The sequence below is a fragment of the Stegostoma tigrinum genome, chromosome 45, assembly GCF_030684315.1.
Source record: "Stegostoma tigrinum isolate sSteTig4 chromosome 45, sSteTig4.hap1, whole genome shotgun sequence".
NCBI classification, from domain to species: Eukaryota; Metazoa; Chordata; class Chondrichthyes; order Orectolobiformes; family Stegostomatidae; genus Stegostoma; species Stegostoma tigrinum.
In genome coordinates this window covers 851,140-963,639 of record NC_081398.1, presented here as the reverse complement: position 1 = coordinate 963,639, position 112,500 = coordinate 851,140, and the positions used below count along the sequence as shown (strand labels likewise).

The 112,500-nt window shown below is 55.1% G+C and overlaps 3 protein-coding genes across 3 annotated transcripts; 1 reads left to right on the top strand and 2 right to left on the bottom strand.

The window, feature by feature from the left end:
• The first annotated feature begins 3,694 nt into the window (after positions 1-3,694).
• Positions 3,695-6,816, top strand: nppcl2 (natriuretic peptide C-like 2). Its single transcript, XM_048524369.2, has 3 exons — positions 3,695-3,831; positions 5,101-5,391; positions 6,560-6,816. Exons 1-2 carry the CDS (start codon positions 3,745-3,747, stop codon positions 5,371-5,373), a joined length of 360 nt encoding a protein of 119 aa, XP_048380326.2. The 5' UTR covers positions 3,695-3,744; the 3' UTR covers positions 5,374-5,391; positions 6,560-6,816.
• A 14,104-nt stretch (positions 6,817-20,920) lies between these two features.
• Positions 20,921-68,888, bottom strand: LOC125448642 (cysteinyl leukotriene receptor 1-like). The gene is made up of 2 exons (XM_048524069.1): positions 68,802-68,888; positions 20,921-21,993 (listed from the first exon to the last, which is right to left on the bottom strand). The coding sequence occupies exons 1-2, from the start codon at positions 68,872-68,874 to the stop codon at positions 20,921-20,923; spliced, it is 1,146 nt and encodes a 381-aa protein (XP_048380026.1). The 5' UTR covers positions 68,875-68,888.
• A 5,505-nt stretch (positions 68,889-74,393) lies between these two features.
• On the bottom strand, positions 74,394-110,211 carry srrt (serrate RNA effector molecule homolog (Arabidopsis)). Its single transcript, XM_059642567.1, has 18 exons — positions 110,195-110,211; positions 109,177-109,383; positions 102,773-102,942; positions 102,117-102,277; positions 101,841-101,999; positions 100,707-100,839; positions 99,821-99,859; positions 98,403-98,566; positions 97,483-97,544; positions 96,726-96,804; positions 94,935-95,126; positions 90,991-91,158; positions 89,175-89,328; positions 85,172-85,365; positions 84,771-84,936; positions 82,532-82,621; positions 79,567-79,660; positions 74,394-74,694 (listed from the first exon to the last, which is right to left on the bottom strand). The coding sequence occupies exons 1-18, from the start codon at positions 110,209-110,211 to the stop codon at positions 74,619-74,621; spliced, it is 2,325 nt and encodes a 774-aa protein (XP_059498550.1). The 3' UTR covers positions 74,394-74,618.
• Between the last annotated feature and the right edge of the window lie 2,289 nt (positions 110,212-112,500).

The window sequence follows — 112,500 nt, the reverse complement described above, 5'->3', positions numbered from 1 at the left end:
TCCCACACACCTCACAAGCCCCACACCCCCAACACCCCTCACACTCCCCACACCCCCAACACACCCCACAAACCCCACACCCCCAACACACCCCACACACTCCACACCCCATACACCCCATACCCCCAACACACCCCACACACCCCACAAACACCACACCCTCAACACCCCTCACACTCCCCATAACCCCAACAGACCCAACACACCCCATACCCCCAACAAACCCCGCACTCCCCATACACCCCACACTCCCCATACACCCCACACACCCCACAAACCCCACACCCCCAACACCCCTCATACACCCCATACCGCCAACACACCCCACACACCACACACACCCCATACCCCCAACACACCCCACACTCCCCATACACCCCACACACCCAACAAACCCCACACCACCAATACCCCTCACACTCCCCATACCCCCAACACACCTCACACTCCCCACACTCCCAACACACCCCACACACCTCACACCCCCGACAAACCCCACACACCCCACACCCTCCACACACCCCACACCCCCCGGCAAACCCCACACTCCCCACACCCCTCACATTCCCCATACACCCAACACACGCCACACAACCCATACACAACACACACCCCACACACCCCACACCCCTCACACTCCCCACACCCCCAACACACCCCACACACTCCCCACATCCCCAACACACCCAACACACCCCACACACCCCACACCATCCACACTCCCCACACACCTCAACCAATCCATACGCCCAACAGCCTCCACACACCCGAACCACCAACCCACCCCACACCCCTGGAAATCCAAACAATTACATGAAACCCCGCACCTCCCACACCTTCCATACGCCCACAACACCCACAACCACCCCAAACCCCACACTCTGCATAATCCCAACAAACCCACAGCCCAACATGGTTGGAGCGCCGCACTGTCGGAGGGTCAGCGCTGAGGGAGTGGGCACTGTCGGAGGGTCAGTGCTGAGGGAGCGGGCACTGTCGGAGGGTCAGTGCTGAGGGAGCGGGCACTGTCGAAGGGACAGTGCTGAGGGAGCGGGCACTGTCGGAGGGTCAGTGCTGAGGGAGCGGGCACTGTCGAAGGGACAGTGCTGAGGGAGCGGGCACTGTCGGAGGGTCAGTGCTGAGGGAGCGGGCACTGTCGGAGGGTCAGTGCTGAGGGAGTGGGCTCTGTCGGAGGGTCACTGCTGAGGGAGTGGGCACTGTCGGAAGGTCAGTGCTGAGGGAGTGGGCACTGTCGGAAGGTCAGTGCTGAGGGAGTGGGCACTGTCGGATGGTCAGTGCTGACGGAGTGGGCACTGTCGGAGGGTCAGTGCTGAGGGAGTGGGCACTGTCGGATGGTCAGTGCTGACGGAGTGGGCACTGTCGGAGGGTCAGTGCTGAGGGAGTGGGCACTGTCGGATGGTCAGTGCTGACGGAGTGGGCACTGTCGGAGGGTCAGTGCTGAGGGAGTGGGCACTGTCGGATGGTCAGTGCTGACGGAGTGGGCACTGTCGGAGGGTCAGTGCTGAGGGAGTGGGCACTGTCGGATGGTCAGTGCTGATGGAGTGGGCACTGTCGGAGGGTCAGTGCTGAGGGAGTGGGCACTGTCGGATGGTCAGTGCTGACGGAGTGGGCACTGTCGGAGGGTCAGTGCTGACGGAGTGGGCACTGTCGGAGGGTCAGTGCTGAGGGAGCGGACACTGTCAGAGGGTCAGTACTGAGGGAGCGGGCACTGTCGGAGGGTCAGTGCCGAGGGAGTGGGCACTGTCGGAGGGTCCATACTGAGGGAGCGTGCACTGTCGGATGGTCAGGACTGAGGGAGCGGGCACTGTCGAAGGGTCATTGCTGAGGGAGTGGGCACTGTCAGAAGGTCAGTGCTGAGGGAGCGGGCACTGTCAGAGGGTCAGTGCAGCGGGAGTGGGCACTCTCGGAGCGTCAGTGCGGAGGGAGCGGGCACTGTCGGATGGTCAGGACTGAGGGAGCGGGCACTGTCGGAGGGTCAGTGCCGAGGGAGTGGGCACTGTCGGAGGGTCCGTACTGAGGGAGCGTGCACTGTCGGATGGTCAGGACTGAGGGAGCGGGCACTGTCGAAGGGTCATTGCTGAGGGAGTGGGCACTGTCGGAAGGTCAGTGCTGAGGGAGCGGGCACTGTCAGAGGGTCAGTGCAGCGGGAGTGGGCACTCTCGGAGCGTCAGTGCGGAGGGAGCGGGCACTGTCGGATGGTCAGGACTGAGGGAGCGGGCACTGTCGAAGGGTCATTGCTGAGGGAGTGGGCACTGTCGGAGGGTCAGTGCTGAGGGAGCGGGCACTGTCAGAGGGTCATTGCTGATGGACTGGGCACTGTCGGAAGGTCAGTGCTGAGGGAGTGGGCACTGTCGGAGGGTCAGTGCAGCGGGAGTGGGCACTCTCGGAGCGTCAGTGCGGAGGGAGCGGGCACTGTCGGAGGGTCAGTGCTGAGGGAGTGGGCAGTGTCGGAGGGTCAGTGCTGAGGGAGGGGGCACTGTCGGAGGGTCAGTGCTAAGGGAGCGGGCACTGTCGGAGGGTCAGTGCTGAGGGAGTGGGCACTGTCGGAGGGTCAGTGCTGAGGGAGCGCCGCACTGTTGGAGGGTCAGTGCTGAGGGAGTGGGCACTGTCGGAGGGTCACTGCTGAGGGCACGGGCACTGTCGGAGGGTCAGTGCTGAGGGAGCGGGCGCTGTCGGAGGGTCAGTGCTGAGGGAGCGGGCACTCTCGGATGGTCAGTGCTGAGGGAGTGGGCACTATCGGACGGTGAGTGCTGAGGGAGCGGGTACTGTTGGAGGGGCAGTGCTGAGGGAGCGCCGCACTGTCGGAGGGGCAGTGCTGAGGCAGTGCTGCACTGTCGGAGGGTCAGTGCTGAGGGAGCGGGCACTGTCGGAGGGCCAGTGCTGAGGGAGCGGGCACTGTCGGAGGGTCAGTGCTGAGGGAGCGGGCACTGTCGGAAGGTCAGTGCTGAGGGAGCGGGCACTGTCGGAGGGTCAGTGCTGAGGGAGCGGGCACTGTCGGAGGGTCAGTGTTGAGGGAGCGGGCACTGTCGGAAGGTCAGTGCTGAGGGAGTGGGCACTGTCGGAAGGTCAGTGCTGAGGGAGCGGGCACTGTCGGAGGGTCAGTGCTGAGGGAGCGGGCACTGTCGGAGGGTCAGTGTTGAGGGAGCGGGCACTGTCGGAGGGTCAGTGCTGAGGGACCGCCGCCGTGCTGCCAGTGACCTTCCCGTTTCGATGTTCGCTGTGGCTCCCTCTGTGTGTTTGCCCGTTTCCCTCGGAGAGAATGCGCGCTGCAGTTGAGGCTGGTTTCTGTGCAGTGCTGCGCTGTGAAGCGAGGGTGGACTGAACCTGGGGCCCTCCTGGCTTTGAGGAAAGGTCAGTACCTGCCCCCTTGCCTTGCGGCTGTAACCAGGCAATGATGTTGCTGAATGAGAACACTGCGGTTGTGGGCGGGGGGTCGGGGGACAGTGCCTGAGGCTGGGAGTTTTGTTTGAGGGAGGTGTCTAACCTTTAGGGAATAAAACTCTGGAGGTGGAGGTGGTGGTCGGGGTTGGGGGTTGTGGGGGGGTGGTGGTGTCTCCATGGAAACTGTACAGCTCCTGAGATTGACGTCAGTTTCAGCCTTTAAAAGTGACTGAGCAATGTGAGTGTGTGTGTTTGGGGAGGGGGACACAGACAGTCAGAGACAGACCCCGATCTCACGCTTGCTGCTCGTCTTTGGATTCAGCTGCACAGTTTTGGGAAGAGATGCTGTCCCAAATGAAGCTGCTCGCTGTCTGCCTTCTCTGGCTGACCATGGTGCAGGGGAGGCCGGGCTCCCACGCCAGGCACACGGTGAGTTAAACCCCCTCGTGTCGCACGAACAAGCTACCATCCGCTGAAGCTCCACAGTATCACCGGCCCGTTTCCCAGTGACATTCCCACAACCTGGGCACGGGAACCACTGCTCCGGGCCATCGGGCACACTGTCCCAACTCCCCAGGCTGTGATTTATATGGGTACTGAGTTTTGCATTGAATATTGATTTACATTTGCCTAGCGCCTTCATCATCGGAGAGGTCTTGCGGTTGAAGTGCGGAGGCGCAGGCGCTGGGGTGAGGGCTGGGAATGACACAGCACAGCAGGATCCCGCGGATCTGCGAGAACCCTAAATGTGGATGTGAAGCAGCTCAGACAGAGAGGAGATACCAGTTTTCTACAGCTCAGGAATAGTTTGCAGGGCATCATTACAATATACCTCCACCTGCAGCTCAGTTCAAAGTGGGACACATTGTCAGGAACCGCACTGTCAGACAGTCAGTGCTGAGGGAGCGGGCACTGTCGGAGGGTCAGTGCTGAGGGAGCGGGCACTGTCGGAGGGTCAGTGCTGAGGGAGCGCCCCACTCTCGGAGGGTCAGTGCTGAGGGAGCGGGCACTGTCGGAGGGTCAGTGCTGAGGGAGCGGGCACTGTCGGAGGGTCAGAGCTGAGGGAGCGGGCACTGTCAGAGGGTCAGTGCTGAGGGAGCGGGCACTGTCGGAGGGTCAGAGCTGAGGGAGTGGGCACTGTCGGAGGGTCAGTGCTGAGGGAGCAGGCACTGTCAGACAGTCAGTGCTGAAGCAGCGGGCACTGTCGGAGGGTCAGTGCTGAGGGAGTGGGCACTGTCGGAGGGTCAGTGCTGAGGGAGTGGGCACTGTCGGCGGGTCAGTGCTGAGGGAGTGGGCACTGTCGGAGGGTCAGTGCTGAGGGAGTGGGCACTGTCAGAGGGTCAGTGCTGAGGGAGTGGGCACTGTCGGCGGGTCAGTGCTGAGGGAGCGGGCACTGTCGGAGGGTCAGTGCTGAGGGAGTGAGGTGACCCTCCGTCAGCGTGGTGCTCTCTCAGCTGAGCATTTTCCAGGCAGTATCTGGGATCATGCTGTGCAGTTTGAGCGAGTGTGTCCGCAACATTAATAAAATGACAAATACCTGGAACTGATTTGTTGGGCAGCTTTACCCTGGTGCCCTCTCCTTTCTGCAGCTTGGTGAGGAGCCAGCATTGCAGACGATGGGCTGAGTGGCCCCACAAAGTAAGGCTGAGATTGGGGCACAGTGTATAACAGGCTTTTTGATGTGCTTGCCCCAAACAGGCAGTGCTGAGTCTACAGCGAGCCGCTGAGGGGAGGGAGGAACGCCAGGGTGAGGGTGACCGGAGGGCCGTAGAGATTCAGGGGAAGAACAAGCCAGCACGGGGCACAGGGCCTGACACTCAGGGTCACAGTGACCGCACGTGGACCCGCTTCTTCAGCGACTTCATGAATAAACAGAAAACCTTCCGGGGCAGGACCAGGAAAGGGTCTTCGTCCAGCTGCTTCGGGGCAAAGATGGACAGGATTGGAGCAATGAGCTCGTTGGGATGTTGAGATGGATAATCTTCACAGGTTAGTGCGAACTCTTCTTCATCGTTCCCAGGGAGAGCATGGGGTTAGAGACAGAGGAAAGCTCCCTCTACACTGTACCCCCCATCAAACATACCCAGGGACAGCACGGGGTTAGATGCGAGTAAAGCTTCCTCTACACTGTCCAGCCATCAAACACTCCCAGAACAGGGACAGCACAGGGTTAGATACAAAGTAAAGCTCCCTCTACTCTGTTCCCCATCAAATACACCCAGAGACAGGGACAGCATGGGGTTAGATACAGAGTAAAGCTCCCTCTACGCTGTTTCCCATCAAACACTCCCAGGACAGGGACAGCTCGGGGTTAGATACAGAATAAAGCTCCCTCTACTCTGTTCCCCATCAAATACCCCCAGAGACAGGGACAGCATGGGGTTAGATACAGAGTAAAACTCCCTCTACGCTGTTTCCCATCAAACACTCCCAGGACAGGGACAGCTCGGGGTTAGATACGGAATAAAGCTCCCTCTACTCTGTTCCCCATCAAATACCCCCAGAGACAGGGACAGCTCGGGGCTAGATACAGAGTAAAGCTTCCTCTACACTGTCCCCCATCAAACACTCACAGGGACAGGGACAGCACGGGGTTAGATACAGAGTGAAGCTGCACATACCCGGCAACATCCTGTTAAATCTCTTCTGAGCCCTCTCCAGTTTAATAATACCCTTCCTATAACTGGGCGACCAGAACTGGGCACTGTGCTCCAGAAGAGGCCTCACCAATGTCCTGTACATCCTCAACGTGACGTCCCAGCTCCTAAACTCAAAGGACTGAGCGATGAAAGCAAACGTGGCAAATGCCTTTTTAACCCCCTGTGTGTATGTGCCGCAAGATTCAAAGAATTATGTCCCTCAACCCCCTGGTCTCTCTGTTCTAGTGCATTACCCAAACCCCTGCCATTCATGTTGTAAGTCCTGCCCCTGTTTGTTGTATAAAAATGCGATACCTCGCATTAATCCACTTTCATGTCTGATCTTTGGATTACAGTGATGAGGGAGGAGGTGCAGGGAGGGAGAGCAGGGCGGTGTCCAGTGGGTGTTATGTAGGGGGTGGTGGGTTTGGGAAGGGGGTGTGAGACTGCCTCTGTGTACTGTGCGCAGCTCACAGCTCCCGCACACCGTCTCAGACCGGTTTCCTTCTCGTTCCCAGGTACTGACTGCGCTCCAGCTTCTGAAACAGTGAACTCAAACTGAGAGTGAAGTGCGGAACTCTGAGAGAACTGATGACTCCTGGTTCATCTGAAAACCAGATCGACAGTATAGATAATGACTTCTGAGTGGAAATGAACGTTTAATTTCCAATGAACTTGCAGTGGTTATGAAGTGACTGTGTCCTGCTTTGTGAAGCTGTATTATTTATGTCCATGTTGGTCAATATTTATGCTATTTATAAAAGTCTGTAATAATTAGGGGAATGCCATGTGACTCTGCTCGAAATTAATGACTAGTTTCTGATCAAATTATCGCTGTATTATTTTATCAACCCACACTTTTATTCACAATCTCTGATCTTCAAAGGTAGGGCAACATGCGGTTGGATACAGAATAAAGCTTCCTCTACACTGTCCCCCAATCAAACACTCCCAGGGACAGGGACAGCACGGGGTTAGATACAGACTAAAGCTCCGTCCACACTGTTCCCCATCAAACACTCCCCAGGACAGGGACAGCACAGGGGTCAGATACAGACTAAAGCTCCCTCTACACTGTCCCACATCACGCACCCCCAGGACAGGGACAGCACAGGGGTCAGATACAGAGTAAAGCTCCGAGGAGTGTGAATTGTTATCCTGAGAGCTACTGAATTTCATCACACACACAGATGAGCCATTGTTTGAAGTGATTTATTGGGATTACTGATCTATCACAGTGAGAGAGCAGTGTACACATGGATGAGGGCTATTTTCTCAATCAATATAACACACCGAAACAAATCCTCAGTAAAATACAGCAAACGACACAGTGAGGTCAACAGATCAAAGCAATATAATACATCGGCTCGCCATCAGCGGCTCCTGGAGAACGTTACACACAGCTTTAACGATTTTTACAATGGAGCTAGAGGCCACCATCTCACAGCTGCTGATCCTAACATCTAGACCACCTCCTGCAGGAAAAGCCATTCATTCACATCACAGTCTACAAATCACTCAGCACTGACCCTCCGACAGTGCCCGCTCCCTCAGCACTGACCCTCCGACGGTGCCTGCTCCCTCAGCACTGACCCTCCGACAGTGCCCGCTCCCTCAGCACTGACCCTCCGACGGTGCCTGCTCCCTCAGCACTGACCCTCCGACAGTGCCCGCTCCCTCAGCACTGACCCTCTGACAGTGCCCGCTCCCTCAGCACTGACCCTCCGACAGTGCCCGCTCCCTCAGCACTGACCCTCCGACGGTGCCCGCTCCCTCAGCACTGACCCTCCAACAGTGCCCGCTCTCACAGCACTGACCCTCCGACAGTGCCCGCTCCCTCAGCACTGACCCTCCGACAGTGCCCACTCCCTCAGCACTGACCCTCCAATGGTGCCCACTCCCTCAGCAGTGACCCTCCGACAGTGCCCGCTCCCTCAGCACTGACCCTCCGACAGTGCCCACTCCCTCACTACTGACCCTCCGACAGTGCCCGTTCCCTCAGCACTGACCCTCCGACGGTGCCTGCTCCCTCAGCACTGACCCTCCGACAGTGCCCGCTCCCTCAGCACTGACCCTCCGACAGAGCCCGCTCCCTCAGCACTGACCCTCCGACAGTGCCCGCTCCCTCAGCACTGACCCTCCGACAGAGCCCGCTCCCTCAGCACTGACCCTCCGACAGTGCCCGCTCCCTCAGCACTGACCCTCCGACAGTGCCCACTCCCTCAGCACTGACCCTCCGACAGTGCCCGTTCTCTCAGCACTGACCCTCCAACGGTGCCCGCTCCCTCAGCACTGACCCTCCAACAGTGCCCGCTCCCTCAGCACTGACCCTCCGACAGTGCGGCGCTCCCTCAGCACTGACCCTCCGACAGTGCCCACTCCCTCAGCACTGACCCTCTGACCCTGCCCACTCCCTCAGCACTGACCCTCTGACAGTGTCCCCCCCCTCAGCACGGACCCTCTGACAGTGCCCGCTCCCTCAGCACTGACCCTCCGACAGTGCCCACTCCCTCAGCACTGACCCTCCAACGGTGCCCACTCCCTCACCAGTGACCCTCCGACAGTGCCCGCTCCCTCAGCACTGACCCTCCGACAGTGCCCACTCCCTCACTACTGACCCTCCGACGGTGCCCGTTCCCTCAGCACTGACCCTCCGACGGTGCCCGCTCCCTCAGCACTGACCCTCCGATGGTGCCCGTTCTCTCAGCACTGACCCTCCGACAGAGCCTGCTCCCTCAGCACTGACCCTCCGACAGTGCCCACTCCCTCACTACTGACCCTCCGATGGTGCCCGTTCCCTCAGCACTGTCCCTCCGACGGTGCCTGCTCCCTCAGCACTGACCCTCCGACAGTGCCCGCTCCCTCAGCACTGACCCTCCGACAGAGCCCGCTCCCTCAGCACTGACCCTCTGACAGAGCCCGCTCCCTCAGCACTGACCCTCCGACAGTGCCCGCTCCCTCAGCACTGACCCTCCGACGGTGCCCGCTCCCTCAGCACTGACCCTCCGACAGTGCCCACTCCCTCAGCACTGACCCTCCGACGGTGCCCACTCCCTCAGCAGTGACCCTCCGACAGTGCCTGCTCCCTCAGCACTGACCCTCTGACAGTGCCCACTCCCTCACTACTGACCCTCCGATGGTGCCCGCTCCCTCAGCACTGACCCTCCGACAGTGCCCGCTCCCTCAGCACTGATCCTCCGACAGTGCCCGCTCTCTCAGCACTGACCCTCCGACAGTGCCCGCTCCCTCAGCACTGACCCTCCAACAGTGCCCACTCCCTCAGCACTGACCCTCCGACAGTGCGGCGCTCCCTCAGCACTGACCCTCCGACAGTGCCCACTCCCTCAGCACTGACCCTCCGACCCTGCCCACTCCCTCAGCACTGACCCTCTGACAGTGTTCCCCCCCTCAGCACTGACCCTCCGACAGTGCCCGCTCCCTCAGCACTGACCCTCCGACAGTGCCCACTCCCTCAGCACTGACCCTTCGACATTGCCCCCTCCCTCAGCACTGACCCTCCGACAGTCTGCACTCCCTCAGCGCTGACCCTCCGACAGTGCCCACTCCCTCAGCACTGACCCTCCAACAGTGCCTGTTCCCTCAGCACTGACCCTCTGACAGTGCCCGCTCCCTCAGCACTGACCCTCCAACGCTGCCCGCTCCCTCAGCACTGACCCTCCGACAGTGCCCACTCCCTCAGCACTGACCCTCCAACAGTGCCTGTTCCCTCAGCACTGACCCTCTGACAGTGCCCGCTCCCTCAGCACTGACCCTCCAACGCTGCCCGCTCCCTCAGCACTGACCCTCCGACAGCACCCACTCCCTCAGCACTGACCCTCCGACAGTGCGTCTCACTCTTTGTGGGGAATGGTGGTTCACATGCGGGTGACCAGGTGCAGTTTCTGCGTATGTGATGTGTTTGAATGAACAGAAGTGTTCAAAGACATCAGCTGAATGTTTGGGGTTAGTATTAGCATCGGGAATAGTTGATTGGTGGTTGGGGTTTGGGTTGGGCTGAGGATTTGGGATTGGTGCTTGGATAGTGAGTTGGGATTCTGGTTTGAGGTTGGGAGTTGGGTTTAGGAATTGGGGATGGGGTTGGGAAAGGGGTTTGGGATTTGGAGTTTGGGATTGGACATTGCAGTTTGGGTTTTTTGGTTTGGTTTCGGGTTGGGCATTGGTGATTGAGTATGGAGTTGGGAGTTGGGGTTTGGGTTTGGGTTTTGGGGATGGAGTTGGGATTCGGGGTTTGGGGTTGGGTTTTGGGGATTCGGAATGGGGTTGTGAGTTGCGATTTGGGGTTGGGTTTTCGGGTTTGAGGATAGGGTTGGGAGTTGGGGTTTGGGGATGGGGTTGGGGATTGACAATGGGATTGGGAGTTGGGGTTTGAGGTTGGGATTTGAGGATTGAGGATGGGGTTTGGATTTGGGGCTTGGGGTTGGGTTTCAGGGATTGAGGTGGTGTTGGGAGTTGGGGTTTGGGTTTTGGGAATTGGGGATGGGCTTAGGTGTAGGAATTTGAGGTTGGGTTTTAGGGATTGAGGATAGGGCTGGGATTTGGGGTTTGGGGTGGCTTTTGGGGATTGAGGATGTGGCTGGGATTTTGAGGTTAGGGTTGGGGATTGAGGATGGGGTTGGGAATTGGGGTTTGGGGTTGGGTTTTGGGGATTGAGGATCAGGTTGGGATTTGGGATTTGGGATTGGGTTTGGGGGATTGAGGATAGGGTTTAGATTTGGGGTTTGGGCTTGGGCTTGGGGATTGAGGATGAGGTTGAGATTAGGGGTTTGGGATTGGGTTTTGGGGATTGAGGATAGGGTTGGGATTTGGGGTCTGTGTTTTGGGAATTGAGGATGGGGTTGGGAGTTGGGGTTTGGGATTGGGTTTTAGGGATTGAGGATGGGGTTGGGAGTCTGGGTTTGGGGTTGGGTTTTGGGGATTGAGGATGGGGTTGGGAGTTTGGGTTTGGGTTGGATTTTGGGGATTGAAGATGGGGTTGGAGGTTGGTGGTTGGGGTTGGGGTTGGGGATTGTGGATAGGGTTGAGATTTGGGGTTGGAGTTGGGGTTTGAGATTGAGGATGGGGTTGAGAGTTGGGATTTGGGATTGTGTTTTCAGGATTGAGGATAGGGTTGGGGGTTGGGGTTTGGGGATTCGGGATGGGATTGTGAGTTGCGGTTTGGGGTTGGGTTTTTGGGTTTGAGGATAGGGTTGGGAGTTGGGGTTTGGGGATGGGGTTGGGGATTGACAATGGGATTGGGAGTTGGGGTTTGAGGTTGGGATTTGAGGATTGAGGATGGGGTTTGGATTTGGGGCTTGGGGTTGGGTTTCAGGGATTGAGGTGGTGTTGGGAGTTGGGGTTTGGGTTTTGGGAATTGGGGATGGGCTTAGGTGTAGGAATTTGAGGTTGGGTTTTAGGGATTGAGGATAGGGCTGGGATTTGGGGTTTGGGGTGGCTTTTGGGGATTGAGGATGTGGCTGGGATTTTGAGGTTAGGGTTGGGGATTGAGGATGGGGTTGGGAATTGGGGTTTGGGGTTGGGTTTTGGGGATTGAGGATCAGGTTGGGATTTGGGATTTGGGATTGGGTTTGGGGGATTGAGGATAGGGTTTAGATTTGGGGTTTGGGCTTGGGCTTGGGGATTGAGGATGAGGTTGAGATTAGGGGTTTGGGATTGGGTTTTGGGGATTGAGGATAGGGTTGGGATTTGGGGTCTGTGTTTTGGGAATTGAGGATGGGGTTGGGAGTTGCAGTTTGGGATTGGGTTTTAGGGATTGAGGATGGGGTTGGGAGTCTGGGTTTGGGGTTGGGTTTTGGGGATTGAGGATGGGGTTGGGAGTTTGGGTTTGGGTTGGATTTTGGGGATTGAAGATGGGGTTGGAGGTTGGTGGTTGGGGTTGGGGTTGGGGATTGTGGATAGGGTTGAGATTTGGGGTTGTAGTTGGGGTTTGAGATTGAGGATGGGGTTGAGAGTTGGGATTTGGGATTGGGTTTTCAGGATTGAGGATAGGGTTGGGGGTTGGGGTTTGGGGATTCGGGATGGGATTGTGAGTTGCGGTTTGGGGTTGGGTTTTTGGGTTTGAGGATAGGGTTGGGAGTTGGGGTTTGGGGATGGGGTTGGGGATTGACAATGGGATTGGGAGTTGGGGTTTGAGGTTGGGATTTGAGGATTGAGGATGGGGTTTGGATTTGGGGCTTGGGGTTGGGTTTCAGGGATTGAGGTGGTGTTGGGAGTTGGGGTTTGGGTTTTGGGAATTGGGGATGGGCTTAGGTGTAGGAATTTGAGGTTGGGTTTTAGGGATTGAGGATAGGGCTGGGATTTGGGGTTTGGGGTGGCTTTTGGGGATTGAGGATGTGGCTGGGATTTTGAGGTTAGGGTTGGGGATTGAGGATGGGGTTGGGAATTGGGGTTTGGGGTTGGGTTTTGGGGATTGAGGATCAGGTTGGGATTTGGGATTTGGGATTGGGTTTGGGGGATTGAGGATAGGGTTTAGATTTGGGGTTTGGGCTTGGGCTTGGGGATTGAGGATGAGGTTGAGATTAGGGGTTTGGGATTGGGTTTTGGGGATTGAGGATAGGGTTGGGATTTGGGGTCTGTGTTTTGGGAATTGAGGATGGGGTTGGGAGTTGGGGTTTGGGATTGGGTTTTAGGGATTGAGGATGGGGTTGGGAGTCTGGGTTTGGGGTTGGGTTTTGGGGATTGAGGATGGGGTTGGGAGTTTGGGTTTGGGTTGGATTTTGGGGATTGAAGATGGGGTTGGAGGTTGGTGGTTGGGGTTGGGGTTGGGGATTGTGGATAGGGTTGAGATTTGGGGTTGGAGTTGGGGTTTGAGATTGAGGATGGGGTTGAGAGTTGGGATTTGGGATTGGGTTTTCAGGATTGAGGATAGGGTTGGGGGTTGGGGTTTGGGGATTCGGGATGGGATTGTGAGTTGCGGTTTGGGGTTGGGTTTTCGGGTTTGAGGATAGGGTTGGGAGTTGGGGTTTGGGGATGGGGTTGGGGATTGACAATGGGATTGGGAGTTGGGGTTTGAGGTTGAGATTTGAGGATTGAGGATGGGGTTTGGATTTGGGGCTTGGGGTTGGGTTTCAGGGATTGAGGTGGTGTTGGGAGTTGGGGTTTGGGTTTTGGGAATTGGGGATGGGCTTAGGTGTAGGAATTTGAGGTTGGGTTTTAGGGATTGAGGATAGGGCTGGGATTTGGGGTTTGGGGTTGGCTTTTGGGGATTGAGGATGTGGCTGGGATTTTGAGGTTAGGGTTGGGGATTGAGGATGGGGTTGGGAGTTGGGGTTTGGGGTTGGGTTTTGGGGATTGAGGATCAGGTTGGGATTTGGGATTTGGGATTGGGTTTGGGGGATTGAGGATAGGGTTTAGATTTGGGGTTTGGGCTTGGGCTTGGGGATTGAGGATGAGGTTGAGATTAGGGGTTTGGGATTGGGTTTTGGGGATTGAGGATGGGGTTGGGATTTGAGGTCTGTGTTTTGGGAATTGAGGATGGGGTTGGGAGTTGCGGTTTGGGATTGGGTTTTAGGGATTGAGGATGGGGTTGGGAGTCTGGGTTTGGGGTTGGGTTTTGGGGATTGAGGATGGGGTTGGGAGTTTGGGTTTGGGTTGGATTTTGGGGATTGAAGATGGGGTTGGAGGTTGGTGGTTGGGGTTGGGGTTGGGGATTGTGGATAGGGTTGAGATTTGGGGTTGGAGTTGGGGTTTGAGATTGAGGATGGGGTTGAGAGTTGGGATTTGGGATTGGGTTTTCAGGATTGAGGATAGGGTTGGGGGTTGGGGTTTGGGGATTCGGGATGGGATTGTGAGTTGCGGTTTGGGGTTGGGTTTTCGGGTTTGAGGATAGGGTTGGGAGTTGGGGTTTGGGGATGGGTTGGGGATTGACAATGGGATTGGGAGTTGGGGTTTGAGGTTGGGATTTGAGGATTGAGGATGGGGTTTGGATTTGGGGCTTGGGGTTGGGTTTCAGGGATTGAGGTGGTGTTGGGAGTTGGGGTTTGGGTTTTGGGAATTGGGGATGGGCTTAGGTGTAGGAATTTGAGGTTGGGTTTTAGGGATTGAGGATAGGGCTGGGATTTGGGGTTTGGGGTTGGCTTTTGGGGATTGAGGATGTGGCTGGGATTTTGAGGTTAGGGTTGGGGATTGAGGATGGGGTTGGGAGTTGGGGTTTGGGGTTGGGTTTTGGGGATTGAGGATCAGGTTGGGATTTGGGATTTGGGATTGGGTTTGGGGGATTGAGGATAGGGTTTAGATTTGGGGTTTGGGCTTGGGCTTGGGGATTGAGGGTGAGGTTGAGATTAGGGGTTTGGGATTGGGTTTTGGGGATTGAGGATGGGGTTGGGATTTGAGGTCTGTGTTTTGGGAATTGAGGATGGGGTTGGGAGTTGCGGTTTGGGATTGGGTTTTAGGGATTGAGGATGGGGTTGGGAGTCTGGGTTTGGGGTTGGATTTTGGGGATTGAAGATGGGGTTGGAGGTTGGTGGTTGGGGTTGGGGTTGGGGATTGTGGATAGGGTTGAGATTTGGGGTTTGGAGTTGGGGTTGGGGATTGAGGATGGGGTTGAGAGTTGGGATTTGGGATTGGGTTTTCAGGATTGAGGATAGGGTTGGGGGTTGGGGTTTGGGGTTGGGTTTTGGGGATTGAGGATGGGGTTGGGAGTTGCGGTTTGGGATTTGGTTTTCAGGATTGAGGATAGGGTTGGGAGTTGGGGCTTGGGGTTGGGTTTTGGGGATTGAGGATGGGGTTGGAGGTTGGTGGTTGGGGTTGGGGTTGGGGATTGTGGATAGGGTTGAGATTTGGGGTTTGGAGTTGGGGTTGGGGATTGAGGATGGGGTTGAGAGTTGGGATTTGGGATTGTGTTTTCAGGATTGAGGATAGGGTTGGGGGTTGGGGTTTGGGGTTGGGTTTTGGGGATTGAGGATGGGGTTGAGAGTTGGGATTTGGGATTGGGTTTTCAGGATTGAGGATAGGGTTGGGGGTTGGGTTTTGGGGATTGAGGATGGGGTTGGGAGTTGGGTCTTGGGGTTGGGTTTTGGGGATTGAGGATGGGGTTGGGAGTTGGGGCTTGGGGTTGGGTTTTGGGGATTGAGGATGGGATTAGAAAATGGGGATTGGGGTTGGGTTTTGGGGATTGAGGATGGGGTTGGGAGTTGGGATTTGAAGTTCCAGATTGGGGATTGGGGTTAGGGTTATGGGGTAGAGGTTGAGTTTGTGGTTTGAGAGTTGGTGACCTGGGATTGGGATTTGGGATTTGAGGTTAATGCCAGACAATATGTGTTTGGGGATGTTTACTTTTTGGCCCAATGGTGGCAGCAGTTTGCTGTGGGATTTGGCTCAGGCTCTGCTGACTGTAAACTGCAGCAAGATGGTGAGCTGCTCTCAGTCAAACACAGGAAGATTATCATTGTTCCTGAGCTCTGAGAAAGATCACAGAAGAAGCATTTTCCTCTATAACCGCCACACTTCAGGCATACAGTTATAGAGCTGTACAGCATGGAAACAGACCCTTCGGTCCAACTCGTCCATGCTGACCCAGATGTCCGAAATAATGTGGGCGGCACAGTGGCTCAGTGGTTAGCACTGCAGCCTCATAGCACCAGGGACCCAGGTTTAATCCCACCCTCGGGCGACTGGTTGTGGGGAGTTTGCACATTCTCCCCATGTCTGCGTGGGTTTCCTCTGGCTGTGCCAGTCTCCTCCCACAGTCCAAAGATGTGCAGGCTAGGTGGATCGGCCATGCTAAATTGCCCATAGTGTTCAGGGGTGTGTGGGTTATAGGGGGATGGGTCTGGCTGGGATGCTCCAAGAGGCGGTGTGGACTTGTTGGGCCGAAGGGCCTGTTTCCACACTGTAGGGAATCTAATCTAAATCTAAAATCTAGTCCCATTCACCAGCATTTGGCCCATATCCCTCTAAAACCTTCCTATCCATGTCCCCATCCAGACGCCCTTTAAATGCTGTAACTGTACCAGCCCCCACCACTTCCTCTGGCAGCTCATTCCACACACGCACCACCCTCTGTGGGAAAAAGTTACCCCTCAGGCCCCTTTTAAATCCTTCCCCTCTCACCTTAAACCTATGTCCCTCTAGATTTGGACTCTCCCCACCCTGAGGGAAAGACTTTAGCTGTTCACCCTATCCATTCCCCTCATGGTTTTATAAACCTCTATAAGGACCCCCCTCAGCCTCCAGCGCTCCAGGGAAAATAGCCCCAGGCTATCCAGCCTCTCCCTGTAGCTCAAACCCTTCGACCCCGGCACCATCCTTGTAAATCTTTTCTGAACCCTTTCGAGTTTAACGACATCCTGCACTGGACAATGGCGCTCCTTTAAGAATCAGCGTGTAGGAGACAAGCTAACACAGAATCACTTAAAACTGTAGGCTGAGTAAAACGTGAGAAATATCAGAATATCTGAGTAAAAGTGTTCACTTGTGTAAGTGGAATGGGTTTCAGTTCTTTGGGGTCCGACACCAACACTGGGTGCAGTTATTCTGCTGGGACAGGCTTCACCCGACTGGGCTGAGACTAGTGTCCAAGAGAATTGAGTAATTACAGCTGGAGAGAGGCCTTTAAACTGTACAGGTTGCGGGGGAGGTTTGGGAAAGGGGAAACATAAAGCGATATTTGGATAACAACAGCTGGAGTCAGAACCACACAACACCAGATCACAGTCCAACAGGTTTATTGGGGATCACAAACTTTTGGAGCGCTGCTTCTTCATCAGGTGAGCAGGAGCCTGTGATTTCAAATAAATCATAACCTGGTGTTGTTTCTGACTTTGTCCCCCCTAGTCCCACATCTCCACATCATTGGTACCCAGAGTAGAGAGAAGGCAACAGCGCATGCAAACAAGGTTAAAAGGTAAAAATTAACAGCTCTTTATTTAAATCTGCAAAATAGTTGAATTAATGACACAGACAAAGATTTAATGGGCATGACTGTAACCATCACAGATGCATGGTTATAGACGTACAGGTATGTGACTCTTTGAAAGGCCAGGCAGAGAGGAAGAGAAGGTGGTGAGGCAGCTTTGTTAGTTTGGGATGGACTAAGTACAATCACAACAAAGAGAAGCTGCAAAATCCGTACGGAGGAGGGAAAGGATTAAACAGGGAAAGAAGACACAAGTGGGAATAGATTATAGGTTCCTGAGCAAATCCATATAGAGAATAAATCAGGATGTCTGCTTTGATTTGATTTATTATCATCACACGTACCTGAGTACAGTGAAAAGTTTGGTTTAGCATGGCCTACAGGCAGATTACACCATACAAAGTGCGATAGGGTAATAGAACAGAGCGAGGAATATGGCTGCAGAGAAGGTGCATTAAATTTGAAATTTGATAGGTCCATTCAGAAATCTAATAACAGCAGGGAAGAAGCTGTTCTTGAATCTGTTGGGGCATGTGTTTGAGGTTTTGTGTTTTCTGCCTGGTGGAAGAGATGGAAGAGATCATAACGGGGGTGGGAGGGGTCTTTGTGATGTTGGCTGCCTCCCTGAGGCAGTGATAGGTGGAGATAAAGTCAACAGCTTATGTAATGGGCTGGGCTGTCTCAACAACAGCACTTCATTAATCATTGGTGAGTGAATCTTCATGCAGATGGAGATAGTCAGATTGGCAGAGGAAGAATTCATGGAGTGCCTTCAGGACAATTTTGAATCTATAGATCAGTTGCGGATATGGGTGGAGAAATGGCAGACGGAATTTAATCTGGGTCAGTGTGAGGTGCTGCATTTTGGGAGATCAAATATAAAGGAAATGCATAAAGTTAATGGCAGGACTCTGAACAGCATTGATGTACAGAAGGATCTTGGAGTTCAAGTCCATAGCTCCCTGAAAGGGGCCGTGCAATTAGATAGCCTGGTAAAAAAGGTGTATGGCATGCTTGTCTTTACTGGTCGGGGAATTGAGTACAAGAGTCAGGGTGTTGTGTTCCAGCTTTATAAGACTTTGGTTCGGCCACTCTTAGAGCGATGTGTTCAGTTCTGGTCCCCCCATGACAGGAAGAATGTGGAGGCTTTAGAGAGGGTGCAGGAGAGGTTTACCCAGGATACTGCCCAGATTAGAGGGTATGAGCTATAAGGAGAGGCTAGAGAAGCTCAGGCTGTTTTCTCTTGAGCAGCAGTGGCTGAGCGGAGCCTTGATAGAAGTTTATAAAATTATGAGATGCACAGACAGTTAGAATCTTTATCCCAGAGTTGAAATGTCTAGCACTAGGGAATCATGTATTTAAGGTTAGACGGGGGTAAGTTCAAAGGAGACATGAGGGGTAAGCTTTTTCTATGCAGAGAGTGGCAGGTCTCTGGAATGCACTGCCGGGGGTGGGGGTGGAGGCAAGTATGATCGGGGTGTTCAAGGGGCTTTTAGATAAAGCCATGGATATGTAAGGAATGGAGGGATATGGACCAAGGGCAAGTAGAGGATTAGTTTATTTTGGTGTCTCGTTCGGCACAACATTATGGGCCGAAAGGCCCATTCCTGTACTGTGTTGTTCTTTGTTCTATGCTCTATGTTCTAACAATGTGTTGTGAATCTAACCAGGGATCAAGTTTGTTTGGATCTGTTACTGTGCAATCAGCTAGGTTAGGTAAGTGGTCTCGCAGTAAGAGATCTCCTAGGAAACAGCGATCATAACACGGTGGAGTTTAGCACTCAGTTTGACAGGGAGGAACTTGGATCTAAATCAACTGTGATAACTTAAATAAATTTAAGGAATTGAGAACAGGACTGGCTGGAGAGAACCGGGAAGGGAGTTTAATAGCAACAGGACTAAGGAACAATGGGTGACAACAAAGATATATCTGACTGAGGAAGAAGGATTCCAGGAATGGGTTAAGTCAACCAGTAAGTCAGGAGCATTAAATTGAAAGATATATGTAAAATGTGGCAGAGGTTAATGGCAAGCAAATGGTAAATGGGAAAGTTTCAGATACCCACAAAAGATAACCAGAAAATGAAGAGGGAGAAACTTTGTGGATAAACCTCCAAGCAATATCAAGAAACAAAACAAGAGCTTCTCAAAGTATATAAAAAGGAAGAGAGAGCCAAAGTGAATAGAGGTCCCTGAGGGAATGAGGAAAGGAGAATTAATAATGGGGCAGCAGAAAATGGCAGAGGAGCTGAGTAAACGCTTTGTATTAGTCTTCGTAGCAGAAGACAAAACTAGCATTCCAAAATTACTGAATATTCCAGGGTTATAAGGAGGGGAGGAAATAAACCATCACGAGTGAAACAGAGCCCAGGAAACTGCTTGAGCCACAAGCTGATAGGTCCCCTGGACCTGATGGGATGCTACCTGGAACCATAAAGGACGTAGCTATAGAGGTAGAGGGTACACTGATGGGAATCTCCCAGGAATCCTTAGATTCTGGAATAAACCCTGAGGATTATGAAATTGCCAAAGTAACACCCTTATTCAGAAAGGGAGGGAGAGAAAAACCAGGTGACTACAGGCCAGCAAGCTTAGTGGCCAAGTCTAAGCTAAAGGATGCAACAGCAGAACATTCAAAATACATCATACTATCAAACAGAGAAAGCACGGCCTCAGGAATGGGAAGCCGTGTCCAACAAATTTACTGGAATTCTACGAGGAGGTAATGAGCAGGATAGATAAAGGGGAGGGAGAGGATGCAACATATTTCGATTTTCAGAGATCAAGACGCAAGAATCACATATTTGGCCACTTAATGGGAGCCCACAGTGTTGGGAGTTGGAACATCAGCATGGATAGAGGGTGGGCTAACTCGTAGGAGACAGAGAGCTGGGATAACAGGGGCACTTTCAGGCTGGCTACCTGTAACTAGTCGCCTGCTGCAGGGATCAGTGCTGGGCCACTATTATTTACCAGATACATTAACGACTTGGACGAGGCTCATGAATGTACAGTCTCCAAGTTTCTGAAAGGCACGTGGTGATGACGATGCCAAGACACTGTGGAGGGGTACAGGCACGTTAAGGGAATGGGCAAAAACTTGGCAGATGGCACAGAGGAATTGGGGAAATATGAGGATATGGCAGCATGGAGAGAGGAGCTGAAAATTATTTAAATGGAGAAAGACTGCAGAAAGCTGCAGCACAGAGGGATTTGGGAGTCCTTGTGTATAAATCAAAATATGGAACAGAATTTTGTAAAATACTTCTTATAAAAATAGAGACTGCAATTCACAACGCAGGGGTCTGGTGGGTGCACGTCAGAGAATTGGACCCACACTGAACATGCACCAGACTATCATTCAGCTTGGCTCAGCTGTTGGGTATGGAACAGTGTTTTGATGAATTCATTCATGGGACACGGGCATCGTTGGCTGGGCCCCAGCATTTATTGCCCCGTCCGTAGTTGCCCCCCTTGAGAAGGTGGGGGTGAGTTGCCTTTTGAACCGCTGCAGTCCGTGTGCTGTGGGTTGACCCACAATGTCCCTTAGGGAGGGAATTCCTGGGATTCTGACCCAGAGACACTGAAGGAACAGGGGATATATTTCCAGGTCAGGATGGGGAGGGGCTCAGAGGGGAATGTGCAGGGGGTGCTGGTGTTCCCATGTACCTGCTGCCCCTTGTCCTTCTGGATGGAAGTGGGTCGTGGGTTTGGAAGGTGCTGCCTGAGGGTCTTTGGTGAGTTTCTGCAGAGCATCCTGTAGATGGTACACACTGCTGCGACTGAGCGTCGGTGGGGGGGAGGGAGTGGGATGTTTGTGGACGTGGGGCCAGTCGAGCGGGGGCTGCTTTGTCCTGGATGGTGTTGAGCTTCCTGAGTGTTGTTGGAGCTGCCCCCATCCAGGGGCAAGTGGGGAGTATTCCCTCACCCTCCTGCCTTGTGCCTTGTAGATGGTGGGACAGGCTTTGGGGGCTACTTTCAACCCAAAGACATGAACAAATGAACGTCAACAATTTTGCTCGTGGCATGTGCCCGATAGCGGGTCGCGGTCATTAGGGCTTGCTGGCGCTGTGAACGGGGATTGGTCCAGGAACACCACGCTGCCAGAGGATGCAGATCGCGACTTGAGGATCATCGTGGTCTTAAGGGCATTTTGAAAATTCTCGCCAGCAAAGTAGTACAGGAGGGGGTTGAGGCAGCTGTTGGCTGCAGCGAGGCAGACAGTCACCACGATGGCTCTCTGCAAAAACCAGGCAGTGGCCCCGCAGCCCCCCTGTGCCATGAAATGGAGGTGAACAGTCCGTATGACATGGTACGGCAGGAAGCAGAAGAGGAAGGAGGACAGCACAATGATGATCATGTACATGGACTTCCTGCGGCTACGTCCATTTGCCCGCATTGTGCTGACCAAGCCCATCAGGCGGTGGATAATGCGAACGTAGCAGATGAGGATGGTGACGAACGGGATGAGGAAGCCTACCACAAATGCAAAATAGTTCATCTTCTGGATCTGGGCCCACGACATGTTTGACGGCTCAAAGCAGCGGCAGGTCCCGTTCTCGCACTTGGAGGCTGCCAGGAGGAAGGGGACAGATACCAAGCCGATAAAGATCCAGATCCCCAGGGAGACCCACAGGGATTTCCACACAGTGACTGCTCTCCGGGACCAAATCGGGTGCAGGATGGCGATGTAACGGAAGATGCTGAGGGCCGTCAGGAAGAAGATGCTGGAGTAGAGGTTCACGTAGAAGGCGTAGGTGGTGATCCTGCAGAGGAAGGAGCCGAGGTTCCAGTCACGTTGGACATAGTAGGTAATTCGATACGGTAACGTCAGGGTGAAAAACAGGTCTGAAATGGCCAGGTTGATCATGAAGACGGTGCTTGCTGTTTTGCGCTGAGTTAACTTCAGAAAGACATACAGAGCCACGGTGTTCCCGATGATGCCGAGGACCAGGATGACGCTGTATGCCCGCACAAACACAGGGAACTTAAACTCATTGTCGCTGCAGTTCGGATTCTTGCTTGTCCATTCCATTCTGGGCTGCTGGCTGTTTGCTGCAGGCAGCGTTGCACCGTCGACTGCAACAAAGAAATGCAGGTTACAACCGCGGTTAAGCCTTGTGCCGTTTGGGAAACATCAGCAAAAATAGGTGGAAGGGTTGCTCGGAAAACCCCGCGGGTCTGCAAGGAGAGCCGGAAGCCTCGAAGGGGCAGCGCTGGATGGCTCTTGCGAGCCGCGTTTGAGCAGCCGCGGCTCCCAGCTTCGTGCAGACGAACTGGCACCGGGGGATCGTTTCCAAGTGAAGACGATTAGTGGCTGCTGGTGACCAATTATCAAGAACAAACACACTGCGGCTGGTGCCACGGCATTCAGGAAAATGGCCAGGCCTCTGAATTGGCAAAAGATGCAGAGTCAGCCCAAGGGTAAAACATGGTGTTTTTGTGCTTCACATAGAAGATTTCTCGGGGTGACATCTGTGTAACCTCGGAATCCATGGATAAAACGACCCAATTCCCAAAAGCTATTCCTCTAAGGACGAGGGAGTACAGGCCAGTGAGGTGGGAGGGAAACTATTGTGCCACAATTCTAAGAGATTGAATTAATTGTCAGTTGGAATTGTGTGGGGGGGAAAGGTGAGGATTAATCAGGAATAGCCAGTGTGGCTTTCATGGGGGCAGATCCTGACTAACAGAAGTGATTGAGTTTCTCGAGGAGGGAACTGGGTATGAAAATGAGGGAAGGGCAGCGGATGTAGTGTTCGTGGACTTCAGGAACGGTCTCACACGACAGAAGCTGCGACTCCCCCTCCCCTATGCCAGAATCGAGCAACTCGCTGGCCCCAGGACTGGCTCAGTGGCAGCAAACAGAATCTGTATGACTGGAAACTGTGACCTGGGAGTGTACCACAGGGTCAGTGCCGGGTCTGGGAGTGGACCGCAGGGTCAGGGCTGGGACTAGGAGTGTACCGCAGTGTCGGTGCTGGGTCTGGGAGTGTACCACAGGGTCAGTGCTGGGTCTGGGAGTGGACCACAGGGTCAGTGCCGGGCCTGGGAGTGTACCACAGGGTCAGTGCCGGGTCTGGGAGTGTACCGCAGGGTTGGTGCTGGGTCTGGGAGTGTACCGCAGGGTCAGTGCTGGGTCTAGGAGTGTGGGTCAGGGCTCGGTCTGGGAGTGTACCACAGGGTCAGTGCTGCATCTGGGAGTGTACCACAGGGTCAGTGCTGGGTCCGGGAGTGTACCACAGGGTCAGTGCCGAGTCTGGGAGTGTACTACAGGGTCAGTGCTGGGTCTGGGAGTGGACCACAGGGTCAGGGCTCGGTCTGGGAGTGTACCACAGGGTCAGTGCCGGGCCTGGGAGTGTACAACAGGGTCTCTGCCGGGTCTGGGGGTGTACCACAGGGTCAGTGCCGGGTCTGGGAGTGTACCACAGGGTCAGTGCTGGGTCTGGGAGTGTACCACGGGGTCAGTGCTGGGTCTGGGAGTGTACAACAGGGTCAGTGTGGGGTCTGGGAGTGTAACGCAGGGTCAGTGCCCGGTCTGGGAGTTTACCACAGGGTCAGTGCTGGGTGCGGGAGTGTACAACAGGGTCAGTGCCGGGTCTGGGTGTGTACCACACGGTCAGAGCGGGGTCTGGGAGTGCACAGCAGGGTGAGTGCTGGGTCTGGGAGTGTACCACGGGGTCAGTGCAGGGTCTGGGAGTGTACCACAGGGTCAGTGCCGGGTCTGGAGGTGTACCACAGGGTCAGTGCAGGGTCTGGGAGTGTACCGCAGGGTCAGTGCCGGGTTTGGGAGTGTACCACAGGGTCAGGGCTCGGTCCGGGAGTGTACCGCAGGGTCAGTGCTGGGTCTGGGAGTGTACCACAGGGTCAGGGCCCGGCCTGGGAGAGTACCACAGGGTCAGTGCCGGGTCTGGGAGTGTACCGTAGGGTCAGTGCTGGGTCTGGGGGGGTACCACAGGGTCAGTGCTGGATCTGGAACTGTACAACAGGGTCAGTGCTGGGTCTGGGAGTGTACCGCAGGGTCAGTGCCGGGTTTGGGAGTGTACCACAGGGTCAGGGCTCGGTCCGGGAGTGTACCGCAGGGTCAGTGCCGGGTCTGGGAGTGTACCGCAGGGTCAGTGCTGGGCCTGGGGGGGTACCACAGGGTCAGTGCTGGGTCTGGGACTGTACAACAGGGTCAGTGCTGGGTCTGGGAGTGTACCACAGGGTCAGTGCGGGGTCTGGCAGTGTACCACAGGGTCAGTGATGGGTCTGGGAGGGTACCACAGGGTCAGTGCTGGGTTTGGGAGTGTACAACAGGGTCAGTGCTGGGTCTGGGAGTGTACCCCAGGGTCAGTGCGGGTCTGGGAGTGTACCGCAGGGTCAGTGCCGGGTCTGGGAGTGTACCACAGGGTGTGTGCCGAGTCTGGGAGTGTACCACAGGGTCAGTGCTGGGTCTGGGACTGTACCACAGGGTCAGTGCTGGGTCTGGGAGTGTACCACAGGGGCAGTGCGGGGTCTGGGAGTGTATCACAGGGTCAGTGCCGGGTCTGGGAGTGTACCACAGGGTCAGTGCTGGGTCTGGGGGTGTACCACAGGGTCAGAGCTGTGTCTGGGAGTGTACCACAGCGTGAGTGCTGGGTCTGGGTGTGTACAACACGGTCAGTGCGGGGTCTGGGAGTGTACCGCAGGGTCAGTACTGGGTCTGGCAGTGTACCGCAGGGTCAGTGCCGGTTCTGGGAGTGTACCACAGGGTCAGGGCGCGGTTTGGGAGTGTACCGCAGGGTCAGTGCTGGGTCTGGGAGTGTACAACGGGGTCAGTGCGGGGTCTGGGAGTGTACCACAGGGTCAGTGCCGGTTCCAGGAGTGTACCACAGGGTCAGTGCCGGGTATGGGAGTGTACCCCAGGGTAGGTGCCGGGTCTGGTAGTGTACCGCACGGTCAGTGCCGGGTCTGGGAGTGTACCGCAGGGTCAGTGCCGGGTCTGGTGGTGTACCACAGGGTCAGTGCCGGGTCTGGGAGTGTACCACAGGGTCTGTATCGGGTCTGGGATTGTACCGCAGGGTCAGAGCTCGGTCTGGGACTGTACCACGGTCTCAGTGCTGGGTCTGGGAGTGTACCACAGGGTCAGGGCTCGGTCTGGTAGTGTACCACAGGGTCAGGGCTCGGTCTGGGGTTGTACCATAGGGTCAGGGCACGGTCTGGGAGTGTACCACAGGGTTAGTGCAGGGTCTGGGAGTGTACCACGAGGTCAGTGCTGGGTCTGTGAGTGTACCACAGGGTCAGTGCGGGGTCTGTGAGTGTACCGCAGGGTCAGTGCCGGGTCTGGGAGTGTACCACAGGGTGTGTGCCGAGTCTGGGAGTGTACCGCAGGGTCAGTGATGGGTCTGGGAGTGTACCACAGGGTCAGTGCTGGGTCTGGGAGTGTACAACAGGGTCAGTGCCGGGTCTGAGAGTTTACCACAGGGTCAGGGCTCGGTCTGGGAGTGTACCGCAGGGTCAGTTCTGGGTCTGCGGGTGTACAACAGGGTCAGTGCTGGTTCTGGGAGTGTACCACAGGATCAGTGCTGGGTCTGGGTGTGTACCACAGGGTCAGTGCAGGGTCTGGGGGTGTACCGCAGGGTCAGTGCTGGGTCTGGGAGTGTACGGCAGGGTCAGTGCCGGGTCTGAGAGTGTACCACAGGGTCAGGGCTCGTTCTGGGAGTGTACCGCAGGGTCAGTTCTGGGTCTGGGAGTGTACCACAGGGTCAGTGCTGGGTCTGGGGGTGTACCACAGGGTCAGTGCTGGGTCTGGGACTGTACAACATGGTCAGTGCTGGGTTTGGGAGTGTACCACAGGGTCAGTGCCCGGTCCAGGAGTGTACCACGGGGTCAGTGCAGGGTCTGGGAGTGTACCACAGCGTCAGTGCCGGGTCTGGGAGTGTACCGCAGGGTCAGTGCCGGGTCTAGGAGTGTACCACTGGGTCAGGGCTCGGTCTGGGAGTGTACTGCAGGGTCAGTGCCGGGTCTGGGAGTGTACCACAGGGTCAGGGCTCGGTCTGGCAGTGCACAGCAGGGTGAGTGCTGGGTCTGGGAGTGTACCGCAGGGTCAGTGCCGGGTCTGGGAGTGTACCACAGGGTCAGGGCTCGGTCTGGGAGTGTACCGCAGGGTCAGTGCTGGGTCTGGGAGTGTACCACAGGGTCAGGGCTCGGTCTGGGAGTGTACCACAGGGTCAGAGCCGGGTCTGGGAGTGTACTACAGGGTCAGAGCGGGGTCTGGGAGTGTACCATGGGGTCAGTGCTGGGTCTGGGAGTGTACCACGGGGTCAGTGCAGGGTCTGGGAGTGTACCACAGGGTCAGTGCCGGGTCTGGAGGTGTACCACAGGGTCAGTGCTGGGTCTGGGAGTGTACAACAGGGTCAGTGCTGGGTCTGGGAGTGTACCGCAGGGTCAGTGCCGGGTTTGGGAGTGTACCACAGGGTCAGGGCTCGGTCCGGGAGTGTACAGCAGGGTCGGTGCTGGGTCTGGGAGTGTACCACAGGGTCAGGGCCCGGCCTGGGAGAGTACCACAGGGTCAGTGCCGGGTCTGGGAGTGTACCGTAGGGTCAGTGCTGGGTCTGGGGGGGTACCACAGGGTCAGTGGTGGATCTGGGACTGTACAACAGGGTCAGTGCTGGGTCTGGGAGTGTACCGCAGGGTCAGTGCCGGGTTTGGGAGTGTACCACAGGGTCAGGGCTTGGTCCGGGAGTGTACCGCAGGGTCAGTGCTGGGTCTGGGAGTGTACCGCAGGGTCAGTGCCGGGTTTGGGAGTGTACCACAGGGTCAGGGCCCGGCCTGGGAGAGTACCACAGGGTCAGTGCCGTGTCTGGGAGTGTACCGCAGGGTCAGTGCTGGGCCTGGGGGGGTACCACAGGGTCAGTGCTGGGTCTGGGACTGTACAACAGGGTCAGTGCTGGGTCTGGGAGTGTACCACAGGGTCAGTGCGGGGTCTGGCAGTGTACCACAGGGTCAGTGATGGGTCTGGGAGTGTACCACAGGGTAGGTGCTGGGTTTGGGAGTGTACAACAGGGTCAGTGCTGGGTCTGGGAGTGTACCCCAGGGTCAGTGCGGGTCTGGGAGTGTACCGCAGGGTCAGTGCCGGGTCTGGGAGTGTACCACAGGGTGTGTGCCGAGTCTGGGAGTGTACCACAGGGTCAGTGCTGGGTCTGGGACTGTACCACAGGGTCAGTGCTGGGTCTGGGAGTGTACCACAGGGGCAGTGCGGGGTCTGGGAGTGTATCACAGGGTCAGTGCCGGGTCTGGGAGTGTACCACAGGGTCAGTGCCGGGTCTGGGGGTGTACCACAGGGTCAGAGCTGTGTCTGGGAGTGTACCACAGCGTCAGTGCTGGGTCTGGGTGTGTACAACACGGTCAGTGCGGGGTCTGGGAGTGTACCGCAGGGTCAGTACTGGGTCTGGCAGTGTACCGCAGGGTCAGTGCCGGTTCTGGGAGTGTACCACAGGGTCAGGGCGCGGTTTGGGAGTGTACCGCAGGGTCAGTGCTGGGTCTGGGAGAGTACAACGGGGTCAGTGCGGGGTCTGGGAGTGTACCACAGGGTCAGTGCTGTGTCTGGGGGTGTACCACAGGGTCAGTGCTGGGTCTGGGACTATACAACAGGGTCAGTGTTTGGTCTGGGAGTGTACCACAGGGTCAGTACGTGGTCTGGGAGTGTACCGCAGGGTCAGTGCTGGTTCTGGGAGGGTACCACGGGGTGTGTGCCGAGTCTGGGAGTGTACCGCAGGGTCAGTGCCGGGTCTGGGAGTGAACCACAGGGACAGGGCTCGGTCCGGGAGTGTACCACGGGGTCAGTGCCGGGTCTGGGAGTGTAAAACAGGGTCAGTGCCGGGTCTGGGAGTGCACCACAGGGTCAGTGCCGGGTCTGGGAGTGTACCACTGGGTCAGTGCGGAGTCTCGGAGTGTACCGCAGGGTCAGTTGCGGGTCTGGGAGTGTACTGCAGGGTCAGTGCCGGGTCTGGGAGTGTACCACAGCCTGGGTGCCGAGTCTGGGAGTGTACCACAGGGTGTGTGCCGAATCTGGGAGTGTACCACAGGGTCAGTGCTGGGTCTGGGAGTGTACCACAGGGTCAGTGCTGGGTCTGGGAGTGTACAGCAAGGTTAGTGCGGGGTCTGGGAGTGTACCACAGGGGCAGTGCGGGGCCTGGGAGTGTACCGCAGGGTCAGTGCCGGGTCTGGGAGTGTACCACAGTGTCACGGCTCGGTGTGGGAGTGTACCGCAGGGTCAGTGCTGGGTCTGGGAGTGTGCCACGGGGTCAGGGCTCGGTCTGGAAGTGTACCACAGGGTCAGGGCTCGGTCTGGGAGGGTACCACAGGGTCAGTGCCCGGTCTGGGAGTGTACCACAGGGTCAGTGCTGGGTCTGGGAGTGTACCGCAGGGTCAGTGCCGGGTCTGAGAGTGTACCACAGGGTCAGGGCTCGGTCTGGGAGTGTACCGCAGGGTCAGTTCTGGGTCTGCGGGTGTACAACAGGGTCAGTGCTGGTTCTGGGAGTGTACCACAGGATCAGTGCTGGGTCTGGGTGTGTACCACAGGGTCAGTGCAGGGTCTGGGAGTGTACCGCAGGGTCAGGGCTCGTTCTGGGAGTGTACCGCAGGGTCAGTTCTGGGTCTGGGAGTGTACCACAGGGTCAGTGCTGGGTCTGGGACTGTACAACATGGTCAGTGCTGGGTTTGGGAGTATACCACAGGGTCAGTGCCGGGTCCAGGAGTGTACCACGGGGTCAGTGCAGGGTCTGGGAGTGTACCACAGCGTCAGTGCCGGGTCTGGGAGTGTACCGCAGGGTCAGTGCCGGGTCTAGGAGTGTACCGCAGGGTCAGTGCCGGGTCGGGGGGTGTACCACAGGGTCAGGTCTGGGTCTGGGAGTGTACCACAGGGTCAGTGCGGGGTCTGGGTGTGTCCCACATGGTCAGTGCCGGGTCTGGGAGTGTACCACAGGGTCAGTGCGGGGTCTGGGAGTGTACCATGGGGTCAGTGCTGGGTCTGGGAGTGTACCACGGGGTCAGTGCAGGGTCTGGGAGTGTACCACAGGGTCAGGGCGTGGTCCGGGAGTGTACGGCAGGGTCAGTGCTGGGTCTGGGAGGGTACCACGGGGTGTGTGCTGAGCCTGGGAGTGTACCACAGGGTCAGTGCTGGGTCTGGGGCTGTACAACATGGTCAGTGCTGGGTCTGGGAGTGTACCACAGGGTCAGTACGTGGTCTGGGAGTGTACCACAGGGTGTGTGCCGAGTCTGGGAGTGTACCACAGGGTCAGTGCTGGGTCTGGGACTGTACAACATGGTCAGTGCTGGGTCTGGGAGTGTACCACAGGGTCAGTACGTGGTCTGGGAGTGTACCGCAGGGTCAGTGCTGGGACTGGGAGTGTACCACAGAGTGTGCGCCGAGTCTGGTAGTGTACCACAGGGTCAGTGCTGGGTCTGGGAGTGTACCACAGGGTCAGTGCTGGGTCTTGGAGTGTACCACAGGGTCAGGGCTCGGTCTGGGAGTGTACCGCAGGGTCAGTGCCGGGTCTGGGAGTGTAACACAGGGTGTGTGCTGTGTCTGGGAGTGTACCACATGGTCAGTGTCGGGTCTGGTAGTGTACCACGGGGTCAGAGCTGGGTCTGGGTGTGTACCACGGGGTCAGTGCTGGGTCTGGGAGTGTACCACAGGGTCAGTGCTGGGTCTGGGAGTGTACCACAGGGTCAGTGCCGGGTCTGGGAGTGTACCACAGGGTCAGTGCGGGGTCTGGGAGTGTCCCACAGGGTCACTGTTGGGTTTGGTGTGCACCGCATGGTCAGTGCGGGGTCAGGGAGCGTACCGCAGGGTCAGTGCCGGGTCTGGGAGTGTACAACAGGGTCAGTGCTGGGTCTGGGAGTGCACCGCAGGGTCAGTGCCGGGTCTGGAAGTGTACCACAGGGTGTGTGCCGAGTCTGGGAGTGTACCGCAGGGTCAGTGCTGGGTCTGGGAGTGTACCACAGGGTCAGTGCTGGGTCTGGGAGTGTACAACAGGGTCAGTGCCGGGTCTGAGAGTTTACCACAGGGTCAGGGCTCGGTCTGGGAGTGTACCGCAGGGTCAGTTCTGGGTCTGCGGGTGTACAACAGGGTCAGTGCTGGTTCTGGGAGTGTACCACAGGATCAGTGCTCAGTCTGGGAGTGTACCGCAGGGTCAGTGCTGGGTCTGGGAGTGTACCACAGGGTCAGGGCTCGGTCTGGGAGTGTACCACAGGGTCAGAGCCGGGTCTGGGAGTGTACTACAGGGTCAGAGCGGGGTCTGGGAGTGTACCACGGTCTCAGTGCTGGGTCTGGGAGTGTACCACAGGGTCAGGGCTCGGTCTGGTAGTGTACCACAGGGTCAGGGCTCGGTCTGGGGTTGTACCATAGGGTCAGGGCACGGTCTGGGAGTGTACCACAGGGTTAGTGCCGGGTCTGGGAGTGTACCACAGGGTCAGTGCGGGGTCTGGGAGTGTACCACGAGGTCAGTGCTGGGTCTGTGAGTGTACCACAGGGTCAGTGCGGGGTCTGTGAGTGTACCGCAGGGTCAGTGCCGGGTCTGGGAGTGTACCACAGGGTGTGTGCCGAGTCTGGGAGTGTACCGCAGGGTCAGTGATGGGTCTGGGAGTGTACCACAGGGTCAGTGCCGGGTTTGGGAGTGTACCACAGGGTCAGGGCTCGGTCTGGGAGTGTACCACAGGGTCAGTGCCCGGTCTGGGAGTGTACCACAGGGTCAGTGCTGGGTCTGGGAGTGTACCGCAGGGTCAGTGCCGGGTCTGAGAGTGTACCACAGGGTCAGGGCTCGGTCTGGGAGTGTACCGCAGGGTCAGTTCTGGGTCTGCGGGTGTACAACAGGGTCAGTGCTGGTTCTGGGAGTGTACCACAGGATCAGTGCTGGGTCTGGGTGTGTACCACAGGGTCAGTGCAGGGTCTGGGAGTGTACCGCAGGGTCAGGGCTCGTTCTGGGAGTGTACCGCAGGGTCAGTTCTGGGTCTGGGAGTGTACCACAGGGTCAGTGCTGGGTCTGGGACTGTACAACATGGTCAGTGCTGGGTTTGGGAGTGTACCGCAGGGTCAGGGCTCGGTCCGGGAGTGTACCGCAGGGTCAGTGCCGGGTCTGGGAGTGTACCGCAGGGTCACTGCTGGGCCTGGGGGGGTACCACAGGGTCAGTGCTGGGTCTGGGACTGTACAACAGGGTCAGTGCTGGGTCTGGGAGTGTACCACAGGGTCAGTGCGGGGTCTGGCAGTGTACCACAGGGTCAATGATGGGTCTGGGAGTGTACCACAGGGTCAGTGCTGGGTTTGGGAGTGTACAACAGGGTCAGTGCTGGGTCTGGGAGTGTACCCCAGGGTCAGTGCAGGGTCTGGGAGTGTACCGCAGGGTCAGTGCCGGGTCTGGGAGTGTACCACAGGGTGTGTGCCGAGTCTGGGAGTGTACCACAGGGTCAGTGCTGGGTCTGGGACTGTACCACAGGGTCAGTGCTGGGTCTGGGAGTGTACCACAGGGGCAGTGCGGGGTCTGGGAGTGTATCACAGGGTCAGTGCCGGGTCTGGGAGTGTACCACAGGGTCAGTGCTGGGTCTGGGGGTGTACCACAGGGTCAGAGCTGTGTCTGGGAGTGTACCACAGCGTCAGTGCTGGGTCTGGGTGTGTACAACACGGTCAGTGCGGGGTCTGGGAGTGTACCGCAGGGTCAGTACTGGGTCTGGCAGTGTACCGCAGGGTCAGTGCCGGTTCTGGGAGTGTACCACAGGGTCAGGGCGCGGTTTGGGAGTGTACCGCAGGGTCAGTGCTGGGTCTGGGAGTGTACAACGGGGTCAGTGCGGGGTCTGGGAGTGTACCACAGGGTCAGTGCCGGTTCCAGGAGTGTACCCCAGGGTAGGTGCCGGGTCTGGTAGTGTACCGCACGGTCAGTGCCGGGTCTGGGAATGTACCGCAGGGTCAGTGCCGGGTCTGGTGGTGTACCACAGGGTCAGTGCCGGGTCTGGGAGTGTACCACAGGGTCTGTATCGGGTCTGGGATTGTACCGCAGGGTCAGAGCTCGGTCTGGGACTGTACCACGGTCTCAGTGCTGGGTCTGGGAGTGTACCACAGGGTCAGGGCTCGGTCTGGTAGTGTACCACAGGGTCAGGGCTCGGTCTGGGGTTGTACCATAGGGTCAGGGCACGGTCTGGGAGTGTACCACAGGGTTAGTGCCGGGTCTGGGAGTGTACCACAGGGTCAGTGCGGGGTCTGGGAGTGTACCACGAGGTCAGTGCTGGGTCTGTGAGTGTACCACAGGGTCAGTGCGGGGTCTGTGAGTGTACCGCAGGGTCAGTGCCGGGTCTGGGAGTGTACCACAGGGTGTGTGCCGAGTCTGGGAGTGTACCGCAGGGTCAGTGATGGGTCTGGGAGTGTACCACAGGGTCAGTGCTGGGTCTGGGAGTGTGCAACAGGGTCAGTGCCGGGTCTGAGAGTTGACCACAGGGTCAGGGCTCGGTCTGGGAGTGTACCGCAGGGTCAGTTCTGGGTCTGCGGGTGTACAACAGGGTCAGTGCTGGTTCTGGGAGTGTACCACAGGATCAGTGCTCGGTCTGGGAGTGTACCGCAGGGTCAGTGCTGGGTCTGGGAGTGTACTACAGGGTCAGAGCGGGGTCTGGGAGTGTACCATGGGGTCAGTGCTGGGTCTGGGAGTGTACCACGGGGTCAGTGCAGGGTCTGGGAGTGTACCACAGGGTCAGTGCCGGGTCTGGAGGTGTACCACAGGGTCAGTGCTGGGTCTGGGAGTGTACAACAGGGTCAGTGCTGGGTCTGGGAGTGTACCGCAGGGTCAGTGCCGGGTTTGGGAGTGTACCACAGGGTCAGGGCTCGGTCCGGGAGTGTACAGCAGGGTCGGTGCTGGGTCTGGGAGTGTACCACAGGGTCAGGGCCCGGCCTGGGAGAGTACCACAGGGTCAGTGCCGGGTCTGGGAGTGTACCGTAGGGTCAGTGCTGGGTCTGGGGGGGTACCACAGGGTCAGTGGTGGATCTGGGACTGTACAACAGGGTCAGTGCTGGGTCTGGGAGTGTACCGCAGGGTCAGTGCCGGGTTTGGGAGTGTACCACAGGGTCAGGGCTTGGTCCGGGAGTGTACCGCAGGGTCAGTGCTGGGTCTGGGAGTGTACCGCAGGGTCAGTGCCGGGTTTGGGAGTGTACCACAGGGTCAGGGCCCGGCCTGGGAGAGTACCACAGGGTCAGTGCCGTGTCTGGGAGTGTACCGCAGGGTCAGTGCTGGGCCTGGGGGGGTACCACAGGGTCAGTGCTGGGTCTGGGGCTGTACAACAGGGTCAGTGCTGGGTCTGGGAGTGTACCACAGGGTCAGTGCGGGGTCTGGCAGTGTACCACAGGGTCAGTGCTGGGTCTGGGACTGTACAACAGGGTCAGTGCTGGGTCTGGGAGTGTACCACAGGGTAGGTGCTGGGTTTGGGAGTGTACAACAGGGTCAGTGCTGGGTCTGGGAGTGTACCCCAGGGTCAGTGCGGGTCTGGGAGTGTACCGCAGGGTCAGTGCCGGGTCTGGGAGTGTACCACAGGGTGTGTGCCGAGTCTGGGAGTGTACCACAGGGTCAGTGCTGGGTCTGGGACTGTACCACAGGGTCAGTGCTGGGTCTGGGAGTGTACCACAGGGGCAGTGCGGGGTCTGGGAGTGTATCACAGGGTCAGTGCCGGGTCTGGGAGTGTACCACAGGGTCAGTGCCGGGTCTGGGGGTGTACCACAGGGTCAGAGCTGTGTCTGGGAGTGTACCACAGCGTCAGTGCTGGGTCTGGGTGTGTACAACACGGTCAGTGCGGGGTCTGGGAGTGTACCGCAGGGTCAGTACTGGGTCTGGCAGTGTACCGCAGGGTCAGTGCCGGTTCTGGGAGTGTACCACAGGGTCAGGGCGCGGTTTGGGAGTGTACCGCAGGGTCAGTGCTGGGTCTGGGAGTGTACCACGGGGTCAGTGCAGGGTCTGGGAGTGTACCACAGGGTCAGTGCCGGGTCTGGAGGTGTACCACAGGGTCAGTGCTGGGTCTGGGAGTGTACAACAGGGTCAGTGCTGGGTCTGGGAGTGTACCGCAGGGTCAGTGCCGGGTTTGGGAGTGTACCACAGGGTCAGGGCTCGGTCCGGGAGTGTACAGCAGGGTCGGTGCTGGGTCTGGGAGTGTACCACAGGGTCAGGGCCCGGCCTGGGAGAGTACCACAGGGTCAGTGCCGGGTCTGGGAGTGTACCGCAGGGTCAGTGCTGGGCCTGGGGGGGTACCACAGGGTCAGTGCTGGGTCTGGGACTGTACAACAGGGTCAGTGCTGGGTCTGGGAGTGTACCACAGGGTCAGTGCGGGGTCTGGCAGTGTACCACAGGGTCAGTGATGGGTCTGGGAGTGTACCACAGGGTATGTGCTGGGTTTGGGAGTGTACAACAGGGTCAGTGCTGGGTCTGGGAGTGTACCACTGGGTCAGGGCTCGGTCTGGGAGTGTACCGCAGGGTCAGTGCCGGGTCTGGGAGTGTACCACAGGGTCAGGGCTCGGTCTGGGAGTGCACAGCAGGGTGAGTGCTGGGTCTGGGAGTGTACCGCAGGGTCAGTGCCGGGTCTGGGAGTGTACCACAGGGTCAGGGCTCGGTCTGGGAGTGTACCGCAGGGTCAGTGCTGGGTCTGGGAGTGTACCACAGGGTCAGGGCTCGGTCTGGGAGTGTACCACAGGGTCAGAGCCGGGTCTGGGAGTGTACTACAGGGTCAGAGCGGGGTCTGGGAGTGTACCATGGGGTCAGTGCTGGGTCTGGGAGTGTACCACGGGGTCAGTGCAGGGTCTGGGAGTGTACCACAGGGTCAGTGCCGGGTCTGGAGGTGTACCACAGGGTCAGTGCTGGGTCTGGGAGTGTACAACAGGGTCAGTGCTGGGTCTGGGAGTGTACCGCAGGGTCAGTGCCGGGTTTGGGAGTGTACCACAGGGTCAGGGCTCGGTCCGGGAGTGTACAGCAGGGTCGGTGCTGGGTCTGGGAGTGTACCACAGGGTCAGGGCCCGGCCTGGGAGAGTACCACAGGGTCAGTGCCGGGTCTGGGAGTGTACCTTAGGGTCAGTGCTGGGTCTGGGGGGGTACCACAGGGTCAGTGGTGGATCTGGGACTGTACAACAGGGTCAGTGCTGGGTCTGGGAGTGTACCGCAGGGTCAGTGCCGGGTTTGGGAGTGTACCACAGGGTCAGGGCTTGGTCCGGGAGTGTACCGCAGGGTCAGTGCTGGGTCTGGGAGTGTACCGCAGGGTCAGTGCCGGGTTTGGGAGTGTACCACAGGGTCAGGGCCCGGCCTGGGAGAGTACCACAGGGTCAGTGCCGTGTCTGGGAGTGTACCGCAGGGTCAGTGCTGGGCCTGGGGGGGTACCACAGGGTCAGTGCTGGGTCTGGGACTGTACAACAGGGTCAGTGCTGGGTCTGGGAGTGTACCACAGGGTCAGTGCGGGGTCTGGCAGTGTACCACAGGGTCAGTGATGGGTCTGGGAGTGTACCACAGGGTAGGTGCTGGGTTTGGGAGTGTACAACAGGGTCAGTGCTGGGTCTGGGAGTGTACCCCAGGGTCAGTGCGGGTCTGGGAGTGTACCGCAGGGTCAGTGCCGGGTCTGGGAGTGTACCACAGGGTGTGTGCCGAGTCTGGGAGTGTACCACAGGGTCAGTGCTGGGTCTGGGACTGTACCACAGGGTCAGTGCTGGGTCTGGGAGTGTACCACAGGGGCAGTGCGGGGTCTGGGAGTGTATCACAGGGTCAGTGCCGGGTCTGGGAGTGTACCACAGGGTCAGTGCCGGGTCTGGGGGTGTACCACAGGGTCAGAGCTGTGTCTGGGAGTGTACCACAGCGTCAGTGCTGGGTCTGGGTGTGTACAACACGGTCAGTGCGGGGTCTGGGAGTGTACCGCAGGGTCAGTACTGGGTCTGGCAGTGTACCGCAGGGTCAGTGCCGGTTCTGGGAGTGTACCACAGGGTCAGGGCGCGGTTTGGGAGTGTACCGCAGGGTCAGTGCTGGGTCTGGGAGAGTACAACGGGGTCAGTGCGGGGTCTGGGAGTGTACCACAGGGTCAGTGCTGTGTCTGGGGGTGTACCACAGGGTCAGTGCTGGGTCTGGGACTATACAACAGGGTCAGTGTTTGGTCTGGGAGTGTACCACAGGGTCAGTACGTGGTCTGGGAGTGTACCGCAGGGTCAGTGCTGGTTCTGGGAGGGTACCACGGGGTGTGTGCCGAGTCTGGGAGTGTACCGCAGGGTCAGTGCCGGGTCTGGGAGTGAACCACAGGGACAGGGCTCGGTCCGGGAGTGTACCACGGGGTCAGTGCCGGGTCTGGGAGTGTAAAACAGGGTCAGTGCCGGGTCTGGGAGTGCACCACAGGGTCAGTGCCGGGTCTGGGAGTGTACCACTGGGTCAGTGCGGAGTCTCGGAGTGTACCGCAGGGTCAGTTGCGGGTCTGGGAGTGTACTGCAGGGTCAGTGCCGGGTCTGGGAGTGTACCACAGCCTGGGTGCCGAGTCTGGGAGTGTACCACAGGGTGTGTGCCGAATCTGGGAGTGTACCACAGGGTCAGTGCTGGGTCTGGGAGTGTACCACAGGGTCAGTGCTGGGTCTGGGAGTGTACAGCAAGGTTAGTGCGGGGTCTGGGAGTGTACCACAGGGGCAGTGCGGGGCCTGGGAGTGTACCGCAGGGTCAGTGCCGGGTCTGGGAGTGTACCACAGTGTCACGGCTCGGTGTGGGAGTGTACCGCAGGGTCAGTGCTGGGTCTGGGAGTGTGCCACGGGGTCAGGGCTCGGTCTGGAAGTGTACCACAGGGTCATGGCTCGGTCTGGGAGTGTACCACAGGGTCAGTGCCCGGTCTGGGAGTGTACCACAGGGTCAGTGCTGGGTCTGGGAGTGTACCGCAGGGTCAGTGCCGGGTCTGAGAGTGTACCACAGGGTCAGGGCTCGGTCTGGGAGTGTACCGCAGGGTCAGTTCTGGGTCTGCGGGTGTACAACAGGGTCAGTGCTGGTTCTGGGAGTGTACCACAGGATCAGTGCTGGGTCTGGGTGTGTACCACAGGGTCAGTGCAGGGTCTGGGAGTGTACCGCAGGGTCAGGGCTCGTTCTGGGAGTGTACCGCAGGGTCAGTTCTGGGTCTGGGAGTGTACCACAGGGTCAGTGCTGGGTCTGGGACTGTACAACATGGTCAGTGCTGGGTTTGGGAGTATACCACAGGGTCAGTGCCGGGTCCAGGAGTGTACCACGGGGTCTGTGCAGGGTCTGGGAGTGTACCACAGCGTCAGTGCCGGGTCTGGGAGTGTACCGCAGGGTCAGTGCCGGGTCTAGGAGTGTACCGCAGGGTCAGTGCCGGGTCGGGGGGTGTACCACAGGGTCAGGTCTGGGTCTGGGAGTGTACCACAGGGTCAGTGCGGGGTCTGGGTGTGTCCCACATGGTCAGTGCCGGGTCTGGGAGTGTACCACAGGGTCAGTGCGGGGTCTGGGAGTGTACCATGGGGTCAGTGCTGGGTCTGGGAGTGTACCACGGGGTCAGTGCAGGGTCTGGGAGTGTACCACAGGGTCAGGGCGTGGTCCGGGAGTGTACGGCAGGGTCAGTGCTGGGTCTGGGAGGGTACCACGGGGTGTGTGCTGAGCCTGGGAGTGTACCACAGGGTCAGTGCTGGGTCTGGGGCTGTACAACATGGTCAGTGCTGGGTCTGGGAGTGTACCACAGGGTCAGTACGTGGTCTGGGAGTGTACCACAGGGTGTGTGCCGAGTCTGGGAGTGTACCACAGGGTCAGTGCTGGGTCTGGGACTGTACAACATGGTCAGTGCTGGGTCTGGGAGTGTACCACAGGGTCAGTACGTGGTCTGGGAGTGTACCGCAGGGTCAGTGCTGGGACTGGGAGTGTACCACAGAGTGTGTGCCGAGTCTGGTAGTGTACCACAGGGTCAGTGCTGGGTCTGGGAGTGTACCACAGGGTCAGTGCTGGGTCTTGGAGTGTACCACAGGGTCAGGGCTCGGTCTGGGAGTGTACCGCAGGGTCAGTGCCGGGTCTGGGAGTGTAACACAGGGTGTGTGCTGTGTCTGGGAGTGTACCACATGGTCAGTGTCGGGTCTGGTAGTGTACCACGGGGTCAGAGCTGGGTCTGGGTGTGTACCACGGGGTCAGTGCTGGGTCTGGGAGTGTACAACAGGGTCAGTGCTGGGTCTGGGAGTGCACCGCAGGGTCAGTGCCGGGTCTGGAAGTGTACCACAGGGTGTGTGCCGAGTCTGGGAGTGTACCGCAGGGTCAGTGCTGGGTCTGGGAGTGTACCACAGGGTCAGTGCTGGGTCTGGGAGTGTACAACAGGGTCAGTGCCGGGTCTGAGAGTTTACCACAGGGTCAGGGCTCGGTCTGGGAGTGTACCGCAGGGTCAGTTCTGGGTCTGCGGGTGTACAACAGGGTCAGTGCTGGTTCTGGGAGTGTATCACAGGATCAGTGCTCGGTCTGGGAGTGTACCGCAGGGTCAGTGCTGGGTCTGGGAGTGTACCACAGGGTCAGGGCTCGGTCTGGGAGTGTACCACAGGGTCAGAGCCGGGTCTGGGAGTGTACTACAGGGTCAGAGCGGGGTCTGGGAGTGTACCACGGTCTCAGTGCTGGGTCTGGGAGTGTACCACAGGGTCAGGGCTCGGTCTGGTAGTGTACCACAGGGTCAGGGCTCGGTCTGGGGTTGTACCATAGGGTCAGGGCACGGTCTGGGAGTGTACCACAGGGTTAGTGCCGGGTCTGGGAGTGTACCACAGGGTCAGTGCGGGGTCTGGGAGTGTACCACGAGGTCAGTGCTGGGTCTGTGAGTGTACCACAGGGTCAGTGCGGGGTCTGTGAGTGTACCGCAGGGTCAGTGCCGGGTCTGGGAGTGTACCACAGGGTGTGTGCCGAGTCTGGGAGTGTACCGCAGGGTCAGTGATGGGTCTGGGAGTGTACCACAGGGTCAGTGCCGGGTTTGGGAGTGTACCACAGGGTCAGGGCTCGGTCTGGGAGTGTACCACAGGGTCAGTGCCCGGTCTGGGAGTGTACCACAGGGTCAGTGCTGGGTCTGGGAGTGTACCGCAGGGTCAGTGCCGGGTCTGAGAGTGTACCACAGGGTCAGGGCTCGGTCTGGGAGTGTACCGCAGGGTCAGTTCTGGGTCTGCGGGTGTACAACAGGGTCAGTGCTGGTTCTGGGAGTGTACCACAGGATCAGTGCTGGGTCTGGGTGTGTACCACAGGGTCAGTGCAGGGTCTGGGAGTGTACCGCAGGGTCAGGGCTCGTTCTGGGAGTGTACCGCAGGGTCAGTTCTGGGTCTGGGAGTGTACCACAGGGTCAGTGCTGGGTCTGGGACTGTACAACATGGTCAGTGCTGGGTTTGGGAGTGTACCGCAGGGTCAGGGCTCGGTCCGGGAGTGTACCGCAGGGTCAGTGCCGGGTCTGGGAGTGTACCGCAGGGTCAGTGCTGGGCCTGGGGGGGTACCACAGGGTCAGTGCTGGGTCTGGGACTGTACAACAGGGTCAGTGCTGGGTCTGGGAGTGTACCACAGGGTCAGTGCGGGGTCTGGCAGTGTACCACAGGGTCAATGATGGGTCTGGGAGTGTACCACAGGGTCAGTGCTGGGTTTGGGAGTGTACAACAGGGTCAGTGCTGGGTCTGGGAGTGTACCCCAGGGTCAGTACAGGGTCTGGGAGTGTACCGCAGGGTCAGTGCCGGGTCTGGGAGTGTACCACAGGGTGTGTGCCGAGTCTGGGAGTGTACCACAGGGTCAGTGCTGGGTCTGGGACTGTACCACAGGGTCAGTGCTGGGTCTGGGAGTGTACCACAGGGGCAGTGCGGGGTCTGGGAGTGTATCACAGGGTCAGTGCCGGGTCTGGGAGTGTACCACAGGGTCAGTGCTGGGTCTGGGGGTGTACCACAGGGTCAGAGCTGTGTCTGGGAGTGTACCACAGCGTCAGTGCTGGGTCTGGGTGTGTACAACACGGTCAGTGCGGGGTCTGGGAGTGTACCGCAGGGTCAGTACTGGGTCTGGCAGTGTACCGCAGGGTCAGTGCAGGTTCTGGGAGTGTACCACAGGGTCAGGGCGCGGTTTGGGAGTGTACCGCAGGGTCAGTGCTGGGTCTGGGAGTGTACAACGGGGTCAGTGCGGGGTCTGGGTGTGTACCACAGGGTCAGTGCCGGTTCCAGGAGTGTACCCCAGGGTAGGTGCCGGGTCTGGTAGTGTACCGCACGGTCAGTGCCGGGTCTGGGAATGTACCGCAGGGTCAGTGCCGGGTCTGGTGGTGTACCACAGGGTCAGTGCCGGGTCTGGGAGTGTACCACAGGGTCTGTATCGGGTCTGGGATTGTACCGCAGGGTCAGAGCTCGGTCTGGGACTGTACCACGGTCTCAGTGCTGGGTCTGGGAGTGTACCACATGGTCAGGGCTCGGTCTGGTAGTGTACCACAGGGTCAGGGCTCGGTCTGGGGTTGTACCATAGGGTCAGGGCACGGTCTGGGAGTGTACCACAGGGTTAGTGCCGGGTCTGGGAGTGTACCACAGGGTCAGTGCGGGGTCTGGGAGTGTACCACGAGGTCAGTGCTGGGTCTGTGAGTGTACCACAGGGTCAGTGCGGGGTCTGTGAGTGTACCGCAGGGTCAGTGCCGGGTCTGGGAGTGTACCACAGGGTGTGTGCCGAGTCTGGGAGTGTACCGCAGGGTCAGTGATGGGTCTGGGAGTGTACCACAGGGTCAGTGCTGGGTCTGGGAGTGTACAACAGGGTCAGTGCCGGGTCTGAGAGTTGACCACAGGGTCAGGGCTCGGTCTGGGAGTGTACCGCAGGGTCAGTTCTGGGTCTGCGGGTGTACAACAGGGTCAGTGCTGGTTCTGGGAGTGTACCACAGGATCAGTGCTCGGTCTGGGAGTGTACCGCAGGGTCAGTGCTGGGTCTGGGAGTGTACCACAGGGTCAGGGCTCGGTCTGGGAGTGTACCACAGGGTCAGAGCCGGGTCTGGGAGTGTACTACAGGGTCAGAGCGGGGTCTGGGAGTGTACCATGGGGTCAGTGCTGGGTCTGGGAGTGTACCACGGGGTCAGTGCAGGGTCTGGGAGTGTACCACAGGGTCAGTGCCGGGCCTGGAGGTGTACCACAGGGTCAGTGCTGGGTCTGGGAGTGTACAACAGGGTCAGTGCTGGGTCTGGGAGTGTACCGCAGGGTCAGTGCCGGGTTTGGGAGTGTACCACAGGGTCAGGGCTCGGTCCGGGAGTGTACAGCAGGGTCGGTGCTGGGTCTGGGAGTGTACCACAGGGTCAGGGCCCGGCCTGGGAGAGTACCACAGGGTCAGTGCCGGGTCTGGGAGTGTACCGTAGGGTCAGTGCTGGGTCTGGGGGGGTACCACAGGGTCAGTGGTGGATCTGGGACTGTACAACAGGGTCAGTGCTGGGTCTGGGAGTGTACCGCAGGGTCAGTGCCGGGTTTGGGAGTGTACCACAGGGTCAGGGCTTGGTCCGGGAGTGTACCGCAGGGTCAGTGCTGGGTCTGGGAGTGTACCGCAGGGTCAGTGCCGGGTTTGGGAGTGTACCACAGGGTCAGGGCCCGGCCTGGGAGAGTACCACAGGGTCAGTGCCGTGTCTGGGAGTGTACCGCAGGGTCAGTGCTGGGCCTGGGGGGGTACCACAGGGTCAGTGCTGGGTCTGGGGCTGTACAACAGGGTCAGTGCTGGGTCTGGGAGTGTACCACAGGGTCAGTGCGGGGTCTGGCAGTGTACCACAGGGTCAGTGCTGGGTCTGGGACTGTACAACAGGGTCAGTGCTGGGTCTGGGAGTGTACCACAGGGTAGGTGCTGGGTTTGGGAGTGTACAACAGGGTCAGTGCTGGGTCTGGGAGTGTACCCCAGGGTCAGTGCGGGTCTGGGAGTGTACCGCAGGGTCAGTGCCGGGTCTGGGAGTGTACCACAGGGTGTGTGCCGAGTCTGGGAGTGTACCACAGGGTCAGTGCTGGGTCTGGGACTGTACCACAGGGTCAGTGCTGGGTCTGGGAGTGTACCACAGGGGCAGTGCGGGGTCTGGGAGTGTATCACAGGGTCAGTGCCGGGTCTGGGAGTGTACCACAGGGTCAGTGCCGGGTCTGGGGGTGTACCACAGGGTCAGAGCTGTGTCTGGGAGAGTACCACAGCGTCAGTGCTGGGTCTGGGTGTGTACAACACGGTCAGTGCGGGGTCTGGGAGTGTACCGCAGGGTCAGTACTGGGTCTGGCAGTGTACCGCAGGGTCAGTGCCGGTTCTGGGAGTGTACCACAGGGTCAGGGCGCGGTTTGGGAGTGTACCACAGGGTCAGTGCTGGGTCTGGGAGTGTACCACGGGGTCAGTGCAGGGTCTGGGAGTGTACCACAGGGTCAGTGCCGGGTCTGGAGGTGTACCACAGGGTCAGTGCTGGGTCTGGGAGTGTACAACAGGGTCAGTGCTGGGTCTGGGAGTGTACCGCAGGGTCAGTGCCGGGTTTGGGAGTGTACCACAGGGTCAGGGCTCGGTCCGGGAGTGTACAGCAGGGTCGGTGCTGGGTCTGGGAGTGTACCACAGGGTCAGGGCCCGGCCTGGGAGAGTACCACAGGGTCAGTGCCGGGTCTGGGAGTGTACCGCAGGGTCAGTGCTGGGCCTGGGGGGGTACCACAGGGTCAGTGCTGGGTCTGGGACTGTACAACAGGGTCAGTGCTGGGTCTGGGAGTGTACCACAGGGTCAGTGCTGGGTCTGGGAGTGTACCACAGGGTCAGTGCTGGGTCTGGGACTGTACAACAGGGTCAGTGCTGGGTCTGGGAGTGTACCACAGGGTAGGTGCTGGGTTTGGGAGTGTACAACAGGGTCAGTGCTGGGTCTGGGAGTGTACCCCAGGGTCAGTGCGGGTCTGGGAGTGTACCGCAGGGTCAGTGCCGGGTCTGGGAGTGTACCACAGGGTGTGTGCCGAGTCTGGGAGTGTACCACAGGGTCAGTGCTGGGTCTGGGACTGTACCACAGGGTCAGTGCTGGGTCTGGGAGTGTACCACAGGGGCAGTGCGGGGTCTGGGAGTGTATCACAGGGTCAGTGCCGGGTCTGGGAGTGTACCACAGGGTCAGTGCCGGGTCTGGGGGTGTACCACAGGGTCAGAGCTGTGTCTGGGAGTGTACCACAGCGTCAGTGCTGGGTCTGGGTGTGTACAACACGGTCAGTGCGGGGTCTGGGAGTGTACCGCAGGGTCAGTACTGGGTCTGGCAGTGTACCGCAGGGTCAGTGCCGGTTCTGGGAGTGTACCACAGGGTCAGGGCGCGGTTTGGGAGTGTACCGCAGGGTCAGTGCTGGGTCTGGGAGAGTACAACGGGGTCAGTGCGGGGTCTGGGAGTGTACCACAGGGTCAGTGCTGTGTCTGGGGGTGTACCACAGGGTCAGTGCTGGGTCTGGGACTATACAACAGGGTCAGTGTTTGGTCTGGGAGTGTACCACAGGGTCAGTACGTGGTCTGGGAGTGTACCGCAGGGTCAGTGCTGGTTCTGGGAGGGTACCACGGGGTGTGTGCCGAGTCTGGGAGTGTACCGCAGGGTCAGTGCCGGGTCTGGGAGTGAACCACAGGGACAGGGCTCGGTCCGGGAGTGTACCACGGGGTCAGTGCCGGGTCTGGGAGTGTAAAACAGGGTCAGTGCCGGGTCTGGGAGTGCACCACAGGGTCAGTGCCGGGTCTGGGAGTGTACCACTGGGTCAGTGCGGAGTCTCGGAGTGTACCGCAGGGTCAGTTGCGGGTCTGGGAGTGTACTGCAGGGTCAGTGCCGGGTCTGGGAGTGTACCACAGCCTGGGTGCCGAGTCTGGGAGTGTACCACAGGGTGTGTGCCGAATCTGGGAGTGTACCACAGGGTCAGTGCTGGGTCTGGGAGTGTACCACAGGGTCAGTGCTGGGTCTGGGAGTGTACAGCAAGGTTAGTGCGGGGTCTGGGAGTGTACCACAGGGGCAGTGCGGGGCCTGGGAGTGTACCGCAGGGTCAGTGCCGGGTCTGGGAGTGTACCACAGTGTCACGGCTCGGTGTGGGAGTGTACCGCAGGGTCAGTGCTGGGTCTGGGAGTGTGCCACGGGGTCAGGGCTCGGTCTGGAAGTGTACCACAGGGTCATGGCTCGGTCTGGGAGTGTACCACAGGGTCAGTGCCCGGTCTGGGAGTGTACCACAGGGTCAGTGCTGGGTCTGGGAGTGTACCGCAGGGTCAGTGCCGGGTCTGAGAGTGTACCACAGGGTCAGGGCACGGTCTGGGAGTGTACCGCAGGGTCAGTTCTGGGTCTGCGGGTGTACAACAGGGTCAGTGCTGGTTCTGGGAGTGTACCACAGGATCAGTGCTGGGTCTGGGTGTGTACCACAGGGTCAGTGCAGGGTCTGGGAGTGTACCGCAGGGTCAGGGCTCGTTCTGGGAGTGTACCGCAGGGTCAGTTCTGGGTCTGGGAGTGTACCACAGGGTCAGTGCTGGGTCTGGGACTGTACAACATGGTCAGTGCTGGGTTTGGGAGTGTACCACAGGGTCAGTGCCGGGTCCAGGAGTGTACCACGGGGTCAGTGCAGGGTCTGGGAGTGTACCACAGCGTCAGTGCCGGGTCTGGGAGTGTACCGCAGGGTCAGTGCCGGGTCTAGGAGTGTACCGCAGGGTCAGTGCCGGGTCGGGGGGTGTACCACAGGGTCAGGTCTGGGTCTGGGAGTGTACCACAAGGTCAGTGCGGGGTCTGGGTGTGTCCCACATGGTCAGTGCCGGGTCTGGGAGTGTACCACAGGGTCAGTGCGGGGTCTGGGAGTGTACCATGGGGTCAGTGCTGGGTCTGGGAGTGTACCACGGGGTCAGTGCAGGGTCTGGGAGTGTACCACAGGGTCAGGGCGTGGTCCGGGAGTGTACGGCAGGGTCAGTGCTGGGTCTGGGAGGGTACCACGGGGTGTGTGCTGAGCCTGGGAGTGTACCACAGGGTCAGTGCTGGGTCTGGGGCTGTACAACATGGTCAGTGCTGGGTCTGGGAGTGTACCACAGGGTCAGTACGTGGTCTGGGAGTGTACCACAGGGTGTGTGCCGAGTCTGGGAGTGTACCACAGGGTCAGTGCTGGGTCTGGGACTGTACAACATGGTCAGTGCTGGGTCTGGGAGTGTACCACAGGGTCAGTACGTGGTCTGGGAGTGTACCGCAGGGTCAGTGCTGGGACTGGGAGTGTACCACAGAGTGTGTGCCGAGTCTGGTAGTGTACCACAGGGTCAGTGCTGGGTCTGGGAGTGTACCACAGGGTCAGTGCTGGGTCTTGGAGTGTACCACAGGGTCAGGGCTCGGTCTGGGAGTGTACCGCAGGGTCAGTGCCGGGTCGGGGAGTGTAACACAGGGTGTGTGCTGTGTCTGGGAGTGTACCACATGGTCAGTGTCGGGTCTGGTAGTGTACCACGGGGTCAGAGCTGGGTCTGGGTGTGTACCACGGGGTCAGTGCTGGGTCTGGGAGTGTAGCACAGGGTCAGTGCTGGGTCTGGGAGTGTACCACAGGGTCAGTGCCGGGTCTGGGAGTGTACCACAGGGTCAGTGCGGGGTCTGGGAGTGTCCCACAGGGTCACTGTTGGGTCTTGGTGTGCACCGCACGGTCAGTGCGGGGTCAGGGAGCGTACCGCAGGGTCAGTGCCGGGTCTGGGAGTGTACAACAGGGTCAGTGCTGGGTCTGGGAGTGCACCGCAGGGTCAGTGCCGGGTCTGGGAGTGTACCACAGGGGCAGTGCGGGGTCTGGGAGTGTATCACAGGGTCAGTGCCGGGTCTGGGAGTGTGCCGCAGGGTCAGTGCTGAGTCGGGGGGTGTACCACCGGGTCAGTGCTGGGTCTGGGAGTGTACCACAGTGTCAATGCTGGGTCTGGGTGTGTACCACAAGGTCAGTGCGGGGTCTGGGAGTGTACCGCAGGGTCAGTGCTGGGTCTGGGAGTGTACCGCAGGGTCAGTGCCGGGTCTGGGAGTGTACCACAGGGTCAGTGCTGGGTCTGGGAGTGTACAGCAAGGTTAGTACGGGGTCTGGGAGTGTACCACAGGGGCAGTGCGGGGTCTGGGAGTGTACCGCAGGGTCAGTGCCGGGTCTGGGAGTGTACCACAGTGTCACGGCTCGGTGTGGGAGTGTACCTCAGGGTCAGTGCTGGGTCTGGGAGTGTACCACGGGGTCAGGGCTCGGTCTGGGAGTGTACCACAGGGTCAGGGCTCGGTCTGGGAGTGTACCACAGGGTCAGTGCCCGGTCTGGGAGTGTACCACAGGGTCAGTGCTGGGTCTGGGAGTGTACCGCAGGGTCAGTGCCGGGTCTGAGAGTGTACCACAGGGTCAGGGCTCGGTCTGGGGGTGTACCGCAGGGTCAGTTCTGGGTCTGCGGGTGTACAACAGGGTCAGTGCTAGTTCTGGGAGTGTACCACAGGATCAGTGCTGGGTCTGGGTGTGTACCACAGGGTCAGTGCAGGGTCTGGGAGTGTACCGCAGGGTCAGTGCTGGGTCTGGGAGGGTACGGCAGGGTCAGTGCCGGGTCTGAGAGTGTACCACAGGGTCAGGGCTCGTTCTGGGAGTGTACCGCAGGGTCAGTTCTGGGTCTGGGAGTGTACCACATGGTCAGGGCTGGGTCTGGGAGTGTACAACAGGGTCAGTGCTGAGTCTGGGAGTGTACCACAGGGTCAGTGCTGTGTCTGGGGGTGTCCGACAGGGTCAGTGCTGGGTCTGGGAGAGTACCGCAGGGTCAGTGCTGGGTCTGGGAGTGTACAACAGGGTCAGTTCTGGGTCTGGGTGTGTACCACAGGGTCAGTGCGGGGTCTGGGAGTGTACCGCAGGGTCAGTGCTGGGTCTGGGAGTGTACCGCAGGGTCAGTGCCGGGTCTGGGAGTGTACCACATGGTCAGGGCTCGGTCTGGGAGTGTACCGCAGCGTCACTTCTGGGTCTGGGAGTGTACCACAGGGTCCGGGCTCGGTCTGGGAGTGCACCACAGGGTCAGGGCTCGGTCTGGTAGTGTACCACAGGGTCAGTGCGTGGTCTGGGAGTGTACCACAGGGTCAGTGACGGGTCTGGGAGTGTACCACAGGGTGCGTGCTGGGTCTGGGAGTGTACCACAGGGTCAGTGCTGGGTCTGGGAGTGTACCACAGGGTCAGTGCTGGGTCTGGGAGAGTACCGCAGGGTCAGTGTTGGGTCTTGGTGTGTACCGCACGGTCAGTGCTGGGTGTGGGAGTGTGCCGCAGGGTCAGTGCCGGGTCTGGGAGTGTACCACAGGGTCAGTGCTGAGTCGGGGGGTGTACCACAGGGTCAGTGCTGGGTCTGGGAGTGTACAACAGGGTCAGTGCTGAGTCTGGGAGTGTACCACAGTGTCAGTGCTGGGTCTGGGAGTGTACAACAGGGTCAGTGCTGGGTCTGGGAGTGTCCCACAGGGTCAGTGCGGGGTCTGCGAGTGTACCGCAGGGTCAGTGCCGGATCTGGGAGTGTACCACAGTGTGTGTGCCGAGTCTGGGAGTGTACCACAGGGTCAGGGCTGGGTCTGGGAGTGTACCACAGGGTCAGTGCTGGGTCTGGGAGAGTACCGCAGGGTCAGTGCGGGGTCTGGGAGTTTACCACAGGGTCAGTGCCGGGTCTGGGAGTGTACCACAGGGTCAGTGCTGGGTCTGCGGGTGTACAACAGGATCAGTGCTGGTTCTGGGAGTGTACCACAGGATCAGTGCTGGGTCTGGATGTGTACCACAGGGTCAGTGCAGGGTCTGGGAGTGTACCGCAGGGTCATTGCTGGGTCTGGGAGTGTACCGCAGGGTCAGTGTCGGGTCTGAGAGTGTACCACAGGGTCAGGGCTCGGTCTGGGAGTGCACCGCAGGGTCAGTTCTGGGTCTGGGAGTGTACCACATGGTCAGGGCTCGGGCTGGGAGTGTACCATAGGGTCAGGGCTCGGTCTGGGAGTGTACCACAGGGTCAGTGCGCGGTCTGGGAGTGTACCACAGGGTCAGTGCTGGGTCTGGGAGTGTACAACAGGGTCAGTGCTGGGTCTGGGAGTGTACCACAGGGTCAGTGCTGTGTCTTGGGGTGTACGACAGGGTCAGTGCTGGGTCTGGGAGTGTACCACAGGGTCAGTACGTGGTCTGGGAGTGTACCGCAGGGTCAGTGCTGGTTCTGGGAGTGTACCACAGGGTGTGTGCCGAGTCGGGTAGTGTACCAAAGGGTCAGTGCTGGGTCTGGGAGTGTACCGCAGGGTCAGTGCCGGGTTTGGGAGTGTACCGCAGGGTCAGTGCCGGATCTGGGAGTATACCGCTGGGTCAGTGACGGGTCTGGGAGTGTACCACAGGTTGTGTGCTGGGTCTGGGAGTGTACCACTGGGTCAGTGCGGGGTCTGGGAGTGTACCGCAGGGTCAGTGGCGGGTCTGGGAGTGTACCACGGGGTCAGTGCTGGGTCGGGGGGTGTACCACAGGGTCAGTGTTGGGTCTTGGTGTGTACCGCACGGTCAGTGCGGGGTCAGGGAGCGTACCGCAGGGTCAGTGCCGGGTCTGGGAGGGTACCGCAGGGTCAGTGCCGGGTCTGGGACTGTACAACAGGGTCAGTGCTGGGTCTGGGAGTGTACCGCAGGGTCAGTGCCGGGTCTGGGAGTGTACCACAAGGTGCGTGCTGTGTCTGGGAGTGTACCACACGGTCAGTGTCGGGTCTGGTAGTGTACCACAGGGTCAGAGCTGGGTCTGGGAGGGTACCACGGGGACAGTGCTGGGTCTGGGAGTGTACCACATGGTCAGTGCTGGGTCTGGGAGTGTACCACGGGGTCAGTGCCAGGTCTGGGAGTGTACCACAGGGTCAGTGCTGGGTCTGGGACTGTACAACAGGGTCAGTGCTGGGTCTGGGAGTGTACCACAGGGTCAGTGCGGGGTCTGCGAGTGTACCGCAGGGTCAGTGCCGGATCTGGGAGTGTACCACAGGGTGTGTGCCGAGTCTGTGAGTGTACCACAGGGTCAGTGCTGGGTCTGGGACTGTACCACAGGGTCAGTGCTGGGTCTGGGAGAGTACCGCAGGGTCAGTGCGGGGTCTGGGAGTGTACCACAGGGTCAGTGCCGCGTCTGGGAGTGTACCACAGGGTCAGTGCTGGGTCTGTGGGTGTCCCACAGGGTCAGTGCTGGGTCTGGGAGTGTACCACAGGATCAGTGCTGGGTCTGGGTGTGTACCACAGGGTCAGTGCAGGGTCTGGGAGTGTACCGCAGGGTCAGTGCCGGGTCTGAGAGTGTACCACAGGGTCAGGGCTCGTTCTGGGAGTGTACCGCAGGGTCAGTTCTGGGTCTGGGAGTGTACCACATGGTCAGGGCTCGGTCTGGGAGTGTACCACAGGGCCAGGGCTCGGTCTGGGAGTGTACCACAGGGTCAGTGCGTGGTCTGGGAGTGTACCACAGGGTCAGTCCTGGGTCTGGGAGTATACAACAGGGTCAGTGCTGGGTCTGGGAGTGTACCACAGGGTCAGTACTGTGTCTGGGGGTGTACGACAGGGTCAGTGCTGGGTCTGGGAGTGTACCACAGGGTCAGTACGTGGTCTGGGAGTGTACCGCAGGGTCAGTGCTGGGTCTGGGAGTGTACCGCAGAGTCAGTGCCGGGTTTGGGAGTGTACCGCAGGGTCAGTGCCGGATCTGGGAGTGTACCGCTGGGTCAGTGACGGGTCTGGGAGTGTAGCACAGGTTGTGTGCTGGGTCTGGGAGTGTACCACAGGGTCAGTGCCGGGTCTGGGAGTGTACCACAGGGTCAGTGCGGGGGCTGGGAGTGTACCGCAGGGTCAGTGCCGGGTCTGGGAGTGTACCACGGGGTCAGTGCTGGGTCGGGGTGTGTACCACAGGGTAAGTTCTGGGTCTGGGAGTGTACCACACGGTCAGTGTTGGGTCTTGGTGTGTACCGCACGGTCAGTGCCGGGTCTGGGAGTGTACCGCAGGGTCAGTGCCGGGTCTGGGACTGTACAACAGGGTCAGTGCTGGGACTGGGAGTGTACCACAGAGTGTGTGCCGAGTCTGGTAGTGTACCACAGGGTCAGTGCTGGGTCTGGGAGTGTACCACAGGGTCCGTGCTGGTTCTGGGAGTGTACAACAAGGTCAGTGCTGGGTCTGGGAGTGTACCGCAGGGTCAGTGCCGGGTCTGGGAGTGTACCACAAGGTGTGTGCTGTGTCTGGGAGTGTACCACATGGTCAGTGTCGGGTCTGGTAGTGTACCACAGGGTCAGAGCTGGGTCTGGGAGTGTACCACAGGGTCAGTGCTGGGTCTGGGACTGTACAACAGGGTCAGTGCTGGGTCTGGGAGTGTACCACAGGGTCAGTTCTGGGTCTGGGAGTGTACCACATGGTCAGGGCTCGGGCTGGGAGTGTACCATAGGGTCAGGTCTCGGTCTGGGAGTGTACCACAGGGTCAGTGCGCGGTCTGGGAGTGTACCGCAGGGTCAGTGCTGGGTCCGGGAGAGTTCCGCAGGGTCAGTGCCGGGTCTGAGAGTGTACCACAGGGTCAGGGCTCGGTCTGGGAGTGTACCACAGGGTCAGTGCAGGGTCTGGGAGTGTACCGCAGGGTCAGTGCTGGGTCCGGGAGAGTTCCGCAGGGTCAGTGCCGGGTCTGAGAGTGAACCACAGGGTCAGGGCTCGGTCTGGGAGTGTACCGCAGGGTCAGTTCCTAGTCTGGGAGTGTACCACATGGTCAGGGCTCGGTCTGGGAGTGTACCACAGGGCCAATGCTCGGTCTGGGAGTGTACCACAGGGTCAGTGCGTGGTCTGGGAGTGTACCACAGGGTCAGTCCTGGGTCTGGGAGTATACAACAGGGTCAGTGCTGGGTCTGGGAGTGTACCACAGGGTCAGTACTGTGTCTGGGGGTGTACGACAGGGTCAGTCCTGGGTCTGGGAGTGTACCACAGGGTCAGTACGTGGTCTGGGAGTGTACCGCAGGGTCAGTGCTGGGTCTGGGAGTGTACCGCAGAGTCAGTGCCGGGTTTGGGAGTGTACCGCAGGGTCAGTGCCGGATCTGGGAGTGTACCGCTGGGTCAGTGACGGGTCTGGGAGTGTACCACAGGTTGTGTGCTGGGTCTGGGAGTGTACCACAGGGTCAGTGCCGGGTCTGAGAGTGTACCACAGGGTCAGTGCGGGGGCTGGGAGTGTACCGCAGGGTCAGTGCCGGGTCTGGGAGTGTACCACGGGGTCAGTGCTGGGTCGGGGTGTGTACCACAGGGTAAGTTCTGGGTCTGGGAGTGTACCACAGGGTCAGTGTTGGGTCTTGGTGTGTACCGCACGGTCAGTGCCGGGTCTGGGAGTGTACCGCAGGGTCAGTGCCGGGTCTGGGACTGTACAACAGGGTCAGTGCTGGGACTGGGAGTGTACCACAGAGTGTGTGCCGAGTCTGGTAGTGTACCACAGGGTCAGTGCTGGGTCTGGGAGTGTACCACAGGGTCCGTGCTGGTTCTGGGAGTGTACAACAAGGTCAGTGCTGGGTCTGGGAGTGTACCACAGGGTCAGTGCCGGGTCTGGGAGTGTACCACAAGGTGTGTGCTGTGTCTGGGAGTGTACCACATGGTCAGTGTCGGGTCTGGTAGTGTACCACAGGGTCAGAGCTGGGTCTGGGAGTGTACCACGGGGACAGTGCTGGGTCTGGGAGTGTACCACAGGGTCAGTGCTGGGTCTGGGAGTGTACCACGGGGTCAGTGCCAGGTCTGGGAGTGTACCACAGGGTCAGTGCTGGGTCTGGGACTGTACAACAGGGTCAGTGCTGGGTCTGGGAGTATACCACAGGGTCAGTTCTGGGTCTGGGAGTGTACCACATGGTCAGGGCTCGGGCTGGGAGTGTACCATAGGGTCAGGTCTCGGTCTGGGAGTGTACCACAGGGTCAGTGCGCGGTCTGGGAGTGTACCACAGGGTCAGTGCTGGGTCTGGGAGTGTACAACAGGGTCAGTGCTGGGTCTGGGAGTGTACCACAGGGTCAGTGCTGTGTCTGGGGGTGTACGACAGGGTCAGTGCTGGGTCTGGGAGTGTACCACAGGGTCAGTACGTGGTCTGGGAGTGTACCGCAGGGTCAGTGCTGGTTCTGGGAGTGTACGACAGGGTGTGTGCCGAGTCGGGTAGTGTACCAAAGGGTCAGTGCTGGGTCTGGGAGTGTACCGCTGGGTCAGTGACGGGTCTGGGAGTGTACCACAGGTTGTGTGCTGGGTCTGGGAGTGTACCACAGGGTCAGTGCTGGGTCTGGGAGTGTACCACAGGGTCAGTGCGGGGTCTGGGAGTGTACCGCAGGGTCAGTGCCGGGTCTGGGAGTGTACCACAGGGTCAGTGCTGGGTCGGGGGGTGTACCACAGGGTCAGTGTTGGGTCTTGGTGTGTACCGCACGGTCAGTGCGGGGTCAGGGAGCGTACCGCAGGGTCAGTGCCGGGTCTGGGAGTGTACAACAGGGTCAGTGCTGGGTCTGGGAGTGTACCGCAGGGTCAGTGCCGGGACTGGGAGTGTACCACAGGGTCAGTGCTGGGTCTGGGAGTGTACAACAGGGTCAGTGCTGGGTCTGGGAGTGTACCACAGGGTCCGTGCTGGTTCTGGGAGTGTACAACAAGGTCAGTGCTGGGTCTGGGAGTGTACCGCAGGGTCAGTGCCGGGTCTGGGAGTGTACCACAAGGTGTGTGCTGTGTCTGGGAGTGTACCACATGGTCAGTGCTGGGTCTGGGAGTGTACCACAGGGTCAGTTCTGGGTCTGGGAGTGTACCACATGGTCAGGGCTCGGGCTGGGAGTGTACCACGGGGTCAGTGCCAGGTCTGGGAGTGTACCACAGGGTCAGTGCTGGGTCTGGGACTGTACAACAGGGTCAGTGCTGGGTCTGGGAGTGTACCACAGGGTCAGTTCTGGGTCTGGGAGTGTACCACATGGTCAGGGCTCGGGCTGGGAGTGTACCATAGGGTCAGGTCTCGGTCTGGGAGTGTACCACAGGGTCAGTGCGTGGTCTGGGAGTGTACCACAGGGTCAGTCCTGGGTCTGGGAGTGTACCGCAGGGTCAGTGCTGGGTCCGGGAGAGTTCCGCAGGGTCAGTGCCGGGTCTGAGAGTGTACCACAGGGTCAGGGCTCGGTCTGGGAGTGTACCACAGGGTCAGTGCAGGGTCTGGGAGTGTACCGCAGGGTCAGTGCTGGGTCCGGGAGAGTTCCGCAGGGTCAGTGCCGGGTCTGAGAGTGTACCGCAGGGTCAGTTCTGGGTCTGGGAGTGTACCACATGGTCAGGGCTCGGTCTGGGAGTGTACCACAGGGCCAGGGCTCGGTCTGGAAGTGTACCACAGGGTCAGTGCGTGGTCTGGGAGTGTACCACAGGGTCAGTCCTGGGTCTGGGAGTATACAACAGGGTCAGTGCTGGGTCTGGGAGTGTACCACAGGGTCAGTACTGTGTCTGGGCGTGTACGACAGGGTCAGTGCTGGGTCTGGGAGTGTACCACAGGGTCAGTACGTGGTCTGGGAGTGTACCGCAGGGTCAGTGCTGGGTCTGGGAGTGTACCGCAGAGTCAGTGCCGGGTTTGGGAGTGTACCGCAGGGTCAGTGCCGGATCTGGGAGTGTACCGCTGGATCAGTGACGGGTCTGGGAGTGTACCACAGGTTGTGTGCTGGGTCTGGGAGTGTACCACAGGGTCAGTGCCGGGTCTGGGAGTGTACCACAGGGTCAGTGCTGGGTCTGGGAGTGTACCACAGGGTCAGTGCTGTGTCTTGGGGTGTACGACAGGGTCAGTGCTGGGTCTGGGAGTGTACCACAGGGTCAGTACGTGGTCTGGGAGTGTACCGCAGGGTCAGTGCTGGTTCTGGGAGTGTACCACAGGGTGTGTGCCGAGTCGGGTAGTGTACCAAAGGGTCAGTGCTGGGTCTGGGAGTGTACCGCTGGGTCAATGACGGGTCTGGGAGTGTACCACAGGTTGTGTGCTGGGTCTGGGAGTGTACCACAGGGTCAGTGCTGGGTCTGGGAGTGTACCACAGGGTCAGTGCGGGGTCTGGGAGTGTACCGCAGGGTCAGTGCCGGGTCTGGGAGTGTACCACGGGGTCAGTGCTGGGTCGGGGGGTGTACCACAGGGTCAGTGTTGGGTCTTGGTGTGTACCGCACGGTCAGTGCGGGGTCAGGGAGCGTACCGCAGGGTCAGTGCCGGGTCTGGGAGTGTACAACAGGGTCAGTGCTGGGTCTGGGAGTGTACCGCAGGGTCAGTGCCGGGTCTGGGAGTGTACCACAGGGTCAGTGCTGGGTCTGGGAGTGTACCACAGGGTCAGTGCTGGGTCTGGGAGTGTACCACAGGGTCAGTGCTGTGTCTGGGGGTGTACGACAGGGTCAGTGCTGGGTCTGGGAGTGTACCACAGGGTCAGTACGTGGTCTGGGAGTGTACCGCAGGGTCAGTGCTGGTTCTGGGAGTGAACCACAGGGTGTGTGCCGAGTCGGGTAGTGTACCAAAGGGTCAGTGCTGGGTCTGGGAGTGTACCGCTGGGTCAGTGGCGGGTCTGGGAGTGTACCACAGGTTGTGTGCTGGGTCTGGGAGTGTACCACATGGTCAGTGCTGGGTCTGGGAGTGTACCACAGGGTCAGTGCGGGGTCTGGGAGTGTACCGCAGGGTCAGTGCTGGGTCTAGGAGTGTCCCACAGGGTCAGTGCAGGGACTGGGAGTGTACCACAGGGTCGCTGCGGGGTCAGGGAGCGTACCGCAGGGTCAGTGCTGCGTCTGGGAGTGTACCGCAGGGTCAGTGCCGGGTCTGGGAGTGTACCGCAGGGACAGTGCCGGGTCTGGGAGTGTACCACAGGGTCAGTGCGGGGTCTGGGAGTCTACCACGGGGTCAGTGCTGGGTCTGTGAGTGTACCACGGGGTCAGTGCTGGGTCTGGGTGTGTACCACAGGGTCAGTGCGGGGTCTGGGGGTGTACCACAGGGTGAGTGCTGGGTCTGGGAGTGTACAACAGGGTGTGTGCTGGATCTGGGATTGTACCACAGGGTCAGTGCTGGGTCTGGGAGTGTACCACAGGGTCAGTGCTGAGTCTGGGCGTGTACCACAGGGTCAGTGCCGGGTTTGGCAGTGTACCGCAGGGTCAGTGCCAGGTGTGGGAGTGTACCGCCGGGTCAGTGCCGGGTCTGGGCGTGTACCACATGGTCAGTGCAGTGTCTGGGAGTGTACCGCAGGGTCAGTGCCGGGTCTGGGAGTGTACCACAGGGTCAGTGCTGGGTCTGGGAGTGTACCACAGGGTCAGTGCCTGGGTCAGGATTGTACCACGGGGTCAGTGCTGGGTCTGGGAGTGTACCACAGGGTCAGTGCCGGGTCCGGGAGTGTACCACAGGGTCAGTGCGGGGTCTGGGAGTGTACCGCATGGTCAGTGCCGGCTCTGGGTGTGTACCACGGGGTCAGGGCCTTGTCTGGGGGAGCACCACAGGGTCAGAGCTGGGTCTGGGAGTGTACCACGGGGTCAGTGCTGGGTCTGGGATTGTACCACAGGGTCAGTGCTGCGTCTGGGAGAGTACAACACGGTCAGTGCTGGGTCTGGGCGTATACCACAGGATCAGTGCAGGGTCTGGTAGTGTACCACAGGGTCAGTGCTGGGTCTGGGAGTGTACCGCAGGGTCAGTGCCGGGTGTGGGAGTGTACCACAGGGTCAGTGCCGGGTCTGGGAGTGTACCGCAGTGTCAGTGCCGGGTGTGGGAGTGTACCGCAGGGTCAGTGCCGGGTCTGGGCGTGTACCACAGAGTCAGTGCGGGGTCTGGGAGTGTCCCACGGGGTCAGTGCTGGGTCTGGGAGTGTCGCACAGGGTCAGTGCCGGGTCCGGGAGTGTACCGCAGGGTCAGTGCAGGGTCTGGGAGTGTACCGCAGGGTCAGTGCCGGGTCTGGGAGTTTACCACAGGGTCAGTGCCGGGTCTGGGTGTGTACCACAGAGTCAGTGCCTTGTCTGGGGGTGTACCACAGGGTCAGAGCTCGGTCTGGGATTGTACCACAGGGTCAGTGCTGGGTCTGGGAGTGTACAACAGGGTCAGTGCTGGGTCTGGGAGTATACCACAGGGTCAGTGCGGTGTCTGGTCGTGTACTGCAGGGTCAGTGCCGGGTCTGGGAGTGTACCACAGGGTGTGTGCCGACTCTGGGAGTGTACCACAGGGTCAGTGCGGGGTCTGGGAGTGTCGCACAGGGTCAGTGCCGGGTCTGGCAGTGTACCACGAGGTCAGTGCTGGGTCTGGGAGTGTACCACAGGGTCAGTACGTAGTCTGGGAGTGTACCCCAGGGTAAGTGCTGGGTCCGGGAGTGTACGACAGGGTCAGTGCGGGGTCTAGGAGTGTACCACAGAGTCAGTGCCTTGTCTGGGGGTGTACCACAGGGTCAGAGCTGGGTCTGGGAGTGTACCACGGGGTCAGTGCTGGGTCTGGAATTGTACCACAGGGTCAGTGCTGGGTCTGGGAGTGTACCACAGGGTCAGTACGTAGTCTGGGAGTGTACCCCAGGGTCAGTGCTGGGTCTGGGAGAGCACCTCAGGGTGTGTGCCGAGTCTGCGAGTGTTCCACATGGTCAATGCTGGGTCTGGGAGTGTACCACAGGGTCAGTGCTGGGTCTGGGAGTTTACCGCAGGGTCAGTGCCGGGTCTGGGAGTGTACCACAGGGTGTGTGCCGAATCTGGGGGTGTACCACAGGGTCAGTGCTCGGTCTGGGAGTGTACCACAGGGTCAGTGTTGGGTCTGGGAGGGTACCGCAGCGTCAGTGCGGGGTCTGGGAGTGTACCGCAGGGTCAGTGCGTGGCCTGGGAGTGTACCGCAGGGTCAGTGCTGGGTCTGGGGGTGTACCGCTGGGTCAGTGCCGGGTCTGGGAGTGTACAACAGGGTGTGTGCTGGATCTGGGAGTGTACCACAGGGTCAGTGCTGGGTCTTGGGGTGTACCACAGGGTCAGTGCTTGGTCTGGGAGTGTACCACGGGGTCAGGGCTAGGTCTGGGAGTGTACCGCTGGGTCAGTGCCGGGTCTGGGAGTGTACAACAGGGTGTGTGCTGGATCTGGGATTGTACCACAGGGTGTGTGCTGGGTCTGGGAGTGTACCACAGGGTCAGTGCTGGGTCTGGGAGTGTACCACAGGGTCAGTGCCGGGTGTGGCAGTGTACCGCAGGGTCAGTGCCAGGTCTGGGAGTGTACCGCCGGGTCAGTGCCGGGTCTGGGCGTGTACCGCAGGGTCAGTGCCGGGTCTGGGAGTGTACCGCAGGGTCAGTGCCGGGTCTGGGAGTGTACCACAGGGTCAGTGCTGGGTCTGGGAGTGTACCACAGGGTCAGTGCCTGGGTCAGGAGTGTACCACGGGGTCAGCTGGGTCTGGGAGTGTACCACAGGGTCAGTGCCGGGTCCGGGAGTGTACCACAGGGTCAGTGCGGGGTCTGGGAGTGTACCGCATGGTCAGTGCCGGCTCTGGGTGTGTACCACAGGGTCAGTGCCTTGTCTGGGGGTGTACCACAGGGTCAGAGCTGGGTCTGGGAGTGTACCACGGGGTCAGTACTGGGTCTGGGATTGTACCACAGGGTCAGTGCTGCGTCTGGGAGAGTACAACAGGGTCAGTGCTGGGTCTGGGCGTATACCACAGGGTCAGTGCAGGGTCTGGTAGTGTACCGCAGGGTCAGTGCCGGGTCTGGGAGTGTACTGCAGGGTCAGTGCCGGGTCTGGGAGTGTACTGCAGGGTCAGTGCTGGGTGTGGGAGTGTACCGCAGGGTCAGTGCCGGGTCTGGGCGTGTACCACAGAGTCAGTGCGGGGTCTGGGAGTGTACCACAGGGTCAGTGCTGGGTCTGGGAGTGTACCACAGGGTCAGTGCCGGGTCCAGAAGCGAACCACAGGGTCAGTGCCGGGTCTGGGAGTGTACCACATGGTCAGTGCTGTGTCTGGGAGTGTACCACAAGTTCAGTGCCGGGTCTGGGAGTGTACCACAGGGTCAGTGCCGGGTCCAGGAGTGTACTGCAGGGTCAGTGCAGGGTCTGGGAGTTTACCACAGGGTCAGTGCCGGGTCTGGGAGTGTACCACAGGGTCAGTGCCGGGTCCAGGAGTGTACCGCAGGGTCAGTGCAGGGTCTGGGATTGTACCACAGGATCAGTGCTGGGTCTGGGAGTGTACAACAGGGTCAGTGCTGGGTCTGGGATTATACCACAGGGTCAGTGCGGTGTCTGGTAGTGTACTGCAGGGTCAGTGCCGGGTCTGGGAGTGTACCACAGGGTGTGTGCCGACTCTGGGAGTGTACCACAGGGTCAGTGCGGGGTCTGGGAGTGTCGCACAGGGTCAGTGCCGGGTCTAGGAGTGTACCACGGGGTCAGTGCTGGGTCTGGGAGTGTACCACAGGGTCAGTACGTAGTCTGGGAGTGTACCCCAGGGTAAGTGCTGGGTCTGGAAGTGTACCACAGGGTCAGTGCCGGGTCCGGGAGTGTACGACAGGGTCAGTGCGGGGTCTGGGAGTGTACCACAGAGTCAGTGCCTTGTCTGGGGGTGTACCACAGGGTCAGAGCTGGGTCTGGGAGTGTACCACGGGGTCAGTGCTGGGTCTGGAATTGTACCACAGGGTCAGTGCTGGGTCTGGGAGAGCACCTCAGGGTGTGTGCCGAGTCTGCGATTGTTCCACATGGTCAATGCTGGGTCTGGGAGTGTAACACAGGGTCAGTGCTGGGTCTGGGAGTTTACCGCAGGGTCAGTGCCGGGTCTGGGAGTATATCACAGGGTCAGTGCCGGGTCTGGGAGTATATCACAGGGTCAGTGCCGACTCTGGGAGTGTACCACAGGGTCAGTGCGGGGTCTGGGAGTGTCGCACAGGGTCAGTGCCGGGTCCGGGAGTGTACCGCAGGGTCAGTGCAGGGTCTGGGAGTGTACCGCAGGGTCAGTGCCGGGTCTGGGAGTTTACCACAGGGTCAGTGCCGGGTCTGGGTGTGTACCACAGAGTCAGTGCCTTGTCTGGGGGTGTACCACAGGGTCAGAGCTCGGTCTGGGATTGTACCACAGGGTCAGTGCTGGGTCTGGGAGTGTACAACAGGGTCAGTGCTGGGTCTGGGAGTATACCACAGGGTCAGTGCGGTGTCTGGTCGTGTACTGCAGGGTCAGTGCCGGGTCTGGGAGTGTACCACAGGGTGTGTGCCGACTCTGGGAGTGTACCACAGGGTCAGTGCGGGGTCTGGGAGTGTCGCACAGGGTCAGTGCCGGGTCTGGCAGTGTACCACGAGGTCAGTGCTGGGTCTGGGAGTGTACCACAGGGTCAGTACGTAGTCTGGGAGTGTACCCCAGGGTAAGTGCTGGGTCCGGGAGTGTACGACAGGGTCAGTGCGGGGTCTAGGAGTGTACCACAGAGTCAGTGCCTTGTCTGGGGGTGTACCACAGGGTCAGAGCTGGGTCTGGGAGTGTACCACGGGGTCAGTGCTGGGTCTGGAATTGTACCACAGGGTCAGTGCTGGGTCTGGGAGTGTACCACAGGGTCAGTACGTAGTCTGGGAGTGTACCCCAGGGTCAGTGCTGGGTCTGGGAGAGCACCTCAGGGTGTGTGCCGAGTCTGCGAGTGTTCCACATGGTCAATGCTGGGTCTGGGAGTGTACCACAGGGTCAGTGCTGGGTCTGGGAGTTTACCGCAGGGTCAGTGCCGGGTCTGGGAGTGTACCACAGGGTGTGTGCCGAATCTGGGGGTGTACCACAGGGTCAGTGCTCGGTCTGGGAGTGTACCACAGGGTCAGTGTTGGGTCTGGGAGGGTACCGCAGCGTCAGTGCGGGGTCTGGGAGTGTACCGCAGGGTCAGTGCGTGGCCTGGGAGTGTACCGCAGGGTCAGTGCTGGGTCTGGGGGTGTACCGCTGGGTCAGTGCCGGGTCTGGGAGTGTACAACAGGGTGTGTGCTGGATCTGGGAGTGTACCACAGGGTCAGTGCTGGGTCTTGGGGTGTACCACAGGGTCAGTGCTTGGTCTGGGAGTGTACCACGGGGTCAGGGCTAGGTCTGGGAGTGTACCGCTGGGTCAGTGCCGGGTCTGGGAGTGTACAACAGGGTGTGTGCTGGATCTGGGATTGTACCACAGGGTGTGTGCTGGGTCTGGGAGTGTACCACAGGGTCAGTGCTGGGTCTGGGAGTGTACCACAGGGTCAGTGCCGGGTGTGGCAGTGTACCGCAGGGTCAGTGCCAGGTCTGGGAGTGTACCGCCGGGTCAGTGCCGGGTCTGGGCGTGTACCGCAGGGTCAGTGCCGGGTCTGGGAGTGTACCGCAGGGTCAGTGCCGGGTCTGGGAGTGTACCACAGGGTCAGTGCTGGGTCTGGGAGTGTACCACAGGGTCAGTGCCTGGGTCAGGAGTGTACCACGGGGTCAGCTGGGTCTGGGAGTGTACCACAGGGTCAGTGCCGGGTCCGGGAGTGTACCACAGGGTCAGTGCGGGGTCTGGGAGTGTACCGCATGGTCAGTGCCGGCTCTGGGTGTGTACCACAGGGTCAGTGCCTTGTCTGGGGGTGTACCACAGGGTCAGAGCTGGGTCTGGGAGTGTACCACGGGGTCAGTACTGGGTCTGGGATTGTACCACAGGGTCAGTGCTGCGTCTGGGAGAGTACAACAGGGTCAGTGCTGGGTCTGGGCGTATACCACAGGGTCAGTGCAGGGTCTGGTAGTGTACCGCAGGGTCAGTGCCGGGTCTGGGAGTGTACTGCAGGGTCAGTGCCGGGTCTGGGAGTGTACTGCAGGGTCAGTGCTGGGTGTGGGAGTGTACCGCAGGGTCAGTGCCGGGTCTGGGCGTGTACCACAGAGTCAGTGCGGGGTCTGGGAGTGTACCACAGGGTCAGTGCTGGGTCTGGGAGTGTACCACAGGGTCAGTGCCGGGTCCAGAAGCGAACCACAGGGTCAGTGCCGGGTCTGGGAGTGTACCACATGGTCAGTGCTGTGTCTGGGAGTGTACCACAAGTTCAGTGCCGGGTCTGGGAGTGTACCACAGGGTCAGTGCCGGGTCCAGGAGTGTACTGCAGGGTCAGTGCAGGGTCTGGGAGTGTACCGCAGGGTCAATGCCGGGTCTGGGAGTTTACCACAGGGTCAGTGCCGGGTCTGGGAGTGTACCACAGGGTCAGTGCCGGGTCCAGGAGTGTACCGCAGGGTCAGTGCAGGGTCTGGGATTGTACCACAGGATCAGTGCTGGGTCTGGGAGTGTACAACAGGGTCAGTGCTGGGTCTGGGATTATACCACAGGGTCAGTGCGGTGTCTGGTAGTGTACTGCAGGGTCAGTGCCGGGTCTGGGAGTGTACCACAGGGTGTGTGCCGACTCTGGGAGTGTACCACAGGGTCAGTGCGGGGTCTGGGAGTGTCGCACAGGGTCAGTGCCGTGTCTAGGAGTGTACCACGGGGTCAGTGCTGGGTCTGGGAGTGTACCACAGGGTCAGTACGTAGTCTGGGAGTGTACCCCAGGGTAAGTGCTGGGTCTGGAAGTGTACCACAGGGTCAGTGCCGGGTCCGGGAGTGTACGACAGGGTCAGTGCGGGGTCTGGGAGTGTACCACAGAGTCAGTGCCTTGTCTGGGGGTGTACCACAGGGTCAGAGCTGGGTCTGGGAGTGTACCACGGGGTCAGTGCTGGGTCTGGAATTGTACCACAGGGTCAGTGCTGGGTCTGGGAGAGCACCTCAGGGTGTGTGCCGAGTCTGCGATTGTTCCACATGGTCAATGCTGGGTCTGGGAGTGTAACACAGGGTCAGTGCTGGGTCTGGGAGTTTACCGCAGGGTCAGTGCCGGGTCTGGGAGTATATCACAGGGTCAGTGCCGGGTCTGGGAGTATATCACAGGGTCAGTGCCGACTCTGGGAGTGTACCACAGGGTCAGTGCGGGGTCTGGGAGTGTCGCACAGGGTCAGTGCCGGGTCTAGGAGTGTACCACAGGGTGTGTGCCGAGTCTGGGAGTGTACCACAGGGTCAGTGCTCGGTCTGGGAATGTACCAAAGTGTCAGTGTTGGGTCTGGGAGGGTACCGCAGGGTCAGTGCGGGGTCTGGGAGTGTACTGCAGGGTCAGTGCCGGGTCTGGGAGTGTACCACAGCGTCAGTGCTGGGTCTGGGAGTGTACCACGGGGTCAGTGCTGTGTCTGGGAGTGTACCACAGGGTCAGTGCGGGGTCTGGGGGTGTACAACAGGGTCGGTGCTGGGTCTGGGAGTGTACAACAGGGTCAGTGCTGGGTCTGGGAGTGTACCACACGGTCAGTGCGTGGTCTGGGAGTGTACCACGGGGTGTATGCCGGGTCTGGGAGTGTACCACAGGGTCAGTGCTGGGTCTGCGAGTGTACCACAGGGTGTGTGCGGGGTCTGGGAGTGTACTGCAGGGTCAGTGCCGGGTCTGGGAGTATATCACAGGGTCAGTGCTGGGTCTGGGAGTGTACCACAGGGTCAGGGCTCGGTCTGGGATTGTACCGCAGGGTCAGTGCTGGGTCTGGGAGTTTACCGCAGGGTCAGTGCCGGGTCTGGGAGTGTACCACAGGGTGTGTGCCGAGTCTGGGAGTGTACCACAGGGTCAGTGCTCGGTCTGGGAATGTACCAAAGTGTCAGTGTTGGGTCTGGGAGGGTACCGCAGGGTCAGTGCGGGGTCTGGGAGTGTACCGCAGGGTCAGTGCGTGGCCTGGGAGTGTACCGCAGGGTCAGTGCTGGGTCTGGGGGTGTACCGCTGGGTCAGTGCCGGGTCTGGGAGTGTACAACAGGGTGTGTGCTGGATCTGGGAGTGTACCACAGGGTCAGTGCTGGGTCTTGGGGTGTACCACAGGGTCAGTGCTGGGTCTGGGAGTGTACCACGGGGTCAGGGCTAGGTCTGGGAGTGTACCGCAGGGTCAGTGCTGGGTCTGGGAGTGTACCACAGGGTGAGGGCTCGGTCTGGAAGCGTAAGACATGGTCAGGGCTCGGTCTGGGAGTGTACCACAGGGTCAGTGCGGTGTCTGGGAGTGTACCACGGGGTCAGTGCTGGGTCTCGGAGAGTACCACAGGGTCAGTGCTGGGTCTGGGACTGTACAACAGGGTCAGTGAGCGGCCTGGGAGTGTACCACAGGGTCAGTGCGTGGTCTGGGAGTGTACCGCAGGGTCAGTGCTGGGTCTGGGAGTGTACGACAGGGTGTGTGCCTAGTCTGGGAGTGTACCACAGGGTCAGTGCGGGGTCTGGGAGTCTGCCGCAGGGTCAGTGCTGGGTGTGGGAGTGTACTGCAGGGTCAGTGCCGGGTCTGGGAGTGTACCACAGCGTCATTGCTGAGTCTGGGAGTGTACCACGGGGTCAGTGCTGTGTCTGGGAGTGTAACACAGGGTCAGTGCGGGGTCTGGGGGTGTACAACAGGGTCAGTGCTGGGTCTGGGAGTGTACCACACGGTCAGTGCAGGGTCTGCGAGTGTACCACAGGGTGTGTGCTGGGTCTGGGAGTGTACCACAGGGTCAGTACTGGGTCTGGGAGTGTACCACAGGGTCAGTGCGGGGTCTGTGAGTGTACCGCAGGGTCAGTGCCGGGTCTGGGAGTATATCACAGGGTCAGTGCTGGGTCTGGGAGTGTACCACAGGGTCAGGGCTCGGTCTGGGATTGTACCGCAGGGTCAGTGCTGGGTCTGGGAGTGCACCACAGGGTCAGGGCTCGGTCTGGGAGTGTACCACAGTGTCAGGGCTCGGTCTGGGAGTGTACCACAGGGTCAGGGCTCGGGCTGGAAGTGTACTACAGGGTCAGTGCCAGGTCCGTGAGTGTACCACAGGGTCAGTGCAGGGTCTGGGATTGTACCACAGGGTCAGTGCCGGGTCCGGGAGTGTACCGCAGTATCGGTGCCGGGTCTGGGAGTGTACCGCAGGGTCAGTGCCGGGTCTGGGAGTGTACCACAGGGTTAGTGCTGGCTCTGGGAGTGTACCACAGGGTCAGTGCGGGGTCTGGGAGTGTACCGCAGAGTCAGTGCCGGGTCTGGGAGTGTACCACAGGGTCAGTGCTGGGTCTGGGAGTGTACCACAGGTCAGGGCTCGGTCTGGGAGTGTACCACAGGGTCAGTGCGGGGTCTGGGAGCGTACCACGGGGTCAGTGCTGTGCCTGGGAGTGTACCACAGGGTCAGTGCGGGGTCTGGGGGTGTACAACAGGGTCGGTGCTGGGTCTGGGTGTGTACAACAGGGTCAGTGCTGGGTTGGGGAGTGTACCACAGGGTCAGTGCGTGGTCTGGGAGTGTACCCCTGGGTCAGTGCTGGGTCTGGGAGTGTACCACAGGGTGTGTGCCGAGTCTGGGAGTGTACCACAGGGTCAGCACCGGGTCTGGGAGTGTCCCGCAGGGCGTGTGCTGGGTTTGGGAGTGTACCGCAGGGTGTGTGCTGGGTCTGGGAGTGTACCGCAGGGTTAGTCTTCTGAAAGCTCTCTGACAATTCCAGTGAGGGCTTTGGGGAAAAGTGACCACAGTTTGTTTTTTAACTCCTGATTGATTGCCAACTGAGATACAGTCCGATCAGAATTCTGACTTTGTGCTCAAGAGTTTCAGAACGCAACAAATGGAGAAATCTTTGCAGGGATACCATTGCACTGTCAAAAATAGCCCCAGGACTGGGATGAAGGGGGTTCTTTTTTTCAAAGAAAATTACTTCTACTACAGAGATTTAATTAATCGTTACATGAGAAGAGAGGAAACCCACGCAGACACGGGGAGAATGTCCGAACCACACACAGGCAGTCACCTCAGGCTGGAATCAAACCTGGTTCCCTGGCGCTAAGAGGCAGCAGTTCTAACCACTGAGTCACCATAGGGCAGGGACAAGCATAGCCTCAGAGAGTGACAGTGAAGGCTCCGAGAGAATTCCCGATTCCCAAAACTGAATGAGAAATCATGGAGAAGGTTCAGAATGTGTGGCTGCTCCTGGAAGTTGGTGTAATTTGAGTGTGGGATAGCTGCACCCTGAGCAGATTTGGTTAATGTCTGGTCAGCAGGATGTCAAGCTGCGTTTGAGAAATCCTGATAAACGGACGGGAGTTGGTCTCCCCTGATTTTCAGGTTGGCCCTTGATGCTTGTGATTTGGGGGCTGGGTTCTGCCTTGCTGCAGGAGGGTGAGGGGGGAATAGAGAAGCCAACGGTGTACCCCCCTAAGAAACCAGACTCAGAGAACACATCCTACTGCGGGTAAAGAGAGTTTGGGATAGCTGCTGGCTTTTCAACATTTTGAAGCCTGCACCGGACACAGGAATAAGGGAAAGCTAATTGACACAGATCGGAATCTGAGATGCTGAAATGAAACGCGAGACGAATTGGATGGAGTCTTTTGGTTCAACCACTGAACGTCAAAAATTATTCATATGATAGAAAATAGAGAGTGTAATTGTGAATGCGGTGCCCCACATGTAAAACATTGGAATAAATGAAATGCTTAATAAATATTAACGAGTTCTGAGGGAAGGTTCACTCAACCTGAAATGTTAACTCTGACTGCTGAGATTTTCCAGCAACTTCTGTTTTTGTTCGTGTTGTTAATCAATATTAAGGTTATCTCGGAGGGGAAGGAGAGTAAATGGATGTCAGTCTTTGAGTTTTGTCATTTGTATGTTCCATGTTTTGTAATAAATGTCTTTGAAATGGCTTAAGTGTGTGGACTGAAATATGAACGGGCTGTTTGGAAACTCAGGGATTTACGAGGAAGGCAATGTGCTTTCAAAGTAAAGAAACCGGTATCTTTTTGAGAACCCAGTTTGTGTCGCTGAAGTTTCCAATGACATGCAGACAAACAAGCATCAAGGGGCTGTTCAAAAATGATGATGATTGGTTTGTGTGGACGAGGGAGCGATCATCAACCACAAAGATCCTGTACCTGACTGGTTGTTGGTAGGGGTTGGGGGGGGGGCGGTGTGGTGGTGAGCAAAGCAGACAGAAAACTAGGTCAGGCTTGAGGAGCAAGCGAGCAGAATTGACAGCAGCCAAACCAACGAACAAAATAAAACCCCTCTCCCAGTTCTCTTCAGAGAGCCATTTCAAGTCTGAAGAAAACCAGCTCATCTTTCGTTCAGCGGAAGAACTTTGAACGGGAGAAGTCAGAGATGTCTCGCAAATGGAAACAGTCACCCTGTGCCTTTTGCAAACCAGTGAAGCATTGAGAACACAGGGAGGTTGAGGAGAAACTTTCAGATCTGCAGGGACCAACTTCACAGATCACGTGAACAATAACTGCAGAAACATTTTCCAGCGTTCTATCCACCAGTGTGGCTTTTGTTCCACATTGATGTTTGCCTGTGGATGTATGGAAGCCGCAGTTTATAAGGAGTTTGGGGTTTTAATTTGTAGAGCACATTTTATACATGGTCTTCGACATGAATTACTACAGGTTCGCATGCAGATACAGCAAGCAGTTGGGAAATTAATACAATGCCATCATTTATTGTAAGGTGGAGCTGAGTACAAAATTAGGAAGGTATGCTACACTTGTACAGGGCAGAGTTCATAGTTTGTTGAAGATGGAGTTGCAGGTAGACAGGGCGGTGAAGAAGGTGTTTGGGACGCTCGCCTTTATTGGTCAGTGCATCGGAGCTGGTGGGGAGGGTCATGTTGCGGCTGTACAGGACATTGGTCAGGGTCCCTTTTGGAATACTGTGCGCGATTCTGGTCTCCCTGCTACAGGAAGCATGTTGTGAAACTGTACAGGGCAGAGTTCATAGTTTGTTGAAGATGGAGTTGCAGGTAGACAGGGCGGTGAAGAAGGTGTTTGGGACGCTCGCCTTTATTGGTCAGTGCATCGGAGCTGGTGGGGAGGGTCATGTTGCGGCTGTACAGGACATTGGTCAGGGTCCCTTTTGGAATACTGTGCGCGATTCTGGTCTCCCTGCTACAGGAAGCATGTTGTGAAACTGTACAGGGCAGAGTTCATAGTTTGTTGAAGATGGAGTTGCAGGTAGACAGGGCGGTGAAGAAGGTGTTTGGGACGCTCGCCTTTATTGGTCAGTGCATCGGAGCTGGTGGGGAGGGTCATGTTGCGGCTGTACAGGACATTGGTCAGGGTCCCTTTTGGAATACTGTGCGCGATTCTGGTCTCCCTGCTACAGGAAGCATGTTGTGAAACTGGAAAGGGTTCGGGAAAGATTTACAAGGATGGTGCCGGGGTTGGAGGGCTTGAGCTACAGGGAGGGGCTGGATACACTGGGGCTATTTTCCCTGGAGCGTCAGAGGCTGAGGGGGGACCTTATAGAGGTTTATAAAATCATGAGGGGCATGGATAGGGTGAATAGACAGGGTCTTTTCCCCAGGGTGGGGGAGTCCAAAACCAGAGGGGCATAGGTTTAAGGTGAGAGGGGAAAGATTTAAAAGGGACCTGAGAGGTAACTTTTTCACACAGAGGATGGTGCGTGCATGGAATGAGCTGCCAGAGGAAGTGGTGGGGGCTGGTACAGTTACAGCATTTAAAAGGCATCTGGATGGGGACATGGATAGGAAGGGATTAGAAGGATATGGGCCAAATGCTGGTGAATGGGGCTGGATTCATTTAGGATATCTGGTTAGCATGGACAAGTTGGGCCGAAGGGCCTGTTTCCATGCTGTAAGCTCTAGACTGTTGTGAGACACCATGTAGAGTACTGGGTACAGTACTGATCTCCCTATTTCAGGAAGGACGTAAATGCATCAGAAACAGTTCAGAGAAGGATTATGAGACCAGCAAAGACAGAAACAGCTGCAGAAACACAGCGGGTCTGACAGCATCTGTGAAGAGAGCAACAAAGGCGATATTTAAAATCAAACATGACTCACCTTTGAAGGATTATCAGACAAATACAGGACACAAAATGTGAATTCAAGTTACAGATGCTTCCAGACCTGCTGAGGGTCTCCAGCACTAAGTGCTTTTATTTCAGACTGCGAAAATCCAGGTTGTTTTCATTTACGAGTCAGACACGGAGAATTGACCGTTTGTCTAATGAGAGGATGGACAGGATGGGTTTGTATTTGCTGCAGTTTAGAGGCAAAGGCAACTTGATTAAAAGATATTAGACCCAGCGGGATGATAGTTCCTCTTGTGGGAAAATCAAGCCTCCCTATCACTGTAACCTTCTCCAACTCCTCCAAACCCTCCCTATCTCTGTCACCCCCTCCAGCCCGTACACCCCCTCCCTATCTCTGTAACCCCCTCCAGCCCCTACACCCCCTCCCTATCTCTGTCAGCCCCTCCACCCCCTCCCTATCTCTGTCACCCCCTCCAGCCCCTACACCCCCTCCCTATCTCTGTAACCCCCTCCAGCCCCTACACCCCCTCCCTATCTCTGTCAGCCCCTCCAGCCCCTACACCCCCTCCCTATCTCTGTCAGCCCCTCCAGCCCCTACACCCCCTCCCTATCACTGTAACCCCCTCCAGCCCCTACACCCCTCCCTATCTCTGTCACCCCCTCCAGCCCCTACACCCCCTCCCTATCTCTGTCACCCCCTCCAGCCCCTACACCCCTCCCTATCTCTGTCACCTCCTCCAGCCCCTACACTCCCTCCCTATCTCTGTCACCCCCTCCGTCCCAATACACCCCCTCCCTATCTCTGTCACCCCCTCCAGCCCCTACACCCCTCCCTATCTCTGTCACCCCCTCCGGCCCCTACACCCCTCCCTATCTCTGTCACCTCCTCCAGCCCCTACACCCCCTTCCTATCTCTGTCACCTCCTCCGTCCCAATACACCCCCTCCCTATCTCTGTCACCCCCTCCAGCCCCTCCCTATCTCTGGTACAAAATCCCTTTCTGACATGTTAGCAGGAAGCTGGTGGCACATCTCCAAGTGTCACAGCCAGATTTTTATATCTGTAATTCCTCCTGTTTTTTTTGTTTGCCCTGATGTGAGACTCTCTGTAAACACAGCACCAACAGAATTTCCCCAACATTTTAACAGGGGCATTTGGTAAAGACCGCTTTGGCTTGGACCCATTCCAGGACATTGCAAGGTGGTGAGAGGTGGACAAATCTGCTCTATCATTTCCTGCCTTCGCCAAGAGAGTGAACAAATTCTGTTTTAACAGTGACAGAGAGAGAGAGATTGACCAAAACCGCCCCCCCCCTTACCGGAGATGGCAGCTGTGCGACTCAGCAGTTTCTCTGACCCCAGCTTGAATCTTCCCTGATCTGAAATATCCATCAGTAACACAGGACCCAGCATGGAACTGACCGTGCTTGCTGCTGTTTGCGATGGTCCTCGCCGGGTGTCGACCAGCTGCAGAGGGGGAGGAAATGACTGTGCGTGAGGGAGACAGAATCTGTGTAACTCCATCTGATAATATCATTGATGAAGATGTCAAAACAAGAGTTGTAGTGGTGGGACGGGGGGTGGGGGAAGCAAAATGACTTTAATATATAACTGCCAGTGCTTTGAGAAGATCACTAACTAGATATCATTAGGACAAAAGAGAATGCTTTATAAATTCAGGTGGTGAGCCAGTAACTGTTGAGAGACAGTTAACAATTCGAGTCAGGTCTTCAGAGGTGCCCGGGTCTGAGATGGGCTTGGCATTCTACCATCTCCCAGTGGATCCCACACTCTGGAGATCTCGCAGTGGATCCATCAGTCCAGAATCTCGCACCCACTGGATTGATGGTGAGATTGACTCTGGCTGGTGGTAGTCACAGCCTGGTATTTGTGAGGTACAAAATGTCACTTGTCAGTACAGGCCTGGATAGAACACAGCACAGCACCGGCCCTTCGGCCCACAATGTTGTGCCGACCTTTTACTCTAACCCGAAGGTCTATCTAACCTCCACCCCTACCTTATACTATCATCCAAATGCCTATCTAAGAGCCACTTAAATGCCCCTAATGATGCCGACCCCACTACCCTCTCTGGCAATGCATTCCATGCCCCGACCACTCTCTGAGTAAAGAACCTACATCTGTCGTCTCCCCTATATCTACCTCCTTTCACTTTAAAACTAATGTCCCTCATAATAGCTACCTGCACCTTAGGACAAAGTCTCTGGCTATCCACTCTGTTTATACCTCTGATTATTTTATACACCTCTCAAAGAGAAAAGCCCTAGCTCTCTCAACCTTTCCCCAGGAGACCTTCCCTCCAGTCCAGGCAACATCCTGGTAAATCTCCTCTGCACCTTTTCCAACACTTCCACATCTTTCCTGTAATGAGGCAACCAGAACTGGACACAATACTCCAGATGTGGCTGAACCAGGCTTTTTTATAGCTGGAGCATAACTTCACGGCTGTTGAACTCAATCCCTCTATTAATGAAAGCTAACACACCATCTGCCTTCCTAACAACTCTATCCACTGGGTGGCAGCTTTCAGGGAACTGTGGACATGAACCCCGAGATCCCTCTGCTCCTCCACACTGCCAAGAATCTTTCTGTTAACCCTGTGTCCTGCTTTCAAGTTTGTCCTTCCAAAATGAATCACCTCACACTTTTCAGGGTTAAACTCCATCTGCCACTTCTCAGCCCAGCTCTGCATCCTATCAATGTCCCTTTGTAACCTAGAACAGCCCTCTGCACTGTCCACAATGTGACCCACCTTCGTATCGTCCGCGAACTTGCTAATCCACCCTTCCACTCCTTCATCCAAACCATTTACAAAAATCACAAATAGAAGAGGACCCAGAACAGATCCTTGTGGTACACCACTCATAACTGAGCACCGTGTTGAATATTTTCCATCCACTACAACCCTTTGTCTTCTAAGGGTCAGCCAATTCTGAATCTAATCTGCCACATTGCCGCCTATCCCATTACTCCTTACCTTCTGCATGAGCCTACCATCGGGAACCTTATCAAACTCCTTACTTCAATCTATGTATACCACATCCACTCCACCATCTTCGTCCATGTGTTTGGTCACCTCTTCAAAGAATTCAATAAGGTTTGTGAGGCATGATCTCCCCCTCACAAATCCATGCTATCACAAATCAAACTGTGCCTTTCCAAGTGATCAGAAACCCTAACTCTCAGCGCCCTTTCCAATAATTTGCTCACCACTGAAGTAAGATATTGTCCAGATCTTGTTCCATATGGACATGGAATTCTTCAGTATCCGAGGAGTCACGCATGGTGCTGAACATTGTGCAATCATCGGGGAACATCCCCACTCCTGACCTAACGATGGAGGGAAGGTCATTGATGAAGCAGCTGAGGACGGTTGGGCCCAGGACACTGCCCTGAGGAGCTCCTGCAGAGATGTCCTGGAGCTGAGATGACTGACCTCCAACAATTACAACCATCTCTCTATGTGTCAGGTCTGACTCCAATCACCAGAGCATTTGCCCCCTGACACCCAGTGACTCCAGTTTTGCCAGGGCTCCTTGATGCCACACCCGGTTGAATAACGCCTTGACAGCGTCAACTCTGTAACTCAGCACTTTGACCCATGTTTAGGGCCAAAGCTGTAATGAGATCATTTAATTGATTTGATTTATTATTGTCACATGTACCGGGGTACGATGAAAAGTTCTGTTTTGCACGCTACACAGGCAGGTCATGCCATACAAAGTGCAATAGGGTAATAGAACAAAGCAGGGAATACAATGTTATGGCTGCAGAGAAAGTGCACAGACAGCGAGATCAGAATTAAATTTTAAATTTGAGAGGTCCATTCACAAGTCTAATAACAGCAGGGAAGGAGGTGTTCTTGAATCTGTTGGTATGTGTGTTTCAGCTTTTGTATCTTCTGCCTGACTGAAGAGGGTGGAAGAGATTATAACTGGGGTGGGAGAGGTCTTTGGTGTTGACCATCGTTCTGAGGCAGTGAGAAGTATAAATGGAGTCAATAGATGGAAGAGATATGTAGTAGGAACTGCCGATGCTGGAGAATCTGAGATAATAAGGTGTAGAGCTGGATGAACACAGCAGGCCAAGCAGCAGGAAAGTTGATGTTTCGGGTCTACACCCTTCTCCAGATTTCTGTTACACACAAATCCGCACACAAACATGCAGATACTCAAACACGCGCACACTGTCATACACAAACACACATGCAGTCAATGCCATACAAACATTCGCACGCTGTCACATACACACACAAACATGCAGTCACACAAGTTACAAACACACTGTCATATGCACATTTGTATATGCACACATGCATGTACAGTCATAGAAGCACACACAAATGTGCACATACACATGCAGGCAGTCATACACACAAACATGCATAGTCATACATGAGCACAAACACGTGCGCAATCATACACATGCACGCACACAAAAATGTGCTCATTCATACATACACATGCACACACACCATCATGCATGTTTTGTGCCATACACACACATGCGTGCACTGCCATACACACACATGCGTGCACTGCCATACACACACATGCATGCACTGCCATACACAAACATGCATGCGCACCTCTGCACACAAACATCTATATAAATATACACAAACACACATGCACGCAGAAGCATACACAAACACACGCATACACAAACGTGTGCACAGTCATACACAAACACGCACACCATCATGCACTTACTGTCGTACACATGCGCGCGCACACTGTCATACACACACATGCATACACTGCTATATGTGCAAACATACACACACACAGCGCAGTTATACACGCACATGCAGTCATGCACAGCACACACGCTGTCATATGCATGCTCAGTCATACCCGCGTGCGTGCATGCACACAATATAACATGCATGCGCGCACTCACCCACACACAAACATATGCATACGTGCTCCCAGTCTTACACATACAAAAACACATGCACGCACACACAAAAGCGCGCGGTCATGCGCACGCACACACAAAAGCGCGGTCATGCGCACGCACACAAAAACACGCAGTCATGTGCACGCACACACAGAAATAGGAGCCCGTGCGCACACACACCCACACATAAACATGCACACAGAGCACGTGGGCTCCCAGTCCATACATATGCACAAACGCATGCAGTCATTAACACACACAAAAGTGCGCAGTTGTGCGTGCACACAGAAACGGGCACGCGCACACACACAGAAATAGGCACGCACTTGCGCACACACACTCGCATCCAGTCACACAAACATGCACATGGAGCACGCGTGCTCACGCAGTCTCGTGCATACACACACAAACACGCAGTCGCACGCGCACACACACAAACACCTGCACACAAACATGAAGATACTGCAACACACACAAATGTGCATGCACAAACACGCACAAATACACACAAACATTCGCGTGCATGCACTGTCACACACAAACATGCACACGCAGTCATACACACGCAAGCAGTCACATACACGAGTCACGCACAGTCATACACACTCGCTCCCACACACACAGGATACACAAAACATCCTCCACAATAATCCTCAACAGTGATACTTCGCAAGACTGCGTTCTCAGCCCCCGACTACACTCCTTACAGACTCACAGGCTATTGTCTCTTCGTGTCGGAGGCTGAGGGGGAACCTTATAGAGGTTTATAAAATCATGAGGGGCATGGATACGGTGAATAGACAGGGTCTTTTCCCAGGGTAGGGGAGCTCAAAACTAGAGGGGCATAGGTTTAAGGTGAGGGGGGAAAAACTTAAAAGGGACCTCAGGGGTAACTTTTTCACGCAGAGGGTGGTGCATGTATGGAATGAGCTGCCAGAGGAAGTGGTGGGGGCTGGTACAGTTACAACATTTAAAGGGCATCTGGATGGGGCCATGAATAGGAAGGGTTTAGAGGGATATGGACCAAATGCTGCTGAATGGGACTCGATTAATTTTGGATATCTGGCCAGGAAGGATGAGCTGGACCAGAGGGACTGTCTTTCTATATGACTCTGTGTAGGGACTCCTGCATCTTGTTATCCAGCTTGAAATAACACATAGCAGCAAGGAGGCGTTCCAACTGCAAGTCAAGTGCTGGACATGAGGATAACAAGCTTCCTGGCTCAGTGCCAAAGGCCCTCACTGCCCAGCTAACTTCTAACTGGACAATTCCGAGCTGCTGGTGAATGTCAGCGTGACAATGCTGTGCTTTAAGAGGTTATTTTGTCCTGGTTTCTTTCAGAGCGACTGGGGGACAGCCGCTGAGCAGCCTTTGGGAAGATTAACAACTTTTGAGGCTCGGGGTTTGTTTGCTTTTTTTAAATTGGAATGACAGAAGCAGCCTGAGTAGATGAGGTCAAGCTGTCACCGATCCAGGAGCTTTAGTTTTGAGCTTTCAGCAGTTGTTGTTAGGGTCTTGAAGAAGTTATGTTTTCCCCTCTCCCGATTACAGCCAAAAAGCTGGGGCTTCTCTTCCTGAGCTGCTGGAGTTGCATGTGAAACAATCTGTTTTCTGAATTTACCTTTTGCCATGGGGGTCTTTATGTGATGTTACCATATTGGAATTAGTAAGAGTTACTGTATCTATTATTCGGTTAAGTTTTCAAATAGTGTTTTTGTTTCAAGTTCCTGTTTCTTTTACTGTATTTTTAACTACTGTTTGAATAAATTGTGTTTTGCTTAATGTTGAGTAGTTTAACCAGTTGCATTGCATCTGGAACACGGGACCTGATATTTACCTTTACAGTAAGAAAATGTCAGAGTCTAGGCTACCATTTTAATACAGTATGAGGGGCCTGGTTCGGTCTGTAACATCAGAAAAGTGCAGAAATCCCAGTGAGATGTTTTCACCTCCAGTACAACAGAGAGCCTTACACACAAAACAAACATTGTGTAACCCGTGATACTTCCTTTTATTTCAGACGCTCCGGAAGAACACATTACATCACTGTTTCTGGGTACGGGTTAGCGTTTCCGGGGTAAACAGAAAACTCTACATTACAACATACTATCTGCCTGGGTAAAATACCGACGACGTTATGAAAAATTCCTTAATTTAACAAAAGAACAAAATAATAAATGGTCTCGTTAATGGATTGCCTGATCAGGAGCACTTAAAAAAAGTCCACATCCTCTGGAGCATCCAGGTCTCTGTATTCTACAATGTTTCTGGGATCTCCTCTCAGCATCCTGCAAAGCAACAACAGATGATATCATGTGCGTTCTGTGGGCAAGCTCTCCATATCCCTCCCACAAGCAGCGGACCTCCAGCCTCTCCCCTCAGTCATCTGTGCTATCACAGCAGTCTCAGCCATTCCTGGCCAGACGGTGTCTTTGTTGGGGAAGTGGCCCCACTTGGTGGGTAGAAGGTGGGAAGTCAGGGATAGCGGTTCTTGGGTGGGGGAGGGGGGTGGTGGGCAATAGCCTGTGGCTCTCCTCTGGAATCTTCCCCAGTAATGACAGGCTGAAGGATCCAGTGAATGTCCAAACGGGGACAGGTGAATGTGGCAGCAGCTGCAGGAAGGGAGGTGGTCTACAGAGGGGCAGGTGTAATGGCTGGAAGTCAATAAGCAGCAGAATCCAATACAGACGCAGGGAGGAAGAGAAATCAGAACAACACTAAGCACAAAAAGCAGGTTCAAACCTTTCATCGAGGATATCTCTATGGCCAATGCCAGTCCTACCCCAAATGAAGTCGTGTTTTCTCTTGCTCGATCTGTGGCACTCAGGCTTTGCCCCCAAACTCCTCGATGTGTTGCTTCCCCAGTGTAAGCTGCCTTACAGAGGTGGGACAGCACACAGAGACAGCAGGGTACCCTGCTCTCTGCAAACACTGGCTCCTCACCAGGTTCTGGGCTGTTCCAGGCCAAGTACACGACCTTATTATGCTTCTACAAAAATAATCATCCCCGACTTTTTCACTCGGCCTGCAGTACAGACAGAGAAAGAACCCCTTGCTGGTTTTTGAAAACAAGGGCCTGCTCTTTCGAAGCAAAAGTTCGTGCGGTGTTAAAAAGTCAAAGTGATGGTCAATGTTTGGGTAAAGGACCTGGAGTACAGATCTGAAAAGTACAGGGCTGTTCAAACTTCTCTCAGGCCTGCTCATTCTCATTTCTCAGGTAATGATCCAATTCCAGTCTGACCCTGCCTCATCCACACTATCAGTGAGCACGTTCCAGATCCTCACTACTTGCTGCGTGAGAAACAGTTTCTCCTTGCCTCACTGTTGTTTCTTTTACCAATCCCCTTCAATCAGTGCCTCCCAGCTCTCAGTCCTTCCCCCTACCCCTACCCCAACCCCAATCACCCCCCCTTGACCTGCCCTGCAATGGGAAGTGTCTCTCTCCATCGAATCTGGCCACGGCACTGAACATCTTCATCAAATCTCCTCTCCAGCTTCTCGTCTCCCGGGATAACAGTCCCAGCTGCTCCAAACTGCCCACGTAACTACAGTCCCTCATCTGAATCTGCTCTGCACTCTTCCCAATGCCGTCACATCCTCCCGAAGGTGCAGGACCCAGAAATTTGGGGGTGGGGGGGGGCACAATACTCCAACTGAGGTCTAACTAGTGTCTTCTGCACATTCACAATAAAGGTCCCTGCTTTTGTCCTCCATGGCTTGGGACAGTGGCTCGGCAGTTAGCATCGTTTCCTCATAGCACCAGGGACCCAGGTTCGATTCCACCCTCCGGCAAGCGGAGTATACACAGTCTCCCCATCTCTGCGTGGGTTTCCTCCGGGTACTCCGGTTTCTTCCCACAGTCCAAAGGTGCGCTGCTTACGGTGGACTGGCTGTGCTAAATTGTCCCCTCAGTATCCAGGGATGAGCAGGTTGGGGTGGTATAGCCGGGGGAAATGCACAGTTACAGGGATGGGGATGGGATGCCCTTTCAACGGTTGGTGTTTCAAGCTGAAGATTTGTCGTACTTTAGTGATCACTTTTCCCAACCTCTGCACCACTCATTTATTCGTAAGCGTACCTGGATCCCTCCGCTTCTACATCCTTTGTTTTGAATTGGCTTCTTCCGTTATCCCCTAAGCTTAAGCTTGCCACACTTCTACATGTGCTTGAGGGATCAGGGAGTGGGAAAACTCCAGTTGGAGCTCCAGGGAGTGTCATACAAGACAGCTACTACAACAGCGTGCATTCATATAGCACCATTAACACAATTAATGGGACAAACAGCTTTGCCACATGCAAACATTACCTGACATCAAACCCCACAAGGAAACATTAACTACAAGTGGCCAGCAGCTTGGTCAAAGCGATCAGGGTTGAAGATGACTCTTACATGAGGAGAGACAGGGTCGTGGGGGCTAGGAGGAAGAGTTCCAGAGCTCGGGGCCCAGGCAGCTGAAGGCACGGCCCCCAATGGGGGAGCGATGGGAATCGGGGGATGGTCAAGGGGCTGGAATTGGAGGGGGTGACAGAGATAGGGAGGGGGTGTAGGGGCTGGAGGAGGTGACAGAGATAGGGAGGGGGTGTAGGGACTGGAGGGGGTGACAGAGATAGGGAGGGGGTGTAGGGGCTGGAAGAGGTGACAGAGATAGGGAGGGGGTGTAGGGGCTGGAGGAGGTGACAGAGATAGGGAGGGGGTGTAGGGGCTGGAGGGGGTGACACAGACAGGGAGGGGGGTGTAGGGGCTGACACAGACAGGGAGGGGGGTGTAGGGGCTGGAGGGGGTGACAGAGATAGGGAGGGGGTGTAGGGGCTGGAGGAGGTGTAGAGGCTGGAGGGGGTGACACAGACAGGGAGGGGGGTGTAGGGGCTGGAGGGGGTGACACAGACAGGGAGGGGGTGTACGGTCTGGAGGGTACAGAAGTGGGACATGTTGTGGCCACGGAGGGATTTGTAAACGAGGATAACTTTCAAATTGAAGTTCTGCCGGACTGAATGTTGATCAGCAACATAGGGGTGGTACGTGAAAGGGTCTCTGTACGTGTCAGGACAGAGGACTAAGGTGAAGTTCAAAGGCAGTAAAACATCTTTCAGAGGCTGCCCACGACAAACCACGTGTAAGCACTGGGTACTGTGGATACCCACACACTGGCATTGACGTAGCACCACCCCTACACTCTGGATCTTCCTTGGAGCCTGGAACTGAGGGACAAATTACAGCAGATTTAATACAAATGCAGAAATAAAACTAACTCCAAGCGGCTCTCCTCCAGTAGAGAGCGATATGGTGTAGGTACGTGCTCACAAGCCAGGGCCAAACTGACAACAAACAGCAGTGAACAACCAAACCAAACCAAGCTGCTTCCTAGCAGCAGTTTGCAGTTACGCACCCCTGGAGATATTCAGTCATTCTGTCCCTGCATTGGAAACACACAGACTGGGAGAAAGGGCTGACTGGCTTCTCTCTACACTGTGAACCCATACAGTACAAAGAACTTGGCCACACAACTCAGGCCAAACACTCCTGTTCAGGCTGCAATCTCGGAGAGGCACGTCTTGCTGACAGAGCAAGGCATCACTAGCCAAGAGGTCGAGCGGAAAAAGCTGTCAGCCATTCAGACCTATTCGATAACAAGGTTAGAGTGAATAAATGCAAGGTGAGAGGAAGACTTGTTATCTGGAAACCATGAACTTGCTGAAACAGGACATCCTGTACGCACTGTAAATCTGATAGCAGAATGCAACATACTGAATGAAATCAACAAAACTCAGCAAAGCCGAATACGGTCTCACCGTAGCTCAAGTCTGATCATCAATTTTTATACCCATTAGGTATGTAGCCCATCCTGGGCACCGATCCAACTGGTCAAGTGTTCCAGGGTAATGGGTGGCTTGATGTCTAATGGAATTACATCCTTGAATGCCCCACTGTCAACACTGACCAGAAACTCAGTTTGACTCAGCATTTTAATACAAGAGTAGGCCAGAGACTGGGAATCCTGTAGCAATAACTCCCCTCCTGTCTCCCCAAAGCCTGTCCCACCATCTGCAAGGCACAAGGCAGGAGGGTGATGGAATACCACACCCACCCCCCCAACTTGCCCCTGGATGGGGGCAGCTCCAACAACACTCAGGAAGCCCAACACCATCCAGGACAAAGCAGCTCCCGCTCGATTGGCACCACATCCACAAACATCCCACTCCCTCCCCCCACCGAAGCTCAGTCGCAGCAGTGTGTACCACCTACAAGAAATTCACCAAAGATCCTCAGGCAGCACCTTCCGAACCGACAACCACTTCCATCCAGAAGGACAAGGGGCAGCAGGTACATGGGAACATCACCCCCCTGCATGTTCCCCTCCGAGCAACTGCCCATCCTGACTTGGAAATATTTCGCCGTTTCTTCAGTGTCGCTGGGTCAAAATCCTGGAGTTCCCTTCCTAAGGGGCACTGTGGGTCCATCTATCGCAGGTGGGCTGCAGTGGTTCAAGGAGGCGGCTCAGCCCCACCTTCTCAAGGTGTGGCTTGGGATGGGAAATGTAAGCTGGCCCAGCCAGGGACACTGGCATCCTACTAATGAATAAAAACTAACTTGGTGCAAGATTGGCAGTTCAGTGAGTAAGGCTTTCTGCTATTTCACCAACGTGTGGGATAGGGGTTTGCGATAGAGAGAGACAATTCCAATTACAGAATACTGTTCCTGTAGATGCCCCAAGATTCGCTTCCTACATTTCAGGGAGAAATGATTCTTACAACAAATTGAAATGAAGGAAAAACATGGAAGAGGAAGTAAGCTGTAGGCCGATTAATGCTGACAAGGTACATCACCACATCCCCACTGCGCTGTGCTGCCATGCAGGTAGACAAGTCAAACAAACACTGAGAAAACCACAAGGACTGCTAGCTAAAGACTTGGTCCGTGAGGTAGACTTTTAGGAGAGAGGTGCAGAACTTTTGAGAAAGGGTGGAATGTACAAGGGGCTAAAACCAGAGGAGTACAGAGATCTTGGAGAGTTCTGGGACCTGATGTGGCCTACAGAAAGGAAGGGATGAGGTTTTGGAGGGACATGATGAAAAAAAAAATCTGGTCAGTGCAGGTAAGAGAGGACAAGGGGTTTAATTTAATTGGTGACAAATAGTTCTTGCCAAACACCAAAACAAACCTGTTCCTGGGCTTCCCTGGGTAGCCTCCCTGCCCTCGATATGCTTCATAGGCTCCACGACCACCATATTGAGGTGGTGGGTAGGCTGGTCCGGCTGTGGGGGAGAAAAGGCACAGTCAACAAATTCCTGTCAAACACGAGTCCCATCAAACGGCAGCTGTCATTTCATACCATCACTGTGACATCAACTCCACTTTCCTGCCTGCCCTCTACTGTTTAGCGTCTAAGCTAGTTAGAGAGAAGCCTAAACACCTAACACTTCTTTAGGGAGTGTCTGCTGACCTTCTCAGTCTCAGCTCACACCCAGTATCGGAGATTTCCCACGATCTTTGTAGCTAACCTGCACAGACACATTGTCAGACACCTGGAGGGCAGGCAGGATTTGAACTGGACAATGTGAGCCATGGGTAGGGACACTAGCAGAGTACGTCAGAACCCTCCTAACGGGTATTTATTCTAAATTAGATATGCTTTGATCATTAACAACCACCACCAGTTCTCTTAACCACAAGCAAATAATTGTCAGCCATTAGGAATCATTACCCTTGAATTCCATGTCACTCGAAAATCTGGCTAGGCTATTCTAAAACATAATGACACATCCTCTAGTATTCTTCCATAGGGTAACAACAAAACATTTGCAGCATCTCTGTCCAAGCTATCTCCCCTCATTCTAGATTCAACCTTAAATGCAAACATTCTCTCGTGTCTACCCTGTCAAAGCCTTTCAGAATCTTCAATATTTCACTAACGGCACGTGTCAGTCTTTTAGTCTCCAATAGACATGGCCTAATCTTCTAAAGACAAGCCACTTATCCTTTTATAAGTGAGAAAATAAAAACTGCACACGTGACATCAGCTACTTCTTCACCAATGTCCTATGAAGCAAAACACTCCAGGTTCATATTCCAAAGACTCGCAACCCTCAGAGATTAATGCTTCCCCATCTTTGGTTTAGATGGATGTTCCCTGATTTTTAAATTCATTACAGATTCTCCAACTAGAGAAAACTTTCTCACCACACCCACCCGGTCACGTCTCCTCAGGATCTTGTGTGTTTCACTGGAGTCACTCAGACGTTTCTGCTCTCCCGAGGTTACAAACCAAGCCTATCTAGCTTCTCCTCTTCAAGAAATTTGCCTATTTCGGGTGTCAGCCTTATAAACCTTCCCTGAACTGCTTCCAATGCATTCACATCCTTCTGTGGATTAGATATTTACCAACCTAAAGGAATGTTCCCTGAATCGAATGTGTGTTTTGGAAATTTAAAACCAGCGTGTCCACTATTCCACTGGCTATTCCTTTGAAGACCCTGGGATGAAACCCATCAGGACCTGGGCACATGTTGACTCACAACTCCAGTAATGTACACACCATTACTTCTTTGGTCATTGCAACTCTGAATTTCTCTTGTTCTTTCAAGCCCTGATTTACACTTTCCAGGATGCTACTTATATGCATTCTAATGAAGACTGATTCAAAAAATCCAATCAAGTCATCTGTGTTAAACAGAGAATAAAACTCCCAGGGCAGGGACAGAAATGGGATTAGATACAGAGCAAAGCTCCCTCTGCACTGTAACCCATCAAATACTCCCAGGGCAGGGGCAGCATGGGGTTAGGTACAGGGTGGCGCTCCCTCTACACTGTTCCCCCTTTCCCCCGTCCCCCACCATCAAACACTCCCAGGACAGGGACTGCACGGGGTTAGGTACAGAGTGACGCTCCCTCTATACTGTCCCCCCTCAAATACTCCCAGGGCAGGGACGGCACTGTGTTAGACAGATGAACCTTTTCACAAAAATGTGCACATTTTGTGCCTTCTTTTGCAAACTCCTCTTGGGTAAAGATATTAAGAAGAACGAAAGTAGGCTGTGGGTTAAGATACAAATCAGCGATGTTGTTGCAAATGATGAAACAAGGTTCAGTATTGCATGGTGACAACCAGCATCCTGACACGAGTTGGGTGCACAGCTTGTAAGTGAGATTATACCGTCCTATAAAATCTTCTCCTTCTAGCTTCACTACATTGGCCTCAGTAATCTTCACAAACTCTCCCAATGAAAACGGTTGCTAAGATCCTACAGTTTGCAGATTTTCTTCTCCCCACCATCTCAATGCAAGCAGATTGCAAGACGGATTGGTGAAAGCTGAGTGCAAACATTTTTACAACCCCCCCCACCCCGGCAACACCCATATCCCCTTGACCCCCTCTCTCCACAAGGTGCAAGAGGGCTTGACACAATTTGTGGTTCACGATGTACAACCAAAGGAAGCCAGATACCTCAAAATGATTTGGTGCCTTTAACTTCTGCCTGTTTTCTTCTGAAGCAATCTTAAAATCCATCACACACAAATAAAGTGATTAACAAAACAAACTTATGCACTGCAGCTATCAGGTTCCAAATGTCACTCAGATGAAAGAGTACGAGAGGATATGTGGAGTGACATTTCGCTGATCACCTGGGGAGTATGGCCTGAGATGACTATATCCACACAGGGCTGTCACAGCAAAACTGATGCTTCATCTACCCCATCAGGACAAAGAGAAAGCCCCAAGGTACAAAGCAACTCAAACACCATGACAAACTGGAAGAGACTGAAGCGACAGATCTAAATGGATCACGCAATGTTACCCTGTCCTGGCTTTCTTGAGCCAGACTGTGGGAAAGATGCTGAATTTGCTCCCGCAGAGAACCATCCAACTAAACTGAAGGAAGAAGTTGGATGAACCAAGGAGGGAGTGAGAAAGGAACAGGAGGCCATGCTGAGAGGAAGAGAGGGGGAGCTAGGAGAAAGCTCATGTGGATCTGAAAGACCAGCACAGAGCGGATGGGCCGAGAGGCCTGTGTGCCATCTTGCTATAAATGTGAAGCAATTGTGCAGCCCAAATATACAGCAACAAGTTCAACTTCCTGCCAGTCACTCTGTGGGCAGTCAAGCTAATTCAGTTTTGCAGACCTTACCTGCAAATCCCATCACAGGGGGACGGGGCTGACCGAACCCAATCAAACCTTGGGGAGAATGGTGAGGATAACCCATAGCGGGGTTCAAACCTGCAAGACAAATACAACTGGGTGTTTGATTCAAGCGAGCGAGCGAATCACCATCCAACATTCAAAACAGACCCGAAACACGCAACAGCAAAAGAGACAGCACAGTTAATGCTCACGGCAATAGTAAAGCAAGCACTGCATCATCAATCAGCTAACCCCGTGCTGTCCCTGCCCTGGGAGTGAGAGATTGTGGGGGGACAGTGTAGAGGGAGCTTTACCCTGTACCTAAATCCGTGCTGCCCCTGTCCTGGGAGTGTGGGATTGTGGGGGGACAGTGTAGAGGGAGCTTTACCCTGCACCTAACCCCGTGCTGTCCCTGTCCTGGGAGTGAGAGATGTGGGGGGGCAGTGTAGGGGAAGCTTTATCCTGTACCTAACCCCGTGCTGCCCCTGCCCTGGGAGTGTGTGAATGTGGGGGAACAGTGTAGAGAGAGCTTTACCCTGTACCTAACCCTGTGCTGTCCCTGTCCTGGGAGTGAGAGATGTTGGGGGGGAAAGTGTGGAGGGAGCTTTACTCAGTACCTAACCCCGTGCTGTCCCTGTCCTGGGAGTATTTGATGTGGGGACAGTGTGGAGGGAGCTTTACCCTGTATCTAACGCCATGCCGTCACTGCCCTGGGAGTGTCCGACGGTGGGGGGGAACAGTGTTAGAGGGAGCTTTACCCTGTACCTAACCCCGTGCTGCCCCTGCCCTGGGAGTGTGTGAATGTGGGGGGACAGTGTAGAGGGAGCTTACCCTGTACCTAAAACTGTGCTGCCCCTGTCCTGGGAGTGAGAGATGTTGGGGGGGAAAGTGTGGAGGGAGCTTTACTCAGTACCTAACCCCGTGCTGTCCCTGTCCTGGGAGTATTTGATGTGGGGACAGTGTGGAGGGAGCTTTACCCTGTATCTAACGCCATGCCGTCACTGCCCTGGGAGTGTCCGACGGTGGGGGGGAACAGTGTTAGAGGGAGCTTTACCCTGTACCTAACCCCGTGCTGCCCCTGCCCTGGGAGTGTGTGAATGTGGGGGGACAGTGTAGAGGGAGCTTTACCCTGCACCTAACCCCGTGCTGTCCCTGTCCTGGGAGTGTGGGATTGTGGGGGGACAGTGTAGAGAGCTTTACCCTGCACCTAACCCCATGCTGCCCCTGTCCTGGGAGTGTGGGATTGTGGGAGGACAGTGTAGAGGGAGCTTTACCCTGCACCTAACCCCGTGCTGTCCCTGTCCTGGGAGTGAGAGATGTGGGGGGACAGTGTAGAGGGAGCTTTACCCTGTACCTAAACCTGTGCTGCCCCTGTCCTGGGAGTGTGTGAATGCAGGGGGACAGTGTAGAGGAAGCTTTACCCTGCACCTAACCCCGTGCTGCCCCTGCCCTGGGAGTGTGTGAATGCAGGGGGACAGTGTAGAGGGAGCTTTACCCTGTACCTAACCCCGTGCTGCCCCTGCCCTGGGAGCGTGTGAATGTGGGGGGGACAGTGTAGAGGAAGCTTTACCCTGTACCTAACCCCGTGCTGCCCCTGCCCTGGGAGCGTGTGAATGTGGGGGGACAGTGTAGAGGGAGTTTACCCTGTACCTAACCCCGTGCTGCCCCTGCCCTGGGAGCGTGTGAATGTGGGGGGACAGTGTAGAGAGAGCTTTACCCTGTACCTAACCCCGTGCTGCCCCTGCCCTGGGAGTGTGTGAATGCAGGGGGACAGTGTAGAGGAAGCTTTACCCTGTACCTAACCCCGTGCTGCCCCTGCCCTGGGAGTGTGTGAATGCAGGGGGACAGTGTAGAGGGAGCTTTACCCTGTACCTAACCCCGTGCTGCCCCTGCCCTGGGAGCGTGTGAATGTGGGGGGACAGTGTAGAGGGAGTTTACCCTGTACCTAACCCCGTGCTGCCCCTGCCCTGGGAGCGTGTGAATGTGGGGGGACAGTGTAGAGAGAGCTTTACCCTGTACCTAACCCCGTGCTGCCCCTGCCCTGGGAGTGTGTGAATGCAGGGGGACAGTGTAGAGGAAGCTTTACCCTGTACCTAACCCCGTGCTGCCCCTGCCCTGGGAGTGTGTGAATTCGGGGGGACAGCGTAGAGGGAGTGGCAGACGCTAACAGTGACTGAGACTGAAAGAGCCGTGTTGTGAAAGGTGAAGCCCCGTGTTTGTGACTGCCCTTTCTGTGTGAACTCACCGAGCGGCTGGGCTCCCGGTGCTGGTGCCTGATTGGATTTAATCTCTGGCAGAGCCGGTCTCTTTGCGTCCATGAGGAAGTGGTTGAAAAACGAGACCTCCTTTTTAACCTCTTCAATCTTTTCGCTGTGCTTGTTGAAAATGTGTTTACGAACAAACTCTGGTCCCTGAAGTGAAACGGAGATGGTGAAACACTGTACAATAATCAGACGACAAACTAACAAACCAGAAACTCAACAACACTGAAGGAGCCAGCAAGTGCATGGATTCAACTTGGAACTTTTCGGAACAGAAGCATTAGAGTGGGATGCGAAGACTGAAGAAATTAGAGGACTGCGATTAAATGAAAACTTGCTTGCGAACCAGGATGTCTGTGGTTTGAGAGGGTGGTAACTTGCTCACCTTGAACTTCTTCCCACTCAGAGGACACAGCCACTTGTCCTTGGCCAGCTCTTGTGTATTGGCCAGGATAAACTTCTCCAATTCCTGCTCAGGGTCCTTCTTTCCCATCTTTGCTGCATCTTCTTCAGAAAGGCACTCCCTCACACTGAACAACGGTGTCAACTTCTCCTCAAACAGTTTCTGCCACTCCGCAACTAGACAGGAGCACATGTCACATTCAGATCACTGGGCTCTAAGGTTTTGCAGTAGATCTGTAGCTCGGCTTGTGAGTGTTGAGGTTGGTTGCCTCGCCGAGCTGGTTTCTTGTTTCGCAGACGTTTCGTTACCGTGCTGGGTAATATCCTCAGTGCAGCCTCTGATGAAGCGTCGGTGTGTTTTCCCGCCTGGTTTTTAAACTCTGGGGTCTGTTGCGATGGATTGCCTCACTTCCGGGTTTCCTCCGGAGTGGAATGTTTATGGGATCGAATTCAATGTGTTTATTAATAGCCTGCTTCGTGGAGTGCCATGCTTCCAGGAATTCTCGTGCTTGTCCCTGCCTGGCCTGTCCCAGGATCTTGGTGCTGTCCCAGTTGAAGTGGTGGTTTTCCTTGTCCGTGTGGATTGAGATGAGTGAGTATTGGTCATGTCTTTTTGTAGCCAGTTGGTGTTCATGGACTGTTGTTGTTAGTTTCCTTCTTGAGGTGTTTCTTGCAGTCTCTGCAGGGGATCTTGTATGATATTGGTCCTGTCCATGGCGGGGAGTGGGTCTTTAGTTTGGGTGAGCACTTGTCATAGGGGTGATATGGGCTTGTGTGCCACTCTGATGCCCAGCGGTCGTAGGAGTCTTGTGGTGAGTTCTGACGTGTTCCTGATGTAGGGTAGTGTGATCAGTGTGTCGGGGCATGTAGAATCTTTCTGATGCTGTTCCCGTAGGCATGTCCTGATCCAGTTCTTTGGATGTCCATTAGCCTTGAGCACTTGGAAGAGGTAATCCCTCTTCATCTTGGCATAGTTCCATGTTGCTGCAGTGGGCTCTTGTCTGGACTAAAGACCCCACTCCCCGCCATGGACAGGACCAATATCATACAAGATCCCCTGCAGAGACTGCAAGAAACACCTCAAGAAGGGAACAAACAACAACAGTCCATGAACACCAACTGGCTACAAAAAGACATGACCAATACTCACTCATCTCAATCCACACGGACAAGGAAAACCACCACTTCAACTGGGACAGCACCAAGATCCTGGGACAGGCCAGGCAGGGACAAGCACGAGAATTCCTGGAAGCATGGCACTCCACGAAGCAGGCTATTAATAAACACATTGAATTCGATCCCATAAACATTCCACTCCGGAGGAAACCTGGAAGTGAGGCAATCCATCGCAACAGACCCCAGAGTTTAAAAACCAGGCAGGAAAACACACCGACACTTCATCAGAGGCTGCACCGAGGATATTACCCAGCACGGTAACGAAACGTCTGCGAAACAAGAAACCAGCTCGGCGAGGCAACCAACCTCAAGATCACTGGGCCTCAGTGGAGCACGCACCTGTGTTGAGGGGAGATAGTGGCCTAATGTCCCTGGGTCACAAACCCACAGGCCCAAGATAATGGTCTGGGGACAACATGGGTTCAAATCTCTCCACGATAACTAGTGGAGTTTGAGGTCTGTTTTTCTTTATTCGTTCTTGGAATGTTGGTGTCGCTGACGAGGCCAGCATTTACTGTTCTTCCCTGGTTGCCCCTGGGAAAGTTGCTGTGAGCCCATTCTCAAACCGCTACGAGACGGAGGGAGACCCAAAATGCCGATATGTTATTAATGTAATTGGGAAAAAAAAACGAAAGTAATTCTGGGATAACAGCAAAATACAGCGGATGTTGGAAATGTGAAACTAACAGAGAGAATGCTGGAGATACTTAGCAGGTCTGGTGGCATCTGCGGAGGCAGAAACATAGTTAACACTTCCAATCCGATACGACTCTTCGTCAGGTCTGAACAGCAGCTGAGTTTCTCCAGGAGTTTCAGTATTTGTTTAGGATAATCCTGGAATTAGTTTTAGTAATGGTGTCCATGGAACTACCATCAATTGTAAAATCCTATCAGGGCCACAACCCAATTCAGGGAGGAAAACCTGAGGCTCCGACCCAGGTCTCCAGACCTACAGCAATGTGTGGCTCTTAAATGCTCTCTGAAATAGCTGAGCAGGTCTCTCAGTTCAAGGACAGACAATAAATGCTGGAACTGCCTGGATGCCCACACCAAGCAGACAAACAAAACTAAAATTTCCTGCAGAGTTGGTGACTTCATATTGACACACTTCAATTAATACACCTGCCTAACATTTCCACAATGTACCACATAGATAATAGAGCTTTCATTAATTAATCAGCATTCACAGAAACAATTCAGGATAGAAATTCAGTTTGTTCTGATGATCATTAACAAATACATTCTTCCTCTTCCATGCTAATTTAACTCCTTCTTTCCCAGGGCTCTGGGCCTACGGGTGTCATTTGCCTGCCCCCCCAACTACACTTCCAGTATTTCCCGAGCTTGTTGCCCTGCATGGACTCCCGAATGGTCTGCTCAATAAAATGTCATTGTCCGTTTGTGCTTGAGTAGCACCCTAATGAACTGCATGCACGTCTCACTCCACCCAATAGCTGGGACTCTCCTTCGACTGAGCAGTGCACCAAACTCAGTCAGAGATCTCTGGTTATAGGCTACACCACCTTGCTCCCTCCCTACCCCATGGCCCTGCAAATCCTTCCCCTTCGACTGACTCCTTTTGAAAGTTCCTAATGGATCAGATTCCACCATCCTTTCACATTAGCTGGTTCCAGATCACCTCGACACACTGAGACTACAAAACGCAGTGTTCTTCGGCCGTTTCACCCATTACCTTCACCTGTGTCCTCCTGTGAGTGACCCCTTGAGCAGTGGAACAGCTGTCAGATTGTCAGCCCTCGTTAGAATCTGAGAAGGATACGGAGTGCAGCCAGTCTCACACTGTCTGTCATGCACATGGAGCAGACATGGCTAGCTCCCACAGCTGAATGCAGTGAGAATAGTCCTTTCGGGGACAGGAGCACTACTAGCAAGGTTATCCTGAGTCGCCACTGAAATGGCTTCCTACAGCAGCTGAGAGTCACAAGTTGGCCAGACTGGGTAATAAGACATTCTTCTTTTTCAAGCAGTTAGGCTTTTTTTTTAAAGAAACAATTGACAATAGTTTCATGCTCACCAATTCTGGGAGTAGGTTTCACTTCCATATTTTAACGACTAAATTCCACGACGCCACCCACTTACCCAGAGCATTAAACTGAGCTTCTGGCTTACGAGTCCAGGGGCATTACCATGCAAATGGAACAGGCCCTTCGGCCCACCATGTCTATGCCATCCATGTTGCCATCCTAATCTAATCCCATCGGCCTGCATATGGTTTTTAACCCTCTATTCTCTGCCTAAATGCCTCTTAAACATTGATATCATCTCTAGTTTCACCACCTCCCCTGGCAGCACATTCCAGGCAGCTACCACCCTCTGCTGAAAAAACTTCCCTCTCCCATCTCCTTTAAACTTTCCACCTCTCATCTGAAACCCATGCCTCCTGGTATTTGACATTTCCAATCTGGGAAGGAGACTCGGACTTATCAACGCCTCTCATAATTTTATACACCTCTAGCAGGTCGCTCCCCCAGCCTCCTGTCTCCTCAATGATGTCCTGTCTGTAACCCTCTGGACTCTCCGGGCGGGAACTCAGTGTGCCCAGGTCTGAGGAGGCAGTGAACGTCTCCAGGATTATTCATTCATCTTGATCTCAATAATCTGACAGCTGACCTCGCAGGAACACAGGCGAGTGGGCTGATTCACCGGCACCCCGCCTGCCCTGGTGCCCCCTCCCCATCACCCACCACCTCCACATCTTCAGCACATGCACCTTTAAAATAGCCTGCTTTCCTCCTCCTGCACACACCCCTCCCAATGCCCAGCACCATCACTCAGAAATTTGCTTTCACCTTCATGCTGCGAGACGCGGTTGGGAGGGAGAGGTCCACGGACGTGCACGATCCCACAGCGGTTCGGCATCTCGTCCTCATTGGGGTATTCACAGGTGTTGTAGTAGTCGATGGAATGCACAATGCGAAGATAAAGCAAGAGTTTGTCCAGAACCTGCGCAGTAACATGCATCGGTTAAAGAGATTTGCCTGACAGTCATAAGCTTCATTCACTGCTTTCACTGTGTTAGCGCGCGCGCACACACACACACTGCGCCCCCACGCCCGACACACAGCCACTCCCTCCCTCCCATACTCACACACACACACACACACACACACTGCGCACCCCCCCCCAACACACAGCCACTCCCTCCCTCCCATACTCACACACACTCACACACAAACCTTTGCAATGTTGGAAACACAGCAGCCAATCTGGTACAGCAAGCTGCCAAGAACATGACTATTTTAAGTGAAAAGTTTCGAGTTAGATACTGGGTTGAGAAATACGTGCTGTCAAGGACACGGAGAAAATGTCTCCTGCTCTAGACCACTGAATTCTTACATCCACCCAAGGGGGTCAGGGCTGTCAACTGTAGACCACAGGCAAAAGACAGCATCTCTGACAGTACAGCACTGAAACTGGAAGTGACAAGCAGGACAGCGTCGTTATATCACTAATGGGGAGATTGAAATCTCAAAATCCTCTACCGGACTCAGTGACCACAATACAACAGCATTAAACCAACAAACCCATTCCCACCTGTATACAACCAGTGTTATACAATGACTGACCCGTCCCCCACCGGTACTGTGCCCCAGTGTTATACAGTGACAGACCCATCCCCACCAGTACTGTTCCCCAGTGTTATACAGTGACAGACCCTGTCCCCCACCGGTACTGTACCCCAGTGTTATACAGTGACAGACCCGTCCCCCACCGGTACTCTACCCCAGTGTTATACAGTGACAGACCCGTCCCCCACCAGTACTGTTCCCCAGTGTTATACAGTGACAGACCCGTCCCCCACCGGTACTGTGCCCCAGTGTTATACAGTGACAGACCCATCCCCACCAGTACTGTTCCCCAGTGTTATACAGTGACAGACCCTGTCCCCCACCGGTACTCTACCCCAGTGTTATACAGTGACAGACCCGTCCCCCACCGGTACTGTGCCCCAGTGTTATACAGTGACAGACCCTGTCCCCCACTGGTACTGTACCCCAGTGTTATACAGCGACAGACCCGTCCCCCACCGGTACTGTACCCCAGTGTTATACAGTGACAGACCTGTCCCCACCGGTACTGTACCCCAGTGTTATACAGCGACAGACCCGTCCCCACTGGTACTGTACCCCAGTGTTATACAGTGATCGAGGTCTCTCAATGTGCACTGTACCCCAGAGTTATACAATTGCTTTCACAGTGTTAGTGTTAGTGTTAGCGCATGCGCACACACATAATATAGAAAGCAAATTGGGGTTAAACTGCAGAGTGGTGACTTAGCTTCAATGTATGTCGGATTAAAGTTTCACAGTGTGAGCACATTTTCACTAGCCCATTAATTTATTTCAGCTCTTAACTCTTGCTCCTGGTGTGAACCAAACCTGAATTACACAAACTGATGAAAGTATTGAATTAACTTGTGAAGAAGCTACATTTGAAAAGCAATTTTAATAATAGTGAGCAGACCAGTTACTAGTCGATGACACTCTGTACCCTAGTTTTGACCTTCTATACAAATGCACTCTCAGTGAGAGAGAGGGAGCAGACACTCTTGCTCTCTGGAACATTAATGCCAAGCTTATTACTGTTGGCTGTGATATACTGCACCTTTATGAGCTTCTCATCCCTCTCGATGTTGACCTCTGGGTTCCCCTCCTTCGGACCGTCGTCTGGCGCGTCCGTGGCATTGCCCATCAGCTCTTCTTCCTCAGCACTCACCTCCTCAATCAAGTAATCAGTGATGTTCTTTAAGATGGGGTTCTGAGAGGACAGGTTCTGTGGGTTAAACACAGGGCTGCTCAAGATTAGGGAAAAATGATTCTTGAAGCATCTTAACCCAAACACTCAGGGCATCAGCAACAAGACAAACAGGTACCGGACAGAATCAGATGAGAGTACTGCAGTCTGAGCTCAGATATCAAATCGCACTCCAAGCTCATCCCTCAGCTGTGTGCCAATGCTCATTTAGAACTGGGCCGATCAGAATTTTGGGACGTTGCTTTGCAGGACTTGGCTGCCAGCAGCTGCATGGCAAAAGTGACAGATGGGCATTTTTTTTGCCCAAAGAAGGGTCCCAACCTGAAACGTCAACTTTCATGCTCCTCTGATGCTGCCTGGCCTGCTGTGATTGTGGAACATAGAACAGTACAGCAGTGCACAGGCCCTTCGACCCATGATGTTGTGCTGAACTTTTACCCGAAAACTAAGGTCTATCTAACCTCCACTGCTACCTTATGCTATGATCCATATTCCTATCTAATAGCCGCTTAAATGCCCCAATGAGGCTGACCCCACTACCCTCTCCAGCAATGCATTCCACACCCGGACCACTCTCTGAGTAAAGAACCTACCTCTGACGTCTCCCCTACATCCACCTCCATTCACGTTAAAACTATGCCCCCTCGTAATAGCTACCTCCAACCTAGGAAAAAGTCTCTGGCTGGCTGCTCTATCTATACCTCTGATCATTCTGTACACCTCCATCAAGTCACCTCTCATCCTTCACCTTTCTGAAGAGAAAAGCCCTAGCTCTCTCAACCTTTTCTCAACCTGGTTCCTCCAGCTCCACGATAACAAAGTGTGGAGCTGGATGAACACAGCAGGCCAAGCAGCATCTCAGGAGCACAAAAGCTGACGTTTCGGGCCTAGACCCTTCATCAGAGTCTAGGCCTGAAATGTCAGCTTTTGTGCTCCTGAGATGCTGCTTGGCCTGTTGTGTTCATCCAGCTCCACACTTTGTTATCTTGGATTCTCCAGCATCTGCAGTTCCCATTATCACTCCTCCAGCTCCACACTGTGTTGTCTCTGACTCCAGCGTCTGCAGTTCTTGCTTTCTCTGAGATAGGCATTACACCTTTGGGCAGCACGGTTAGCACTGCTGCCTCACAGCGCCAGGGGCCTGGGTTCAATTCCACCCTCGGGCAACTGTCTGTTTGGAGTTTGCACATTCTCCCTGTGTCTGCGTGGGTTTCCTCCCTCAGTCCAAGGATGTGCAGTTTAGGGTGGATTGGCCGTGCTAACTTGTCCCATAGCGCCCAGGGATGTGCAGGTTAAGTGGGTAAGCCATGGGAAATGCTCAGTTACAGGGATATATATAGAGGTGGGTTGGGGTAGTATGCTGCTCGGAGGGTCAGTGCAGGATTCGATGAGCTGAATGGTCTCTTTCCGCACTCTAGGTGATGCAGAAATGAAAATTAGCTCTCTAACAGCCACTCCATTTGAGGAAATCAGATTTCAGGCACTGCAGACACTGCAAGCCTTCTCTAGCCTCAATCTACCACAGATTGTGACCCTAAACTCAATGCAGCCTAATAGTAGCTCAGTAGCTAGCCTGAGGTAGCTTGCTGTGAGAAGTTAATTCCCAGAATGAGAATATCAATCATTCAGTGGCTCGCTTAAACAAGGAGTGTAAGTCAACGTGTCCATGGCCTCAAGGCAGTCATTGCCAAGTGACAACACCCCTAATGATGTCTCTTTTAAATATACCCACGTACTTCCGTGCTGTTATTCTGATTTTTAATGCCCTGTGGACGACTTGGAAACAGAGATTACCGTTGTTCGCTCTGCTGGCCTGGCATCGCAAGATTCAATCCTCTGCAATCTCCCAGATAAAAGTCTCCACCTCAAATCCCACTAAAGCAAAAAAACCATGAACCTACGAATAAGAAGACAAAGCAACTTCTACTTTAAGACCAAGGTGCGTAGATCCTTGATAAGTGAGGAGTAAGGGGGTAGACAGGAGTGTGGAGGTCAGGTTCCATCCAGATCATTTCCCGGTTAAACAAGGTATAGAGCTGGATGAACACAGCAGGCCGAGCAGCATCATAGGAGCAGGAAAACTGACGTTTCGGGCCTAGGCCCTTGTTCAGAAATCCTTGGACACTGGTGGATGCTCTCAGGGTCTGTACTTAATTTGGATGTCCAGAAATTCATTTAATGGGGCACTTCTGAGAAGAAGCATGCCATATAAATGAGAACTATACATTTTTAAAAATTATAATTATGACACAGAAGTTGACATGTAGAGGACAGAACAGTCATTTGGCCTATCATGACCATACTGGCCTGATCGGATCTAAGTAAAACTGCTTTGCCCTGTCCCCTGTAATTTTTCTTTGATTCCCTTCCAATCAAATCTGCCACCATCAGCTCTTCAAGCAATGTATTCTATATCACAACAATGTTTCTCCCCATGTCTACTTCTCACCTCACTTACCTTAAATCTGTCCCCTTTTGTTAGCGATCCTCCTGATACTGAAATGCCTTGCCCTGATCAAAACAATTCATGACTATGAACATCTTCAACTAAACCTCTCGAAACATTTGCTGCTGTAAGTGCGGGATATCGCTGTCCTATCTGTTGTAGACCACACACTCATTGTGTGAAGTGCTCAGCGGGGGAGGAAAAAATTACTGTAAAAACACCAGCACGTTTCTCCTGAGTGGAACGTACAATAAAAGCAGCTGCAGGTGGTAAGCTGTTTATAGCATGTTGCAGACAGTTTTCAGCAGGTTGTTTTCATTTTTCTGATAGGAACATTGATGATAAAGGACATTATCTTCCTGTTCACCAGTGAAACTGAGACTGGGGTGTGCACTAATCACTGTAATAATCTCTATGCATGATCTTCAGCAGGTCCAGATTGGGAATGGGGTGGGGGTTGAAGGAGCTGCACAGCAAAGGAGTGTTGATATTAATGGAATGATTACAATTAAAACAACAAATTTTAGAGCCCGTCAAATTCCTGCACAGATCTCAACCAGCGCACTGGTGTGCCACAGTGATGGCAAGAAAAGTTTGTGGCAAGTGGTACCACTTTTCCTGAGCATCAAGGCTTTGTCCGTGTTTCCCAATCTCCTTGGGAGCCTCCGTGCCAGTTACTACAGGACAGGCCCCGCTGACATCAGGCCGCATGCAAGCCTCAGGATCCACACGTAGACAGATGACCGATAGCGCACATATGTGGAGATTTGGTGAAGGAAAGTACGTCCGCCCTGGAACTGTCGGCCTCTTGGAAGTGCGCCTCAATACCGGAAAGGTTGGGAAATGAAGAGGCTTTTTGTTTGGAAAAAGATTGTGGGGGTGTGGTATTGATTGACGGGGCTCATGTTAGCTCAGACCACAGTAGTCCACTTGTTGGAGCAGGCCAGTAGCTCAGCCTGAATGTGACAAGTGAGACTGACAACTTGTGTCAAACACGAACTGTTGGATATGGTTAGAACAAAGCCAGGGAAATCCGAGCAGACACAATCAGCTGACACAATCCAGCCACACCAGGAAGGGTATCAGGATAGGTGATCGCTCACTGAATTGAAATAACAAGTTTTAAACAGTTTCCAAAAGGCAGAACAAAACATCTTAAAGAAACAGCAACTTCTTTGGTGCTGTAACATTTGGAAATACTTGGCTGTCTGTCTTTCACAGCTGAAAGCAGCCCTGCTTTGGCCTGGTGGACAGCCTGAGACCATCACTGCTCGTCAGTGCTGCTCAACACGGTGTTACTGAACACAGTCAAACAGAGAGCGCCCTCCCCACCCTGCCCCACACCGACCTCAACCCGGCCTTCCTCAGTGACCGTCTCGGAGGACCACAGTTGCGAGCGGTCATCCAGCGAGTGGATGAGTTTAGCTGCGAGTTTGATGTCGTTGCGGACTATCTGCTTGTGCTGCGTGATACCATTAATGCTGCGGACACGTCGGGCCAGGTCCCGATTCACCACCGGGCTCAGCTCACAGTCTCGTAGCTGCAGGGAGACAAACCATCACATCATTCACTGGGTAGTCCACGTCAGGTTAACAAGGCAGTTCAACCTGTCCACCCCGTGCGAGTCTCTGCTCCGCACAAGGCCCTCCTACACCCCTTTCATCTTTTCTATCAGAATACTCTTCTGTTCCTTTCCCCTTCACGGGTTTACCCAGCTTTCCCTTAAACACAACAACCCTATAGCCCTCAACCACACCCTTGGCTGTGAGTCCCATGTCCTCCCCACTCTTGGGGTTTCTCCTCAACTCTCTGCATCAATGACACAGCCTGTCCCTTGCATTAACCTGAGGAGGCATCATTCATCATCATACAACCCCTATGGGGCGCAGCAGTCCAATGGCCCAGTGAGTCCACACCAATTCTCCAAACAGCATCCCATGCAGACCCATCCCCTCACCCTAGCCCTGCATTTCCCACAGCCAGTCCATCCTAACCCGCACATCCTTGGGCACTACGGGACAATTTAGCACGGCCAACCCACCCTAACCTGCACATCCCTGGGCACTATGGGACAATTTAGCACGGCCAATCCACCCTAACCTGCACATCCCTGGGCACTACGGGACAATTTAACACGGCCAACCCACCCTAACCCACACATCCCTGTGCACTACGGGACAATTTAACACGGCCAACCCACCCTAACCCACACATCCCTGGGCACTACGGGACAATTTAGCACGGCCAACCCATCCTAACCCAGACATCGTTGGGACTGTGGGAGGAAACCAGAGCATCCGGAGGAAACCCATGCAGACACAGGGAGAATGTGTAAACTCCACAGTCATCCAATGCTGGAATTGAACCTGAGCCCCTGGCGCTGTGAGGCAGCACTGCTAACCACTGAGTCACTGTGCTGCCCTATAATGAGGCCGGGCAATCAAATCTCGTCCGGGATTTGAGTACAGCGTCTCTTGCATGTCTGCCATGGACAAACCCCCAAAGGGAGAATCACTAGACCAACAAGCCATTGCTCCTAATGGAGCACAGGTCTCTAATATCAGCAACTCCAGCAAACTGCAACTGAGTGCCTTCAATTCAGGTTTAACGTTGGGCAGAGTGATGGCTGGATATTTGACCGTGGGAGCATCGCAGCCATACCCTGAAACTGATCCTTCGTCATTGTCTACACACCAATTCCAGACAATGTGACAGGATACTGCAGGGGCAGTGCTAGTTCTCTGCTGCAACTGCCCCTTTTCTTTGGACTTAAAACTGACAGAGAACAGACTAAAGAAAGAGACAAAGAACCTGTGACCTCGAGTCTTTGTAGCCGAGACGGTGGGGAGGTGGAGACAATATTCTGAGTGGGAGAACCATCACAGCAGGGTCGAGAGGACACAAGAGGCGCTAACAGTCAGAGCATGGGGCACTGGAGGGAGGGAACTGTGAGCTGTACACTGCTGACAATGAGCACTCGATCCACCAGTAAAGGCAAATAACCTCACCTCAGCCAGGATGGGGTTGAAGAAGCCTCAGCTTGATACTCAAAGGGTGAATCAGGGCAGTGAACCCGAACTGCCCTGGGTGAGGGGCAAACACATTCTGCAAGTATTCTCCCTGACCCAGAAGCACTTACTCGAATGTTCTGGAGATTCCAACAAATTTCTTTGATGTTGACACTGCGATCGAAGGTAACCCAAGCTCTCCGATAAAATCTAAACAAAAGAGAATGGAAATGTTATCTGTCAAACAGCAATGAAGTTAATCTCCACCACCTGTTCCAGTTAGTATTACCATCTCGTGATAAGCAGTCAATATCACAGGAGATGAATCCCACAGAGACACTTCCACTAACCCCGCTGCTTACAGACCCCAGAAGGCAGGGGGTCATTTTTGCATTTAGTTCCAGTAAACCTGTCTCACCTTGTACTTTCAGACACAGGCCTACAGACCAGGCAGGCATGTTACAGGCTGTGGGTGGCACTGCAGTCAAAGCCAAGCACTCCTGCTCTGGGTTCAAACTGGTCCAGTGTTTGTCTGCCCTTTGGCAGTCAGCACAACATTTACCTTGATCCAGTCAAAGCGGCTCCTTCTGGGCAATGATGACACTGCGCTTTCTCAACACTGAGCAACAAGAGTTTCCAGCAAAGTGTATCCCTGTCTTCAGCAGCTTAGAGGCAGCACTGACTGACACACAGTCCTAACTGAGGGAGTGCCGCACTGTCGGAGGGCCAGCGCTGAGGGAGCGCCGCACTGTCGGAGGGTCAGTGCCGAGGGAGCACTCAGATAACATATTAAACAGAGGACTTTTCCTACACAGCTTCACTTCACACTAAAACACTTTCAATGCACTCTCTTTCAATGGACCTTCACAGGCTATGCTTTGGACTTACCTGCGCTCTGGCTGTGGGTCAGATAATGCCACTCTCATGAAGCCAGGAAACCTTTTACAGAGCTGAAGAGAAATAAAGTTAGTTCTTAACATGTATTAAAATTAGCATCCAGAAAAATCGCATAAATGCAATAAAAAATTACCTCAATGATGGAAGAAAACATTAAGATTTACTGGATATTCTTCAATGGTCAGTGATGGATACAGCACTGTTTCCAATGTTTCCCAATAACCCAGACTCAGGGATACACAGCAGCACTGTGAGGTTTGATGATAATATGAAATTTGGTAACAAACCAGAGAGTGTTGAGGATAGTTGCTGTTGCAAGGAGGCAGAAAGATGAAATGTTGCAGATGGCGTTTAACACTGAGGCGAGTGATGTACTTTGAGTGCAATAAGATGGTAAGACATGACGGCAGAAATGGCAAGATTCAGAAAATCATAAACGGGCTGTGAGACATTAGTAAATAAAAGTCAAAACAACCGCAGATGCTGTGCATCAGAAACAAAAACAGAAATTGCTGGAGAAGCTCAGCAGGTCTGGCATCACCTGTGAAGAGAAATCAGAGCTAACTGGTCAGGTTGAATGAGTTTTCCTCAGTACGGTTTGGAGGAAGGGTCACTCATCCCGTAACACTGACTCTCCAGTGAGATGTTACTATTCATTTACATAAATCCTGCCAGGCTCAGTAGATACTGTGGTCAGGAGATCATAGGGGTTTCATCAATGTCTAAATAAAAAAACACAATATACAAAGGAATCATGCCAGTACATAGCTTTTCTCAGTATCTAGCCCTGTCCTGGGAGTGTTTGATGGGGGACAGTGTAAAGGAGGCTTTACTCTATGTCTCTCCTGACCCACGTTGCCTGTTTCCCCAGATCAGCTGTATCCAGTAAATGGGAGACATCCTGAACTTACCGAAATGATTTCAGCCTTGGAGATATTTGGAGCTATGCTCCTCATGAAGAGTGAGCAGGTTTTGTGAAGCGGCCGAGGTTTCGGGGTGATCTCAATCTCTTTCTTTTCCTCCTTGGGTTTTTCTTTCTGTTTCTCCTCTTCCTTGTTCTCAGGCTTTGGCTCCTCTGTACAGCAGGGAGACAGCGTCAGCATTCCAACACCAGGGGCCAGCGATGCCTTCCATTTGATCATCCACACACCACACTCAACCCCTCCACCCATGTCCGCCTCAGTCAGCCGCTGATACCCCATGGTTGAGATTAGAGCTGTTGATGGAATGCAGCCCTCAGAGAGGGGGTGCTCACCGCCTGCCTGCTACTCTAACAGGCATGAAGCATTCTCAGTCATACAGAAACAGACCCAACCCGTCTATGCTGACCACATATCCTAGACTCATCTACTCCCATTTGCCAACATTTGGTCCATATCCCTCTAAACCCTTCCTATCCATGTCCCCATCCAGATGCCTTTAAATGCTGTAACTGTACCAGCTTCCACCACTTCCTCTGGCAGCTCATTCCATACACACGCCACCCTCTGTGTGAAAAAGGTACCCCTCAGGTCCCTTTTAAATCTTTCCCCTCTCACCTTAAACCTATGCCCCTCTAGTTTTGGACTCCCCTACCGTGGGGAAAAAGACCTTTGCTATTCACCCTATCCATGTTCATGATTTTATAAACCTCTATAAGGTCCCCCCCTCAGCCCCCAACACTCCAGGGAGAATAGCCCCAGGCTATCCAGCCTCTCCCTGTAGCTCAAACCCTGCAACATTCTTGTAAATCTTATTAGAAATGGACATCAATTACTTTTTACATATTCCTTGACTTAAACAAATTCAGCAATTTAATACGGGTGATCAGCTCACAAAGAAAAAAATCTACTAGGTTTCTATTACAGATCCACAAGAGGACAGCCGTTCCAAACTCAGTGATACTTAGGTTTGAATTTTCATAATACAGCAGAGGCAGGAACAGAGATGATTAGACACAAATATGACACTCCAAGAGGTGTGACTTGTTTTCTGGCATGGTTCTGATGTGCGGTCAATTTTGGAGTGGAACTACATCATGGGAAGCGCCTAAAAATAACAGGTCTGCCATTTGGCTCACTTTATTAGCTTGTTGAAGAGCATTTTGCAGCTTTCAAAAGGGGACATGGGAAATAGGGAGGGTGAATAATCTTTACCTGAGGAGCGATATAGAAGCAGGGAGCCAATCATGACCCTAGGGTAGTCATTGCATGAGAGATGGAAAGCAGGGAGACCAGAATTGCATGCAGTATTCCGAAGTGGCAGAGCCATGTCCTGTATGGCCACAACATGACCCGCCCCCGCACCAACGCCTACCCTGACCTCAGGCTGGTAATACAGAGGGACCTACCTTCTTTCTGGCTCTTCTCACCCTCTCCTTTCAGTTTGCCTGTGTGAAGATACAGACAGGAAATCAGAGACGTTAACACACAGAAGGCAACCGTGTGAGCAAACAGAGGGGAGCCTGTGATTTAAACACAAAAAAGTGCCTCAGGGTGGGGGGCAGGTTCAATAACTGGTATTGCTCTCGGAGAGAAATGAAAACTCCTGAAAAGTTTGGAGAGGTTGGGCTAGCATCTGCACAGTTACAACAGGCAGCTCAACTGAAAGATACAAACTACTCAGGGATCTTAACAGGGTGAATCTGGAGCAGATGGCTTCCCCTCGTGTTTAAAAGGCAGGGGTCACCCTTTTAAACCAGAGATGAGGAGAACTTTCTTCTCAGTCACAGTCTCGGAAACTCTTGGCATCCTGCCTCTTTGGAGAAAGAGGCTTTGAATCACATTAAGGCAGAGGGGGTGAGATTATTGGGAAGCAAAGGGGTGAAAGGTCATCAGGAGTGTGAAAGGTCATCGGGGCAGGGCATGAAAGGTTATCGGGGCAGTAAAGGATTATCATGGGGGATGTATAAGTTACTGGGGTAGAACATTATCGGGTGTGAACGGTTATCGGAGCAGTAAAGGATTGTCGGGGGGCGCTGACGGCATGTAAAAGGTTATTGGGGAGACGGTAGGCAGAGGGGAGTAATCACATCAGCCATGATTTTACTAAATGGTGGGGCAGGCCCGAGGTGGGTGCAAGGGGCATACTCCTGCTCCTGGATCGCATGGATTTTGTACCCTTGATGGTGCATCAGCCTATGGAAAGATAAAACGTACGCAGAGACTGGCTTGGGGCCATTCAGGGCTGTTGTAACGCTACCCTGCCATTGCTGCCTCAGGGACACTCTCCACTACCTGAACCATCTTCCTCAGTCCTTTCCCCAGCTGTCAGGGCCACGTCACATTCCGATTCCGAGTCAGACGCCGTGGCATCGTCCTCGTCGTAACTGTCATCGCCGCTGCGTTTCCTCTTTCGCTTCTTCACCGCCTGAAAAATACTCAAAGGGTAAGTGCCCAGACTGAGCTGGGGAATGGAAACCCAGCTGTCAAAGCAGCCTGCTGACAACGGCTGGTCCATAAAGCCATCTCTCCTCGGTCTGGGGCTGTCCTGGACACATCAGGCTCAGTCCTGAAGAGAACACAGGGACAGAATATCAGAGGAATTGATTGGGGCAGCTCCTTGCTGCTGGTGACAGACCACAGCAAAGAAGCCTCAAACTCTTCAAATCAGACCATTCAGGAGACTGGTCAGGAAACTATTTTTTTAAAATTTATTCACAGGATGTGAGCATCTCTGGCTAGGTCAGCATTTATTGCCTATTCCTACTTGCTCGGGGGTGGTTAACAATCAGCCACATTGCAAATCACATTGGCTAGACCAGTTAAGGATGACAGTGGTTTCATGGTCATTGTTTGATTCTTAATTTCAGATTTTTTTTTGTTACTGGCATTGAACAAACAGCAGGAAATTGGCCTTATTTCTGCTCCTTACAGAAATGGTAAAAATGTGAAACTCCCTCCCAGTCAATGAGCAGATGTTGGCGCAATTGATCACACTAAATCAGAGATCAAGACTATTTTGACTGCAGTATTAATGAAAGCAGAGATAAATTGACAAAGTGTGATGGCAGAGTTTGGCTGCAGATCCAACATGATCTTGTGGAATGGCAGAATAGACTCAAAGGGCTGAATGGTTTGTTCAGCGAGCAGAAATCAGTCAGGACGGTAACCTGTGAATCAGCTGAGATCCCCCCTGCTCCTGATGAACGACTCCCTCCAAAACACAACGACAATATTCTGTGAGACAATGCAGGAAATCACAAAGAACTCTGCGCACCCAGAGAGACATGGTTGACCCAGTCCAACTTGGGCCAGGGCTCTGCTTAGCCCTCGATGGAATTTTCCTCCCCCTGCCACCTCCCACACCTCTCTGTTAGAAAGTGAGAACAGCACATTATTACAATCAGCAGTAACTAAAGGAAAACGCACTTTCACAGGGACTGGGCTTTCTTTGGCCGGCTGAGGCTGGTCAGTGTCATCCTTCTCATCCCCTTCTCCCTTCTGTTCCTCCTCTTCTCCCGGTGACTCTTTCAATTTACTGTCTTCTTTGTCCTTCTTCTCTTCCTCAGCTGGCTGAGTGTTTTCTGCCTGAGGAAGGAAGGGAAGCAGGTTACACGAGGTCCAAGCTACATTTTATAACCAATATCTCGCAGCGCATCAACACACGCTGCACCCAACCACCAAGAATAGCAAAACCACTGTGACCTTTTTGCTGTCATCTTCCTTCTCGATCATCTTCTTGTCATTATCCATGAGCCGCCCTTCTTCCTTCTTCCCAGGTTCCAATTTTTCTGCCTTTTCCTCTTCATCCTCCAGCTCCAGAATTTTCACGTCATTTTCTGTCCCACCTTCCATCTTTATGACAGCTGCCAGGCAGGAGAAAGCAAGCAGATGTTCAAAAATGGCTGTGATTGGAGGCATGGTGGGCGTGTGTGAGAGAGAGAGTGAGCACGCGTGAGAGTGCACGGGAGGGGGTGACTGCGTGTGAGAGAGAGTATATGACAGTACGCGTGATAAGGTGTGTGTGTGCGCGTGTGTGCGAGAGAAAGAATGTGACAGTGAGAGTAAGAGAAAGTGTGTAAGAGACACTGTGTGCGTGACAGAACGTGTGTATGTGAGAGTACACATGACAGCGTGAATGTGAGACAGAGTTAGTGTCTATGTGAGAGAGTGTATCTGCTCTCCCACCAAATGCAAAAATCAGTTGCAATTACAAACAAGATCAGTCTGGATAACTCGGTTAGCCCTGGGTTGGGACGCAGCGTAAGTAATTTCATTTCTACAGCACCGTTACACGATCTCATTTCCACTGGGAATCACAATCGAAAATATGAGACAGTGGAGACAGAATGAACCATTACCAGCATCTAAAGCTTTCATGATGATATTGGCTTTATCGATGTCGAGTGAAAGGCCCTCGAACCAGCTGTGCTCCATCAGGTAACAGTACACACTGAGGCGTGTGCGTAGGCCATAGTCAGCCTCTTGCTTCCGTTTCCCAGCTTCATCTGGGTGATACTTTGAGCGGAACCTTGAAACGGAGAGACAAGCAGTAGTGAGTACAAACCAGAGTGTTGGAGCAGAGAGCAATCCTGCAGTAAGTTCACAAGAAAACATGCAGCAAACGATTTACTATAGGGAGAGGGAAATGATTAAACAAGGCAGAATAACTGCTCAAACACGGGCTGTAATCTGAGGGTTTCCCATCTTGGCCCCTGTTGTAATAACATTAAATGTTGTGCTTGCTACACCTACATTGGCTGGAGTGGAACAGGGACGGGAGTGTTTTTCAATGCCACCTTGGTCAGGGTGCACTCCCCAAACACCTCGATGAGGCTGCCTCTCCCAACGCAGCTCAAAGCGCCCACTAAAGAGCACTTGAGGTCCTGCTGTGCACATTCACAGCACATGGGCTGTACTCCACCAAGTGCACAGGAGGCCAGGAGCGGAGAGCAGCTCAGTTGGGACAGTGAGGTCAGGCAGTATGGAATATTTCTTGGGGTGGTGGTGGTGGGGAAGGGCAGGGGGAGCTTATGAACATGTAAATTTGGTGCACAGTAGGGCCTTTGAGCCTGCTCCACTCCTCAGTATGGAAGCAGTATATTAAGGAAAGCAGTACTGCAGACAGTACTCCAGATGTGGCCGCACCTGCATAAACTGGATCATAACCTCACAATCAACGGTACCATCCTGCGAGCTTTCCCGATTACTAGCTGCTCGTGTCCGCCAATCCCTTGTGATTCATGTACCAGGGCACAAAGATACCACAGCACCCTGGGCTCTGCCAACCCTCTCCATTTCAATAATAAGCTTCTTTGTTACTTTCCCACATGATACTCCATTTGTCAGACCTTTTCCCACTCGCTAACTGATATCTACTCTTTTGCTGACTCATTACATCCTCTTCACTATTTACTTTCCTCCTTATTTTTGTGTCATCAGACTTCCATTCCCTCCAGCCAAGTCATTTCGATAAGTTGGAAAACATGAAGCACCAATCCGCGCGGCAGCAAGATACAGATGTTTTGGTCAAACCAATCGACACTGACCACAATCCCAAACTAAACTAGTTCCACCTGCCTGCTCCTGGCCCATGTCCCTCCAAACCTTTCCTGTTTTGAGTATTTATCCAAATGTCTTTTAAACAGTGTAATTGTGCCCACATCCACCACTTCCTCTGGGAGTTCATTCCACATGCAAACTGTGTAATATAAATTGTCTGGAATGTCTTTTTCAAAACTCTCTCCTCAAAAATGTGTCCCTTTGTCTTTAAATTCCCCATCCTAGGGAAAAGACCATTAACTCTATCTATACCCCTCGTGATTTTACAAACTTCTAGAAAGTTGCCTCTCTACCTCCTACACTCGTTAAAAAGACAACTCATTAATGCCTACTCTCTCTGCTTCCTCTAAGCCTTCCATTCATTCCAAAATATTATCCCTACATCATCAAGCTTTTAGGTTCCACAATAACTTCTGATGTGGCACCTTATCGATGCCTTCTGAAAATCCAAATGCAACATATCCACTAGCTCACCTTTAACCACAGTGTGTAGTGCATCCTCAAATAACACCAACAGACTGGTCACACATGATTTCCTTTCACAATGCAAAAATGCTCCTAAACAGATCATACAATCTGCACTAAAATTCAAGTTCTGAGATGAGGTCAGAAAACATGTTTTCACACAAGGAGGGAGGAAAAGTTCTGAACTCTCCCTTGAAAAGGCTGAGGGTGCAAGGCGGGGGTGGGTTGTCAACTGGTGATTTAAAACTGACATTGAGATACATTTGGTCAGATTTTGGAACCAGGGTAAATTGAGGAAGGTTAAGCAGAGATCAGCCATGATCCAACTGAATGGTTAGGCAGACTGAAGGGGCTGAATGGCACACTGCTGTTCCTGAGGGTCACTGTGGTTGGTGTGACCAGCGAGGTAAGCTGGGACAGCCTCTACAACCAGATTTCCTTTGTCCCCTGTGGGTTAAGGAGCTAGTATCACCACCACCACGAGCCTGCAGTAGTCAGCTCCGACAACACACTCGCCCCTGAAATGATTGAGAAGGGGGTGAGGAGGGAGAGTCTCTGGGTCACACAGTCCCCAATATCACACAGCATGCAGCCAGTTCTCAAACAACCTTTGGGGTTCAATGACTGACAAAATTCCTGCCTTGCTTAGCTCATCCCCTCTGGAAAGTCCCAAACAGAATCAACGTACGCCAGTTAATAGAGAAAAAAATCCTACCAAAAGAACAATGAACAAATCACCAAATTAATTTTGTGTTTTTTTTTTAAACCTTTTTACTTCAAGAATTGTTTTGGCAGCTTACGTACGGATAAAATCATAATACTTAGGTGTCGAAGTCATCTTGAAGAATCTCAAGTGTGCGAGCGAGCGTTTTTGTAGACTCTTTTCATTACCAGGGATTTTTGTTCCTCACTAACTAAGAGCTAATACTTTGGGATTACTAGACACTGCATTGTGCGCAGTGTGTGGCTAACTAACTGTTCTCAGTACAAAAGTTTCCACTGCAGCGTGCCAGGATTTGCTTCAGATTTGCTCTCCTGCACCTTGTTTTCGAAGGGGGGGAAGAAAGGTGTCAGAATTAACATTATACAAACAAAAAAAACTACAAGCTCCAGATAACAAAAGGACAAAAAATTAAGAGGTTAGTTCATAGAGATACCTTCCCCTCCATTTGTTTATGTTAATGAAGAGGGGCACACTCCACGCCAGAATTGCTGCTTCTCCTGAACAGAATCAGCAAACGGAATAAAACACCCGATAGACGGAGAAAGACAGACAGCGAGACAGAAAATAATGTGCGAGCGTTTTGCAAATATTCATCTAATTGCCACAGTTTCACATTTTATCATCACTGTATGTAGGGATAGAGGTTGGGCAGTTATCAGCTTATCTGAATTTCTCCCGACGTGCAAGCTATCCTCTCTCACACCTTTCTCCTGTAGGGAGGCTGATGGGAGATACCAATCGTTTTGCCCCACCCGCCACCACAGGGGGCATTCACACAAAGGCACTGAACAGCCGCAGGCTTTGGGAGGAGAACACCATTGGCACAATGCACTAGGCCAGCTGTTACCAGGCAATCACAGACACAGCTATGCATGTTCACAATATCCCCCCTTCCCTCAGGAACCCCCTCCGCCCTTCCCTCTGTTGCTCCCCCCTCCTGCAAACACTCCCTCCGCCCCTCCCTCCCACAGACCATCCTGTAGACCTTCCCTCCGCCTCTCCCTCCTGCAGATGCTCCCTCCACCCCTCCCTCCCGCTGACACTCCCTACCTCCGTCCCTCCCACCATCCTACAGACACTCCTACTGTCCCTCCACTCTCAAACGCTCCCTTTTTGCCTGCTTCTTGAGGTAGGAGATGAGAAATGCAAGTTCTGGCTGGTCTTTGATTGTCGCTGCTTTAGCCCAGGCACACCAAGGACAAGCGATGGGATCTACTCTCAGCAAGGACTGGAATAGTCTGGACTCTTGGCCCATTCTCACAATCACAGCGCTTTTGTCCAGGAGGTCAACAAAGCTTAGATTTCGGACCTGCCGAGATGATGGAGCTGCTGTGCTGACATTGTCCATGGTGAATACACCTTGCTCATTCTTTGGAAGTTGCGACACTGAACGGGATATATCACTCTTCATCAACTCAACGCCCAGGTTAACTCTTTCACACCAAAATGCAAGTGGGCACAGGACTCGAGAGTCTTCACAAAAAGTGGCAAACATTATCAAAGCAAAATCAACTCATGAGGTTAGAAGGAAAGGTGATATTAACTGACCTTGCTCTCCCTGGAATACAAACGAGTTAACGAGTAATTTGATTGAAGCTTTTAGGGTTTGATGGTGGGAGAGAGGAAGCGGGCAGAGGGGAGAGGGAAGGAAGGAGGGAGAGGGGTGAGAGGCGAGGAAGAGTGCACAAGAGGGAGTGAGAAAGTGAGAGGGAGTGAGCAAGAAAGACAGACGGTGAGAGTGAGAAAGACAGAGAGACTAGAGGAGGTGCAACACATGCGACAGGAGGGGAAAAAACCTTTTCTGCTGACAGGGAATGGAGCCCCAGGAGAAAATAAACATTATATCTGAGCCAGACCATTCAGGGCCGAAGTTCCGAAATGTTTTCAGACCAATGGTTGGAGTGTGGAAGGTTGTCCCTCACAAAGTAGATGACACAGTAGATAAATTTGACGTCAGTACATTTTTCCCAGACAAAGAAATTGAGGGATATCGAGTGAGGAGACAACGCTTCATCGGACTTTGATAATGTTTACAGGAATATCTGTGCCCACGGGATGATAGTGGAGGCTTCCAGCAATGCCACAGTTACAGATGATTCAAAGAGTTATTTCAGACGTTCATTTCTTCCACACCATGTGGCCAAAATGCAGCTGCCCAGTCAGGCGGACAAACCCGGCTCACTACACCCCAGTCAGGCCGACAAACCGGGCTCACTACACCCCAGTCAGGCCGACAAACCCGGCTCACTACACCCCAGTCAGGCCGACAAACCCGGCTCACTACACCCCAGTCAGGCCGACAAACCCGGCTCACTACACCCCAGTCAGGCCGACAAACCCGGCTCACTACACCCCAGTCAGGCCGACAAACCCGGCTCACTACACCCCAGTCAGGCCGACAAACCCGGCTCACTACACCCCAGTCAGGCCGACAAACCCGGCTCACTACACCCCAGTCAGGCCGACAAACCTGGCTCACTACACCCCAGTCAGGCCGACAAACCCGGCTCACTACACCCCAGTCAGGCCGAAAAACCCGGCTCACTACACCCGAGTCAGGCCGAAAAACCCGGCTCACTACACCCGAGTCAGGCCGAAAAACCCGGCTCACTACACCCCAGTCAGGCCGACAAACCCGGCTCACTACACCCCAGTCAGGCCGACAAACCCGGCTCACTACACCCCAGTCAGGCCGACAAACCCAGCATGTTATGCCCCAGTCAGGCCGACAAACCCAGCTCACTACACCCCAGTCAGGCCGACAAACCCAGCTCACTACACCCCAGTCAGGCTGGTAACTGCAGTATGGCACAGCCAAGTCAGACTGACAAACCCAGCGTGTTATACCCTATCCCGAACCCGTCCTTCTCCTCAGATTCAGAGCTATAAGAACCATTCTGGCAGGCACAAGGCTGCCCCTTCACGGGATAATACTGCTAGGTGCATATTCAGGTCCATAAGGTCCTCCAACACAGTGACTACAAGGCTCAGTGAGCAATGTCTCTCAACCTTTAATGTTCGATAGACCTCTGAGAGGTACAAAGGTCCTCTCAGAACGAAGCTCTTTAGAGTTGAGGCTCCCTTCAGCAAGGGCAGCAAACTACAAAGCCAGCCACTCAGACACGGAGTAGACCGTTGTTAAATCCCCAGGAACAGAGTTATACAATCCAAAAGGAGCGGCTACACAGAAAGGAGGCCACTAAGTAAACTGCAGCAGGCACAGGTTTGTAATGGGGAACAAAGCGTGCAACCTTTTTACAATGGAGGGGGAGGGAGGGGAGGGGGTGGCAGGCCGGCGACAGAGGGGTTGGGGAGGGGCGACAGAGGGGTTGATGGGGGGATAGTGACAGCGGGAGCGGGGGGGGGGGGGGGGGAGAGAGATAGCGACGGCGGGGGTGGGTGGGGAGATAGCGACAGCGGGGGCGGGTGGGCGAGATAGCGACGGCAGGGGCCGGGGGGGGGGGAGATAGCGACAGCAGGGGCGGGGGGGGAGATAGCGACGGCGGGGGGCGTGGGGGGATAGCGACGGCGGGGGTGTGGGGGGAGATAGCGGGGGGGAGATAGCGGGGGCGGAGATAGCGGGGGGGAGATAGCAGGGGCGTGGGGGATAGCGACGGCGGGGGCGTGGGGGGATAGCGACAGACGGGTCGGCGGGGGATACCGACAAACGGGTTGGCGGGGATGACAGGGGGTGGGGGGCAGTAGCGGCGGGTGGAGGTCCCGGTGAGGAGGCTGGTTGTGTGCAATCCTGTGTGACTCCGAGCCTCGTGTCCCCGTCTAGTGGAGGGTTATCGAGAAGGGAGAGTACAGGACTTTCCCAGCCAGGCACTGGCACAGTCTGAGAAAACTCGGAGAGGGACAAGCAGAATAAACAGGAGGGTACAAATCTTATCAAACAGCCATAAAGCAGAAGCAGCTCCCACCAGCTACAGGCGTTTCGTTAGCAGTTACACTTTCACTAATGAATGGCTGGTTGACAGGCACAAGGACAAGCTTTCAAACAGGTGCCCTCACCATTCCTCGTCCTTGTGAGCCAGGAAGAAGTCCTGCATCTGCTGGCGCCGAAACTCAATCTTGTACTCGTTGTAGCGTTTCACTGACTCCGTCTCATCCACAGAATCATCCAGGGACAGCAGGAACTCCTTGAAGGTCTTCATCACTGGGGGTGGAGGGCCCACCTCCAGGTCATGCAGATTGCCCAGCCTGGGGGTAAAAGGAACACTAACAGCGTCGGTACAGCATGCCCTTGAGTTTCACAGGTAAACCAGACCACAACCTTCTGACCCAGGGTGAGCTATCACAGGGAAACGGGCACAGTGATGGGGCAGGGCTAGGGAAGGTCAAACAAATTCACACTCCACCATCTCTTATCTTTGAAGCACACGCTCCTCACTCTGTCCGATGGGCTGTGGCCATTCCAGGTGGCAGCACACCACCCCTTCCTCAAGGCCAATAACCACGGGCCCTGCCAACCTCACCCACATGCCTTAAATGCGTAAAGGCACAAACACACACACCCATGTGAACACACACTCTCTCTCACACCCATTTAAATACTCATGTACACTTGTACTTACACACACACTTCTTATTCATATTGTGGGATGATGGCTAGGCCCAGTAATTATTGCCCCGTCCCTAGCTGCCCGCCCTTGAGCTGCCTTCTTGAGCCATTGCAGTCCATCTGCTGTGGGTTGACTCACAATGTCCTTGGGGAGCGAATTCCAACCACGTTTGGCACGAGCCCCCAGATGTTAGTGAGGGGGACTCCGCAGGGTCGACAGGGCTGTTTCTGCCATTGTCTGTTCTGGTGCCTGGGTCGCTGCCGGGTGGTCCGTCCAGTTTCATTTCTTTGAGACTTTGTCGCGATTGGTACGAGTGAGTGACTTGCTAGGCCCTTTCAGGGGGCAACTCAGAGTCAACCACACTGCTGTGGGCCTGGGAGTCACATATAGGCCAGATCAGGTGAGGATGGCAGATTTTCCTTCCCTGAAGGGCATTAGTGAACCAGATGGTTTTTCGGACAATTCACAATGATTTCATGGTCATCACGAGATTCATAAGCCATAAATTTTATTTTTGAACTCAAGTTTGACATTCTACCATGGTGGATTTGAACGTGGGTCCCCAGAACAATACCTGGGTCTCTAGATTAACAGTCTTGCGGGCTATTAATCGCACACACACACATGTAGATGACAGAATCCCTGCAGGTGTAGAAAACAGGCCCTTTAACCCAACAAGTCCATACCTACCCAGCCCCCTATAATCCACCCTAACCCGCACATCCCTGGGCGCTATGGGACAATTTAGTACGGCCAATCCACCCTAACGTGCCACATCCCTGGGCACTACGGGACAATTTAGCACGGCCAATCCACCCTAACCCGCACATCCCTGGGCACTATGGGACAATTTAGCACGGCCAATCCACCCTAACCCGCACATCCCTGGGCACTACGGGACAATTTAGCACGGGCCAATCCACCCTAACGTGCACATCCCTGGGGCACTACGGGACAATTTAGCACGGCCAATCCACCCTAACCCGCACATCCTGGGCACTATGGGACAATTTAGCACGGCCAATCCACCCTAACCCGCACATCCCTGGGCACTATGGGACAATTTAAGCATGGCCAACCCACCCTAACCCGCACATCCCTGGGCACTATGGGACAATTTAGCATGGCCATCCACCCTATCCCGCACATCCCTGGGCACTACGGGACAATTTAGCACGGCCAGTCCACCCTAACCCGCACATCCCTGGGCACTATGGGACAATTTAGCATGGCCAAACCCACCCTAACCCGCACATCCCTGGGCACTATGGGACAATTTAGCATGGCCAATCCACCCCTATCCGCACATCCCTGGGCACTACGGGACAATTTAGCACGGCCTACCCACCCTTACCTTGCACATCTTTGGACTGTGGAAGGAAACTCACGCAAACACGGGGAGAACGTGTAAACTCCACACAGACGGGTCGCTTGAGGGTGGAATCGAACCCGGTCCCTGGCGCTGTGAGGCTGCAGCACGAACCCACCCTGAGCCACTGTGCCACCCACTCATACTCGCTCAAAAACACATGGACACATACTCCCTCATATACACACATGGATATGCGCACACACACATATATACACACATTCTCTCACTCTCTTCACACACACACTTCTCTCACTCTCTCTCTCTCACACCACACACACATTCTCTCACTCTCTCTCTCTCACACACACACACACATTCTCTCACTCTCTCTCTTCACACACACACACACATTCTCTCACTCTCTCTCTCTCACACACACACACATTCCTCACTCCTCTCTCTCACACACACACACATTCTCACTCTCTCTCCACACACACACATTCTCTCACTCTCTCTCTCTCTCACACACACATTCTCTCACTCTCTCTCTCTCTCACACACACTTCTCTCACTCTCTCTCTCTCTCACACACACATTCTCTCACTCTCTCTCTCTCTCACACACACATCTCTCACCTCTCTCTCTCTCACACACACATTCTCTCCTCTCTCTCTCTCTCACACACACATTCTCTCACTCTCTCCTCTCTCTCACACACACATTCTCTCACTCTCTCTCTCTCTCACACACACATTCTCTCACTCTCTCTCTCTCTCACACACACTTCTCTCACTCTCTCTCTCTCTCACACACACATTCTCTCACTCTCTCTCTCTCACACACACACATTCTCTCACTCTCTCTCTCTCTCACACACACATTCTCTCACTCTCTCTCTCTCTCACACACATCTCTCACTCTCTCTCTCTTCCACACACACACAGTCTCTCACTCTCTCTCACACACACACACACCTTCTCTCTCACTCACCACACCTTCTCTCACTCTCACACACACCTTCTCTCACTCTCTTCACACACCACCTTCTCTCACTCTCCTCACCTCTCTCACACACACCTTCTCTCACTCTCTCTCTCTCACCACACACACCTTCTCTCACTCTCTCTCTCTCTCACACACACACCTTCTCTCACTCTCTCTCTCTCTATCTCACACCACACACACCTTCTCTCACTCTCTCTCTCTCTCTCTCTCACACACACACACCTTCTCTCACTCTCTCTCCTCTCACACACACCACCTTCTCTACTCTCTCTCTCTCTCTCACACACACACACACCTCCTCTCTCACTCTCTCTCTCACACACACACACACACCTTCTCTCCTCTCTCTCTCTCTCTCACACACACACACACACCTTCTCTCACTCTCTCTCTCTCACACCACACACACCTTTCTCACTCTCTCTTCACTCTCACAACACACACACCTTCTCT

Bases quoted from the DNA above. Each gene is read 5' to 3' on its own strand.
- nppcl2 (XM_048524369.2), top strand. From the start codon at position 3,745: ATGCTGTCCCAAATGAAGCTGCTCGCTGTCTGCCTTCTCTGGCTGACC. The intron at 3,832-5,100 runs GTGAGTTAAACC...TGCCCCAAACAG, and splicing joins GCTCCCACGCCAGGCACACG to GCAGTGCTGAGTCTACAGCG.
- LOC125448642 (XM_048524069.1), bottom strand. From the start codon at position 68,874: ATGGATATTTCAGATCAGGGAAGATTCAAGCTGGGGTCAGAGAAACTG. The intron at 21,994-68,801 runs GTAAGGGGGGGG...TCTTTGTTGCAG, and splicing joins TCGCACAGCTGCCATCTCCG to TCGACGGTGCAACGCTGCCT.
- srrt (XM_059642567.1), bottom strand. The intron at 96,805-97,482 runs GTAAGTCCAAAG...TCTTTTGTTTAG, and splicing joins GACCCACAGCCAGAGCGCAG to ATTTTATCGGAGAGCTTGGG. The intron at 79,661-82,531 runs GTAAGGTCTGCA...TCTCCCCCACAG, and splicing joins CCCTGTGATGGGATTTGCAG to CCGGACCAGCCTACCCACCA.